A 127,229-nucleotide genomic window follows, 5' to 3' on the forward strand; every position below is an offset into this window, starting at 1 on the left:
GTTCCACTATGTTAGGCTTAGTCATAGTCTTAAATTGATCATTTTAGCACTAAATCTGAAGTTGGGGATGGAAGCGTTGAAGTTTGGTCTGTTTTTTTTAATCTTCCTCCATGTTTCCATCAACTCTGACCGACTTCTCTTATCCCGCTGAGGATAATCATTACCGCAGCATGATATTGCCATCAACATGTGCGGATGATTTGCAGTGTTGATTTTATGTCACACACGGCATTTTGCTTGTAGCTCAAAAATGTCCTTTTTGGTCTAATCTTCTTCCTCAGGTTTTGCTGGGATTGCTTTCTTCTGGGTAACTTCCAATGTAGGTCAGGCTACAGCCGACCAGAAGAAATTGGTTTTGATTGAGGAGAAATACATTAACCATATAGATGTAAATGGCACCATGCTGGATGTTTAATGGAAATCTTAAAACTGATTCTTTTTGGCTGCGTTAAGAAAAGGTTGCGTTAAAAGAAAAGCTCGCCAGCTGTTGAGTGCGGCGACAGCAATGAATCATCATGTGGACTTGTGTAAGAGGCAGTAATAGTAATGTTTGGCCAGGGCAAGGGAGGAGTTCGTTTAAACACTACTGAGTTGTGGAAATAGACACAACACTGTCTGTGAAAAGGCGACCCTGAAAAACGACTTGTTTTCTGCCGCAAGCTCTAGAAAATCTCAAAGGAATTATCTCAGTGCGCCTATCCGTACACAAACATGACCATAAACAGGAGTTTTTAACCAAACCTTTGGATGCTGCTGTTTAGTTTAAAAATGTACTAAAAAAGGACTATTTCAATTTAGCTGATAACCCTGTAGAGCCTTTACAGTTTTTACATGTACCCACATGTTTTGTGTTATAATTTGTAATTCATTACTCATTTGGATTAAAGTATTTGAGGACTTGTGGGACTAGTTCAGCAATAAAATCATTGGAAAACCCGATTACCTTTGTCCTTGCTTGAAATAAAAAAAAATCTAATTTATTAGATTTTTAAATATGCCTATTGCAGCTCAGTGTGAACTAAAGACATTCTAAAGGAACAAGTTGCAGATAGAGTCAAAACTCCAATGAAGCGTTCATTGGAGAATCCAAGGACACACACACACACACACACACACACACACACACACAGAAATAAGCAACAACCACTGTACTAGATTCCAAGTGTATTGAAAATATTGTGAATTTTATTTCAGAATAGGAAACAGTTGACATCTTGACAAACTGAAAAAACATTTTTCAATCCCTCCCGTAGTTACGAAAACACAAATTTTGGGGCTCTGGACAGCCGAGTTAAACTGTGTGACATTCATCATGACAACATGGTGTCTCCTCTCTTTCTTTCCTTCCACCAGGACCCTTAGTTTGCGAGTTAGATCTCACAAACGAACATTTGCACCAGTTTTGTCCGGCACACAAACAAACAAAAAAACCAAAAAAAACAACCTTCATCCTCCAATTGTCAAAACGACTAAAAATAACAATGTCTTCCCTTGTGTTACAGCCTGTAAGCAACTTTTATTTCTTTTTTTGGTATTTGAACCTTTGAGTCTGAACTGCTGGAATGTGAAGAAATGGATACATGTTGTAAGGCATTAGGAGGCACAGTCCCTTGAAAAGTAATAATACGGCAAGAACGTCTTCCCAGTTTGTTACGTCAAAACCACAAACTTTAAGGGATAACATTTTTCTTTTTCTTTAAAAAGCAGCATATAATTGTCAAGTTAAAGGAAAATTGAACTGAAAAGCACGGTGTGCATTTGTGACTGTGCCCATGACTCTAGTGGAGCTGCGGAAAGCCACGCAGATCTGGCTTCTATGGAAGAGTGGCCAGAAGTAAAAATAAGTACATAAAACATCCCGTTTAAAGTTGGCCTTGATGTGTGTGGCAGGAAATCAAGACACCCTGAACCCACCGGTCCGGTGGTGGAGGCAGCATCATGCTCTCTGCAGCTCAATACAGGGCATTCCCGGAAGAAAGCCTACGTTTGGCGGCAAAAGACTTGAGATTTGGGCACAGATCTGCCTTTTTAATGCAACTAATCTGAACATACAATGGAGGGGTTTAGATCAAGTCACGCATTCGGATGGCTAAGTCAAAGTGCGGCCCTCTATCTGACTTATGCCTGAGCTGTTTTCCAAAGAACGGCAAAAATGAACGTGTATAGAAGTTTCAAGCTGGTAGAGAAACACGCGACGTCTGTATCGTTTTTACTTTACAACTGTGCACAGCTTTGTGCTTTGTTAATCCCGATATCCCAATAAAAACGAATTCCAGTGTGTGGCTGTAACGTAACAAAACGTGAAGAGCGTGGATACTTTTGCAAGGTACTGTATTCTGACTGTTGGCGCAAGAGATAGCCAGGTGCTGCAGTTTGATATAATTCGGATAAAACGTAAAAGACTCTCCGCCTGATCGAGAAATGCAAAAACCACCGAGCTAGAATATTCGAAGTCAAAAAAAAAAGGGGGGAGACAAAAAAAAATACCATAATGCATAAATAATAAAAGCATTCCACAGACTATAATCGCAGATAAACACCTACAATTTGAAAATGACGGCCCCTGTTGTCAGGCCCCGTCGCCATGACGATACCACAGCGACGAATGAAAACGCAGTTCTGCCACGACAGCCACTGACACATCACCTCACCACAACACCTACTACAGCTTATCGCCATGCAAAAAAAAAAAAAAGGGGGGAGGGGGTGGCATGTTTTTGTTTTGCTATAACCAGAACCTGTCCCGCGACTGGCTGCCGCGCCGGCCAATGAGAGCTCAGCCTTCAGAACCATGTGACACCGGAAAGAAACAACGATAAATTCGACCGTGGCAACGGCTGAACGGAACACCTTTGGCAAGATTTTACAAAACGGAAATGTTGCCGTCAGAACAGAAAGCCTTTTGAGCTTTTTTTTTTTTTCCCCCCCGGTAAATGGGGGGGGGGCTAATTACAGCAAATCACAATATTTTCCCCCCAAGTGCTTGCAGTTTTGCTTTGGTTTTGTTTCTCTGCACAAGGCAACTGTAATACACTTAGCCGCGCGACTCGGTTTTCAAATTTTCAATAAAGCCAACAAGTATCAAGTAACAAATTATTATATTTTTTTAATCTTAAAAGGTCATTAAGTTAATCTTTATAACAGAATTAATAATAAAAAAAAAAAAACTATACACTCCAATAAAGTCAAGTTTCCAATCAGCATTGAAATAATGTTAAGGTAATACATCAACATGACCGGCTACACGGCTCACTGCTCATGAAGACTGCACGACGGCGATGAATGGTCGACTTTTAAAACTCAACAACTAATAAGCTGAAATAAGCTTTAAGCATTGGGTCTGAATCTACGTTAAAAACCTCAAATTGTAAAGCGTGTTTCTTTTATCTTGAACAATCTGTATGGCTACAGCTACAAAAAAAAAAAAAACCCACAAAGAACAAGCAAACTGTGGTAAAAGGCCCTCGTGACGCTGACGTTTAACCTCAGAGGATGAGCAAATAAGCAGCTGTAGAGAACTGTTAGTCATCATCTCTTGATCTGGAAATGTCTTTTGTGTGTTTTCTTCATTTTTTTTTTATATTTTTTTTTTTAGCCACTGCGGTGGCTTCCGTCTCCGGTGCGCTGTATCCGGGACAGGACGACCTCGCGGGACACCCTCTTGCGGTCCTTGGCCAGGCCCAGGAAGCACATGAGGTCGATGAAGCAGGTGGTGAGGTTCAGCTTGCAGCCGTACTCGCTGGTGGCGTAGTCGTAGGGGAACGTGTGGTGGTAGTTGTGATAGCCCTCACCTGGATGGGTCAGAGATACAGAAAGCTGCGTTTTGGTTTGGATTCTAAAACAAGGGTTTCAAAGGAGGAATTCTATGATTTGTACTCAAACCTTTCCATCTGAATTACATCTTTTTGCGCTTAAAACAAGCTACAAAGTGGTTTCAGGGCATCATGCAAAACAAAATGGGTTTCTTTTTTGACAGTTTAATGCGGAAGGTTTTTATCTAAGCATCTTTCTGCTTCCCTCACTCCCGCTCCTCCACGCTGCTCCCGTCCCGTCTGATTACTCCGCCTCATCTTCCTCTTCATCTTCACTTACCTTGATCCGGCGCATTAACCCCGCCCAACCTGCTGCGTTTTCCGCCGCGTTCGATGAACCCCCCACCCAGGAAGTCCAAACTGGAAACCACGTCGTTTTTTTTTTTTTTTTTTTTGACCTCCTCGCGCTCGACGTACATTACAACGGCGGGGGGGTGGGGTGGTAAACCACATGGCTGCCTCCGATTTTTTTTTTTTTTTCCGCTTTGCAACAACAACTGGAGTCATGTGTATGCACGCCTATGTGAGGATAGTGGGTGGACAGTGTAGAAAGGTTAATTAAATTTGATTTTGAACATTTAAGGAGACAGAGAAACAAAATTTCATGGATTTAAAAAAAAGGAGCAATGAGCAGATGCACATTCGCAAACAGACACCTGCACGCTTCTGATCTTGCAGAAAAACAAAAACCTTTTTGTTATTCACGTCTGTGTGCCAGACCTCTGCCGTGCTACAGCCACAAACTTCAAGTTGTTTTTTTGGGGGATTTTGCAAAAGTGGAAGGAAAGTAATCCAATGCAAAATGTATTTTACACAGAAATAACCTAAAAAGTGTGGAGTCCATTTGTATTTCTGTCCTCTGAGTCTTTGCAGAAACTCATTTTGCTGCAATTACAGCGGCAAGATCTCTACCAGCTTCAGTCGATCGAGCTGCTTCCTCTAAGGCAGACGTCTGCAACCTTTATAACCCAAGGAGCATTTGTGCTTAGTCCAGCTAAATAAAACTTCCTTTTGAAAAAGATCACTTCCAATTTTTTTGACAAATTTCTACTATAGCAAAATCTCGCTATTTGTTAGGTTTTTAAATGAATAAAAACACGAAACCTTAGCAAAAAAGAAGATGGATACATTTTCTTCTATGGGATGTTGATATTTGTGAAAAATGATGTTAAAAAAGGACATAGTTGCCAACTTCATAACAAGAAAAATAGATCCTAAAATATTATTGGTACATTAGTGTCATTCTCTTATTATTGTAATCTGCTGGTATATCTGTATTTAAAACAGTTTGTTTATTTTCATTTTTAGCTGAAGTTAAAAGCAGCTATTGTAGAGGATCCAAAGAGCCACAGGTTGCAGACCCCTGCTCTAGGGGATTCATCTGGATCTGTTGTAGGGTTGGAAATTAACCGGCAGGATCTGTTGACCAGCTGCAAGTGTCTGTTTGCAAGTTGCAAGAACATATTAACTTACACTGCACTAACTCTTAAGGTAACTGTGCACTTAGATAATTTGTTCCAACAATATATTTGTGCACAACTTATTTACAATCATAAGTCACGCTAAATAGCAGCGAGTATAAATTAATGCATCTTTGGGTATTTCTATTCCACCCAAAAATGTATGTTCAATAACTCTTATCTGCCGTTGAAGTAAACTCAAACAGGACTTAAATAATCCCTGATTTGGTCTATTAGTGGCTGTTTATGTTCTGCATAGATCAAAATCAAAGGAAGCGTTTTTGAGTGTCTTTCCATACCTATGGCGCTGAAAGTGACGAATCTGTTCTCCCTGGGGTTGATGTTCTGGTCGTAGGGCCTGTTTCCCCACATGTGCGCGGCGCTGTTGACCAGCCAGGTGGCGTTCAGCACCAAGGTGTACCTCAGCAGGGACGGCACGAAGTACGCCACCCACAGGGACTCGCCCCAGAAGTACCAAGGCACGAACATCGGGACAAAGAAGCACATGAGCAGCACGGAGAGCTTGTAGTGCCTGTTGAATAGACAGAGAGAACGCGGAAAAGAGCAGATTAAGAAACACAATCAGATTATTTTACCTACAGAGCTTGAAGTTCATCTGCAGACCTGAATGTCTAGAAGTTCTACTGAAATATATATATTCTTTTAAAGAAATTTACACCAAGTCTTAGCTTTACCCTCTAGTGCCAAGAAAAATTACTCATAATCCTTAATTTTCTGCATTTCATCACATTACCACAACAAAAGTCATTGCATTTAATGAGATTTCATGTGAAACACTATCAGAGTGGAAAGAAAAAGATTTTCAAATAACAATCTGAAAACAAGGAATCTATTTGCATTCATTCCTTTTTCTCCGGTACCCAAAATTATAATCTAGAGACACACGGGTTTCAGACGCTATCATAGTAATCTGATTGGTAAACTGAGTTAATTTGTGTCTATTTTTGTCAGAATTAGTACAATTGTTCCATAAATGCCCCAGTGGTTTATAGAAGGCTATACGAAGTTTTTCAAATGTGGGGGACACAGCAGACATGTGGAAGGGTTAGGGTCCTCTGGTCAGATTGGGCCAAAATGGAAGCGCCAAGCATAGAAATGTGGAAATGCTCTTTAATTTCTATTTTTAGGTTAAAGTACAAAGAAAGAAACTCTGAAAAGAAGTAAAGCAGGATTATAGACTCTTTTCCTTATTCATACAAAATTAATTCTTATAAAAAATAACTAGCTTTTTCATTACCTTTTTAACACCACTAATGTGTATGTCATTCCGAACCTGCTGCATGACCTGAAAACTGATAATCACGTGAACTCTCGCTGCCATCTGACTGACCGTGAGCTACATATACTCTGGGAGGCTGAATATAAATCATTCCTCTCGGTAAATCCACACTGGGATATTTGCACAAAAGGCCAAAAAAAAAAGCAAAACCAAAGGGCCCAACCAGCTGTGGGTGACCCAGGCCGCCCCCTCTTCAGGGAATTTGTTAAGCTCCCCTCTGGGGGGCGATATGGAGCAGCAAGAGCAGCTATGAACATTTAGAAGAAGTCTTTCACACCGAACACAATAATGTTCCTCAACTGTTAATCATTATTCAGACTTAGGCTGTGCCCGTTGTTTTTCAGTTTTTATGCTTTGTCTCATTCATTGTGCAAGTTTTGTATGCTTTTAAACCACCATGTGAAGCCAAGGGCAGATTTCCACATATGTGGACAAGATTAATATCACCATTAATAATTTTGGGCAAAGTTGTGTTGACCTATAACATAAAATCCCAATAAAATGCATTAAGTTTTGAAGTTGTGCTGTGACAAAATGTGAAAAACTTTAAGGAGCATGACTGCTTTTTGTTGCGCTCACACATGACCTCTTACTTTAAAGGGAACATATTGTACACAATCCACCCTTTTAGCACTTAAATGTATTTTTGTGTGTACTTTGAGTCTCTAGGAGTGCAGAAAAGTTGAATTTAGTCCATCCAGGTGCTTGCAGATATATTGATATTCTATTTGGGTCATATTTTTCAATCCCTTCAGTTTTCTCTGTTCTTTGTTACGTTTTTTTTTTAACAATTATGTCACCATATATTGCTAAACGAGGTCATGGAGTTCCGACTAACTAATATCGCAAATCTGTCATTTTTATTTCTCCCTGCAATTTTGTAGTCACAGCTGAAGGATGCCGTAGCTACAGCTAGATAAGTGAAAATTTTCGGTTCATTACACTGTCTCCCAGAAGACTACAAAAATGGCCGAACGGGGTGGAGTGGAACGCTCTGCGACTTGGAGGGGGGGCGGGGTGTGAAGTGCCTCATTTGCATTTAAAGAGACAGCGCCAAAACGAGATGCTCAGAGACATCTCAGAACAGGGGGTTAAAGAGGGCCTGTGGAGCTAAATTAACGAGAAATTCAGACAAAGCACTGCAGTCCCACTTTATATAGACCACGACTAAATGATTTAAATGTGAAAAGGAGAGCATTGCAGAGCATGATATGTCCCCTTTAACGCGCAACACTAACAGGATGACATTTGCATGTTTGGGGAAGTGTAAAAAACAATGCCACTTGCCTCCTCTGAAACATTACAACTTTGTCGGCGAGCAGGTCGCTGAGCTCCAGCTTGCGCCCCTTCTCGATGACGTCGGGATGTTTGCGCACTAGCAGCCAGCCGATGTGAGAGAAGAAGAAGCCCCTGACGGCGTTGTGGGGGTCTGCGTCTGTCTCGGAGTATTTGTGGTGAACCCTGTGGTCTCGAGCCCATTCAAAGATATCATTCTAGGGTTTTCAGTTGAGACGGTGTAACAGATGTTTGTTACCTTTCTGATAATAGACACAATGAGTTACTTTCTATGTTGTTGGTTTTTTTTTTTTTACACATACCTGAAAGGCCATGGAATTGCAAACAGCGAGAAAGATCCTCAGAGGTAATGAAGCCTTGTAGGTCCTGTGGCTCCACAGACGATGAGCTCCCGCAGTGATTCCTAAAGCACTTAGCACAAAGCAGACTAAGGCTGCGGAGAGACAGAAAAGCAACAAACAGCGATAAAAGGTTAGCATCAAATCTAACAGTCTTGTTTTGTGTTTATTAAGGCGAAGCTTGACAACGGAGCATCTCCAGGCTTATCATAGCCTGACAATGAGGAGAAGCTAAACAGATGATAAAATATAGGTGGCGTAGATTCTTTCCTTTCACATAGCCTTGAGTTTTCAGCTGTGCACGAGAAAAACAAGACTAGCTGGGGACAGAATCCTGGATAACGGTTTTCAATGAATTACCAGAATGTCCTTTTTTCATTGTGGGAGGATTATACAATAAACATTTTTGATCATTTTTTTTTAAAGCAATAAGCTTGAATTACTGTAGACTTTTTCTAATCTACACAGATCTTAAGTTATCAGGCTCCTCTGCTGTGGAACCAAGTCCCAGTTTTAGTCCATGAGGCAGACACCCGTCTTTTTTTTTTTTTAAGAAAAGGCTTAAATCTTTCCTTTTCTTAAAGAATAGGCTCAAATCTTTCCTTTTTAACAAACCTTATAGTTAGAGTGGCTTTGATTATCCTGAGCTATCTTCTGCCATTACCTTGTCTAACAAAGAAAGTATCCCTGGATCAATGTGTGCTTCTGTCTTCTTTTCAGAATCAGACAGAATCAGACATACTTTAATAATCCCAGAGGGAAATTACTTAAATCACCACTGTTTGTGTCTCTGCCCTGTCTTCTCTAACTCCCAGTCAGTCGAAGCAGATGACCGTTGACACTGAGCCTGGTTCTGCTGGAGGTTTTCCTCTCCACTGTCGCTTCATGCATGCTCAGTATGAGGGATTGCTGCAAAGCCATCAACAATGCAGACGACTGTCCACTGTGGCTCTACGCTCTTTCAGGAGGAGTGAATGCTGCTTGACAAGAATTGATTTAATCTGCTGGGTTTCCTAAAATAGGAAACTTTTTAACCAATCTGGATGATTTGATTGAATTTCACTTTGTAAAGTACCTTGAGAAGACATGTTGTCAAATGGCGCTATATAAATAAAACTGAATTGAATTAATTAATAGTGTTAAATGACATATATACACTAAAATATATACATACAAAGTGTAACTCACCCCGAAAGCTACTGTTTTTGCAGATAAACTGTGTAAACTGGGCCTAAGGGTGCTACTCTAATGTTACTGTGTAATGTTTTTACATTTTCATGTGAACTTCGTTTAGTTTTGCAATATTTGTCTTAAAACCATCTTACTGTTGCCCTCTTAGGGTTGAACATTGCTGTTGCAGTCGAATTTTCCTATTGGTTCAAATGGCACATGCTTTTGTCATCATAGCCCTGCTTTCAGGTATGAAAGCGTTACTGTCCAGTTGGAAACCCTGCTTATGTCCGAGTTTCAGGCGTCGAGTTGACGTGAAAACATTTTGAAGTATTTCCCAGTCGTCTTTACTCGCTGCACGTTGTGCAATACGTCCCTCTCAGCGTGAGGCTACCACCACCGTGCCTTACAGCTGACAGTGTCCTTAAATTAGCCTCATCTTGATCCTTCCAAACATTTTTAATTTATGTTAAACTGATCCAAACCGTCACTTACGATGAGCTGGGAAGCCCAGGTTGTGTCAGGTAGGCACATGCTCAAAGTTAAAATGAGAGCCTGGTGAGGGAGAGGCAGAGAAAAACTAGTTTGAAAATAAATTAAATTGGTGTCAAAGCCAAACACGACCGCTGCAGGGTTTGAGTTTTTTGGATTTAAACCAAGTGACGCAACCCGCTTAATTTGTCTGAGCTGTTATCATATGCCATTATCATATTTGTTGAAAAAGGTCTCCAAATGACAATAACATGATTTATCTCTATAAGTTTTCGAAAAAAATTACCGTCCAGCAAAATTTGTTATCGTGACAGGCCTATGGTTGGAACAAGCCAGTCACAAACCAAAAGATGCTGTCAGAACGCCAGTAAAGACAGGTGACTATGAATTTGTACCGAATGGCTGCCCACCAAGAAACCCGAAGCTAAAATACTGACACCTTCAAGCTCCTCTAAAACTTACAGTTACCCAAATGTGTCAATTATTCGAAATCGGCTAGATAGCTGAAACTGGGTTAATCCAAAACATGCGTCGAAACCGGCTTTTGGACTAGATAAAACAGGGTAGCAATAAGCTTTCTGGAACCGTCTCACCCTCAGGCTAAACAGGATTCATGGACTTATCAGAGCCGGATCTCTGGCAGAAACAAATCAAATGAAACAAAAAGTATTGTTGGTAGGAAGCGTGGTCATTGGTCACACATCAGTGGGGGAAAATCATTGATATTGTCGGTTACGTAATCACTCAATCCCCCTAAAAGAATAAACCAAATGCATAAAAGCCCAGAATTAATGTGACTTGCAGACACTGTATTATAGTAGTTCAGGAGCACTCCATTTAAATCAATGAAATGCATTAGATTTCTATTGTTTGCTTGTGACACAGAAAGTGACATAAGCTTGTGACTGAACACACGCCATCATTACCGATAAGAAATGGGAAAGATAACAGCTATATGAATAAATTGCTCAGTATTATGCACGTTTTCCAGCTCCGCAGGCTTTACTGGTGTTGCTTTGATCATGTTCCTCGATTAAAGATCTAAAATTAGGAATCTAGTGGTGTTAAAGAGTATTTATCTACCTTCCTTATATTTGTGCATCTCTGCTATAAAATGCATGTTGCAAACTAAAAAAATGCAGTGATGAGATCCATACAGTGCCTTGAAAAAGTATTCACAACCCAGGCACTGTTCCACATTTTATGTTATAAAATCATAGACCAACAGAAAGTAGCAAATAATGTGACATAATAAAAAATAAAAAAAACTACTAAAAATGCTTGCAAAAGAAATCTGAAAAGTCTGCCGTCCATTTGTTTTCAGTGACTCTACAACTGCTATGGGGCTTCAAAGGGTGACATAACAACCCCACTGCATTGTGGGATACCTGGGCATCGGGAAACAAGCTTCTGTTTGCTTACACCGCCTTCCTCCACAAAGCTGTTTTTATTTTCTGTTCTTTTTATATTAAAAAGTAAAAAAAAAAAAAACATGGTGCTAACGTGCCGTTTCATTAACTGTCACAGGAGCTCGGATCTCTGAGCTAACAAAGAGAAGCTAAATGGACTCTGGCTAGCAGCCGTGAGACGATCAAACCTCACTGAACGCCATATCTCAACACGTACGTTTACGTATTTTCACACTGGTAAGTGTGATTTAAAGCTCGCTGCGCTGTTTATACGGCGCTTTTAGCAGGCTGCTAGCACTAGCCTAGCCAGCTGAGGGTAGCAAACAAATTAAAAGTAAAGGAGACCCATTGTGAAGACTCCCTGATTCATAAATATATTAACCGATAACCCCCAAAATATTGAGGGGTTATGACGAGTTTTCTCTTTAAGAAGAAAAATTCAGAGGTCCTGACCCACCCAAAGTACTTTTGAGCCCTTAAAGATGTAACATTTCTAAATTATTCGCTGGTGTGCTGAAAGTTGTCAAAGTTGCGCTGAAATTAGACCGTTACGATGAGCGTTACGGTGAGTACGAAATTAATGTTTGAGAACAACTGAGAAAAGTCGGTAAAGCTCTAGAACATGAATCCCCGCTGTTGTGAAGCTCCTGAACAAAATCGGCTAACGCTAGCTGTTATTAGCTTGACAAATAGCTGGAAAATGGCGATCGCATCCCACAATGCATTACACAATCATGCGTACCCATAGAAAAGTTTGTCTGTTCTTTGCATAATAGCTTAGATTCATTCAGATTGGATGGAGAGCATTTTTGAACATTAGTTTTCAAGTCATGTCTTAGATTCTGAAATAGATTAAGGTCTGGACTTTGACTAGGCCCATTCCCGCACATGAATATACTTTGATGTAAACTACGCTATAGTAGTGTTGGCTTCATATTCAATGGTGGCAGTCCTGCTTAGAGATTAATCTCAACCACGGTCTTAAGTTTTGTGCAGTTTCTAAGGTTTGTGGGTTTTGTCCATACATGCACGCCACACTTTTCAGATTTCTACATGTGAAAAAAGAAAAAAAAGATCAAAAGGCATTTATCTTTTCCCTTCAACTTCACAATTTTGCTCTACTTTGTGTTGATCTATCATAAAACACAACCAAGGTCGTGGCTCAGGGGAAAGCACAGCAACAGCAAGAGGTGGAAATGTGAAGATTCCTGAAGCGCTGCCAGAACAGCTGATCAGAAGAGCTCAAATAAAATCAAATCTTTGCAGACATGCTCCAACATGTCGCGTTTCTACCCCGGTTTCTCTGCTTTGACTTTCTACTTACACCAGAGCAAGGTAGGGACGGATGCTGCAGGGACCAAGGACAAGCCGTAAAATGCTCCAAAATGCAACAGACTCATCAGGACGACATTTCTCCAGACCATGACCCTAGGAGGTTTCGGGCCCTCTTTCTCCTTGTAACTGTTATCAAACGCATCTTCCACGGCTGCCTCTCTGCAAACGTCCCCGTTGATCGACGTGTGCTGCTGCGACTGCTGCTTCTCAAACGTCATGCTGGCTTCGGCTGTGTGATGCTCTAAAAGGAAAAACAGACAAGAAAAATAAGAAAAAAAAAGGCAACCCAGGATGCTTAAAGAACGTCGCACACAGCGAAAAATACGGACTATTTTTTTTTAAGCTAACGTGACTGGCACGTTGCTAGTTGGCGCTGGTGAGGAAACGAGTGGTCATGTAACGAAGATGCTGGCAAAATAACAGCGTTGCGTAACAATGACTTAATGGAACAAAAAACAAAAAAATTAATAACATAACACACAACTCACCAACGAAAAGACGGTGTGACGTATAATTCTGGTGCTAGGAGTGCAGTCCGAGCCGGTGTCTGACCTAAAATTACAGTAACCCAGAAAGAGAGCGCAGTAGTCAGCGTTGCGGCGAACATCAATGGGAGACTCAGCCTCCGACGTTCCTGGCCAATCACAGCTCGGATGCCGCCTCGCAGTTGATTCTGATTGGCTGCCTCTTTATCTGCTGTTCACCTTTTATTCATTCGATGACCAGCCAGATGTATACTAACCTACCACCGTAGAGAGCAGCTGCGGGGGTGCCTTTCCGCTCCTGTCTAGACTGGTATTGAATTAAAGCACTCTCATATTTCCACTCCACTCGGATTATGAAATGGGTCGCGCCTACTTTACGTTCTGGTTTTAATTAAAACATGCATTTTCGTTTCTACAACTATTTTTTTTAATAACACATTTTACAATAAATATCTTTGTAATTGCAACTTATGGGATGCTTTGACTTTTAACAAGCGTTTTAAGATCGTACTTTTTTTTTTTTTTTTTTTTTTTTTTTTTTTAATATCGCGGGACCCAAAATGGAAACGGATGCGTCGACTCGAGTTTCCTGTTCGAGATGGTTCTCTGCCGTTTGCGCTTCTACACTGCGTTTTACGGCCATGTTTTAACTGCGTGGCGCATTAAAATAAAGTACTACACGAAATGATTTATATCCAAATAATCAAAAAGAAAGAATCGTTGTTTTTGTTCCTAAATCAAAAATTTTAAAAAGACGATAAATGTTGAGAATTGTTATTGTATTTGCTTGTTACTACAGGGCTATTTAGACCTACTAGCAAAACCCTTTGCTGCAGTAACAGCTGTAAGTGTTTCATTGTAACTCAATTAAATGTTATTTTATTTACATAGCGCCATTTTACAACACGTGTCATCTCAAAGGCACGTTTCAAAGTTAATTCAATCAAATCCTACAGACAGATTGGTCAAAAAGTTCCCTACTTGAGGAAGCCCAGCAGATTGCATTGAGTCGTTGACTTCCAGCATGCCCTCCTCCTGAAAGAGCGTAGAGCCACGTTGGACAGTTGTCTGCATTGTCGATGGCTTTGCAGCAATCTCACATACCAAGCATGCACGTAGCAACAGTGAAGAGAAAAACTCCTCTTTAAAAGGAAGAAACCTCCAGCAGAACCAGACTCAGTGTGAATATCCATCTGCCGTGATCGACTGGGGGTTAAAGAAGACAGAGAAGAGACACAAAAGAGCACAGAAGCACATATTGAATCCCTTCTATGTTATATATGGTAATGGCAGATGATCTGCCCCTCTGAATGATGTCACAGCTAATAGAACGCCAGACCAGGTGTGCCGAAGAGAAAGGAGACAGAGAGAACATAAAGTTAGAAGTTGAAATAACAAATAGCAATGCAAATTGGAGAACAATAGGAGAATTTAGTAAAGTTAGAAAAATAGATCTTGATGTCCTCCAGAAGCCTAAGCCTATAGCAGCATAATGACAGAGATAGCACAGGATAACCTAAGCCACTATAACTTTAAGCTTTGTCAAAAAGGAAAGATTTAAGCCTATTCTTAAAAGTAGACAGGGTGTCTGCCTCACGGACTAAACTGGGAGTCAGTTCCACAGGAGATGAGCCTAATAACTAAAAGATCTGCCTCCCATTCTACTTTTAGCGACCTTAGAAACCACCAGTAGACCTGCAGTCTGAGAGCGAAGTGCTCTGTTAGGAACATAGGGAGCAATCTGATTTCTGATGTATCATGGAGTTTGATTACTAAGGGCTTTATACGTGAGAAGGATCATTTTAAATTCTATTCCTTTCTCCCAATGAAGGAAAGCTAAAATAGGAGAAATATGATCTCTTTTTTTAAATTTCCATCAGACTCTTGGGTCGTGTATGTCTCTTATTTGGACATAGGCCTACATATTTATTTCCCATTCTTTTTAAAATAGCTCAACTCACTCATATTGGACTAAGAGACTCTGTGATCAGAGGTGTAATATAGTTTAATCGCATAATGTCCACTGAAATTCCTGTTTCAATGTGATGAAATAAATTATGTCTGATCTCACCGTTAATTAATGCAAGTTTGGCATTTTTATGATATTTATGTACACTATTTATGTACACTATTAAACTGTGTGGTTTAGAGTTTTACAATGCATTTTATATGATGTTCCAAAAACAGTGATAAATAAAGTAATATTTCTGTCTTTAAAATATACTGCCACAAGAATACTGAGAAATACTCTTCAACATCTAATTTAATGTATTGGGATGTAATGCTGGAGTAAAAAAAGATAAATGTATTAAACTGAAAATATTTTGACATAATAAATTAGACATGCAATCAGACTAAACCACACCATAACCATTAAGAGACGTCAGTAATTCAATCAAATGTTATTTATATATCGGCAATCAGACTGCATTAGGTCTGATATTTCAGAACAAAAATTGATGCACAATTTTCTTCCACTTTTTTCTTCCACTGAACTTTACATAAAATATATTTAGATGCAACACTCTGTAAAAAGTTTTTTTTTTTTGTAATTACCTTTATTGGACTATGGTTGCTAAACTAAGGTTATGTCTTGAAACCCTTAGACCTACCATCCTTGTGGAGACTGTCAGTTATATTGTCTGCTACAAAACGGTATTCTTCATTACCAAACTATTTCTGTATTTATCATCCTTTTTTGTGTTTTATGCAATACTGTAATTTTCCGAGAGATTGAATGTGTGGTTTTCATTTGGTGTAAGCCAAACTAATAGAAATACGCTATGGAAATGCATCACTCTGTAATTCATCTTTAAAATATATTATTTTAACCTTTTAAATCCAATGATTTGAATAAATGAACTGTTGTATGATCTGCTGTACAATATCAAATAAGTATTTTTAAAGAAGTTAAACAAAGGTTACTTTTCACTTGGTTATACTTGGTAATATAACTTAATTTGTACTTAAATAAAAATGCATAAAAAGCATAAAAATTACTGTTAGGCTATATGTCCGTTAGTATTCTGTGAAAAATGTATGATGTATCAGTTAATTAAATAAGTGTCTTGTATTGACATTTGATCATAAAACAGGTATACCTATATAATTCTAGGTGCATTTGAGTGCAGATGTTCTAATGTACGCATTGTTCTTGAATGCATCACGTGGTCGTTATTATTATGAAATGGCCGTAAACCACCGTGTAGTAGCGCAGCGCAGCGAGAGTGAAACTTGACTCTCAAACACAGGGGGGGTCAGCACAGTTTTGTGTTTCATCCCGACTGACCTACATTTGGAAAGTTGGCGATTTGTCGCCATCTAGGGGAGATGTGAAGTGTCGCACTCAGGATGCCACCATAATCATTTTTAAACAAACAGGACCAGCCTGGACCATCGGCTGTACACATTCACTGCTATGTCAAAAAAAGCAAATATCACCATAATTCAATGGCATCATTCTGTTGGCTGTGAACGCGTAGATTAGTCAGTGAGTGGGTGTATTTATAGCCGCCGCCGCTGCCGTCGTTTCTGCAATGGAAGTAAACAGGGACGAGGCGGAGCGCTGCATTGACATTGCAGCCGCAGCTTTTAGGAGTCGCCAGCCGGACAAGGCGTTGAGGTTTTTGGAGAAAGCGCAGAGACTCTTCCCGACAGAGAAGGCTCAAGGTAAGCGAGAGCTGCTGCAATGATTGTGTGGAGATGAGCACCCGGTAGCTGCAGCATCATCATCACCTGCAGCATCACTCCCATCCCAGAGGAGCTCCGCATACAGCAGCGCACAGCCGGGGCCTTCAATAGCATCCCTAGCTGACTCATCTACCGTGAAACTGTCATGTTAAACTTGATAATGTGCAACGGTGATGCTTCTTTTTGTTCGTTTTAGATGGGCCAGTAATTAGCCACGGAAAGATACAACTAGAAAGTTGGTCAGCTACAGGGCAGGGGAAAGATGTGGATTTCCAGCATCCTGAACAGCTTCCTTTCACTCTGTTAGGCACAGATAGAAAGAAAGAGTCTCCACGTTTTGTCACGTCTCAACCAGAAGCTTCTTCTTTTTTTTAAAAGGTGATAATGTGATCAACCAACACGAAGAAGTACAAAGTGACAATGTGTAAGGAGAGTTAACACGATTCACATAAAAATCTTCTCTTGTTATCTTGTTATATGTGTTTGTATTCTATAGGCACGGCTTCCATCATACATATATTTGTGCTTGTAAAGCAGATGTTGTAACCCTAATTAAAACCCGGTTACTGGCGAACAGATTCCAGTTGTGCGTAATAAGCGGGTGTTACGATTTAATTTCAGTGCCAATGCAGTACCACTGGAGGAGATGGAGCAATCAGGATGACTATTAGTATAGCACACCTCACACATCTGGTCTTTATAAGGGAAATAAAGTGATCGTTGAATGAAACCAGGTAGAAGTCCAGTTTTGATCCAAATAGGGGACACAGAAAACATCTGGAAGAGCGTGTCGTGGTCAGATGAATGCAAAATGTAACTCTGTGGCCCATGTGCTGTGGGGATTCTTTACTTTGGCAGGGACAAGGAAGCTGGTCAAAGTCGATGGTGCCTAAAAAGAAGGCCATGATCAGGCATCTGTGTGCATGTTTTTAATAAAAAATACCGTGTGATAAAAATTCAATGGTTGGCTTAGAAGGTGAGAGCTGCACGCTGTGGGAGAGGCTGATTGGTTGCAGGGAAGCAGGAAGTGGAGCCTCTGGGTCAGAACTCAGACCTGCCTTCATAGATATGAAACGCTACTTTATTTCTGCCTCGGGTTAATCTTGATCCCAGCTGGTCCGTCCGTCCTGTCCTTCGGATAAATGTTGACGTCAACAACTTTATCGTACGAGGCTCAGAACTTGGTTCCAGCGAACACCTATCAGTTAAGGTCACATTAAACCAGCAATCGTCCAGCTGCAAGTCACAACACCCGTCTTTCCTCTACAACACAATTTTTTTCCCCCACCTCAGCAATGGGAAGGGACGGGTGGAGTTAAGTACAGGGTATTGCTTGGGAGAAAGAACAAAAAAAAACTGTTAGAGGCGTCAAAAGACTCAAAACTAGGGCGAAGGTTCGCCTTCCAGCAGGACAACAACCTGAAACGTACAACCAGAACTAGAGTGGGTTGATTTTGGTCAAAATGTGTTCATGTGTTTAAGTGACTTGGTGAAAGACTAGGTTTAAATCTAACTGAGAATCCTGCGGCAAAAAAAAAGAATACGCCAAAATGTGAGCGTCCAGAAATCTGGTGTAGACAGCAAAAAAAAAAAAAAAAAGAAGAAGAAGAAGAAGAAAAGCTGATTAAAAGTTCAGACTCAGGAAGTCTGAATGCAAACAGACACATTTTCGGGTTTTATTTGTGACATTTACCCGCTACTGTGCGTCTTGCACATGAAATCCCATTAAAATGCATCGAGGTTTTGTGGTTGTAGTGTGAAACGAAATGTCAAAAGACTATGAATATGTTTGCAAGACGCTGCGTTTTTTTTTTTACCCACAGTGCTGGAGCAAATGTACAAACCAATCAGGCGCCGGAAGAGGGAAGAGCATTGAGCATTAAAAATAAATTTTCATGACCCTGTTCTCAAGGAGTAGGACAGAAAAGTTGCTTCCTGTTGGCACATTATTGAACAGAGACTGCTGAAAATACAGGTTCAGGTTTATTAAACCAGTTTAAATTGATCTCATTAAGATTTTGTGTAGAACTAAATATATGCACTGCAAAAACAGACCTAAAAATAAGTAAAATGTTCTTAAAATTAGTGTTTTTGACCTAGATTTGAGTAGTTAAATAAGATGATCTGCCAATGGAATGAGTATTTTGACCCCTAAAATAAGATAATTAGACATCTTGCACTTGAAGTAAGATGATGGAGATGAGTTGTTCCTATTTTAAGTGCAAAAATCTCATTCCATTGGCAGATCATCTTATTTACCTGTTAAAATCAAGGAGAGATACACTCATTTTAAGAAAATATTACTTGTTTTTAGTTCTGTTTTTGCAGTGGGGAATACTTGAAGGAAAACAAATGCAAATGATCTTCTGAATTATATTTTGTTTCTATTTAAAAAACATTTTTTGAAACTAGTTGGTTTAGATAAAGCTTCCAGACAATCTTGTCTTGTATTTACCTCACAGAGGAAGTTTTCATTCTGATCCACATTTGTTTTGTCTTTTTATAAAATGTCACAGCTAGGGTTAACTCGAGCTACATTAATTAAATGTAAAGCCAAATATAATCTGTCATTTAAATGCGTCTAAGACACCATTTGTCCCTGTGTGATTGTCAGCACTGCTGGACCTGATAGCGAAGAATGGCTTCACTCCCAGACCGGCGGGCCACGCGGACTTCAACGACGTTTCAGGGCCTCGACAGCGACAGACCCCCAGCGACGACACCAAACCGGAAGAAAAGCCTCCGGACACCTCGAAATCTTACACGACCGAGCAGCTAGAGGCCGTGAGGAGGTACCGAATAGGTCTTGCACTGCAAAAATGGAACTAAAAATAAGTAATATTTTCTTAAAATGAGTGTATCTGTCCTTGATGTGAGCAGGTAAATAAGATAATCTGCCAATGGAATAAGACTTTTGCACTTAAAATAGGAACAACTCATCTCTATCATCTTATTTCAAGTGCAGGATGTCTAATTATCTTATTTTAGGGGTCAAAATACTCATTCCATTGGCAGATCATCTTATTTACCTGCTCAAATCAAGGACCAAAACACTCATTTTAAGAACATTTTACTTATTTTTAGATCCGTTTTTTGCAGTGTGTTGACATTGTTGCGTCTATTTTTTTTTTTTAATTCTGACCGTCACATTCTCGATTACGCTTCCTATACACACAGAGTGAAACAATGCAAAGACTTCTATGAAATCCTCGGGGTCCAGAAAGAGTTCTCCGAGGACGAGCTCAAGAGATCTTACAGGAAACTGGCGCTGAAGTTCCATCCTGACAAGAATCACGCTCCGGGCGCGACGGAGGCGTTTAAAGGTGACTTGATCAGAACAGTTGCACTTCAGACACACTCCGACCGAACTTGCAGAAGGGTGATAATTATTCCTTTCTAACAGCTATCGGGAATGCATACGCTGTTCTGAGTAATGCAAACAAAAGGAGACAGTATGACCAGTGGGGGGAAGAGGGGAGGCATCCGTCAGGCAGCAGCCCCGATACTGGAAACTTTGAGCCAGATATCTCGCCTGAAGACCTCTTCAACATGTTCTTCGGGGGAGGATATCCATCAAGTGAGTGTCACTGCTCTGTGCTCGAACAGCCATCTTCTTTTGATGACGCGTCTGTAAGTTGCTAAGCCATAATTTATTATTCTAGGTAACGCTCATGTATACACTAATGGGCGGGTGCGTAACCAGAGGCGGGAGAGAAGAGAGCGACCAAGAGATGTAAGTTTAACTCCCTAGTTTTTAAATTTGCTTTGTTTTGTGCTCTTCAATTATGTTCTTTTTATTTAAAAAAAGCATTATTCTTATTCTTTTTCTTGTCAATATTTTTATTCTTATTCATTTATTCTTTGCAATGGTTTTTGTTTCTATCTTTATATGGATTTCTGTATTCATGTATCTACTGTTTATTATAATTGCTGTAAAGCATTACAACAGCTTAAAAAACAGAAATGACTGATAAAGTGGTATAATGAATGTATAATAATATACTTATTGGTTAATTTTCTTCTCCTATGGTGTGTGTGTGTGTGTGTGTGTGTGTGTGTGTTTTTTTACTATGACAACTTTCCTTTTATTTATGTATTACAGTATATGTTTTATCTGCTTAATTATTTGTTTAATTACGTGTCTTCCTCAAATTAGTAGCAAGTAGCTATGTGTAATCATTTTATATATACATATTTTGAATATTTAATTTCATTAGTTATTATTCAGCTCATTTAGTTTGTTTGCTTTTTATTATGAAACGTTGTCCAATGCCAGAACGGGATTGCTAATGTTACCTGTTGGCATGTCCTGGATACCAAGTGATACAGTCAGTCGATAGTCAGACGTGTCTTTGCTGTGTTATGTGCATTTTTATTTTATTTTAGATTTTCATTTATTTATTTGGTTCTGAGCAGGTCTCCTAAGTGTAAATGTGGCACAAAGATTAGGCTACACAGCAGCTGCCGGACAGATAATGTAATGCAGCATAATCGCCAGCAGGGGGAGACATTTAGCCGCTCGCCATTTTCCAAAGGGAGAGAAAACGCTTCCTCCCTAATGAGATGTTCTTTTTCTGTGTCGCAGGGAGGCCTGGCTGTCTTCGTGCAGGTCATGCCCATCCTCATCCTGGTGATTGTGTCAGCTCTCAGTCAGATAATGGTCAACAGCCCCTCCTACAGTCTCAGCTTCAGGCCGTGAGTTTGACCCCCTGTACTAAGATAGTGCTCAAGAGGAGCGTTAAAGAACACAGGACACAACAGATGCTCTGCCTAACTAAATAAAGAGAACTTCAGACAGAGATTATCATCACATTCAGTAAAAAAGTAAAAGAAAAAGAACAGACCGACACGGCTCAATTCAAAAGGCAAGAAACTCTTGAACTTTTTCACAGTTTCTTACATTACAACCACAAAGTTCAATGAGCTCTAATGTAATTCAATATTACAAAACAACACAAATTAGAGAATACTTCAGACCTGTTCACTCCAAAGCCCCTAATTATAACCAAGTGTCACCAACTGCCTTCAGAGGTCACCTAATTAGTACATAGAGTTTCGCCCTTGTGTGTCATTTAAGTGTGAATGCAGTCGTTCAGCGGAGATCTCAGAGCAAGGCAAAGAGGGCGTTTGTCAGAAAGGCAGAGAAGAGGCCCCTGGTAGCTGTTGAGGAGCTGCAGAAATTCACGGCTCAGAATCTGTTGCCAGGAAAATTACTTGTCATGCGCTTTACAAATCTGGCCTTTTCTGTGAAAAGAAGTAGAAAGCCATAATACATCTTAGCCGTTTTGTGGACTCAGCAAAACCGAGCTTTTTGTACTACATGCAAAATGCTGTGCATGTGTGGTGAAAAACAAATGCTGCACATCAATGTGAACACACCCTGCACGCTGACACGCTGTGTTGGGTGCGTCCATGCTGCAGGGACGTTAGTCCTAAGCAAAGACCAGGCAGCTGGTCAGAGGTGATGGAAGATGGATGGGGTTAAATACAGAACAATTCTGGAGAGAGAGTATGGAGGAATTTATCAGTATGGTACTGAAGAGAACTGCCTGATCTTTTACTATTGCCAAGATTGTATTAATAACTGAAAACACCGTCCAAAGAATGATTAGTTCTGGAATTTTTTTCTGAATCACAACAGAGGTAAAGTAAGGCCAAAGGAACTACTCTTGGCTCCTACTCCTACTTCTAAAAACTGTTTGAAGCTGGAAAAGATTTGGGACCAGGGAAGACTTTTGCACTCCAGTAGGACAACGACGCTAAACATAAACCCAGAGCCACAACAGAATGGTTTTAGATCAAAACGTTTTCATGCGTATGGAATGGCCCAGTCAAAGTTCAGACTTAAATACGATTGAAAATCTGTTGCAGGAATTAAAAATGTAATTTTTTATTTTGTGAACAATCTTAAAAGCCGTGCATCCTTTCCAGTCCGACACATAATTGTGCACTAATTAACACATTCAATAGATGCATAGAAATTTCTGGTTTAAATGTGATTAAATGTGGAAAAAGTTCAAGTGGGGATGAATACCATTACAATGTACGGTAGTTAAGTCATGAATGTAATCACAGACCGACAGTATTTAGCTGACGTTCACAAACATGTAGTATGTGTAAGCTATAAATACCAGAAACAGAGAACTTTTAAAAAAAAATTGTTTCACGCAAACACCTGTCTTTGCTATCTGAAACCTCTCTGAAATGAGCTGAGCGTACTCCGTGGGTCCTTCCTACGTACCCGCTGTCACATGATGCGTCTGTCACACACGCTGTCCTCCCCAGGTCAGCGGGCTACACGCAGAAGAGGCTGACCGAGAAGCTGAAGGTGCCATATTACGTGGGGGAGCAGTTCTTCAAAGAGTTCACCGGCGCCAACCTGAAAAACCTGGAGCGCAGCGTGGAGGACGACTACATTTCAAACCTGCGCAACAACTGCTGGAAAGAGAAACAGCAAAGTAGGGCTTTCTCATTGCATCGGGCCAGGCTGAATCTTTTGCAACACTTTACGGGTTTTTTTTGCAGCCCACCGCCCAGCCAGCCCCCCCCCCTCGTATGTCTCACGTGATTTGTTTGTGTGGTCTTTTGCAGAGGAAGGAATGCTCTACCGAGCTCGCTATTTTGGAGACAGCGAGCTGTACCAGAGAGCGCAGAGGGCTCGGACTCCAAGCTGCGCCAAGCTCTCGGAGATCACGGCCTCCTCCCATTAAAACACTAACAGCGTCGCATTAGTTCTCCAGGATAGCTTTAGTTCTAATTCTCTTTCCTCTCGTTGCCTTCAGGTTTCTAGAATCATCCCAAAAAAAAAACACGACTAACAGGCTGTAAATACGTAAGCTTCATCCTTCAAGGCCTTACATAGCTAAAGACACACAGGTAAAACGCTCTACACCCTCGTTTCTATGGAGATCAAGTTTGGGAGATTAACATAGAATCGTTCATAAATGTATATCGCCGTGAAATATATATATATAAAAAATAAGCCATTCATCACATCTTGACAAGCGATCAAGATGTCGATTCGACGGAGGCCACGAAGAGGACGGAGATCGCTTGACTTCTGCACGAACGAGAGCCCGGTGTCAGACCAGAGGAAAGTTGAGTTATAAATAGAAATGCGGATGTCACTTACGAAGCAGTTTGATGTTGAATGCTTCCTCCTTATTTTCATGCAGCCAGAGGGGAGGGCTGTCTCCGCTGACTCTAAAATGCACATTCTAACTATGCAGGAATACTGGCGTACCCTCTGATTAATATGTGCACTAACTGTTTGGGCTCAGATCAAACGCGCCTTTTTGTTCGAGCGTACGCGACAGGCACGAGTTTAGGAGACAGACCTGTCGCCTTTTTGTCATTTGATCAAACGAAGGGCAGCCAAATGGTTTTACCTCACTTCACTTTAGATGCAGTGCCTTGCAAAAGGATTCACATCCCTTAAGTTTCAAGTCTTTTGCAGCCTCTCACATGACCGTCCCTGCCTTTAGCTCCACCCAGCCTCCCGTTAGCTTTGAGCAGCTTCCTTATCTCTGGTGATAGGGAGCTAGACCAGTGATGGCTTGCAGCAATGTTGGGAAGAGATTTGGCATTGTAAAATCAAACCTTGAAGAAATGAAACATTGAGAAATCACCTGCAACGGCATCGAAAAAGAGACTTGGCATTGAAAAATTAGACACTGAAAAGGCAAACATTGAAAATTCAAACATTTAAAAATCAAACACTGATAAGTCAATCCTTGTTAGAAAGTCAAAACTTATGACGATATTCTCACTTTATGCTGCAGCTTCTTTTCAATGAGAGATGTTCTCTTTGTCACTACCATAGACATTATAGTATATACAGTATGTCTGTGGTCGCTACAAGCTGGCACTGTTTTGCCGTCGGGGGCAGAACTAAATTCAAGGACCCTTCGCAGGCCTTCCGATTTTCCAGTACTCTTCATCATCTACCTGAAGTGAAATTATGGAAAGCTCCGGTCAAGTGCCGCTGCTCGACCACAAGAAAGGGTCCGCCCCCGCAAAACATCGCTGCAAGCTGTCGCCGGTTTCGCTCCGTACAGTGAAGAAAAACAACCCCACATCACGAAGCCACGGCCATCTTTTACGTCAGTTTTGGTCTCCTCTAACCAGAGGATGTTCTTCCTCATGTTTGCGGTGTCCCCTGAATGGCCTGTGGCATACTGCTAACCAGACTTGTAATGGCTTTCTTTCCCCGATGGCTTTCATTTAACTTGATTACATTTAGGGGTGTCAGAGTAAAGGGGACTAAATACTAAAACCATGCCACCCTTTTCAGACTTTATTTGCTAAAAAAGGTTCTCTCTTTGCTGAAGAAAAGCATATCCATGGCACAGTGTGGCCACTGCTTAGTATTTCCCCCCCCCTCCCCCCCACCCCAAGACACGCACAGCATCCAATATAAAAGTTCAGTTTTGATCTCTGACAGGAGCACCTTCTTCCAGCTCCTAAGTTATGAGTCAATGGGTAGAGCCGTAGATCTCTGCAGCTCCTCCAGAGTTACCCTGGCCGTTTAGGTGGACGGCAATGTATTTTACCTGTTAGCTGATTTCAGAAGGCTTGCACCGGATTTTATATAGGGGTATCAGAGGAAAAGGGGACTGAGTAAAATTGCACCCGACACTTTTTCACTAAAAAAAATGGTTGAAAGCCCTGTATTCCCATTTCCAAGTCACAATATCACATAAAATGTTGGTATATCACATAAAATCTCAATAAAATACACACATTGTGGCTGCAAAGTGACAACGTGCGAGAAAGTTCAAGGGGTGTGAATACTTTTGAAAGAAACTGTACCGAAAGGATGGAAAGTCACCCAGCTGGGTGTAGTGTTGTTGTTGTTTTTTTGCAGTGTACAGTCTCTGAAACCTCTCATATTCTGTTTAGAATATGATATATATTCTTTGTATTTTATTCATGGCATACATAATCAGACTAAGAGAAAATTGAAACGCCTGCTCACTTTTTTCTTTTTTTTTGCCCGTTTCTCATTTCTACCCTGAGATTAAAATAAAAAAATAAAATAAAGATTGATGCCTGGACGTGTTGAATGTGACTCATTCCTGCAGCCGGAAACAAGCACGGAGGCGAAAAGAGCGAGAGAGAGAGAGAGAGAGAGACAGAAAAAAAAAAACTAAACAAAAAACAAACAATAGCTCAGTCAGCACAGTCAGCACAAACTGTGCCGAGCGGCTGACTAAGCCTGGGAAACTGGGTGCATGGCAGCGCGCACGTTCACACTTTTGAGAGTGAGACGTGCGGCCTGTCTTGAGCAGCAGTGAATGCAGCGTCACAACCTTTTCTCTATAAATAAGTTCGGCTGTTTCAGGCAGATGTTGCAACTTTACTCTCTGTCATATGTTTTTCCCCCTCCCCTTAGTCATGGATATGTCTTGTTTCAACATCGGGTTTTGCTCAAACCTGCGTCAGCTGGTTTGAGCTGTTAAATATGTGCGTAAAACATAAAAGAAGAATCTGATCCCTTGACCTAAAAGCTTCTTTAAAAACCAGTTGATGGTGGCTCTACTATTGTGGCTCGGTTTAACGCTACTTGGTACCTCCATCCAGAGTTTTTACAGAGTTTTTCTGAGACATCAAAAATGAGAAAGCCTTATTTTTTTATTCTAAGTGGGGTCACCTGCTCGAAGAAGATAGTACTTGTTATCCTTTTGGTTGCATGAACTCAACAACAATATACAGGTGCGCCTGAATAAATGTTAATATCACCCAAAATTGTATTTATTTAAGTATTTCTGTACGAAACGTAAAAGGTTTTGATTCTGAGTAATGCAAACATTTTCGGAAGGCTGTAGGCCTGGATTTAACAAGAATCATGAATCATGAAATTTCATTTCTCAGAAAACTTCATGATTAAATAAGACCAATAAATCAAAGGCTAATTCATTAAGAAATGTTATGATCTACATAATTACGGCGAGGAATGCTGGTTGTCCGGCAGACGGTCACTGACAATCTCCACGAGGAGGGTAAGCCAGAAAAGGCCATTGCTGAAAAGTGCGGGCTGCTCGCAGAGTACTGCCTCATTTCAGCGTGTTTTGGAAAGTTGAGAAGAAGGAAAACCTGTGGCAGAAAGAGGTGCAAAAGCAACAGTGAAAGCGCAGCCTTGAGAGGCCATTTAAGAGTTTGGGGCAGATGCACAATCCCCCACACTGCAGCCAGAGTCTGTGTTTCACGAGCAAGCAATTATAGACGCATTAACATTGCAACACAGCAAGCACAGCAAACGGAAACCATGAGTAAAAGGTTTCCAACATGAAATAATCAAAAATGATCAAGAAAACTAACAAGATGTTCACAGGGGAGCAGGAAGGAGCATCGGCTGATCCAGTCCTAAAGAGAAAAAAAGGGGCTGGACTGCTGCCCAGAGAGGTCCAAAGTCCTCTTTTTCAGATAATAAAATACATTTTGCATTTCATTTAGAAAGAGGACGAGCGACGAGGCACAGAATCCATGTTGCTTGTGTTCCAGGTCCAGTGGGACGTTTTCCCAGTCAGAGATAATTTGGGAAAACGTGTCTTCTATCGGTGTTGGTCCAGTGTGTTTTATCAAGTCCAAAGTCAGACCACCCATCCGACGTGATGTAGAGCATGCTACCACTGTGCTTGATTGGTCAGCAAACGGACCCGACCTAAATCCCTACAATCTTTGTTTATATGGAATGAGAGAAAACAAGCCCAGCAATGCAGGCAAGCTGGAGGCAGCTACCTGGGCTTCACCACATGACCTCACCTCCATGCAACGCCACATCACTGCAATATTTGTGCAAAAGCGAAGTATTGAGTTGAAATAACTACTCAATGCATGGACATACTTAAGTAGGTCAACATGACGGTATTAAAACCCCTCTTTATTGGTCTGATGTAATATAACATTTTCTATGCAACTGGACTTAGGCTTTCACGCCATAATCATCTAAACTAATAGAAACAGAACTGAAATATATCACTCTTTGTTATGAAGCTATATCAAATTTGTTTTACTTTTTTTTTTTTTATAGTTAAATCAAATTTTTGAGGTTTTAATTTAGGACGATGGAACTTGTGAACATCTATAAAACCTTCTGGACCCAAATTGAGGCCTACCACAATCGGCATGTCATGTCGTATGTTTTTACTCTGAGGTTAGATTCCCACCTTGTTGTATTAACGGTCCCCAGCGAAGTGCAGTGGTTCACTTCATGAAGAAACGATGCAGCTTCAACAGGTTTGTGCTGAGAATATATTTAATTAGATTATCCCTTTTACTGCATAACACTACAGCTGCAAAGCCATAGATTGTACTCTGAGGATAATTAAGCATTTATTACTCAAGTCTGGTGATGAATTGGAAACTTGCTGCAATCTTCATTAAGGTGGATTTAGAAAGAAGTTTATATATATATATGATCAGACACTGAACACTTAAAATCTCCAAATGCAAGTTTGCTTCAAAAATGTATATTTTTTATGCAGGCCATAATCTAAAAATGCAGTATTAGACCTCAGTAGACTTATTATTTTAGACAAAGTGTAGTCAGAATGTGTCATTTTACTCCCCGTTTTCATAGTTCGCCAAAGTCTTGCTCTTAAATGATCCACACATACTGAAGAGACATGTTTCAAAATGAGACAGAAAGGACTGTTATTTAAAAAAACGATTTATTTGTGATCATGAAAGTACAAAAAACAGTGCAAAGTTGTGAGAATCCGAATATCAAATAAAGTTGAAAGCATGGATGTCCAAACATTTAAATAAAAAGAACTGAATGGAGGTCCAAAACCTTAGCCATAGCTTGCAAATGTACAAGCAGCGGTTGGCTTTAACTCTGGAAGTGCCAAAGATACCCAACATAATGGTCTCAAGTTCTATTCATGGATATGTTTATGTAGAAAAATAAAACAAATAATAAAAAAAAAAGAAATCTGCACAGATTTAAATAAAACACAGCTAGCTGCCTTGACAAAGTTTCAACAGAAACTAAGGTTCACACTTTAATACTTGCAAAATGCCCGTTTAACCAAAACGATGCACAATGGTTTAGGCTAAGAGTCGAATGCTCTAGGTACCAGAAACTTCAGCTCCTTTACAGTCGGAACAAAAGGCTACACTGGAACAAAGTCCATCCTTATACTTCAAAAAGGCATCCCAAATTTGAAATTCTAAGGCCCTTCCGTGAGTTTTTACTGTCAACTCGAGACGTTCAACATTCCTCGATGAGCAGCCCTTCAGAGGAGTACAGTTTCTTCTTGATCACGCGGAACCCAGTGCTAAGTTTTAGTGCTTGTCTAGGAGCTGGAGTGGAAGGAGACTTGGAGCTGAAGAGTCCTTGGATCTTTGGCCACAGGCCGCCCGACTCTAGCCTCAGCACCAGAGTGAGCTGAAAGGTGGGGACGAGGTAGGGGTCCACGGATAGCTGTCCTATGCTCTCGCAGGCGGCCCCTTGCTCCACGCAGAGGTCGATGAGGGCCCCTCTCAAACCGCAGGGCTCGCTAGCCGCCAGGTGGAGGAGCTCCTGTCCGATGTGCTCCAGGAGTTTCTCTGGAATGAGCAGCTTGGTGCATCTCAAGGCGCAGTCCGAGTCCTTGGCCTCCCGTAGGCTCCGCGCAATAATGTCCACGACTTCTTTCAGGATGGCCTCCTCCATCGGGTCGAAGAACAGGTCATCGTTGGAGGGACACAGATCAGTGGAGACATCGGATCCTGCGGAGGAGAAGCAGAGTGTTAGCACTTCCAGCCTTCATAACGCAAACAGGAATACAGCAGATTTGCAATGGATTTTTTTTAAAAAGAAGCTCACCTGAGTCTGAAAGGTCACTCCTGCTGCCATTGTTGGACCTGGGTTCAATGCTGCTGTCGCTGGTGCTGAAATCGGCCAGCCTTTGGACCAGTTTGCCCCAGGACAGCCTTCTGGGACTGCTGTCCACCGGGGACGGAGGTATACTGCCAGCCTCTATGGGTGCAAAGACTTCTGGCATGTTTGTCCTCTTTTGTGCTCAACAGATGCGTCTCAGATTTCAGCTGTTTTTTTTTTTTATATAAAGGAGAAACAAAGGAAACAATTGAACATCAAACCTTCTGCAGCACTTAAAAAAATGAAACAAAAGCATACGACAGCTAGAATATATGCACTATTAATAAAAGTACAGAAATGCAGACGTTTGCAGCAAATCCGTTCTAGCAATAGCAGCGGCCAAGCAAACCGAATTAGCTTTAATTCTGACAAAACCTACGAATATTAATGTCATACTTACAGTTTTAACATAGACAAAGCCGTCAAAGTCCGCAGTTGCTGTTTAAAGTGGGTATATGGAGAGTTATTGTCTGGAAACTTCCACTGTCTGCTCCTCCTTCCTGTTCTATCAACAGCTGCCGAGCTCCGCAGTCTGTTTCCCCCCCGCAACAATGCTTATATATGCGCTGCGCGAGGCCACGCCCAGTGTTCCCTAGCCAGCCAATCAAAAAGAGGGGCACGGCATGTGAGCAGTAGCTTGCCTGGTAACATGCCAGCAGAGAAGACAAACAGGAGGAGGAGGAGGGAGGAGGGATGGGGGCTTCAACCCCACTGTAGTGGAAATGTACAGAGACTTGTCTGGGCTTGCAAGCCTCATATAGCGGTTCTTTTGTCTAGCATCCTCAACAGCCATCCATATGTTTGTTTTTCTGTTTTTTTTTTTTTTTTTTTTTTTTTTTTTGCCTTTGTTGGTGCATTGGCAGCCATAAAAGCAGAGCATAAAGTCCATGCAGACCTGGCTATGGCTGGTTCAGGATTGCAGTGTACAGTACATTACGTCACCTGTTTTTCTCTCAAGCATTACATCAGAATTGTTTAGCGGGCCTCGCATAGGCGCAAACGCGCAGCATAATAAAAAAAAAAACGAACATAAAAGGAAAGCAACGTATTCATTCTCAAAGGAAAACTACATAAAAAAAAAAAAAGCTAACAAATTACTCAGAAAGATCTGGAACAGAGACAAATGGCAGCTTTAAAATTACAATTTCACACAAAAACAATCCAACCTAACCCGACATGAAACGTAATAATCTTTCTTTCTTACATCATGCATTAACCGTAAACCACCTGCGTGCTATCTGACCTATTCGGCTCAGAAAAAACCTTTTAGATCATGTCTGACAACAGGAAATAAAAGCAGCATTGATATGCTGGTGGCCAGCCTATGAGTTTGCTCCACAAGTGCATCAACCATTTATCGAGGTGGTGAACCAATCCTGATAAACATCTAAAGCAAACCTCAGGTGCCTTAGTTAAAGTCGGTGTTCATCAACTCAACAACTTAAAGTCACAGTGTTGGATCCGGTGCAGACAATGCCTGGTGTAAAAGTGACAAAGCATTTCAGGAAAAAGGCCAAGACACAAACGTGGTGGTAGTAGTGCAACTGTCTGGGGCTGCTTTGTTGCTTCAGACGCTGGACAGCTTGCCATATGGAGACTGGAGGATTCATTTTTACCAGAAAGTACCATGGGAGAAAGTCAGACATCAGTCTGTAGCCTTAAGCTCGTGCACACTTGGGTTATAAGCCAAAGCACACCAAAGTCCTCCTCTAAATGAATCATACAAAAAGACCAACAAAATAAATGCTTAGTCAACTTCTCCGTCCAAAAACGTCTTTTGGGTAAGGATCGTAATCTTTGAACAAGGCTGCGAGTTGCAAGATGCAAACCCCGTACAAGTTTATGAGAAGGAGAGGAAGACCTCTGTAAAAAATAAATAAGACCAGAGTAGATTTGACAGATTTTTTTCCCCCATGATTCCCCTGAGGAGTGGAAGAGCAGGTAAGACGGTCTTGCGCACGCGCAGTTATTCAAAAAGGGACGTGGGGGAAACTTCCAGAAAAAAAATGCTTAGGCAAAGCGGACGTACGTCAGCAGTTGTCATGACAAGTGTTGTCCGAATAGTGCAGTCAGTAAGGAAGGAGGAAAGAAAAGGGGCCTGTATGCTTCCTATAAATAGCTCTGTTAGTATAGGAACCCTGCAATGTCCTTTACCAGTGGGTAGGGAGCTATAAGGAATCCCACAATCCTTTGCAGGACATGACGTATAAGCATAGCCCACCTCACGGAAATTAACAAAACTGTCAGGAGAGAGTGCGCACTTAGTAGTTCATTTTCAGAAGGCTGTAGGCCTGGATTTAACTAGAATCATCCATGTGTGTTTCTGACTCGTAATAACATTTTGAGTTAAACGCTGCACGAAATTGGCAGAGTCCAAATCTCCTTTCTTCCCCACGATAGAGTTCTTACTGTTGACCCCATGACAGTCTAAGAAACACGAGATAGGAGCTATAATTAGGCGTAAATGGATGTCGTATACGCCATGTCACGCAAAGGATTGTGGGATTCCTTATAGCTCATTGTGAGGTTCCTATGCTAAAGAAGCTATAAGACGAAGCATACAGGCGCCTTTTCCTACCTCCTTCCTTTCTGACGGTACTATTCGGACAGCCTTTATTATGGCGACTGCTGATGTTTTCCGCTTTGGCTAAAGAGTCCTTGCCCAAAAGACGTATTTGGATGGAGCCCACCACACGAAAATTAACGACAATGGCTGGAGAGTAGAAAGTGGGCATTTGTAAGTAGTGCCATTCACTCTTTCAATTATTACATGACTTGTTGGTGATCCATGTCGATAACAGGCCTTTGACCATTTCCGCCTTTGTTGTACACATCTATGATGTTTATTTATATATATATATATATATATATATATATATATATATATATATATATATATATATATATATATATATATATATAGTTCCTACTGTTGACTCCACGAAAGATCAAAGAATAGGAGCTAGGGGCTAGACGTTTTTGGATGCAGCCAACGTCTGGACGTGGATTTGATGGAGAAGCCGTGATATGATCTTAAACAAGTCATAAACTCCAAATGTATGAATGACCAATTTTTTAAATAAAACAATTCTGCAAAGAAGAAAGGGCCAAAAAAAACCTACAAAGCAAGGTAGAAGACTTACTGCCAGTTTTAACAACAACTCAATGGCAATTATTGTTACTACGGGTGGCACAACCACTTATTAGGTTTGTGGGGTAATTTCTTTTTCACATAGAGCCCGGTTATTTTATTTCAATTGCAATCTCAATCTCGTAAGCTGTATGCAACGAAATTTCAATAATGTTTAAGTCTAAGTTGGTTTGGATAGTTTTCCCCCCTCAATACGGGACCTAATACTTTGGAAAATGCATTTTACTCAACTAAGCATTCATTTTAAATGTTGTTTGAAGGTCTTAAACATGTAGGTGTGACAAAAGAAGCAAAAACAGAACAAATCAGGTGGGGTGGGGGGTGGGAGGGTGCAACAACCATGACACTGTAGGATTAGATCATGAAGGGCTGAAATGCAGAGAAATAGATATAAGTGTCCTTAAATAGATTCAAGCAACACAGAATGAGAAGTAGGGTCTATAAAGAGGGTGTTCAGCCTTGGTGCAAAAAAAAATAAAAAAATAAGATTGCAAGTGTCACTCGTGGGTCAACACACTGTACATAACAGTACCGCTAGATCATAGAGTTCTGGATGACAGCCAGATTCATGCTATGCTGTTCCACGTGCGTAGGCGTGGAATAGTGTGTACTTTTCAAAGGAGGAACCGAAAGACATGTGTGAGCGCAGGCACACTGTGTTCTAAAGGATGTTTAGAATAAGGAGAATAAAAACCACAAATCTAGAACAAACAGGTACAAATTTCCACAAATAAAGATTGTGAACTACATGAAGAGGACTAAGAAAACAAAAACTCTACGAGCAACAACTGGGGAAGCGTTCTGAATGAAGCTCCTTGTAGATGAAACCTAACAACCAGCTGGAGGTGTGTCCTGTGCTGGCCAGGGCCGGGCCAGAGAACAGTACGTTCTGTGCATACCCCGGCCTTCATTTGGATGAAAACAACCGTTCAGGGCGCAGGGCATCTGATCTGCGTGCCTCGCTCGCTGTAAACACAGAACGAGAGCCGTACAAAAAACAACTGCGTGCTGGCGTACGTCAAACTTTGGCTCAGGACGAGAGGCAGGAAGTCGTGGAGGGATCAAGCTACCAGATCAGGAGAAGGAGAACATAAACAGCGTGACGAGGAAGATTAGGAACAAACAACACAACAGGCAGAACATTAAGCATCTCAAGATTCAGCTTTATTAGCCTAAATGATATGAAACTTCTAATAGTACGAATATTACTGTTGCAAATCAAGTAGTTATAAGACTTGAGCTGACAGGGATTTTAGTTCAGCTGATACATATCATTGCAAAAACAAACTCAAAAAGGGTAAAAAATAATAATAATTAAACAAAAACATCTTATGTCCAAAATGTGAAAATAACTTTTAGTTTTATGTTACAGTGTTAACCCTCACAGAAATGTTTTCTTCTATCTTCTATGAGATAGAAGAAAACATTTCTCTTCGTCTTCATTCTTTGTTCTTCCTCCAAAAAAGGCATGTGGATGTCTTTATTCAGGACGGCGTGAATCCCAGCAGCTGCTCTATGGGTTTGTAGCGCCACTCGTCTGCTTCTAGCTCCTCCACGAGGCTCGCCAGCTTCTCCATTCGGGAGGCTTGTTGATCTGAAACGACCAGCGGGTTTTGCTTTATCGCCGTGTCAATATTTACCGCAGGAATCAATAAGGAACTCACACATGAGGGTGTCTCGCTAAAGAATTCATACGGTTACTTTTTCACATTTGTGTTACATTCCTGACGACAAGCATCGATCTTGTCCATCAGGATTTTAGGACTGAGAACAAGACAAAGCGGTCCGCAGTTGTGACGTGGAAGGGAAACAAAACTTAGTTTAAAAAAAAAATTTGAAATAGAAAATCTGAAAAGTTCCACACACTTTAATGAGATACCCCTCGTTAAATTAAAGCTATAGTTGGTAATCCTGTTCAGAAACAACTTTTGTTACACTGGGTAAAATCGTCCTTCCATCCTAAAAGTAGTCAATAAATTTCTAAATGTATTTAGAAAAAGGATATTAAAAATTTTTGATCTCTGTGGGAGCTGCAGGCCTGTAAGAACTCTGACCAATCACTGCTCTTCGCACCAAAGGGCAGGGATTGGTCAGAGTTTTGTTCCAGCTCTCACTCTCCTCTGGTTCTTCAGGTTGCAGGGCTATCGCCTTATCTATTGGTTGTCCCACATGCCAATCAGTCTGACTCAATCATGTAACGACAGTATATGTGATCGTTCCTTGTTAGTGTCCGCTGGCTGGCTGCACATGTGCACTTCTCGTCTTTATGCATCCAGTTAGCTTAGCGGTTAGCTTCGGTGTTAGCCGGGGGTTCCACTGAACGTGGAAGGGTCGCGCCTTCGCTGCTGGTCGCTGCAACTCCAGCCAGTCAAAGCGGTTTCAACCACGGCGCATTTTTTAAGCGACCGGCGCTCGCCGCTTCTCTAAAAATATGCGGCTGTTCTATTTTTGCCGCGCCGACTCCACGTCAATCTGGATCAGAGCGGATCGTTCAGGCAGGAAGTCAGTTGATGAGAAGCAAAGTGGATCCGGTGTAGGTACCAGATTGACTCGGGCTGCCAGATTGACTCGGGTCCTGCGTCTTCTGATGACGTCACTATACATTGTTGGTTTAACGTTTGCTCAATTGCGCAAAATATTGTAATTGGTCTGGACAACTTACTAAAGTAATTATAGCGGGGTGTAGGTTTTATTCGAGAGCGGGATTGCGGCTTGTAAACGGACAATTTTACGAAGAAAATCGCCATGGTCCCTGCGCCTCCCGATGACGTCACCAGATTCTCCGTGGGCCTTGCGCCTCCCGATGACGTCACCTTATGGCAACACCACTCAAACAAACTACATAGAGCCCGCGGTCTGCATGTGTAACGAATCAATTTTATTAAGTTAATTTAGCGGTTTCTTTTTTCTCAAAAGCTTGAACAAATATTCAAGCCATTTTACAAATAAATAAAAAAAACAACAAATATTTGACAATTGGCTCAATGTTTGGAAGAATATTGTTAACAAAAATGGAAGGGCTAGCCAGACTAATTTATCCAGCATATATCTTAAATGTACCAAATACCACAATAAAAAAATAATCAAATTCATCACAATTTCATCTGGAATAATAAAAAAAAACATGTGATCAGAAAGAACAACATCAGTAAAAAAAGGAGGAATGAACGTTATTGATTTTACAGTGATGAATGCCGTGATAAAATTAAATTTGGCTGCTGACTTTTATTAAAAATGAAATGAGTTTATGGTTTAGTTTCCCTTCACAACTTAAAAAAAAATTGGAGGAATTAAATTTCTCTAAGGTTGTAACTCCTTTGATCCTGCAAAATTACTGATTAAATTGTCAGACTACCACACAAGTATTCCAAAATGATGTTAAAAGTTTTCATGCCTCGACTAATTTACAGGAAAATAACCGTAAATTAACAAAATAAAATTTATTTGTAACAAATGGAGACCGCGGGCGCATAATCTAGTTTGTTTGAGTTGAGTTGCCATATGTAGACGTCATCGGGTAGCACCCGAGCCAATCTGGCAGCCCGAGTCAATCTGGTACCTACACCGGTCGAGTTTACAACTAAAAGACTACACGTGCAGAATTTAGATCGCATTTTACCGTGAAACATCAATATGCACCAATCCACCAGCGGATCTCATTAGATACTTTGATTCCATGGATGATGATTTTTATTTTATTTAAAGCCTTACAAGTACACTACTATCGCGCTCTGAATCAATCCTGGTGGAAAGGGTGCGAGGCATTGTAGCTACGCTGCTCTCATCGTAAACTTTGAACACAGCTGAGAGTCGCAAGAAGCATACCTCGTACAAGTTTATGAGAAGAAGAGGAAGGCCTAAGTGGAAGGAAATAAGACCAGAGTGGATTTGGGAGATTTTTTTTTTCATGCAACCTACCTGAGGAGTGGAAGAGAAGGTAAGACGGTCTTGCGCATGCGCAGTTATTCAAAAAGGGACTTGAGGAAACTTCCGGAAAATTTGCCGACTTTACTTTTAAAGCGCAACTTTCAAAAAAGTCACCTAATTAGTACGATCTGGCCCTTATTGGAAGAGTGGCCAGAAAAAAAGTATTGTTGAAACACAGACACAAGAGGTCAGGGCCATCAGCCATGCAGGATAAACAGAAAACCAGGGGAAAACATTGCTTGGCTCACTTTAGACCCAAATTATGATTTCTAACCTACAAACTAAACACTACATGTGCAGAAAAACAACAAGAACACCAGAGACCGGTGAAACTTTAGGGAGACGTTTCTTCAGTGTGGGCAGCGAAGCTGGAGATTATGGGCTAGAACGGCCCAGTCAAATAAACTTGAGGATCTGTGTTAAGACTTGAAAACTGATCCCTACAGATACTTTCTACTCAGACTAACTGTTAAGACTTCCTGTGAAAAGAAAGGAGAACATTTCCTTCTCTGAACGCGCAAAGCTGGTAGACACGCAGCAAAAGAAGTGCAGCTGTCATTTTTAGCAAAAAGATTTAAAAAGTACGAAGCATTCGTTGGCTGAATGCAGATGCACGGCACATATTTAAATAAACAAATCAAAACTTATGCACGCTACGCCGAGAGAAACGGAAAGACAGATGCTTGTGGTTTTAACATTTGAGAACGTGTTAAAGTTCAAGTGGGTATGAACACCACGAGCAAGTCTCCGACTTACCTTGCTTAACCTGCTTTAAAGTGGAGGCAACTTGGTAGCTGAACACAGACTCGCATAAAAATCGGTCAGAGCCGTCTGAAAAGAGAAAAAGCACAAAAAAAAAAAAAAAAGGTGCAACATTATCAAAATGAACATCAACTCAGACCTTATTTTATTTGTGAACGTCGTTGCAGATATGGCCCGAGCTGAAAAGACGTGTTGAATTTACAACCTGTTGGAGGACCAGCTTCAACATCAACCCAGAGCGTCATCTTTAGACAGATTGCTTTTCTTAATGATGGCCTCATTCAGACATATTTCTCAAATGCCCAGCTCCTAAGTCTGACATGCTCACAGTTAAGTAAGGACGTTTAATAGAAGCAGGATATGGGCATCTACACGTCAAAACTGGAGTAACTGCATTAAGTCCAAACTATATATATGTATACAAAGAGCCGTGCATTGAGAAATAAAACACTTTACACAACAAATACAATTTGTTGCAGCTTTGCTCCTTCGCAAGATACAAGAGCAACCTTCTGTATTTTATGCCAAATGACCCACACCTATTTTGGTTTATTCCTTAATGAAGTATTTACTGGCTTAAAGTCGGATTAGAATGACTGCAAGATTTTTTTTTTTTAGATTTATTGAACTTTTTGGCAAATTTTGTTTTCATTAAAAGACACTAATTATGAACTGAATTTTAGACCTGCAAACATAAACTGCAGCAAGGATACCAGTTAACTACGTGTTTTATTCTGGGTTATTTTGTCCCGTTTTGTTTGTTTGTCTCCTTTTCAAATTCACCACAAATTCTTTATGAATGAGAATCAAAGCTGCACGCAGGTCAGTTCGGTATTTGCACTCTTTAGTTCACTATCAGAAAATGCAAAGCAGTCCCCGCATGTTGTCTTTATCTTTAGGGTCGTATACGTTTTCCGCATCAATGCTGCCTTCTCTAAAGTGTGAATAACCTTTCCCATGGATGCTAATATAATTATAAAAACACAGAGGGTCTTGCTTTTGGCCTTGTTTCTGCTGACAGGATGGTCCTTTTGGTATTTTGTAGAACATACGGTGTCCATTCCTTCCACAGAATGTCCGTAACTTCGATCTGACACAGAGACGCCTCCATTCTGACAATCATATCATTTATAGGTGCTCTTGCAGCATTGTCCTCTATTTAGCTGAATTCATCTATCCATCACCTGTTACCAGCTTCCATCTCCATGCTGCAGAAAAGCAACCTCACAGCATGATGCCGCCAGTACCACGTTTCAGCTTAGGCATAACACACTCAGGGCGATGTGCATCAATAGTCCCTTTGCCGCACATGTGTTTGCATGTGGACCAGAAAAGTTTAAGTTGATCTCATTTGATGAGAGCACCTTCTTCCACATGCTACAGCAGGACGTACGCTCAGATTTGTGCAACTAACAGTTGTTTTGTCAGCCGATTGTCCCACTTGTGGATCTTTGCAGCTCTTCCAGAGTTACTATCGGTCTCCTGGCTGTCTCTCAGATTATTGTTCCCATTGTCCAGTTTGTCAGATTTTTGTTCACAGCCACGTCGAGGTAGATTTGCAGCTGCAGTCCACCTCTCCAGATGTTAAGAATTTGCCGTGATAATGCCGTTTGTTGACTAATTTTCATTAACGAACCTCTAACAGAAAAAAAATATTATTTATATTTCATTAAACATAACCAGACCGTATTTACTAACTGGGCGACCTTTGAACGGAATTGGTTTGCAAGTCCTTTTTATTTAGGAATATGAGTAAAAAAAAGGGGGTGAATACAAAACCCACATTTCTCAGTTTACATGCAAAAAAAAAAAAGAAAACAGAGAATAAATCCCCATATCATGTTCCTTCTCCTCTCAACTATGCACTACTGTGTTGAAATATCACTCAAAATTCAGATTATATACACAGATGTTTGTGGTTTTGACAGAATGTGGGAAACTTGTCAGATTAATGGACAGCTAATTAAGTATAGCATAGGTTTCTATTGCTCTTCACACACCAAAGACAAGTGCTTATGTACATCTCTCCTCCATCCTCATGTCACCAGACTGCTAAAAGCCTACCTTCCATCATTTCTCCTGCGCCTTTAGGATACGTGAAGAGAACTTTCCTGGGGGGGATGAGCTCTGAAGCGCTGAACCCAGAGCCTGTGACCGAGCTGCCGCTTACGCCTCCCGCCGAGGAGGATGATGAAGACGCAGCCATTTGCCTCCCGGGAAACTACCAAAACACACACACACACATACAACGTTACGTTATTTGCAACGGTTAGTTGTAAAGTATAAGCAGAACATTAAGGAATCGGTCGTTTTTAAGCTAAAAACGGGCCTCGTCGCCACAACCGTTAAGGCAGAAAATGCAACCGGATGGTAGCAAAGCTTTGTCCAGCTACCAGAAGAGCCAGCTTTAGCACTGGTGTAGATAAACATTAGTATTTCTACACAATACAGGATAGCCAGCTTATTTTCTAAATACGGTAAAAAAAAATCTACCGTAGATTCCCAGGTGGTTCGGCTTTGATCCTACGTAGTTTACTCTGGTGTTTGTTGTTTAGCCGGCGTCAGTAATTTACGACAAAACGACAGTGGCACTTTTTTTTTTTAAGATATCAGAACAATCCGGATGTTTCGTCTCTGTGGCGTTCCATCTTACTCGCTCCGTTCATATGTTATGTAGATCTGCTCAGACGTTACCGTAAATCAGCCAAAAGTGACGTAACGCTATTGACGTTAACCAGCTAGCATACGCGAATAGACTGCTAGCTGGACACATTTCAAGCAAATCTTTGCATATTTTTCAGTTGATGTCTGTCTCTTCATGTTGATAATTTAGCAGAGTTTCAAATTTAGTGTTTGTAAGCTAACAATGGATGTCCTACGTCCACCGCTTATCAACATAAACGGCAGGATATATCGAAGGAACATAGTCAAAGAAGAACATTATGAAGAAGAAGATTTCTCGTACGTGGGACCATCTGGTAAATAAACTTTAAACACTTTTCTCCGCAACACTGTCTTGCATAAATATTCACACCCCTTGATTTTTTTTCCTTCACATTTTGTCACGTTTCATCCACAAACGTAAGTGTATTTTGTTGGGACTTTATGTGATAGAACACCAAAACACAGTAGAGCCTAATTATGAGATGGAAGAAGATGGATGAAACTTTTTGTTGTTGTTGGAAATCAAAATGTGAAAAGTGGGATGTGCAAAACCCAGGCGAGAGAAAGTGTGCACAAGGCAACTGTTGTTATGCATTCCAAAGGAAAAAAAAATTATAAAATGTGTTTTATGGAATAGGAGCAAAGAAATCCACAGGAAGCCTGGACCAAAGTTTGTCACAAGACACACTAGAACCCAGGAGAAATGCATTTTCCCTGAGTCCAGAAGCGTATATATATGTGGATTAATGGTTCTGATCAAACCATAATGTGTCTTAGAACGGTCCAGTCAAAGTCCAAACCTCATTCCAGTTGAGAATCTTTAGCTGGGCTTGGAAAATTGGTGTTCACAGGTTCTCCCTCATCACACATGGCTAATTTTGAGCTATTGTGCAAAGAAGAATGGCAAATATTTCATACCCTACTCATACAATTCTAAATACTCTGCAGCTGTAATATATTTTTTTTAAGTATTAACTGAAATGAAAATGCATGGCCCATTTGTATTATTTTGTACACTGTGTGCGTTTGTTTTTTGTTCACAACAGATTTATACATGAAAATTGAATTAAATACATTGAAGAGAGTGATTTGTTTATGTGGAAAATGTGAAAAGGTTTTAAGTGTATGAACTTTTATTCAAGGGACTGCAAATTACTACTGTTGATGGTGTGTTTTTACTAACAAATTCACTGTTTGTATGATTAAAGAGGGTGAAGATGTGGCAGAGGGGGAAACCTGTGATGGCCACTTCATTGAACAGACAGATAAGGGATACCGCTGTGCCGTTGATGTCCCAAGTGTCCTTTACAAGTAAGTCGTGAGCAAAATGCTTACGAGTTTTTTTTTTTTAGGGAGTGTACCGTGTGTCTGCGTGAACATGCTTTTATTTTGTTACTGTACAGATATATCATTGGGAAAAAAGGAGAAACCCGTAGACGTCTGGAGTTTGACACCAAAACCACTATCAGCATCCCGAAACCAGGAATTGAAGGACAAATCGGTGAGGGTGAACATCAAATCTTGTTGTTCTAAAACTGCTTTGTTGGCTAAATGTGTCCTTTTTTCCCCCCTTGTGTTTCTCTTGCTTTTTAGTTATCACAGGTTCCCAAAAGGCTGCGGTTTCTTCTGCAGTCACTCGAGTGGAGGTGCTTGTGGAGAGTTTCCGAAAGAAACAGCCTTTCACTCACTTCCTGTCTTTCCCTTTGAACGACGCCAAAGTTCAAGAGGGATTCCAGAAATTTAAAGATGAGGTGTTACGACAGTGTTCACAGGTGCTCCAGACAAATCCAAACAAGATGAGGTCCAGCTGAAGCAGTTGGACATTATTCCGTCGTGTGATGAGGAATAAATCATGTGACGCCTTCTTTCCAGGATCATGGAGTGTCGGAAAGCATATTTCAAAACCCCGCGAAGCTTCATTTGACTATTGGCACCCTGGCTTTGTTAAACGACGCAGAAGTGAGAAAAGCATGTGAACACCTTCAAGAATGCCAAACTTTCATCAGGTAGGGGTGTAATAAGTACATTAATAAAAATATGATCAGTTTAGAAACAAAAATTCCTAAAACGCTGAAATTGTTCTTTTAAAAGATTGATCTAAATTTTTACCCCTTGTTTTAAGCCCACGAAGAACTGGAAAAAATGTGTCTTCGTATCGGTCATAGTGTGTGCAATGACGCTATTACTTATTTGTGCTGAAGGAATTTGCTTTTGCAAAAACACTAACCAACAGGCATTGGCTTGTATGAGATAATCGTGGTATGAAAATCTTAATGTAAAAGCAAGTTTTTAACATGATCCAGTTGCTCTTGTTGCAGTCAGAAAAGCCAAGGTACTGATTATTACAGCCATAATTAGCTGTAACATTCATTTCTTGTTTAGATTTTTGATAAATGGACTTAAGAAAAAAAATTAGTAGGAACACCCTTGACATTTAGGAGTGGTTCATTTTTTTAATTATTTATTTATATATATATATATATATATATATATATATATATATATATATATATATATATATATATATATATATATATATATATATATATATATATATATATATATATATAAATTTTTTTTTTTTTTTTTTTTTTGCACAGAATAATCCTTTTTTGCAGTTCTGCTTATAAAATAATACCAGTATAACAAGCTGGTATTAGCTGGTTAATTAGTTGGGCTGTCTTCTCCAGTTGCCTGCTTAAAAAGAAAGGCCTCTGGGAGTTTCTCAGCTTTAAAACTGGGTTGGCTTGATAAGGCTGATTCTGAGTCTCCATGCCGTGACCTATGTGTTTTTTTTTGCAGCCAGAATTATTTTCCAACACTGAAATTTGTCTTTCTTGTAAGCAAGAGAGAAAACTGTAGCGGTTGTTCTTTAGCCAACCGACTGGGAGTGTGAAGGCTATACCACAAAAGCACAAATTCAGGTCACTATGACACTTTGGCGTCTGATTAAAAGGCCCCAAACAGGAATGATTTGAAAGAGAATTTTAGCTATTTTTAAAACTAACTTTTAAAAACATCTTTACATGATGTTACCGGTGGCTGCTCTGTGCCTGGTTGCCCCACAGTAACCCTCTTTATTTTTTCTCATCACACCAGGGACATCACTGAAGGAAAGCCTCTGCCCTTGGAGGTGACGGGTATAGAGTACATGAACGACGACCCCGCCATGGTGGACGTCTTGTACGCCAAAGTCAACGTTAAAGATGGATCTGACAGGTTAGTGTTTAAAAGAAATGCATGTGTAACATGTTTTCAGTGCGCCTCAGCCTGTGCTTTAAAGTTTTCCTTCTGTACCGTAGGTTGCAGATGATTGCGGACCGGCTGGTGGAGCACTTCGTCTCCGTGGGGCTGATGGTCAGGGAGTGGGACAGAGTGAAGCTGCATGGCACCGTCATGAACACGCTGTTCAGAAAGGACACTACAGGTTAATATCATGACTACACTCTTAGTCACACACTGCTCTCCATGGAACAGTTACACACTGCAAGAACAAAACTAAAATTAAGTAAGATTTTCTTGAAATGAGTGCATCTGTCCTTGATCTGAGCAGGAAAATAAGATTATCTGCCAATGGGATGAGTATTTTGACCCCTAAAAAAAGATAACTAGATCTTCTGCCCTCTAAATAAGATGATGGAGATGAGTTGTACCCATCATAAAAAGCATCTTATTTACCTGCTCAAATCAAGGACAAATACAGTCATATCAAGAAAATTTGACTTATTTTTAGTTTTGTTTCTGCAGTGCAGAACGTCTTACTTTGTGTTTGAGGAGGCATCAGAGTCACTGAACAGCCACTATGACTGCTTCTCTAATATTGGGTTTCTTTTGCCACCAAAAGCACTCTGATCAGATCAGATCCCATCTGATTGCAGTCTGGGGAGTTTGGAGATTTTTATATAAATCCGTTTCTAACTTCTCTCGTCCGCTACAATTGTACCTCACAGTTTGTAAGTAAAGTTTATCCGTATCCTGGATACGTCTGTAGCTCTTTAAAGCACTGATTTCAGCCACAGTCCACACCCTGTGAATACTCCTTAAACTCCTAAATGGGCTTTACTTCATAGTCTTCTCAGGTATCCCTTTTGCCTTTGCACCTTTTGGTACACACATTTACCTTCCTCTCACTTTTTCATTAATATTCTTGGATACAGCGCTCGGAACAACCAGCTTCTTCAGCAAGTCGTCCCCGGGATAATATTGGTCATAACATGACCGTTAGATACCATTTCTGTATTAAGTATCCCCGTTCTATTAGTTTTATCCATCCATCCATCCATCCATCTATCCATTTTCTAACACACTTATCCCCAATGGGGTCGTGAGGGGTGCTGGTGCCTATCTCTATTAGTTTTATGTCATATTCAAATTTTCTAAGAAACTTAATTTTGGGGTTTTTTATCAGCTAAAGGCCATAATAATCAACATATCGCTGTCTTTTAATGAATCTATAAATGAGCTTAACTTTTTATACTGAAGCAGTTTTTAAAATGTATTCCAATTTGTTCCGATGCCCCTTGCCTCTGTTACATGCTTCTTAACTTGATGTGAATCTTAAAGCAATAAAGACATGGGATTCTGGGGTTGCTCAAGAGTAACTTTAGAGATTATTATTTTTTTTTTATCATTAATGTGGCTCCACACTTTATAAAAAGCAGTGTTGTGTTATGAGGCGGTGTCCTCAGGAAGTGCAAGATCACATTTTCTCCACTTGATAACCGCTCTGCCTTGGCTAGATTAAATCTGTCATGAAGAGAGCAGTATCTTTCCAATGAGCTCAGAGTAGATATAAAGCGGTATTTTCTGTTCCGTCCGTGAACCGCGGCTATATTTTGCATGACCACCTCACAGGCTGAAAGTCATTTTGATATTCTCTATTTTGTCTGTTAGTTTCAGGGATATACTGTAGCCAAAGGAAACGGAGAGAGCATTAATGGAAAAGTGACCAAAAACGGTTGATCGTCAGCGATCCACAAAACATTTGTGACGCATCTTTTGTCGCCAGGGTTAGCCGTTTGTCCCGGGAACACGCTCCTCCAATGTTCCCTTATTATCCGCCGGCTCAGATGGGAACTGGAGTGACCGCCAAGCCGAGCCTCAAAACAATTAGTGCAGCTAAATTGCCCGGAGAGGAATCGGGGAGGTGCTGCTCTGTCTGGCCTCCGAGCTGCGTACGTGCGCGGAGCAGCGGGCGGCTTTCCAAGTCCGCTCTCAATGCCTTCATTCATTTTGCTCGTGGAGCCGGTCCAGAGGCGGGTTCTCACATCTGCACCGGCCTGACCAACAACACCACCGCACAAGCGAAGCGGTCCACCGCCGCTAATCTCGTTTACGACCACACCGTACAGTCCTCAGTGTTTGTTGACCTCCTCGCTCCTTATTTCGCAATATCATTTCACAAACGAAGTTACCTTGACATTCACCGGGGCGCTGGGCGAAGGAAAGCTGGAGCTGCCAGTAAACATGTTTATTGCTTCTCTGAGATAACGCATCTCAGTGTTTTTTTTCCTTTTATTGTTCTGTTTGTCTGTGGTGTTTTTCCAGTTGAAGACGCGGGTGGAGCAGGAAGACCAACCCCAAGTGAAAGAGAGGCTTTTGATGCCAGAAACATATTAAAGGTTAGAGGGATTAGTCTCGTATTACACCCAGATTCATGCTCGGTGGTCATCTGCCGTCACCAGACATCACCCACAATGATCTTTAACATGTTTTTGCTGTAAAATCAGCTTCTCATACATTTATACCAAGCTATATGGCTGTTTTGAGTTATTTATTTCCACGTATAAATGCACAAGGGAGATGCAGATACTGTATTTCTGCATCTGTAGATGTGTTATACTGTAATGCATTTAGATATATATAAAAAAATAGGAATTGGATTTTCAGCAGTGGTTGACATTTCCTCCAGTCCCATGAGGGCTAGATAATTAACAGCTCTTTAAAACCTGATCTTGTTCTTTTGGCGCAGCAGCTCGCCGCTCTGTCTCACCTCTATCAAGGGTTTCAAAATGTTCTTTGACTGGAGACACCGAGCGAAATAATACGCCCAGATTAGTGGCTGTGTGAAACGAGCGCAGCCGTTTGATCACTTTAAAGGTCACGTCGTTCCGTGTCGTTGTGCCCACACTCTTCCTACCAGCACATTCTAATGTTGGTGATTAGTTCCTCCTTTGTGCTTTAAGTGAACTTTACAGAACCTTGGAAACAACCCATATTTAATAAAAAATATATATTTTTTAGCTTTAAAACGTTAAATTTTAATGTATGTTTCATGGGGATTTCATGTAATAAACTAAATCCGGGCATACGCTGTATGATATTTTCAGTCGTCGTACTCGGATACAGCTCAGACTGTACGACTAAACCGCTGGGTTTAAAAGTTCCCAGCTCACCATATCTGTTCTTACACTGTACGGCCCGACGCTGTGATGCGATCCGACTGCTCACACTGCACGTCCAAAAGCCAGCAGAACGTATTCCTGTGTATTGGAACAGAAGCGTACTCGTGTAATCGTGACATCACCACACGCGCAGCTCGTCTGGACCTCCTGTTATTAGTAGTCTTTAGATAATGCTAAATTATTACTTAGATTGATCATAAAATGATATAATTGTATGAAAAATGTATTCATTGTTGAATATGAGAGGTAATATTTTGTGTTAAATTATAATTTAAGTTCTTTAGCCTTTTTTTTAACATACAAAACTATTTATACTCTACACCAGGGGTGTCAAACTCATTTTGGTTGAGGGGCCGCATACAGCTTAATCTGATCTCAAGAGGGCCACACGAGTAAACTCATTGCAAGATTAAATAGAACTAATAAATGTGGACTTGTTATTGATTTTTATATTAAGTTAATTTCACTTTTACACAATATATTATGAATAACCTCAGTGTTTTTAAGAAAAGTATGTGCAATTTCAACAATACTTTTACTCAGTTAAACATTTACTTGTGCATTATGCATAAGAACCGATCACAGTGATTATACAATGTTGAAAAACATTTATTCACATTTTTTGGAACTTAAAAACACTGTCCTGCATGACAAAATACATCAAACAGATAAAAATTAAGAAATGATTTGAATTTTTCCACACCTGAAGCTTAATCTGCTAATTAAAACACAGCGCCCCTCGTGGACAATATAGGAACTGCATATTTTCAATTAAATGAAGTACATGTTTTTTTCAATAATTGTTTTATCATTCTCTTCCTTTTATCTTGTCCACTTGTGAAAGTCAAATCTGATGAGCTCTTTGTGGCATCTTATTGCCACATTGCCGGACAGGACACTGGAAAAAAAATAAAAAAAAAAAATTTTTTTTTTTTTTATAATGATAATGCATTTAGCCACAGGGCCGGACTAAATTGTTCGGCGGGCCGGATCCGGCCCGCGGGCCGTATGTTTGACACCGCTGCTCTACACCATATTTTATTGAAAACATTTCTAAAAAAACAATTTTTAATATGATGACGTGTCACGAGAATGCCTAAGTACGCATATTGAGTAACAGCTCATGTGTCTCCACTCCTATCTTCTCGTCTGAGAAGAAGAAGAATTCCCCTATTTGCACATGCACAGTACGACAGGTTGGGGGAAATCGGCTCGTAGATCCGCTTCAACAGCAGGATGTGCTCACGATCACCTCACGAGGGCCGATTCAACGTCAAACATGTTTGATTTTCATCCGACCGTCCGATTCCTAATCAGGAGTTGGTCATTAAAGGCTGATCGCCCCTCGTTATCTCCTGTATATTACACGATGCACGATGAAGCTGATGGTCGGCCCGATCCAAAAATTGCTCGCACGACTAAAGAATCGGCCCGAAAAAGGGCAAAAAAATCATACAGTGCATGCCCAGCTTAATACAGTGTGGTGCAAAATTATCAAGTGGAAGGAATATAATGATGGTTTTCAAAAGTGTTTACAATTAAAAAAAGAGAAGTGTGTTTTTTGCAAAAGTATTCAGCACTCACTTTTACATCAGTACTCCTGAATAAAATCCAGTCCAAAGTGTTTTTTTTTCTGAGAACATAAATAAACTAACAGCATGGTGAAGACCAAGGAACACAGCAGATAAGGTCAGAGAGAAAGTTGTGGAGAGATTTAAAGCAGGATTAGGTCATAAAACAATAACCCTAGCTGTGATCGCCTAACGCCGCCCTGATCTACAACATGGAAAAAGTATGGCTGGCACAACCGAAAAAACCTACCAAGACAAAGGCCGTCCCCCAAGACTGACACGCATCGGAAAGGAAAGCATCCATTCTGTTAGTGAAAGCTTTTCAATTTAGCCGTTTCCTTCCACTTCCTGGTTTTAAGCTAATTTTTGTTAGTTTATCATGCCAAATCCAACTAAATACATAACTGGGAGCCGTAATGTGAAAGAGTTTAAAGATGGACGGAACAGTTTCAGTTTGGCTGATTTCTAAATATGTGTGTTGTTCAATAATAATGTTTTAAGTCTGAAAGCCTAACTTCTTTGTTTTGTTTTTCTTTCAGAAATTTGGTAGTTATAGTTTCGGGGAGTTTGAGCTGAGCGGTGTCCAGCTGTCACAGAGGTACTCAACAGACTGTAGCGGATACTACTCGTCTGCCGGGAGCATCAGCTTCTCGTGACCTTCGCCCCATCCGAGCATCATATTCTGAGGTGGGTCAGGTAGAAAAAACGCAGTTCCCCGCTCCGTCCTCTAGGTGGCAGCATATATTTGCTTTTATTGAACGTAGCTTCTCAGGCTCAAAACGTCAAAAACATCAAATATAAAATATTGCGTTTTTGATCTACAAGGGACTCAGAGGAAAACAATATGTACCTCTGCTGTGGCCATCAATATTTTTTGTCATGGTCTTTTATTTTTTTATTTTTGCAGGATCAGGGCTTGTTGTGGACTGTAAAAAGGATTTATATCCTGAACGGGCCCCATACCTGTTAGGGTTATTTTCTTTGCTGTTTTGCAGCGTGTCAAATGCGAAGTAACTAAACGGATAACGTCAAACGTCTTGCAAATACCGAAGGCGCCCCGTCCGAAAAACGGCGCGGAGAAAAAGAAAGCATCTTGTGTCGGAGAACAAAGCTGTTTTTAGCGGCTCAAACAGTCTGCCTCGGTGTCATCCTCACACCAGTGAACGTCAAAGCCCTGTGTAACACGCTTCCTTTCACCTTCGCCGAATGTGTTAATGCATCACAGACATGATTTATTCCGCTAAGCAGTCTGTCTTTTTTTTTTTTTTTATACCCCCATCTTTCTTTTTGAGAGCCCTTCCCACACAAACTGCTGCAACTTTGCTCCCACTGCCGTCTGCCGCATGTGTCATTGCATGCAGACGTCAGACAAAGAGCAGAGCTACTTCTTCATGTCCCCCCCCCCACCCACTTTCTTTCCCCTCAGCTGGTGGTTCTCTCTGTTTAGCATGCAGGGGTGTGACGGCCAAGAGTCAAATACTTACACCAGGAAAGTCTGAGTGCCCTCTTTGTTCACGACACCATCCTATCCTGCCCGTTTTAGCAGTGGTTTCGATTACTTTATTTTTGCACCTCTTCTGTCCACAGTCACTGAAATTGTGTCTCTTCAAAATGGCTGGGCTGCCAAGCTTTTCCGTCTTGTGGCATTGTCTTGGAATAGATCCCATTCATTCAGCCGAACAAAGACGCCTAATTATGCACACTCCCGACAGGATGCTTGTTTCTGGTTCAAGAGCGCACATCTAGTGTAGCACCACTTCCAGGTAACACATGTATAGTTTTTTTTTTTTTTTTTTCGCCGCCCCACTTAAGGCTGAGTAAACAGAGCTCAGGAGCACACAAAGGGAAAAGGGGAGAGGCACATCATTTGCAATTAAATTGAATCTTTAAGGGTTGTGTACTCTAGTCTCTTTCGACAGGGACATGATAGAAGATGAGTTCCACAGATATCTGCACCAAAGACTTATTAGGGGTAATCTTAAGCTTGAGAAAAGGTGCGGCGTGTTGTTAATTTAACAAAAATATGTATGTTCTGAATTTTTGTTTATTTAAATCACCATTAAAGCACATTGCTCATCCATTGCTGCACACTGACGGACAGCTGGCTGAAAGAAAGCCTGTACGTTTTTTTTCCCTCAATTACAAGACAGACTAATCTGGTTGCTTGAAAAGATTTTCAGTGACGTGAAGCAGAAGAGAAAAATGAGTCTGGCGACAAGCAGCAGCCTACTGTACGCTCCAGCCGAGCAGGTAGCCCAATTGATTATCAAGCTATTATAAGCTTGGTTACTCTACAAAGAGTGAAACAACAAAAAGGGGTATTATTATGCACAGTCAGAATTTAAAAACAAATGCAAAATTTAGTGTTTTCTTTCCCAATGCTATAGATAATTTAACTGTAATACTCCTTTTGCTGTTGCTAGCAATAGTAGCAGTTTTTTTTTTAATATTTTGTTGTTACCATGAAATTGTGGTGTTTCACTAAATATTAATTCATCCTAAGAATTCTAAAGCTTTATTTTGTGAAGCAAAAACGTCCGAGTTTTAGATTACCCCTTTTCTAACTTTCTGTAGCAGCTAGGAGAGATCACATGAGCTGGTACATAAACAGGAAGCACTTTAATAAAGCTACTGTTAGCGTCGCCTATATTACACTTTTTATTTTTGAAATTTTCAGGATATTTAGTTTGCAATATAATGTGATTGAGGTAGTTCTGACTAGCTGTTTTGCTTGCATCCTCATTTATGACAATACAATATAGGGCTGGGCAATATGGACCAAAAATAGTATCTCCATATTGTTTGGCTGAATACCGATTTACAATATTTATCTCTGTTTTTCTTTTTATTAAGTAATTATAAAAAGGCATCTCTGAATCAAAGCTTTATCCCAAATGTCCCAGGCACAATTTTTAACAAATAGCTATAGATAAATTTGAGAAACAGCTAAAAAATAACCTGCTAAAATACATAAAAATATAAAAACTTTAAACTGTAACGCAACTTAGACCATCTTAATATAAACAATATAGTCTCATCTTATACCTCTTTTTAAAAAATCCTGACAATTTTGAAGTAGCAATATCAAATCCGTGCCATAATACAAAATATTTTCTTGTTTTTATTTGTTAAGCACACATTTTCTGTTTGTAATAATACCCACTGGGCACACGCAACTGTACAATATTTTCAACATAGAAATTCATTTTTAAACGGCTATGACTAAATTAAAGTACATTTTAAGAAAGTGAGCAATAAAGTGAAGGACGTGTTAAAATGGACTCCGTTTTTTAATTATTTAATTACCAAAATTAATTTCCTTAGCATCTTTAGGTGCATTTTGTCTCATCTGTGTATAATTTAAGGGGTGATTACCAAAGGTTGTGTATCATCCAAATAATTGTTTTGTACATAAATTAGGCGCGTTTTACGTCATGGCCAGGATTGTTGTTGAAAAATGCTAATGCACTTTCTTGTAAACCACACGTAGGCACTCAGACATCATGAGCACCTCTGCATAGTATGCGATTGTTCCTTTATTTGTCACTAATCCAGATGGTTGTGGCAAGAATGTTACAGTGCAGTATGTTCAAGCCTCATGTCTCATCTATTACAGTAGACGCCAGCGATGACAACACACGCCCTGCTGTTTCTGGAAAGCTCTGACTCAAGAGTCTGTAACCATTTCTGAAAGCTTCTCAGGTCTTTATGCATTCAGCACACTGATCTGATAACTTGTCATATATCAAATATTTAAGACTTTGGTGGGATTTCTGTCACAACATGAACAATTAGCATCACTCCATCTGTGAGTTTTCGTAATGTTTTGTTGCGTATGTGAATATGGTGAAATGACTAAATCTTGTCCTCAACATCTGTGTGGTTGGGATTGCTTGTGCACCAGCCACGTTGCGTAGTTTCTGCGTCGGACACCACGTCTCACCCTAATTAGCCAGTTTGGTTCTTTCTGCAGTGTGAAGCCCCAATAAAACTGTTAAAATCCGAAGGCACGCTTGGACGGCTTTCAAAAAGCCGTATAAATTAAAGCGCTGTGTACTCTGCTTGTTCCTTTTGATCTGCAACCTCTTTCATGAAGTTCTAATGAGGCAGAAGATGTATGTTTTAATAAAATATTAGTTTGTATAGGAATATGCGCAAAAGCTACTTTCGTGTTATGCAAAAACTTTTAATGCACCGTGAATTGTTCCAGGTTTTGTCACCAGACAACATTAAACGTCAATGCATTTCATTCGAGTTTTATTCAAAAGACCAAAATAAATTTGAATATAATTGTGACGTGGAAGAAAACAATATCTGGTTTTATATCAAAACATTATAAGCAGTTGATATCGTACCTGTAGTTGCTCAATCTCTTGTTGGCTTCATTTAGTATTAATCCAGATTAATTAGGTGGTACTAGATAGCAGGGTCAACACCAAGGTGGTACCATAAACTATCTTATTTTAAAAAGCTGATGATTAAAAAAAAGTAAACCAATGTAACAATCAGTTAAATAGAATTTACTTAAAGCAAATACGTTTTAATTTTAATATTAACTGCACTTTTAATATCAGTTACTTTGATAGGAAAGACATTGTTCTGTTTTCAGTACATGTTTCACATGGGAAGATTATTGGTCGCACACCGCCTCCTGCTTCTATTTCCTGTGTAAGCATTCGTCAGCTTCTGTCTAAACAAAATACACTGACGCATTAATGTATAAAAAAGCCAAAGAGACACATATTGCTCTATACAGCTTACAAGGTGGGTGTGGCCGAAACGTGCCTGTTTGCATCAACCCAGCCAAAGTTATAGAAATCTAAAATTGTTCAGGAACCAACTGTATTCAAATAGGTTATCATTCAAAGTAGGGCAGTACGAAAAAAAATCAAAATGACAATTTATTTCAACCATAAATGCAATTTAATTTTGACTTTTCTCTGCACTAACCACAAGCAATTAACTATTTATTAATCAGAATATTATTATCCAAGAGAATTGAGTTGGACATCGATCCTTGTTGAACATAAAGTGCAACCAAGAAACAAGTCTATTGAAGAGTTTGACTGGTACTTAATGCTATGGTGAGATTCCTGAAAGTTTCTGGTTAAACTCTAAAGCTAATAATAAAATTACATTATCTCACTTTTGCAACCCTCTTCCCTCCCATGTGGAAGGCAAACCTGCTTTAAACATATTACCGGCACCTAAAGGACACGTCTTATCCATTCATTGTTACATGGTCAAAAATTGCAGACTTCTGCAATTTGGAAATTGCATTTTTTAAAGTTGCGATTATATTGCAAATGTGATTATTTGTGCAGCCCTAATTCAGAGTACTGAATTTCATTCAGGCCTCCTGCTGTTGTCCGCATCAGTTTTATGCTCCAGTCATGTTTATTGTAAATTACGGTGCAGAGAGTTTATAAATGTGCACTTCACAATAAAAGAGTTTACAAAGACGCAGAGAGGAAGCTTGTTTCTGCCATAATTAGTTACATCTGGATTATTTTTCACGTTTAGAAATGTTCCCAACCCTGAAGAAATCTGATCTCAAGCCAGTCGTGGCAGATGGCTGCTCACACTGAGCCTGGTTCTGGTTCTGCTGGAACGTGTCTTTCTGCTGAAGCGGAGTTTTCCTCTCCACTGTCGCTACGCATGCTCAACATGAGGGATTGCTGCAAAGTCAACGACACAATGAAACTGTCCACTGTTGCTGCACGTTCATCCAGACTCGATGCAATCTGCTGCACTGCAAAAAGGGAACTAAAAGTAAGTAAAATTTTCTTGAAATCAGTGTATTCTTCCTTGATTTGAGCAGCTAAATAAGACTATTTGCCAATGGAATGAGTATTCTTACCCCTAAAATAAGGTTATTAGCTATTCTGCACTTTAAATAAGGTGGTGGAGATGAATTGTTATTATTTTAAGTGCAAAAATCTTATTCCATTGGCAAATAGTCTTATTTAGCTGCTCAAATCAAGGAAAAATACTCTAATTTCAAGAAAAGTTTACTTATTTTTAGTTCCCTTTTTGCAGTGTGGGTTTCCTGAGATGGAAAACATTTGGACCAATCTGTCTGGATGATTTGAATGATTTTGTAAAGTGCCTAGAGATCACGTGTTGTTTGAACTGGTACTAAATAATGAAACTAAATACAAGCTAATTATTTTGGATCAGTTTAGGCTCAGCATGCAGACAATGCAAATGATGATGTGATGTTAACTCTTACTAAAAGCCAAACATTTTTAAGTATTTGTTTTACTTATTAAATGTTAAATAATTAGTTTAAAGAGCCGTTAAACACCTGGAATCGGTCACTATATTTTGCTAGAAGTAATATATGTGGTGGTGATGCAGAGAATGATCGATTCATAAATCCTGCTGGGAGAGTTCTACAACAGGAAAGCTATAAAAACACTTGAGCGCAGGAGTTACAGCCCTGTTGCAGGAAAAGATCCATGAGGATCATGGTTTTTATCTTTCAGTTGTATTTTCTTTTTACTCTCTCTGGCAACATGTTTCAATAGTGTCCTCAGCTCTGGAGTTCACCATCAAACAGAAACGCTGCTCCAGCAGGTATTCCCACAAGATCGGCAGGTGTGCTTTCACTCGCACAAGTAAAGCGCTAAACTCCCATCACAGGAAGGAGAAGCGATGTTAATCTGAAACACTGTTGAATGTTTCTGATGTCTTTGCATGAGGTCGGTGATTAAGCTCAGGCCTGAGCACGGTTGTGTTTTCTTTTTATTCGCGGCGTAAAAAAAACGCCGTGGATTTGCCTCAAATATTGCAAAGAGCGTTTCCCAGAGGTGACGACGTTTAGCGGTTCAAGTGTTTTTGTGAGCTTCTGTTTACTCTGTGTGTTTAATTAGAGAAGCTGCTTCCCTTTCTCCCACATCTGCTGCCGGTAGCCGCCTGCAGTGCGAAAAGCAGCCCCTTCAGTGCTCAACCAACGGTGGCAAACTGCTGCCACACTGCACCCAACTAACTTCGCAGTCTTAATAGCTGTGTGACCCACTTTGAGTCGCATTGAATCGAATCCGTGTGCATTTCTAGCCGCTTCATTTACAGTTCTAAGTCACTTGAGATTACTTATTAAACGCCTCCAGTTGCGGTTTAATCTCTCTCCTACTGTCGGAACAACCTCTGATGGGATTTTGGATCGAGGAACTTCGTCTCGGGCTAAACTGACTTTTCTCCTTCAAGCAGACTTTTTTTTTTAGTGTTTGGCCGCCTCCGACGGGATGTAACGTCCTGATAAACGCAGAGAGAAACGTGATCTTGGTCTTAGTACGTCATCGCTGCAGGTTCAAATTCATCCTGCAGTTCACAGAAGTCTTCACACCCTTGGAACTCTTAAAAGTTTTAACACGTTATAAAACCAAAACGAATGAATTTTATTTGGTTGACCAAAATGTTTTGTTGTTGATCAAGTTGGATAAAAAAAAAAGGTCAAATGTTCCCTGATTTTGTTTGGCAGGTCTTTTTTTGGACGCGGCTGGACAGAAAGCGATGCCGTCAGAAGAAGAAAGGCTTGAAGGACCAACGCCCAACAGATCCGAGCAACGGACAGGAACATGAACTCTAAATTGTTTGTTTTCCTGAATTACGTCCCCACTCCCCCAACACCCCCCCCCCCCCCCCCCCCCGCCCCCCTCCACCACAGCTTTCTGTAATCATCTGCTGTTTACCAGGAATTCTTGAAGAAATCCTCAGAGCCCCTTCATCCTGTGACAATATGAGCGGCGGCGATAAGCTTCATAGCTCATCAGGACTCTTTTGAGCTTCTTGTAAAGAGACGAAGGCAATGTTGTTTACATTTGTAATGAAAGAAAAAATTTCCAGATAAGAAAGCTTTCAAATTGTGCTGCATAACGCCTTGTCTGATGTTAATAAGGGGGAGAAAAAACAAACAAAAAAACAGCTTCTGCAATAAAAACATGTTTAGTGGAGGATAGATTGGATTCATTTATTGTGCATGTGAAGGGGGGGAGGGGGGGGGGGACGAAATGGCATCAAGTCGGTCTCTACTTAAAAACTCATTCTACAAACATGGTTCCTATCTGGATGTAAAGCATGCACAGCTGCTTTCATGCCTGAAATAAAAGTAATCCCACTTCCTGTTTTGATGGATGCCGGCAAGTCTTTGCCAAAACGATCACAAACCTGTCCGAGTCTAACATGGCATTTAGTCGTGTGTGTACATGAAAAACCGGTGAAAATACAGACTATTAATAAGTCATGCATGCATATTTTTGCAAACTTACGGCTCACTTTAATTATTTAAATTATTTAAAATTCAATTATTCGATCATTTTGACTTGCATGAAAGTTATGGAATACGATTTAATCTATTTCCAATATAAAACTGCGAGAATGTAAGAAAAAACTAAGGAAAACAAGTGGATTTCCATAGTTTTGTCCAAAATAATTGTTCTTTGTGTTTCCATGTCCACCTCGGAGAGAAACAGCTAAACATATCAGTACCGAGTTAGCGCTGCATTCTATAGGATGAAAGCAGAGCACTTATAATACTGGTGGTGGGTTTTGTTCTTTCAATACTGACTGACAAATCCTGTTTTTCCTCGTAATTCTGAAGATTTTATGAAAAATTGGCCAATTTGTTGAAATATTCTAGACAGCCTAACACACAAAGTCAAATTATACTTTATGGATCATTGTCATGTTTCCCATTAATTTCCAATCTTTCCAAGTGTATAGAATGTATTTAACATCAGGTGATTTATTTCAATAAAGTGCTTTTAAAGGCTGAAAACTCACATTTAATAACCATGCAAAACTGGCTGTTCTTAAAGTATCAGCATCAAGGTTTAGATTCGGATGCCTCTGAAATAATGTAATAGCTATAATCAGTGTTACAAACCACTCAAAGTTGTCAAATTATGGCAACTGATTACACTACAACTGATTTTAAGAGTACATTTAAATAAAATGAAAGAAAAATAGATAATTTCCAAAATCTTAGTGTGAAATCTTTCTGCTTTTTCTGCTGCACTCAACTGATTTAAAACTTGCTAGTTAAAAATACTGCAGGCACCACTGATTTATTGAATAATGCAGTGAAATGCTGGCTCTTGCTGCCTTTTAGGGCCCCTGCGAAAGCATTTCCAGCAATATTTGCAAACTAAGCAATTACCAGTGAAAATAAAGCTCTTTGTGGTTGGATAAAAAAACCACCTAAGAAGTGCTGCAGTATTCTTCTTTAAAACAAATTGAACTTATTTAAATTGCAGTACCTGGTAAATTATAATCAAACCACTTTTGAACTTTTTCCCCCGCATATTTTGTGACATTGCAACTACAAACAACATATTTCTAAAGACATACTGCATCCAGACTACAGCTGAAACCATGAGTCTGAGTAAAACATTTATTACAAATGCTTTACAAATACAAGGAATGTAAAAACATTCAACCTTACTCTCTTCCCACCTTAGACGCTGATCAGGCAAAACAGTTAAACCCGTCAGAGTCTTTGGCAATTTTTGTGCCTTTCTCAATCCTACAAAGATGCTTTCTAAAGGGATTTAACAGCTCAGAGTTTCAAGGAAACACGTTATCTCTGTGGGTCTTGCTCTTTAGGGATTCCCTCTGGGAATATTTATTGCTAAGGTCAAAAGCAAAGGTTTCTCTGTAACATTTAAATTCACAAAGCGTTGAAAAAAAAAAAAAAACATGAAAAAATTACCCAATTCAGCCGCGCCATCATTAATCATCAACGTTTAGCATCACACTTTGGTTAATGCACCCTTTTAACTTGTCACCGCCTGCAGTTTATATTTTTTATGTCCGTGCTGCTTTCCTCTTAAGAGATATTTCTCCGCTTGTCCTTGCTTCCCTGTTCTGCAGCTCTGCAGGCTCATATAAAAAAGAAGCCACTGCCATGTCGACAACTTTCACGCAAGTGTCAAGAGTTGGTTCTGCCAGCCAAGCAGCACGACAGAAATGCGACCCTGGCCCGGCTGCTCAACCTTGGCCAATACGGGGTAACCTTAAACTGAAATGAATCCGGACAGGGAGGGCGCTGGATTCGTTTCAGCGTCACTGGGGAGGAAGAGGAGAGAGGAGGAGAGAGGGCACGCAGAGTTTAGGGAAGCAGCAGGAATGACGTGGGAAGACTCAGAATGATGTGCAGGTACAATAAATCTCTGTGGGTCATAAATTCTGGATAAAAAAAAAAAAAGAGTCAGAATGTTATCCATCTTTTATTCGCTCAGCTCCATACTCTAAATCCCAACACCATTTGGGATGCTGCAGTGAAATCCTAATCAAAGACTGCTGTCAGAATGGATATGCCATGAACTTTCACCCCCCCCCCCCTCCAAAAACAAAGTACTTTCAGGACCCTTAAAGGCATATTTCAGCTCATCTTGTGCCCCAAGAACCACAGCAGGTAAGAGTTAAATCAGACCCAATAATTTAAGTACTCAAACTATATTACTGCCATTACATCCAGTCTGAAAACTGTTGGCGTAGAAAGACTAAGACTGGGTGCTTTTTCTTGCCCAGTCATGCCACTGCAAAAACTGATCTAAAAATAAGTAAAATGTTCTTAAAGTTAGTGTATTTGTCCTTGATTTGAGCAGGTAAATAAGATTATGTGCCAATGAAATGAGTAGTTTAACCCCTAAAATAAGATAATTAGACATCCTGCACTTGAAATAAGATGGAGATGACTTGTTCCTATTTTAAGTGCAAAAATCTTATTCCATTGGCAAATCATCTTATTTACCTGCTCAAATCAAGGACAAATACACCCATTTTAAGAACATTTTACTTATTTTTAGTTCCGTTTTTACAGTGTGGGTCAAATCATGACGGATCCAGACCTAAGTTGATTTAAAACACCAAGCATGGGTTCTAGGTTTGACTCAACACACTGGGTTAGGTTGTCAACCCAAAAATAGATTAAAGTGAGAGTAACATTAAAGCTAATCTCTTGTTCTAAGCATGCCAGCCAGAACTAAAAACCCATAAATGGCACTAAAATATGAGTTACGTATGGGTTAACTCAATAACTTAGTTTTAGTTTAATTCAGTATTAACATTCATAGATCTTTTTTTTTTTTTAAAATAAAAGCAACCTTGTATCTTATAAGCCTTTTATTGATGAATAATGTGAATAGCAAAATTCATACTCCATATATAATAGTGTATTACATTAAGCAAACAAATAATATTAATAAGTGTTGGAAGACAATTGCAATAAAACTTAAAATAAGAATAACTATAGCTATTTAGTTTGTAAATGCTGTTTTTAACAACCGGATCTTGGGTCAAAGTAGGAAAGATGAATGTAGCTACAACGTTCATAGTCACATCACTGATTAGAACTGGTCTAAAAAGCATCTTATTGAAAAACGATTCGAATTTAGAAAACTAAATTTGCGCTTAACACATGAACATTGCCTGTCTATGTTGATTACTTGACCAATTTTATGGTCAAAGTGTGTACACTGCAAAAAGGGAACTAAAAATAAGTAAAATTTTCTAGAAATGTGTCTATTTTTCATTGATTTGAGCAGGTAAATTAGACTATTTGCCAGTGGGATTAGTAGTTCTACCCCTAAAATAAGATAATTAGATATTCTACATTTGGAAAATGATGATGAAGATGTATTGTTCTTACTTTAAGGGCAAACATCTTATTCCATTGGCAAATAATCTTATTTACCTTCTCAAATCAAGAAAAAATGCACTTATTTCAAGAAAAATTTACTTAATTTTAGTTCCCTTTTTGCAGTGTATGTTGAACATGATTAGCCAGCTATGAGCACAGCTATGAGCACAACCCAGGCCAGGCAAATAGATCATTAGTAGGAAGGAGCGGCAGAGATTCACAGCTCAAACAGATTAATGGTGGACTCCTCCAATCTTGCCATTGTGGAAGAGTGTCAAGACGTCCTATTTTCAGTTTTCCCAAAGCCACGTAGAAGACCAAATAAATGCATTGAAAAAGCTACTCATGGCAGATAAGACAAAAAATGTATTTGATTTGTGTGACAGAAACCCAACACTTTGCCAGGAATACAGCAAACAGGAAGGTGGCAGCATCATGCTGTCGGAAAGCTTTTCTTCTATATACTGGCAGGCTTAGAACCAGAGCTGCAACTGAACGCTTTACGTTCCCAATAAAATACGTGGAGGTTTGTGGCTTTAAAAGGATAAAACGTGAAAACGTTCAAGGGGGTATGGATATTCTTGCATGGCATTGTGTTGTGTATAGGAATTCGATTTCTGCCACAAAGCAAGGTTTCATGCTGTATACTAGGCTACTCTGTATGACCTAGAAACATCCCTGCGGTCAAGCATAAAGACGGAAAACAACTTGTTTTAGGGCTGCAAGTAGTCTTAGGACGCATCTTGAGTCGCTTTTTTTCCCTTCAAAGGTCAGAATGAACCACGGATAAAACCTTTTATCGCAAAACTGAGTGTTTGACAAATTTATTAATCTTCACTAGGCAGTGACTTAATGTTAGTGTCCATTCTGAAACAGCCATACCACAACCACCCACCCCCCCCCCCCCCGCCCCCTGCTGTGCATGTTAAAGACCTCCTTGTCAGTATAGTTAGCACAAAAATAATGATAAGGATTACTTTGAAACCTCTGAAGAGAAGCTCTTACATTTTCTCCCTCTGCTGCTAATGAACACAATTAGGAATGAAACCGAGCTCATTTGAAGCTAAATTGAACCTCATTTGCCTCTTGGCCTCATGGGAGTCTCACCCCTCAGCAGTGTGGGAAGACAAGTTTGGCCATCACTTCCTCATTTTCCTCAAATTTTCTTTGCTCTTTGGTTGAGCTGTAGAAATCAATTCAACTTGTCTGGCGCGAAGGCTTTTACAGTATCCTGAAATATTTTAAATCAACGGGTCTCTGTTCCGCATTTATGATTATTTTGGAAATAAAACAGGGTTGTGACACAAACAGTGACATATTTCAAGCGTTTAATTTTTGGTTAATTCTGGTCATCATAGGTTGCAGGAAGACCATAGCGGAAATGCATTTAAAGACAAAGATGTCATTGCTAAAGAAGGCAGGTGTTCATAGGGATATCCTTTTATTGAAACACATCTAATGGGAAGTTGAGTGGAAATAAAATGGTGTGTTAAAAATGTTGCACCGGCAACACATCCCCCCTAAAGCCTTGAGTGGACATTTAAGAGTTTAGGAGTTTAAGAGGATCACATCAGAAGGACGGGTCTTAAGAGTCAGGAGTCCTAACCGTAACAACTGACCGAAATAAACACCCAAAATATTTACTGCACTGCAAAAAGGGAACTAAAAGTACGGAAATATTTCTTAATATGAGTGTATTAGTCTTTGATTTGAGCAGGTAAATAACATTATCTGCCAATGGAAAAGCCATTTCAACCCTAAAATAAAATAATTAGATATACTGCAGTGGGAATAAGATGATAGAGATGAGGTGTTGCTATTTTAAGTGCAAAAATCTTATTCCATTGGTAGATAATTTCAACTCGCTGCTCAAACCAAGGACCAATTCACTCATTTCAAGAAAATTTTACTTATTTTATTTACCTTTTTGCAGTGTGTGCGCAACGACGGTATTGCAAAAAAAAAAAAGTATTTGATCATTCAAAGATTTCTTCCGCTTTTGTCATATGTACAGAGCTGTATGCAGGTCGTGTGTGTGTGTATTTGCACCTTACATCCTTTAATAACAGGGTGAGTCTGACAGGTGACGACTCACAGCTGGAGCTCATCATGGGAGGAGCCTAAAGAGGAGTAGATCCCTTTTAGGTATATGCCAGGTTGTTCCAGTTCATTGTCTGCTGGGCTTACGCTTCCTTGCTTACCTCTCATCCTTCTTCCAAGAAAGCAGAATCCAGTCCATGCTCTGTTCCACGGGAGAACTCACCTCAGGATCCCTTCTGGTAATCTCCTCATCGCTCCTCGGGTCACTGCATTAGGCCGGCTGTCTGGACTCACCTTCACTCCAATACCACCACCCACTTGGCTGTCCGCCCTACCAACGTCCGCTGTCATCTCCATCTTCCCCTCAAAACATGATCTCAGCCTTTGTGGATGAACTCACCTCCTCCCTGGAACCTTCATCATCCCCCACAACAGTAAGGCTCCTACGTCACCAGCACCATCGCCATAAACTGTCTGTCATCTTTTTCCTCAATAGGTACTTACTTCTACTCCTCAGTGCCACTCTGAACCTGAGAGAAAGATCCATTATTTTACTGGTGTCAATAAATCATTTAAATGTTTCTCTGTTGTCCATAGTGGTCGGCTGCTCAAAGGTCTCCAATGATCAGGACAGTTTTGTTCTGTTACACTAAGATCTTTTACACTGTCAAACTAACATTAATATCAGGCAAAGATAACCTGAGTGTATATATATATATATATATATATATATATATATATATATATATATATATATATATATATATATATATATATATATATATATATATATATATATGTGTGTGTGTGTGTGTATATGTTACCATATGTAAATTCAAGAGGAGCAATTGCTGCAAAGTGATTGACTCCAGGCAGTTGTCTGGGTCTACCGGTGGACACAACAAAACCCTTGCTTCTTTTCTGGCTGAAAACCCTCAAGGAGAACATCTGGCCGAAAGTTTTCCTCCATGGCGATGTTGGTAATGGGATTGTAAACTCTTGGTGGTAGCTGCTGCCTAAGGTGGGACCAACCAGGAATTAGGGAGGTGTTTTTCCATTAATTAATGCAACCATCATCTGAAAACTGTTATTTGTATTAGCTAAAAAAATGAAAGCATTCAAATAAATAAATAAATAATTAAATCTGACGGGGGGCAAAAGAGTTTCACTTTCTGTATTGAATATCTGAAATAAAGCTGTAGACAGGTTCAACGTTTTGAGATGCATCTGTCTTTCATTTGCAGTTGAACGCTCCGCTTATAAATAAACCTTTGAAACAAGCAAAAACCAGAAATATAGAATCAGTCCTGGATCTGTAATTTACTCTCCCCTCCCTCCCTGCATCTCCTCCTCCTCCTCCTCCTCCTCCTCTCTCTCCTCTCCATCCAGCGTGCGTTGAGGCAGCAGCGGGAGTCTTGCGTGCGGCTCAGAGGCTGGAGGACAGCAGCAGCAGCAGCATCAGCAGCATCAGCAGCCGGATACACCCCACACCGAGCTGACCCGAGCAACACGATGGAGGCTGTGAGAGCCGCGGCTTGCCTCTGCCTGCTGGTGGGCGTCTCGCTCCAGGTGGACGCCAAAAGTGGGAAGGAGGCAGCGAGAGTCGGGAATTTCATGCACGATGAGCAATGGCTGTCAACCATCTCCCAGTACAGCCGTAAGACCAAGCACTGGAATCGCTTCAGAGATGTGAGTGCCGTCTTTTCCTCCTGCGCTTTTCATACCGCTGGCGCTTTGGATGCTCCTGGCCGGGGAGGAAACGTGGCTTAATGTTGATCGGTTTTTGCGCAAAGTTAACTCTCACCCCCCCCCCCCCCCCCCCCCCCACACACACACACACACACACACAAGCGCGCGCGTGGTTTTAGCCGTATTAGTTTGTGGGAATGGTTTTTGGAGAGGTCCGAAGAAGTGCGCGCTCTTTGCGTCATCGCCCGCAAACTAATTAATGAGATGATTGGTTCTTCACGTTTTCACCTCTTTAATTAATTAATTAATTAGAACTGTGTTGGATTATTTTCCATTGCGCATATATATATATATATATATATATATATATATATATATATATATATATATATATATATATATATATATATATATATATATATATATGTATATGTATATATATATGTATATGTATATATATGTATATGTATATATGTATGTATATATATATGTATATATATATATATGTATGCATTTGTGTGTGTGTGTGTGTGTGTGTATTATATGAAATATACCCCCCCCCCCCCCCCCTCCCATTGTCCACCGCCTTCAGGAATTGCCTTTAGCAGTATGGACAGCTGCAAGTATTTTAGGGTATGTCTTTTTCAGTCCATTCTTTGCAAAACAGAAGCTGAATCAGACTGAAAGGAGAGTGTCTGTAAAAAAAAGCAGCTTTCAAGGCATGCCTTGGATTCCCAGAGGGATTCAGGTCCGGGCTTTGACTGGGCCGTTCCAACACTGTCGTGTTTTGGTGTTGATGATGAGGACCTGAAAGCAAACAAGACAGGAGCAGAAGTATGATGGAGGGAGGACTTTATGAACAACATCAACAAACACTAGAAATGGGAGGCAGGACTATAACATCCTGGTGCGGGGTTTGGGGGGAGAGGGGGAAATATGTAAATAAAGGATCAGATTACCCAAAAGCAAAGAAGTAATACAAATATAAAGTCTAAACCAAAATGCGCTGAAATCAGAACATAACAACGAGCTGGGAAAGTCAAATGAAAGAAATTAAATAATATGGTAATACCTTAACGACAGTAATCAACAACCCAAAATGCACACAAGTGGGAACCAAAAAACACAACACCCAGGGATCATGACTTAAAAACATGAATATCCATTGTTTAAGGCTGCTCTCCTGCTGGAAGGTGAACCTCCTTCCCATTCGTAAGTGCTTTGCAGCTACTAACAGGTTCACTTCCCCTTCCCTGTGTTTAGCTCCATACATCTTTTCATCAACTCTGAACAGCCTCCCTGCTAGAGAATCCCAACTACATGATTCTGCCACCAACATGTTTCAGAAAAAAACGTATTTGTCAGATCAAAAGTATCTTTTGAAAATAACAACCTTTAAGCAGGTTTTAAACATGCTGTTCATCAAGCCCACATTTCAAGCAATGAAAACATCAGCATTGATGCAAAACTATGGTTCTTAATTCCGGTCCTTAAGGTCCAGTGTCCTGCAGCTTTTAGATGTGTCCCTGATGAAACATGCCTGAATCAAATAATCAGCTCATTGGCAGGAGGAGGGAGAAACTGACTGTATAATGAGGAAGTAATTCAGCCATTTGATTCAGGTGTTGGACCAGCGAGAGTGGACAGCTAAAAGTTCCAGGACACCGGACCCCCGAGGACCAGAACTGAAGACCCCTGATGTAAATTAATCTACATGACTTAGTGACTTGAGTTGCTGAAAGAAATTAACTTTCCAATGCTATTCTTATTTGTTGAATATATTTTGACAGTAAATTAAACAAACAATATCCAAAGATAGAAACAATTATTTTAAATGTTGAAAAGTGTACTTCTGCCGCGTTTTAAGTTGTGCTGCCGCTTATTTATGCCTGAAGTTAACGGAAGGAATTGACTTGGGCATTATTCTGAGTATGTTTTCCTCTTAGGAATCACGTATTAGAAACTCGTCTCAAAGTATTTCCTAGGGTATATTCTCATGGAGAGTGACCTTAGTTTATAAACTGCATGTTTGACGTCTCTTTGGAGGAAATGGTAAGCAGGTCTCAGATCCACGCGAGCTCCCACCTTAACATCCAGCCGCTGTTTGATTTCACTGCTGGGAAATATCAGCTCAGACAGGTAGCCTTATCGGTGTCAGCCAGAGAAAGATTTCAGCGGCTTTTACCATCTTTGGTGCAACAGGAGGGTGCCTGCGATGTCCGTACACCTGGGTCTCAAGAGAATTTGTAATTGAATGGAAAATCTGAGCCACCATGCAAATTTACATATCATCCCTGTGAGGTGTTTGGAGCGGCGTGCCTCACCTGTCGGTTTGGATGAGTGTTTTTGGCGAGCAGAAGGATTTCACAGATTTGGGATGACACCTCATGGTGGGGGCTTCTGGCCGTATGCCCACCAACAAAGTCCTGAGTGGATTTGTTCTTGGCTACAAAATTCAGCTCCAGTCCAGCTGAATGTGGTCAAGAAAAACAGGATCTTTGGACCATTCTGACAGAGGCTCACTTGGTCAGACCATTTATGGTCCTTTTAGTAAATATTGTGAGTTTAAGTATAATTTAAAATGTATTAGTAATTTAGCTCAGAAAGTGAAACCCATCTATTATACACATCCATTACACATAGGGTCATATATTTCAAGTGTTTCATGTTATGTATTCATTTTCTGATGAATTCGATTTTAAGTTTTTCTTATATAATCACTGAAGATCTGGAAATTCAGCCACAACACAGGAAGTAAGCATTAAAAAAAATAGATATACTGAACGTTAAAGCTGTGTAAAGAGCTTTAATGTTCTGGATATGGATCCGTACCTGTAGCTCTGCAGGCATAAAGAATAGGTTGAATTGAACACTATAGGGCAAGGGTGAACAAACATTTTGCCTCTGGGCTCACATTACGTTTTATTTGACAGATGGACCAGGCCAGCATCAGATGAATGGAAAGTGTTTTGTCTACGCAAAATCTGTGAAATATATATTGGTTTACACCCAAGATATTCCTTTATTAGTCCACACAATAGGGAAATTACATGCTTTTTTTACATGTAAAAAGGATTAAAATGTCACTTATATTCCCTTTTAGCGGGAACAGTGTTGTTCATGTTGTTTCAGCATGCCAAGTGTGTGGAAATGAAAGATTTATGTGACATTTGTCCTGAAAACACAGTCAACTTGGCTTTGAAGTATGTCGTGTTTGTGCTCATTTAATGTGCAGATTGATCTTTCCCTTGTAGCTCCACGTTCAGTTCATTCATGTGTGCAAGTAAGTCCAGAGCAAAAGCTAAATCACACGGCCAATCTATGTCACTCAGTTTAGGAAAATCGTCAGGTTTCTCATGGAGTTCCAAAAATGGGATAATCTCCTGTTTAAGATCCCAAACTTGTTAAGATACTTTCCCCAAACCAGTGGACACGACAGTGGTAAAGCAAGTCCTGGTGGTCTGCATCAGTTTCTTCAAGAAATGTAATAACATGATGACGCTGAAGACCCCCCGCTCTTAAGTTTACAAGTTTAACAACTCATTTCACTACATGGTCCAGCTGCAAAACACATTAACATGGCGCTTCCTTTTGAATTATGCAGTTTAAGAAAATTACCGTCTTCTCTGGATTCTCCTCTTTCACCATGACATGGATTCTTTTCAGCTTCCCAATGTTTTTCTTTTTTTTCGTCAAGTTTGGCAATCCATCTGTGGAGATATCAGCAAGTGTACTCCAAGGTAGCTTGTGCCTTTCTATATATGATGTAAATTAGTGGTCCTCAACCACCAGGCTGTGAACTGGTACTGGTCCTTGGGTCAATTGGCACTGGGCTGCACAGAAAGAATAAATAACCAATATTATCTTAGTCCGAACAATTTTATTTCAAAAACATTTTTCATTTAGAAAAACGGCTGGATTCTGTTCGTTAAAGCTGTCTATTGCTACGTACGTTCACACTCGAGGGGAATGTGACCCAAATCTGATCTTTCTGCCCATATGTGACCCATATCTGTATTTTTCATGGCAGACTTAATATTGTTGGCTCCCATTGCTCAACGGCATTTTAATAATAACAAGGAGAAATTCCAGCCAGTATCCGCATTTCTTTAACCCGTTTTTTAATGAAACTTTAGTAAATACTTCTAGAGACAATTACATTCACCATTACTTCTGTAAACAGCGAGCTGCTGTGTGACGCCTTTTTTCACAGCTCCAGTTGCTTTTAGCGTAGACATAGCGCCAATTTGAACGCTAATCACTGGAACTGCGTTAAAATATGTAAATCATCAGTAACTCATATCAAAACAGAGAATAATCCTTCTAAAATGTTTGCATAGCACTTTAACAAACTGCTTAGCATAAAATTTTTGTTAGCAGGAGCAAGACTTGTGATCATTAAAGACTTTATCTTTGTGTGTCAATTCAGACATAACTTTGGAAATTTCTAATTTATAACTTTGGACTGTGTTGCAGCCCTTTTTGAGAGTGTCTGTTGCTGTCACGACAACCGCAAACTCTTTAAAGGAGCAATAAGTGACATTCACCAGTAGGTGGTGCTTGAGCACTGTCTGTAGACCAATACAAGATGAATGACAAGCCACGCCCTCTTTACCTCCACTCCAGCTGCAACTCAGCCCTTCATTTCCCCTCCCCTTCTCACCCGTCGCCTCATATGCGCATATTTGTAAGGATAAAAACACAGCAAAACATTTAGGAGGAACAAGTGTGGTTAAGAAGTACGTAACTCATAACTTTATAATGCTGTTAGCAAGAGAACATTTTGATGCAATGGGGGGGGGGGGTGTGGGGGGTGCTCTCTGCCATGTTGCTCCAACGCTGCGCTGCTCTGACTGGCATTTTAGGACAGCGAGGGGCTAAGTCCTCAGTGGCAGCTGTTCACATGCACGTACATGCACGCGTGGCCGGCCCGGCTTTGTAAACAACAGACTGGAGAACAACACAGAGAGATGGTGTGTGACGTCATACCATAGTCCATCTCGTCCCTTACTATTTTTTAGTTTTTTCCATCTAAAATAATGAAAGTTTGCTTATTGCGCCTTTAACTATGTCAAAATATTAAAGTACACCATGAAGACATGTAGGGTGTTGTTCAACTTCATTTTAAAGATATGGACTTTTCAATAAAACATATGGCATTTATGTTAAAGACTGATTGGACTGGGACTTAGTATCAGGAAATGGCTATTCCCTGGGATTCAGATATCCTGGTCACTTTATTCCTAATGCACGGTCTCTGGTAGGACTGGTAGGAATATCATTTACTTTCTCAGATGACTTTTTCAAACATGTGCAGACTTTTAAACAGGTGTAAAAATCCACTTCCATAACACCTAAAAGCTTTTAAAAAGCTGTTATAACCTCATAGTTTTGACTTACCTTGCAGGGCAAGATTAAGCAATGTATGGCAAATACAGAAATTCCTAAAGCATTCTTGTTCAGCGGCCATCTGAGTTATGGATTAAATAGACTGCAGTGCATCTGAAATCCGACACTCTCTCCTAAATGTCAAATGCAAAAAAAAAAGAAGAAAAAAACCCACCTGTTAATTAATGTCAATAAAATTTAATTAATCTACAGCTAACTTAATTTGAAAAGTCACAGTTGTGATAGGTTTTTGAATGTCAACGTGTTTGGTAAAATGCTGGACTGCAGCGCCATGAGCTCTTCTTTAGTAAATGGTGGCATTTCAGTGATGAAAAGTTATTTATATATATATATATATATATATATATATATATATATATATATATATATATATATTAAGCGGGTCAGAAAATGGATGTATATATATATATATATATATAGTTATTAGACAAAAAGCAAAGAAAGACAAGGGTCGAACCGCAGCATATGTGGAGATGTGATGCTGCAAACAGATGGGTCTGCTAGCTTGTCCTCAGACATGACTGCAATCTGCTGCTTGGGGCATTGAAATACACCATCTGAAATGTGAAGGTTGCATTTGTTTGCTGTCTTTGCAAACACAAAGTGTGAAATGACAGATGGATTCATGTTGTACCTAAATGAAATAGAGACAGGAATGAAAAAAGAAAAAAAAAATCCCTATGGACTTTATAAACACAACGCTGTCCGTCCATCTGTCAATTCGTATCTTTTCATTTTTTTTGGTTAAACAGTTGGCTAGAAAGGTTGGGGCACCTGGAATTTTATATAAAAATGTGTAGACACCCCGCATCTGACCGGGAAAGGAACAGTGCTGTCAGGGTGTTCTCTTGCAGGTTAAGAGGGGCCATATGACAGAGATCATAGACGCAGTGAGGCTTCTGTGATTTTCAGATGTGTTCAGCACCACTGTTCATTTCCATTAGTCTGCTGGCAAAATGGTCTTGTTTTGATCCTTGCTGAGCGATGACATTGCCTTCCTTTCCCGGCGCATGAGGTTAGCAGGATGAGGTGGTTCGACACTGGAGAGAGAGAGAGGTTCTGTAAGGCACATCTTAAGTTACTCTGCCTCTGCAATGTCATCGTTTCTAATAGCTGATTTATGTGGCAGTCATAATGTCCAAACCTGAGAGGGTATTTCTGATGGAGAGAGGGCAAATTTAAGTGTCTCAGCTTGCACAAAGTAAGCCTGAATGTAATCCTAGTCATTTTTAAACGTACATCTGACTAATTGACATTTAATGGTATATTTCGGGTGAATCTGTTTAAAAGCTTATGCAACTGCTCACATAAATTACTGTGTACTTTTTTTTTTTTTTTTACTCTTCTCCCATTTCTCTGAGCATTGCAGATAGGGACCTCATTAGGAAGCACTGCAGCCTCTCTGCTACTATAGAGCACTGTTTAAGGTTTGCACCTGCGAGTGCTCGGTCCTGCTCAGTGCCAACCATGGTTTTACTGAGGGAAATGTACATTTTTGTTTCGGGTGGTTCTTCTGCTCTTTTAGATATGACTAATAATGTCTGTTTCTTTTTAACTATTATTGGTGCGTGGAAATAGCTTCATTTTGGAATTTATACCCTGTTGGGGGTTTCTACCCCAATAGTTCAGATGCTAGTCGAGGGCTGATGATTGAGGAAATTCTTGTGTGGACCTGTACAAAATAATTTAATAAAAAATAAAACACTTAATTTGTTTTTGAACCTGTGTCCAGCCCCTGATTAGACTGACCAGATCAGAAAAACAAATCCGTTTTGCTGTAGTAAACGCCGTCTTAGCCTGAGCAGAGATTTAGCTTTAGCATTAGCAGCTGAGATAACAGAGACACAGGCTCCATCCGAATACCCTTAATAGTAGCTCCTAGATCCTGCTTCTAGCTCCTGTTCTGTAACCTTTGAACAGTAAGAACTCTATCGTGGGGAGGAAAGGAGCTTCGGACTGCTGTGTCGGTTTCGGACAGCCTTTAACTCCGACGTCATTTTGTGACAGAAACGCACACAGATGATGGAAGGCAAAGCCGGGCATACAGCCTTCCGAAAATAAACTAAAATAAATAATCTTCTTTCTGGACATTTTCACTGATTTCCGTGAGGGCACTCTGCTTATACCTCATGTCATGCAAAGGATTGTGGGATACCTTAAGACGTCGCATGGTTCCTTGACAAAACTAGCCACGAGAGGAAGCTTACAAGCTTGTGAGAAAGGGGTCATGTTCTTAGGTGGTTTAGTGAAAGGAAGTAAAGGGAAAATAGATCAGATGGAACAAGCTTACGTTGCAGGAATAAGTGACTCTTTACCAGTCATCAACTTTACAAAACAAAGTCGAACTTTAGGCTGAGTGGCGTTAGCACTCAAGCAGTTAATCGCAACTTAAAACAAAGCAAAGCACAATGCAATAAACAATTAGTTTGATCCTAGACCAATTTTCTCTGCCCATACACAACCTCTTATGTGAACCGTTCTGATGAACATTAGAACGTTTGATACGGCCTGTGAGTTACATGGCAGTCGCTCTCTGTGTTGTGGCTGTGGTTGGAAAATATTCACATTGGTGCACGTGGCAGGTGTGCCGCACTTCAATTTTAAATGGCAGTGGAAAAATCCCTGTTTTAGGGCGGCTACTTATTTTGTGTCCAACGTTTCTTTGGAGATGCAGTCTTTCAGTCGGTCAATGAAACCGAGACGTTTACGCTTCTATAATTCAGGGAGCTGTCATAAAAATTGTTTAATACTGTACGTTCTGCGATTCGGAGGTTTCTTTTTTAATCAGTCTCTTTCGTTCTTTGTGTTTAGTTCTGTCCTTTTTGTTCCTTCCACGGCTGGACCCAACAATTGTTTTTAATTAAAAAAAATGCTCTCTTTGTTTGATATTTAAGCTTCTTAGGAGACAGAAATTCCTCTTTAGTATGTTAATTAATGCATACCAATGATAAGTTGCATCAGAGCTAAAGGGATGTTGCCTAACATTATTGCCCTGAATTTTCTCATGTCCTGTAAAAATCCCTAATTAGCTCTCAATTAGGCTCTCATAAGCAACCTGCTTCATACACATTATTCATGGTGTGCTCTTTTAAATGAGACAACATCGGTGCCTTGTTCCCTGACCCTACAACAGGTCGCCGCTGATTGAAGTCTTGATAAATGGAGGACCAGAGGCAGCTCTATTTTTCAGCAAATAAGACACTGCTGCATCTTGACAGTAAGCTCTTTCAGCCTAAAGAGCCACTGTCAGTTGTGGGTTTTCAGCTCCTATAATCACCCTCCGCCATTTATTAGCTTCCCGGAGGATTTATGCTTGAGCGCTAACAGCCACTGTAATTACGGATATGAAAAGTTAGAGCACGAAGGATGTATGCGATTATAGGAAAATTATCGGGCCTGTTTCCAGTTTTGATAGAGCGCTGGCTCGCCTGTTGAAAATTATGCCGGGAAAAGCCATGACACTTAAAATGAGCGAATAGTTATCTGAAGATCAACCTGTCAAATCAATTATTCGCGAGATTTCACTCTTCGCGACCAAAAAGAGAGAGAAAGCGAAAAGGAGATGCTGTTTTCTTTCCAACACAAGTGTGGGTGGCTCTTAATTGAGGGTAAAAGGTGATCAGTGTTGCTCTTAGAGAACTTCTCACATACAACAGCAATTTATGTCTCAAAGAAAGAACTGAGAACAAAAGAAGAGGAAAAAGTTGGGCTATGCAAAAGTATTCATACTTCTTGAACTTCTCCATGTTAACAAACTTCGATTTATGTATTTTTGGAAAATTATGAGAATTTTTATTTTTTTTTTTTTTTTTTGTGAGAGGGCAACATTTGTAGATTAATACATTTCGTAATAGAGCCCAGCGTCAAAGCACACAAATCAGCCGTCAGATTATCAGCCGCAGCAGCAGCAGCAGTGTCGGCCTGAGTTCCATCTTTTTCAGCCGTTAACTTCGATGTGAGTTTCTGAAAATGTCGAGCTGAATAATTAGCTGTTCCAAGGCTCTTCTTCTGGCTCCATTGTTCATGCATTATTTATGGTGGCATCTGCCTGAGTTGTCTCTGTACTCGCGAAGCTCCCCTCTATGCCTTGCTGCAAGCAGAGTGATGAATACTGCCTCTCTGTGAATCTGTCTTCGCTTATAGCTGGCACGACGGCGCACCCAAGATTCAGTGGATGATCCAGAATTTTGACACGCAAACAAACCGAACTTTATTATTGCTTTTTAATGAGCCTATGATGAAACAATGGATTTTTATGCAGCCTTTTTCAAGAACTTTGCAGGGCTTTCTCAGTTAAATGTATAGCAATGGAAAGCACAGGATGGAGCTGAAAGTATAATAAATCAAATCGATGACTTTTACTCTTTCCATGTTTTATTCTTCTATTTGTGTGTATTTTAATAAAACAAGAACAAATACTAGAGGTATTAGATGTAATGAGAAAAAATATAATAATACCAAAATTTCTCAAATTAAAATGTAGAAGCTAGGAATAAAAAATACAGATTAAGCATTGTGCCGAATTGTACTTGGCTAATGGGTATGGTGCGCATTCTTTGCCTCCAAGCACACCCAACTCCATGCATCAACTCCATCAGAGGGGCATGTGGCTTCTGCTCCCTAAAGATGTCTAATATTTTCCATATGTTATTAAACATTATCTATTATCTCCATCAAGACCCCCAAAAGTACCCTCTTCCGTTGCGCATTGAGCCAAAAAAAAAAAAAAAAGATAATTTGCTCAGTAATATTCTTTAACACGATGCTGCCTATGATACACAATTTTAGAGCCTTTAATATGACCCAAATACCTTCTCATCTCAGAATGAGGAAAATATTACATAATTGTACAAAACGCCTCCCAGTTTATCCCCATGGATACTGTCATGGATGGATGATTGTTATTAAAGGTCAGTGCAGTCTTCAGGTACGCCACTGTTTCATGCATTTGAGATGTTTTAATAGGAGCTTTCCAGTTTGAAGGTGTCCTGCAGATATCTGTGTTCTGATGAATTCCTCCTGGGTAAATATAAATTAGGGCAGCAATGTTGTATCTCTCTGCTACAAAGGAGCTTTGTGGGAATCTTGGTCAGTTTAAATGTTTCGTCTGGGTGCAGTCCACATAGATAAGACTTTAATAAAATGACACAGAAACCCATCTGCCCATATTTGGCTCAATAAACTTAAAAAAAACAAAACAATTATATTTTGTGCCAACATTCATATTGCATTCAGATGTGGTGCAAAAGCTGCATTTCAGATTTTCTACAGTAACACACATCTTTTCTTCCAGAATAAAGGACTATTTGAAATCGTTTAAGTAATTTGTATTAATTACAGCCACTGAAAAATGCAGAATGCTCATTAAAGATTATTTGCTGAAAGCTTTAACAAAATATTGAAGATATGCCCATTTTTGTGACAAATACTCTGTTTTAAGTCACAATGTTTTACGTGTTTTTTTTTAATGTAAGTTAAAGGACACAGATCCAAAAGTCTCTGGCACATTATCCAAGGTGCATGGTAAGGGGAATGATCTGTGTAGGTGGAGACTGCAGCACCACTTGAAATACTGAGGAAATAACTTTATTGGCAGACCAAGTTGTTTCAGCTTGTGGCCTTCATCAGACTCCAGATTAAAGGACACAAATTACCACTGAATTTTAGATTCAAAATGTGACTTTCTTTTTTTTATTCACATAGTGGCTCATTGTACTTCTTTAAAAGGTCTTTTAATTTCCTTTCAAATGCCGAAGAATTCCTCCTGGGAAAATGTTTTGACAAACAGCTCTTGAACATGTTAGTAAAACATTTAGTAACTATGTAATTTAAGGAGCCTTTCTTTCATGTTTTCTCATTAATTTTTCATGCACACAGGCAATGTTACACTGTGTGTGTGTATGTGAGAGATCGAGAGAAGTAACAATAAACACCTCCATTAAATAAGAGTTGACTATTTTAGTGAAATAAAGGCAAGAAAGTGTGACAGAGAATAAAAAAAACATGCTTTAACAGCTTTTTTGTAGCAATTAGCACATTTGCTCTGCTAAGTTGAACAGCATTTTCTCTGTGTTAACATCAATTTTCTAAGTACCTATTATTAGACTCATCCAATTGGCTCTTAGCATTCCCAAATCCTACATATTAAATGTCAGATAGAGATGAACAGCCCACGGAATAAAGTAGTTACTACAAACGTTCTTGTTGCTCCCCTGAAGCACAGAGAGTTGCTGTACAAGTTATTAATACTTTCATAGTCTGAAATTAACCCCCAGTGCTCTAAATATTTTTTACACAACATGCACAACAATTATGGTGCTCTGAAGAAAAAAAAAAAACATTTGACCGCTTATGGATTTCTACTGTTTTTGCTTTTTGTCACAAATGAATGTTTGCGGTCAAATCCAGACCGACCCTGCCCTATGTGAAAATACCAATATCTCCCTTGTTGAATTATGACTCAGCTCTGATTAGCCACATTTCGTTACCCCAGCTTTACCGGTTACACCCAGGCCTGATTACCACCTGGCCTGTAGAATAAAAAAAAAAACTCCCAAACAGAACCAGTGTGACAGCATGAAGTAGGCAAACTCTAACCCTGATACCAAAATGCAACACGTCATGCCTTTATCTAAAGGAATTCCAGAACAGATGAGAAACAAAGTCATTGACAGATTACAAAGCGATTTCTAAGGCTCTTAGACTCCAATGGACTAAAATAAGAGTTTTTATCCTCTGAAAACATGTTACAAAGGTGAACCTTTCCAGTGGTGGCTCGCTTACCAAAATCAATACAAGAGAGAATCAGTGACCCATTCAGGAGGTCAAAAACAAGCCGGAACGACATCTAAAGTACTCCAGCCTCAGTTAAGGTCAGTATTCATGATTAAAGAATTAAAAAGGGACTGAGCAAAAACTACATCCAAGGGAAAATACGAACACCAGAACCACTGCTGACCAAAAACAGCATAAAAGCAAATCCTACAACTGCCGAGAAATACTTTAATGATCACCAAAACTTCTGGGGATTTGTTCTGTGTACTAACAAAACATGAGTGGATCTTTTTGGAAGGCGTGCGTGCCGTTAACATCTGGCATAAAACTAACATAGCATACAGCAGGACAATCTCAAAAAGAAAAACAACATGAAGGTTTTAGGGGTGGCCTAGTCAAAGTCCAAACTTAAATCCAACTGAGGTTCTGGGTGGCGACCTCAAACAGGACTCCTATGTGGCTGATTTCAAGCAGAAAAGCGTGGGACATAATTCACCCACAGCAATGTAAGACCAGTTATTGCTAATGCTTGATAGAAGTGGTTACTACCAAGGGTGGTACTACTAGTTCTTAGCTTTAGGGGGAAATTACTTTTTCACATATAGAGAGATCGATATTAATATCTTTTGATAAATGAAATCAACATTTGAAACAGTTTTTAATTAGATTAGTTCAATCAGAATTATCTGCGATCTGATAAATGTAGGTTATATAGTGCAAAAACAGGAGAAGTCTATAATATAGCTGGCTATATACGGTTCATGACACTAATATGGATATTTTGTTATCTAAATACAAATATTTTGGCTTTTAGCTTAATTCTTCAAAGCAAAATCAGCCAAAATATGATCTTCGGCGGCACAGTACCAGAGTCTGAATTAATGGATCCATTTGGTGGCGTCAGTCTGATATGTGATCCAAGAATAAGATTAGTATCATGGCCATTACCCATATTAGCTGGAAGAGGTCCCACCTCTACTTAAAACACATGGCTGGTGGGTTATTTCTAACAGCGGGGGCATTACCCAGCACAGACTAGACAACCTATCCAGGAAGCCAGACAGGGGAACACTAATAACTTTGTAAATCTCTTAGTCATATAATTACATCTCTGCAGCAACAGAAATTTAGTGTCAAAATATGTTTTTTTATCATTTATAAAAGACTATAATATATCTAAAGCAATATTGTTATAATTCCAGAGAGTAATACTTGTAGCAAAAATATATGGTCTGGTGAATCAGGTCAAGATGTGCAGCTCTGGAAAGGCTCTTGTAATGAAATGAAGATGTCAAAAAAAAAAATTGAGATGGCAAAAAGCTGTGTCACAGTTGTACCCTGGCACAATCATTAACCGCAGAAGTGAGCCATAATAATCGGCCGCTGAATCAAGCCATTAATGCAGACTAGGGGCAACACACAACAAAATGCAATTAACTGTTGACCGTTCCAAGATGCCGATTCCTGGATAACATGACAACTCTGTCGAAGTGATGTGAAATCCAACTACAAAACCTTTAGCTTTGCTTTTTAGGTTGTTTATCAGGGAAATGTAATTGCCTCAGCAGTACTGTGGAAAAATGCCAAATCCACTAGATGAGAATTATCTTGAATACATGCCTTTCCAAAACTTGACAGGAATCCACCAAAGATAACTGACACAAGACCTGAGGGATGCCTCGTCCTTCGGTTAGTCATATTCTGCACTGCATGCCAAGTTTTAAGCTAACAACCATTTAGGAATCAGCTTGTTGGTGCTGAATACAATTTTCTGTCAGATTGTGTTATCTTTAGTGTTTTTAATAGATTGGAAACTGGAAATTGGAACAAAACGGGTGTTTATGACAAGCTGCATGTAACAAATTTTCTTAAATTAGTTTTACTGTTCTGTTGCAGATATAGCTACTCAGCCAAGATATAGTATAATTAAAAAAGACCTTCAGGAACAGAGCCAAGAATCAGCGACAAAGCAGTTAAAATCTAGATCAAAAATTAGACCAAAAAATGGACTAAATAAATAATTAGCCTTTGGACAATATATATCCAATATTCTGTTGGATGTATGCTCCTCTGATGAGGTGACATGTTTGCAAAGGTTTTCACACTCCAATTTAGTCACCGGAAAGTTCAATTTGATTTTTTTCGTGATTTTATGTGATAGACAAACACCGAGTAATGCAAAGTTGTAAAAGTGAATGGAAATGAATGATGATGTATACTTTTAAACAAAGCCTCCCCGAGCCACTACTTTAGATCCAAGCTGCTTCCGGTCTTCTCGGGTACGTCCCCGCCAGCTTTGGACATTTATAGACTGAAATAGTTTTGTTTGAAAACAGCTGAGCTCAATCATATTTTATAAAGAGCATTTGAAGAAGGCATTCCCACAGCACAATGCTGCCACCACCTTTATTTATTTATATATTGCAAATTTAACCAGGTTTTATTCCAAGATTACTGTGTACTTAGCTCCACCCATCAACCCTGACCAGCTTCCCTATACCTGCTCACACTGCAAAAACTGAACTAAAAATAAGCAAGATTTTCTTAAAATCAATGTGTTTTTTCCTTGATTTGAGCAGGTAACAAATAACATTATCTGCCAATGGAATAAGATTTTTGCACCTAAAATAGGAACAACTCATCTCCGTCATCTTATTTCAAGTGTGATTTATCTAATTATCTTATTTTAGGGGTCGAAATACTCATTCCATTGGCAGACGATCTTATTTACCTGCTCAAATCAAGGACAAATACATACATTTCAAGAAAATTTCACTTATTTTTAGTTCTCTTTTTGTAGTGCAGGAGCTTTCTCACTACGTGATTCTACCACTCTCCTACTTCTCAGTGAGTATGGTGAGTTTAGACCGATGTGCATTGCTACTTGAACCATTCATTCAGATGGACAGCCATGTCTTTATAGGCTTGCTGTCATCTCATATTATTTCCTTTGATGATGGGTTGAATAATGCTCCATGATATGTCCAAAGCTAACAGCTGTATTTATACTAAAGTTACATTACTCAGAGGAAGGCTCTATTTACAAGTTTTTATTTAGGGGTTTCAAGATACAGGGGGTGGAAGACAAATTACACTTTCAAATCTATTTTCTTTTCCATTTAACACTGTCTCATCCACAAATTAGCATAAAGCTGTTTAAGTAAACACATTCACAAGGTGTGCTCCTACAGCAATAGGTTTGTTGAGCTAGTTAAAATAAAATATAGCACAGGCCTGTTTAGACAGAAGGAACATAAAGATAGGACGCCGTAAATGTGTTGCCGTGGAGATTTATGTGCCTCTGAAGTACAATGAGATGTTATGATCTGATGACCTGTTTTGTCATCATTCACAAATGGAAAGCGTAGATGCAGTTTACACTTCAGTGGGCAAACACTACAGCGGCAGCTTTGCATGCTACGGATGCTCTGCAGGGAGGGGGGGGGGGTTCAGTCAATGGGAGCGATTGTCTCGGTGGAGATTATTAAACCTGGAAAACAGCCCGCAAACATAGCTGTGTATACATTAGCCAGGTGGATTTGTATCGAGCCCCGCAGAGCAAGGTTTCCCTAAATGCAATCGGGTTAGTCTTGGGCGGGGTTGTAGTTTTGATATATGTTTTCCTGCTGCCACCGTTATTGCCCTGAACTGTCAGGGGCGGAGCTGCACTAAGTGCACAGCTAACCTAAGTGGTGCAGCTTCACGGTTTTCTTCCGGATAAAAATAGATATAATAATGCAAGGTGCTTAGGTTCAACCTGGCATTGATGCATTCTTTGCTCTGGGCCACAAATCACTCACTGTTGAAACAGGATGACAGGTACCTTACAATTAGGCCAGGCGGCCACAAAAGCCGAGGACATGCTCTTGCCTGGGGAGAAACAGGTTCTCTTACCACCTTCTGTGTGTGCGCGCACACATGGGCTTGTCTGTTGAGCCTCATCTTTGTATGAACCGTGCAATGCGAATAGGAGGTGTCAAGGACAAGCGTAGAAAGGACTTTGATCCTGTCAGTGTGAAAGTATATATTTGGTGTTTGGAGGATTTTTTTTTACCCTCTTTTTCCGTCAAAGACACTTGTAATTTGTTGAGATAGCAGGGTAATGGGTACAGACTTATAAAGGGATATTGGAACGACCTTAACCGCACAAATCTTATAGTGGGGACATGGAGCAGAGCTAAAGAACGAACCCAGGAGAATTTAATTTCTGCATGATGGAGCCCTTCCTGGAGTCATAATGTGGCATCTCTTTGTGCATCCCTGTTTCACTGTAATTTCCCCCTGCCGCCGTGGGAGATTAGCATTATCAGCAGCCACAACAACCCAATTTGTCCTCATTGCCGGGGCAGGCGGGCAGAAATAAATGTAATCAGCCAGCTAGCATATTTAACTTAGATGGCCCTGAGAGGGCCCTTATTCAGATCCCTGCACCAATTCAGATGGTATACTTATCGCCGAAATGTTCTCGTAACTGAGCCGCCAGTTTCTAAACTTCTGCCTGACAGTTTGAAAGGGGCTTCAATGCGCCCGTCATTGGACCCTACTTTGTTTAAACAGCTTGCCCATTTATTCAGATATGCACGCTAACAACTGAAATTATGATTACAGAGATTGATAAATGGTTGCAGCGTTTTATAGCGCGCATGTTGACAGTACTAATGATTGCAATAATAATGATTGCACAGCTGCTGTGTAGACAGTCTCCACACAGTTTTTATGACAAAACCCCGAATGTTTCAAGGCACAGATTTCCAGGATTATCACCCTGTTTCAGCCCAGTTTTAAAGTTAAATAGAAAGGTTCACTATAACTTTAAAGGGGACATATAATGCTGTTATTCAGTTGCCGTCTGTAGTTCCTGAATTCCTGGTAATTAGCCATGTTTCCATCAAATTGTCATACAGATTTTGAGCAAACTTTTAAAATATCAAAAAAAGGAAAATGTGAATTAGGCATGTTTCCATCTACTGGTTTGGAGCAAATTAACCGCGCTACGTAAAGCATAATTTCTCCGGAAGTTTACGTTATGTATGGCTGAAATAAACAGGAAGTAGAGGTTGCAAGCTAGCATGGACCACACGTCAAAAAAAAAAGAAAATAGAAAATAAAAGGCAGAGAGGTTTTCAGGAATGTGTTGCTTTTGGGGAAATCGTAACTGATCTGTCATGTCAACTAATATTGCCGTTGTTACATGCTGTACAGACATGTAGAGAAAGAAATGCAATTGTATGCGTGTTATGGGCGAAAGCCAAAACAGCTGATCAGTCATGCGGTGTAAATGTTGGCTACGTCGGAACTTTTTCGGTAAACGTGTTTGCATCTTTCGTTTCGCGCATTAACTCTTTTCCGCAAAAGCCAAAAACCACCTCAAGTGTGCGGAACACGTAATAGATTGAAGTTATTATGAATTTTTCCATTTCCGTCAACATTTTCTAATGCACTACTTCAAATATGCATAAAAAAAGGTATAAACACGACTATTGTTGCCCCACATCTCCTCTTGTGTCCCTCCACTGGGTTGCACCTAAGACGGACTTGTGTTGTTGTCGTCTGTTTGAATACAAATGAGGTACTTCACACCCCGCCTATTCCAGGTTGCAGAGCAGTCTACTCCACCCCTTTCGGCCATTTTGTGGTAAAGCGGGAGGCGATGTAATGAACTGTGTGGGTTATTAGTGCGCCCAACAGCCGAACATTTTCACTTATCCACTTGTAGCTTCGTCATCCTTCAATTTTGATTACAAAAATTTTAATGGCGGATTTGCATTTGAAGTCCAAGATTATTTTTAGCAACTCCACAGCAAATACTGTGACGTAATTGCTCAAAAAAACACAATAGAGAACAAAGAAAACTGAATGTCTGGAAAAATCTGACCCAAATAAAGATATCTATGCAGCCCTGGCACAGACTAAATTCAAATCTCCCAAAGAATCCAATCCAATTTCACAGCAAAATGTATTTAAGGGCTAAAAAAAATCTGCAAACCATAAGTATAAGTATGGAACCTGCAAACAACCGAATGGATGGTTGCATGCATGGATAAATGGATCATTTGGGAAATATGGGCATATTTCCATATAAACAATCAATAGCTTTAACAGGAAAATCTCTAATAGTAAAGTTGGATAATTAAACAAGTCCAGAGTACTAATAAAGTAAAAAGTTACACACAAAATAAAGAGATATATTGAAATTAATCACATCATACAGCAGCTTCCCTGAGTATATGCACTCATAGTTTGAATTCTGCTCATAGTATTTATTAAAGTCACTTTCAATAAAACTGCACAGGAAGCTGCCATGGCTTTCAAACGATTCCCTGACAAGTTTATGAATACAATGTTCATTTTAAAATGTAAAACCCGTGTGTTCGTTTCCTCCTTTAGGCAAAAAGGTCTGTTTGTTCAAATTTATTGGAGTGGATTTTATTTTCCCAGCCTCTGGTCAGCACATTCAATATTGATTGAAATTCTCTCAGAGTGAGGTCAGTGTGCCAAGAACAAACATGATTTAAGTCCATTCATCTGTTTGTGTATGCTGAGAACTTTTTTTTTTTTTTTTTTTTTTTTTTTTTGCACTTGCAGATCAATACTGATGAGTCGAGTTTCTACAAAGTGAAAACAGCACATAGGACCAGATTCCTCTGCCCGTCTCATTGCAGGCTTTTCTACTCGTGTTGCATGCACAGGCAGCGTGGCTCGGCACGTTAAAGACAGTCCAGGATAAGCTCAAGGTCCCCGGGGCATCTGTGAGCAGCTCAACCTGAAGTCTCCACTCTCATTTTTCTGCCTCTTTGTTTGCAAACGAATTGGGGGGGAGGAGGAAAGCGATAAGATGCTGCAGAGACTCTGTTGTTCCAGGGTTCTGCTTTGCTCAGCAGTGTGATCCGACTGAATCCAATTTTCTCTGCGCCGCTTGGTATTCTCCAATTACCGCTTCTCGCCGAGCATCCAGCGCCGCGATTGGGCCGTGAAGTCGGCAACAGCAAAGTGAACTTGGCCGCCGTTTGATGTGTCACTTCATCTGTGATTTGAGACGGAAGCTGGAGGACTCCTGAGAAGAGCACCTTTTTGTGTGTGTGTGTGTGATGCAACTTCTTGAAATCAGCTGTTATTATCCAGTGGAATCGCCTTTTATGAGCAAAGCATTATTGTTTCCAGCCTTCTTTTTTTTTATGTTGCCTTCGTGCTTTCACCGCAATTTAGTTTACCTCTCTTCGTTTGGTTGCAGGAGCTCAGCCAGCCTCCGTGTTCCTGCGTCTCAGCAGTGTGTAAATGTTTGGATTCACGCACGCTTTGCAGCTGGCCCCCTATACCGCGCGACAGAAGAGACATGCCCTTCACTGTGCAGATATGGCTGCTGATTGTGCTTGCACTGTACTGCATTGCAGGCAGGCGTCTTACCTTGTGAAACAACATGCGTCCTTTGCCTGCAAGCCCCCAAGCAGTCCAGTGCAGATGATCAATTTTATCCGGCTCTGCGTTGCTCAGCAGCAACTTAATCCCATAATACTCGGGTATTTGTTGCAACTGAGACCACGCCATTTTTCTCTGTGGGTTCCTGCCGTTGTCTTTGAAATGTGATGGGAGAAGCTTACTTTTTTTTTTTTTTTTGCAAGAGTGGCTTGCAGTTATCTTCAGAAAAAAAAAAAATGCGGTGCAACCACAGATCCCAGTCTGTCTTTGTAGAGGCAGAAATATTAAATCTGCCACACAATATGTTCTGCAAAAAAACCACATCATGTGCAAACGCATGTGTCTTCAGGTTATGCGTGTGGCTTCTGTTTCTTTTTAAAGGGAAAACACAAAGTTTTCTTACGCTACAGCATGTTGGAGAACTATTATAACCATTGCAACCACAAACTTCCATATATTTCATTGGGACTTAATGTGATAGTCAAATACAAAGTAGTACATATTTGCAAAGTGGACGGAGAATACAGTAATAGATGGTTTTCTGTTGTTTTACACATGAAAATCTGAAATGTATGCATTTGTTTTCATCCCCTATAACGCTCCTTAAGAAAATCTAGTACGACAAACCTCCTTCAGCGGTTGCCTCAGTATGAATAGAGATTTTTTTTGTGAAGGTCTTGGGAGTTTGTTAGAGAAGAGCAGTGAGTGGACAGCATCACAAAGCCCGAGAAGCACAGCAGAAAGATCAAGGATAAAACTGTGGAGCGGTTTAAAGCAGGACGGTGTTTAAAATAATACATCACAAGCTTTGAACTTCTCACTGAGGACTGCTTCTTACATAATCTGAACATAGAAAGCGTACTGCATGATTACAAGCCTACCAAAACACGGCCATCCACCTAAACTGACAGGCTTTAATCAGACAAGCAGGAAACAGGCCAGTGCTAGCTCTGGAGGAGCTGCAGAAATCAACAGCTCGGTTGGGACAGCTGTTGACAGGATAACCATTAGCTGCACACTCCACAAACCTGGCCTGTGTGAAAGAGTGGTAGGAAGAAAGCAGTTGTAGAAAGAAACTTATTAAAAAATCCTGCTTGCAACATGAACTTGTAGGAAACTTATAGGACATGCAACCCTGACCAAACCATTGCCATAGTGAAACATGGTGGTGGCAGCATCATGCTCTGGGATGCTTGTTGTCTGCAGGGACCAGGAGGCTGGCCGGAGTAAATGGGAAAATGACTCGACAAGATGAGCAGTCTGACTGAGTTTGACCCATATCCCAAAGAAAAGAGCTAAAGATTTAATCTCGAGGTCTGTAAAATGAATAGAGAGCTTCACAGAGATCACAACCTTCTAAATAAGCTGGCTTTGGTTTAATTGGTTCGCTGCAGAGTCCATGTTTGAGCATTATTTGGAAAAAATGCAAATGTTTGTGTTGCAACAAAAAGTATTTATAATTTCTTTAATGTGTATGATATTCCTGTGTTAATAGGGCCCCTATTGGAAATGGGGATGAATTTATTTTTTTTGTCTTTAAACTGAGAAACTTGAGTTGAGTGATTTATATGCATAAATATTAAAGATCGAAAATCTTTGCAATTAAAGTAGTAGTCTTAATTTAAAAAAAAAAGAAAAAAAAAAAAGAATAGAGGCCTAACCCCGAAGGATTTGCAGGTGTAAATTGTAGTGGAAGGTGATTCTACAAAACAAGAACTCCCCTTTAAAATTTGTGTCTCTAAAAACATTTGAAAACCACATATGTTTTCCCCACCTCACAGTTTTGTACTACTTTCTGTCGGTCTGTATCATAAAGCCCCCCCTAAACCACATTGAAACTTTTTTGGTTGCAATGTGACAAAAATGTGAAAAAGTAAACGCTTGAGATTAAAACGGCGAGCGGCATCATTTTCAAACTCATGCAATGCATTTCCGATTGTTTGAATCCGTGGTGGGCCTGTGCTTTCCTTTGTTTGCCAAGTCCTTTGCCATTTCCAGAGTCAGCGGGCCACAAACAGAACCAGACATTACCCCCCCACCGCTCAGGCCCCAGCATGCTGAATCACAGGGACATAATGACGTGGCGAAGGCAAGATGCACTCCCGCTGCTCCACGGTAACTGCAGAAAGGATGGATTTAAGACAGCCTCCGAACCGTGTGCCCTTTGCGGCAATTCAAAGTACGGAGCGGAGACGCAGCTAATTCGCCCGCATTAATCGGGCAAAGCACATTACTGTGCAAATCACGGCCGAGGGAAATGATTTGCTGACATTGCTCTGCCACTCAAACAGCCAGATGCACATCAGCGATCCAATCGTACGACACAACCTGAGCACAGAGTGGAGCAATCAGCAGAGAGAAAGCCTCTCCCGGTTCTTTTCTTTCATTACAGACATGACCCAGAACACCGGTCCATCCATCAGCCGGTGTTTATCCAGTCACCGGCAGACTAAACGACTTCATGAGGCCGGATAAATGACAGCTGGTTGGGGGATGCAAAAATGTCCGGATCATCATTTAACCCCCAACTCATATCCTGCAGCTTAAGAGGTGTTCTCACTGCAAATATTGGCCTCGGAAAATCAATAAGGAATATTGCAGCGTACGAGGCAGGCCGATATTGCACAGAGAGTGGGGGATTTCTTCTGAGAAGTTTCTATACCTCTGTATAACCGAACGGGTTCATTCAAAGATGCAGGACACTTGGCAGAAACGTGCCAGGTAATCAGCATTAGAATTCAGACAGTTGCCGCTTACACTCCTGTCCAGAGTCACATTTGTTAAAGACATCCATTTATAACCAGGGCCGGACCTGGATATTTTGGGGCCCTAAACGGAATATGCCACTTTGCCATACGTAGAAAGTTAAAGATGCTCAAAACCAAATGCTGTATGGAGTTATATACATTATGCGTAACATTTGACTTCTATGACCATGGTGTATCATAGCCAACTGCTAGCTCAGCACACTCAATAAAAATGCTGTATTAATGCATGTGTGGACGGGTGCAGATTGTGTTGTAAAGTGCTTCGAGTAGTCTCGCTGGGTAGGAAAGAGCTATATAAGTACACTCTATTTACTATTTATTGGTCTAAAATGTGCTTTTTATTGAAACTTGTTAAATGTATTATTTCTTTCTTATTACTTGTTAAATGTTTGACCACTAGGGGGCTCTAAACCTAACATTTAAATAAAATAATATATAGTGGCCACCTCAGAACAAAATGGTATGCAATAAAAGATTATGATATGTTTTCTAAAACAAGTCGCAAGCCATGTAAGGCAAAGATACTTAAATGCTAAAAAGAATCCTTAAAAACAAAACTTTAAACTATTCTGGCCAGTAACAACGTAACATTCAAATTTTAACTAGACGAACGACATAAAAACTGCACAGGTACATTTTTCTGAACGGATAAAAACAAATACAGTTAGAAAATAAATAAACATAAAATCTTTGTTCAAGTCGTAGACTAATTTAACAAGCAATTGTAAAACCCTTCAGAGAATGACTATATACTGTATGTATATGGCACCTATATATATATATATATATATATATATATATATATATATATATATATATATATATATATATATTGTGACAAATCCTCCTCAAAATGGTAGTTATAAAATGTTGTGAAAAATACTTACAATTAGGTTCGCAAGGCAGAAAACCAAAAAGCCAGTTTTATGGGAACCAGTAGAAAAAAAAAATGTAATATGAGCCGTTTATAACTTATGTTCTTATGTAACTATTCATTTAATTACTTAGTGCAAAAAAACTCCCAGTGATCCACATCTGCATCTGATTTCATAATAAGAAACATGTTTTTCTATTGAAAAAAACATAAAGAAATGCATTTGGTACTGGTCCTCTAGTCCCCTTTGTGAAAGTGTAATTTATTACACTATTTCTCTTTATCTCAGATTTTTACAATAAGTGTAATTCAAAAAAGCACCCAGTGGGATAAAATGTGATGCTCATTAGTTCCAAGTGTCACTAGTTATGTTAGAGCAAGAGTATCAACACAAAAAAATGGACAAATGCTTCAGCCACATGAAATTCTGGATCTTCTCAAAACAGATTTTTTTTTTAATCCTTCAAAGTGTCTTGCTGTTTTCAGTAAATCTGGCGCTATGTTTATTTATTTATGTTTAATACTGATTGAACTTTTTCACATTATGCCTCATTATAGCCACATACTTCAATGGATTTTATTCTGACTTTATGTTATAAACCAACTTAAAGTAGCACATGATTGTGGTGGGAATAGAAAAGGATACATCATTTTTTAAATTCATATACATCCAGCCCTATTTTTAGCCTGATACCCCTAAATTAAATCCAGCGCAATCCCTTGCTTTCGAAAGCCACCACATTTGAAGCGAAGCCATGACTGAAAGGAAAGTTTGTTTTCCTTTAACAAGTGTGAAACTTTGGGGTCATACTTGTCAACATATGAAAAAAGTTTAAGACGTCTGAAGGCTTTTGGAGGGCTTTATATCAAAATACTCATTGAAATAAAATATGTCAGGTGTTTTAAAAGAAACAAATGTCTTTCTTAGCCATTTAGCCTTGATTTCTTTGCATTTTGGTGAATTCTGGCAAAGCTCTGTCCTGCTAAAACATAGTCATTTCTGTATTGTACAGAGTGTTGTCGTTTTTTATTTTGAGTTTTGAAGTTTAAGTGTTGCAACCTTTTTATTATAGTTTTTTATTCTATAACTTAGTTATATTTTCATGGATTATTTTGTCTCGGTTCATTTTAGTTCTTGACCTGGTAACCAATGTGACTTTGTTGTATTGTTGGATTCTTATCTTATATTTGCCAGTGTTGGCGCCTATAACGTGATACTATTTCTGCTGTACCTTTGGCAGTTTATGACAAATTCTCTTTGTTAAGTGGTTTATTTTACTGTCAAATGGTCCAGAGCAAATCGGGGGGGGAGGGGGGGGGGGGTTTGCAGAAATGTTCTGTCAGCTCAAAAGAACTCGTAAAATAGATGTCATTATTTTAGACATTATTATATGGCACCAAATCCAGTGTCACGCCGAGTAACTGGAGCATCGCGAGTCAAATCCCATTACAAACGGCGTTGAACTTCATATCTTTCAATGAGACAGACATGCAGTTAAATGGTTTAGGAGCAACCCTGCTGCAATCATGCTGTGCGGGAATCCAATGTGCATAAACAATTTTTTTGCTGTCATTGCTCGTGATTAGAATGTTTTCCCCGTGCCGGGGAACTGGCTGAGGTTTGCGGCTGGCGGCGGGTTGAGGAGCTTTTTAGTGGTATTTACGTCTCCGGCAGACAAGGCCCTGGCAAGGTGAGCTAGACGTTAACTCGGAGGAGCGCAGCCAGGCTTGCGGCCAAACGTTGTCAGCCTAATGCCGGCGAGCAGTCCAGGAGGAGCAGCCGCAGCATCTGGATAGTCAAGCTCCATTAGGCTCCTGGCTCTGTTTTACACCGGCTTGCATTACAGCCTTGTTGACAAATGGCAGAAGAGGTGGTGTGTGATATGAATCAGCTCAGGGGACCTCCAGCATGAATATCATTCCCCCGCCGTTGCTCCCTGATCCTTTCGCTCCCTCGTTTGCCGTTGTCGAGGAATTCTAGAAGCTGCCTGCCTGGGATTCAGAGGGACGACTCTCAACCTCGGTGAAGGACTAAACGCAGAACCTTGCTGCCACACTGCTGCTGGCAAAAAAAAGAAAAAAGGAATCTCTGCAGGTAGAACCTTTGTTGGACTCATATCAGTCCGGGCGACTTCCTACAAATAATTAGCTGCAGTCCATACGTCTGACGCAAGACATGAGTTGAACATCTTTGATGACAGGCCCAGTGCAGGCAGCCTTACGGATTCATCGCCTGATTACCCAGATATTTCATTATTGCTTGTTATTAATAATGGCACGTCAACATGACATTTCAGTGCTTGAGCTTCAATTGTCAAGGTGCAAATCTGGTAATTAAAAGTGGTTTTCTATGATATTGTAGATGCCACTGTGACAGGAGGTTTACTGCAAGATATTTTGACTCTGGCATTTTTCTATATCAAAAATGTTCTCTCTTGCAACATTTTCTTAATTGTTTAATTGAGGTTTCACTCGTTTTCTGCACACAATAACCCTGCTAAGGGTTCTGGGGGGCGCTTTGGAGAATAGGAGAGAGGTTCAGCCCGGACAAGGCACCAAAGCAACACATAGACAGACAGCCATGCATGCATCAGACACCAATTGTTTAGCTTAGTTTGGTTTGCTGAAGAGGTTGAACATCAATATGGATTTTAAAAATAATATTCCAAACTCTGCTTCATTTGGTTGATAAAATTTGTTTAGCAATATGTAACAGTGAATTAGGTTATTTTCCTTCACATTTTCAAAGATACATCCTATATAATACTTTTTTTTTTATTTTTTTTATTTTCCTTAAGACATTTTTGCACCATGGCTTGGCCAAACACAAATACAAATTAGTGTATATATATATATATATATATATATATATATATATATATATATATATATATATATATATATATATATATATATATATATTGCCTAAGTATTCAAATAAATCAATGCTTGTGTGGTTATGTCTTTATAGGATGTGGGGTCCTGCAGGGATTTGTATTAGGACCCATTTTATAAGCAGAAATTATTTTTAGTTTTAATGTTATGTTTAAATGTACATCTAAATTAGTTACATTTACATAAAATATTTTCATTTTTCTATCTACTTTGGAAAGATTTCAATTATGCAAGTCTCTTCTACACATTTCATGGGTGTTTTCAGTAATATTTATTCTGTTTCAGGTAAACTATCTAAATCTCGTCAAGTCTTTTCTTTTATTTGCACCTTGTACGTTAAAATGTCACACGAGTAGCTACCGATCCTTCTTTCATTCGCACGGATTTGGTTTGGCAAAAGTTCTGTAGAACTGTGAAATTTAGTTCGTCTGGTCGCATTTTTCCAGTCAATGTAAGATATTTACAATATGCAATATAGATAAAAGTTTAACTGTCATGATCCTCAGGTGTTTGGGTTTGAGCTTCCTTTTGTGATGTTTTTGGTCATTTCCTTGTCTATTTATGTTCCAATATTCATTTAATTTCCCTGTACTCATTATTGCTTGTAAGGTGTTTCCGTATTAGTTCCTCTGTTTTTAGTTTCTTAGTTTGTTGTGCTCTGTTTTTGTGCATTTCTATTTATTTCTCTTTGATCTCTGTTAGTCTTTTTCCATTGGTTTAGTAGTTTAATTGTGTGTGAGTATGTTCTGGTCCATTCATGTTAATTAGTCTCCCACTGTCAGTCTCCCTGCTTTCTCTCTGCCTCAGCTGCTCCATATAATCCCCTGATTAATTTATCTGCATTGAGTGTGATTCTCACCTCTTTTCTCAGTATTTAAGCTCACTGGTTGCCGTTATACTTTGTTGGATCCTCCAGTACACTGCCTGATGTTCTGGTGTGCTGAATGTCCTGTTCTCCTTGTGCCACTCCCAATATTTTTCAATTTTTACAAGGCTTTTAGCAATTATTACCTGGGGTGGCCCTTTTAAGCGGGCAGTATTTCAAACTCAACAGAGAAAGTAAATAGGATAAAGCCACTCATTCTTTAAAACATGACAAATGAATTTAAGAGCGATCCAATGCATGACTAAAGAAAATTCAAATTAAAGTAAAAAATAACTATCTACAATTGGTAGAAATGTGGAACAATCTCTCTGGTTCTCTGCCTGAGCAAACAAGTGCACATTCCTTTTTCATTAGAATATATTTTAAAGTTAATGCAATATATTTAAATGGACTACAAATAATATCTTATAATCTATATTTTATTAATGCATTTTTAACTTCAACCACCCCTATTTAGCACCAATCAATACACTGTCTTTTACAGTCTGCATCATCACTTATCGATTTAGAAAAGCCCTCCTGACATGATTCCTTCTCTCAGAGGTTTTTGACATTATATTGATTCCCTTCTCGGGTCAGGAACTGTAGGTCTCTGTTGATCGAACTAATAGTAAAGAAGTTCAAATAATTTTTACTACCTTTCCGGTCACTTCACTGCAACTGCTGTATTTCTGATTGAAGAACTGTAACCTGATGCGAAAACAGAATAAATTGCTTCCATCTGCTTGACTTGATGGATGTGTGTGCATTCGTTTTGTTCATTTTTTGTAATCCCTCCACAACGTTTTTTGCCAAATACAGCAACATTAGGAACATCTTGTGATAACAAGTATTCATCAAAAAATGTTTGACTTAGAATTAGAAATACTTTTTTATAGATTGTCGTATAGGTTTGGTCTCTAGGAGATGGGGTTTAAAACTATACCTTTTGTACATTCAGAATCAATGACATACCCAAACTTTATATTTTAGAACAGGGTTGAGACAGGTTGCATTTAATTTCCACTTATATCGATACTGTTTAAAGACTCAGAAATAACAAGAATGGGACATAGAAATTAATTAAGTAAAACATGAAAGTATGCCATATGTAGACGATGTTGTCCTTTATTTGAATAATCCAGAGTTAGCGCTTTTGACGTGATTTGTTTCTTTAAAAACAACATTGTTAGAATACAAGTTAATTATTAAAAACCCAAAAAACCCTTACATATTATCCAGATTAGTCAGAGACTGCAAAACACTGACTGCAACGGGAAAGGAATCGATTATAAAGCATGTATTTGCTGATACATGTACAAGACTTAGCTGTTTTTAAAGAGAAGTTTGGTGAAATAAACCATACAATGCTGTGTTTCTCTTGGAAAACACTGGGGTTCTGGAGGATAAAACACACAGGGAGGGGCTGAGGTGGGTATTGATGTGTAATGCCCTTGGACTGAAGCCAGGGAGGTGAAATGGGATAAAAGGGAAACAGTCACTGATATGTTGACTCAAGGTTATCCTTTAAAGAAGCTATATATTTCCGTGTTGTCAATGCTTTGCTTAGTTTATTCTTGTCGCAACGATAGAACCCCCCCATCTCATTCACATCTGCCTGTCAGTATTTAAAAATTCTCACCAATTCATCCCTGTGTTCTCACCAAGCTGAATGCAATGTGTTACAGCTGAACCACAACTAGCGAGCTGTAATGGAGCCTGTTGTCTTTGGGGATGTAAACACAGACAGCGAACAGAGCCCATCCTAGTGATCAGGACCCCTGCCAGCAAGCAGAAGTGGCAGCTGATCATATTCCGTTAATAGGTTCTCATAATCCTCTGTGAATGTCTTGTGCGATCCCTCGGGAGGAGCCAAACAGCTATGTGTATTTGCAATCAGTGTGCATTACGGTCTGACAGTTTAACTCCTGCCACGGCCCACTGGCTTTCTATATGCTAAACACTAGCAGCAATAAATCTGTTTGTAAGTTTTAACATGAGATTTTTTTTTTTTTCTTTCTCCCTTCCCTCCACGCTGCTGGTCTCTGCCACAGGAAGTTGAGGTTAGTGTCTCCTTGTCCTTTATTTTATAATGTGATGTGTGCCTCGCAAGAGTATTAGTGCCGCTTGAATCTTTTCAACCACAAATCTCAATGTATTTTGTCCGCAATTTTAAGTGACAGATTAGCACCAAGGGTAGAACGGAGAAGTGGAGAAAAATATTTTTACTCGGTTTTCACTTTTATTTTTTGCATATGAAAAATGTAAAAAGTGTGGTGCAAAAATGTATTTAAGATAAGACGTTATTCATCCTCCAAGGGGGAAATTGAATTGTCACAGCAGCAAGATAGGGCAAGAAAGTGCACATTGGGGAAGAGGATTTAAATCAAAACATTAAAAGCACTATATAACAACTAAAGCAGATATACAAATTAGGATGAAACATATCTGTATTGGTAGCATTGAATATTTACAGGTTTTTATTATACTGTCTTTTTGCTGATTGGAGGAAGGACCTTCTAAAGTGTTCCTTCCTGCATTCGGGCAGCTGCAGCCTGCTAGTGAAGGAGCTGCCCAGAGCCACTACATAAAATGTCCATGGTAACTTTGTGGAAGTTACATGAATGAGGCCAAACACATGACAGGCTGGACGAAATCCTGCTGGAGGCTGCAAAAGACTAAGGCTGGGCCGGAGGTTCACCTTCTTAGGCGGCCAAAACGACAATGAAATCGTTTAAAAGATCAAAGATATTCATGTTTTAGAGTGGTTTTGGCAAAGTCCAGCACTATACTTAATTTGAGTATCTGGGACTATCCTTAAAGACTGATGTCCACTGGTGCTATCCATCCAGCCCGACTGATGTCGAGGTCTTTTGCAAAGAAGAATGAACAAAAAAAAATCAATCTCTAGATGTGCTAGTCTTGCAGAAACACACCCCAAATGACCAGCTGCTGGAATTGCAACAAAAAAAAGAGGTTGTATAAAGTATTGACTTGGCAGGACTGAATTCAAGGAAAGATTTTCCAGATTTTTGGCCAATTTAAAAAAAACAACAACATATATTACTTTTCTTGTACTCCATAATTATGCATCGCTTTGTGTCCAATAAAATCCACTGAAGTCACAAACTTCAGTGGATTTAAAGGTCGTAAATACTTTTTGCAGGGCACGGTGTGTGTTTGTTCAGTGACCTCTTACAGGCCACATGATGGCTGACAGATAATTCTTTTTTGAAGCTCTAACAAAGCCAAATCAATATCATACAGCGTAGATTACTGCCGCATTGGACTGCAGCCTTTGACTCCGACTCAGCTGCAGCACGATTACAGTCGGAGTTAGGCGCATTAACATGCAAAACACAAAAAGCTAAAAGAAAAACAAAACCTACAGCCAAAGTCAAATTCACAGATGCTTCACTAATGATGAAATAATACGAAACACAACTCATGAATAAGAATGTATTCTTCCTGAGCTGAAAACGGTAATATCAGCGATGGGGGGGGGGGGGGAAGGTAAAAACTCAAGGCGTATTCCTCTTATCTCTCACTCTGTGCACAGTTTTTTGGAGCTGCCTTTTGGGTGTTCTTGTTCAGCTCGACTTGAGAGCTCAGCCGGCGTATCCTCTCACCAGAATAAGCCTGAGCTAAAATGATCAGACCTGATCCTCGGGGTCCTCGCTGGGACTTGTGCCAAGCAGTTGATCCCCGCTGCCCTGACAGAACGGGCCAGAGTGGATGCTGAAAAAATGTGGGAAACAGAAATGATCGTTCCGGCACAGCGCCTTCAGGGGCAACTTTAAAAAAAAAAAAAAATTGTTAGTTTGCAAATATTTCCTCTGCAAATATTTCCGCTTCACAAGGCATGACTGGGGACGGGTTTAAAGTTCAGAGCACTCCTTTGTCAAGATCACTTTATGTTAGAAACTATTCCCGCAGCATTGAAAATGAGTTCAGCGGGTCATTCTTAACCATGAGATAAACAGCCTTCTTGTCGAAGAACTTCAAGATCTCTCATGTTTTCTCACTTTTCACAGAAGTGAAGAGGTGTAAATAATTTTTGTTAAATCTAAACTATCTCTCAGTGTGTTGCCAAGTGAACAAATCAATGAGGGAATTTCTCCAAAACAGTCAACAAAATACATAAACATTGACATGCAAAGATATGCATAAACCTTGAACCTGTCCACATTTTGTAAAGTTACAGCCTGGCCCTTTAATTTGATTTATTTGGATTTTCTTTTTGTGATAACAATAATTGTCTATGCATGTGCAAGTTAAATCTATAAAGGATGGCATTTGTTTCCCTGAGTAAGGAGATTGTAAAAAGACTTTCCTTCCTATTGAAGTCCAAAACAGATATTGACAACGGGATGCGGTTCGGTAGACGTTATTCTCTTTTATGTTTTTTGACATTGCTCTTACCGATCTCGAAAGGGAATCCTTTGTCTGTAAATATTTTAATTGATGGATGATTCAGTGTTCTGTGTGTAATGATGTTACTTGTTTTTTTTTCTTTTATTCTATGTTTTATGTTTACACCCATTATTACATTTTAAGTTTGTAAAAAATTGAAGATCAGACCTTTTTTAGCATACACATATGGTTCAATAAGTTACAAATCTGGACTACATCATCCATTAATAGATCACCCATAACAATTTGGTGGTTGGGGTTATGATTAATTGGATTAGCAAATAAGAAATGCATGGCCCAATTTACTTACTCCACTGCATGCTGGGACATAATTGGTTGTAGCTCTATATCAAATTTTTCTTCCTCCTTACTAGAGCTTCATGAGGGAATTTTGCTTAGAAATATTACTTATGGTTTATGCGCCAGTGCTTCTTTTGCTTTTTGTTTTTTATCACTATGAATAATAACAAGCTAGATTTTGTTAGCCTTGTTGCATCCGTCCATCATCCATGGATCCTTTCAAGACAATATACAGTTTTAAATAGGTTTTCATATAGAAATATCAAAAGCACGATGTCCATCTGTCCCACCAAGTCATTACTTTGTAGAACCAAAATAGATTAAATCATTCAGATTAGATGGTGAGTCTCTAAACATCAATTTCCAAATGGACTTTGGTCTGGACTATGAATGGGTCTTTCTAAGACATAAATATGCTTTGATCTAAAATGTTCCTTTGTACCTCTGGCTGCATCATTTAGGACCACTGAACTGCTGGAATGTGAATATTTGAAGTAGTCTTAAGTTATTTTGCTGTCTAAAGAGAAGGATTCCCACAATATGCCGCTGCCATGTTTCGTTGAGGGGACGGTGTTTTTAGGGTGTGTATATGTCATTTACAAAAGCATATGAATCTCAGAGGGAAAAGATATAAAGCTATTTATAAACTCAAATTGTCTCAGATTATTGAAAACTAGAGATCGGTTGCTGAAAAAGTTTCACAAATCAAAACTATCTATAGACAGATTAAATTCCACTTCAATGAGGAATAGGGTAATATTAGAACTTTGAAGAGCTAAAACAATTTTTTTTATTTTGGTTATGTAAAATGCTAATGGAAACTCACTACAAATCTGGCAGAACATTAATAAACTTCTGGTAAGACAAAAAAAAAAAAAAACAAGGAAAGACAGCGATTTAGAATTGAACATTGACAAGTTTGTTGAAGACCCTGCTGTATTAGCAGAAGGCCTTAAATGTATTCTTCTTAGGTTCAGTACAAGAAATAGCTGCAGGCTGTACTGCATCTGAGGAATTCCATGATCCAACAACAAATAATGAAAGTTGTGTTCTAAAAATCATAGATGCAATAAAAAAAAATCCAAAGCAAAGGACTAATCTGACTTTGATGCAGGGCTTCTTAAATTTCACAAAATGTTAGTAAAACCAATTACTCATTTAATCAATCTGTCTATGAAACACTCCATTGTGCCACAGACTTGGAAGATGGCCACTGTGACTCTAATTTTTAAGTGTGCTTATAAAAGTAATATGATTCATTATAGACCAATTAGTATATTACCAACCCCGCCTCTTGCCCAGTGAATGCTGGAGAATGGCAACCCCTGCGACCCCATGAAGGATTAAGCGGGTCAGAAAATGGATGGATGGATGTTATATTACCAGTGTTTACAAAGGTGCTTGGAAAATTGGTTGCAAAACAGTTAATTATACATCTTGAAAGTGGCCTGACTCTGTGCAATTTGGTTTTCGTGCCCACCATGCTACAGAAACTGCAATAACACTATTTATAGAGAAAGTAAAATGGATGGACTCAAACTTGTCTAACCGAAAACAAGCTACTGTGGTGAATGGAGCGACATCATCCCTTGCAAACCACTAGGGGTGCCCCAAGGATCAGTCCTGGGACCCATTTTGTTTTCTTTATTTATTAATAATCTTCCAGAGGTTTGTAGGGGTGTGGACGTACAGTTGTATGCTGACGATGCTGTGATCTATACAAGTGCAAAATCATCTGATGAAGCACAACAGCACTGACTCATATTTAGATGTGGCTCACCAGGTCCTGTCTCCTCCTGAACACACAGAAAACAGTCTGTATGATGCTTTCTAAAAGAGCCACAGATACCAGGCGCTCCTATGTGTTTTTTTGGATATGATGACTTACAACTAGTATCAGAATTTGAATATGTGGATGTGCTGTTAGACACTAAACTCTCCCTTAAAAATTATATAAAATGACAACACAGAGAATTAAGTACAACATTTCTAATTTTAATAATCTTGCACTTTAGGGTATGTGCAGTATATTTGTACTTTAGGGTATGTGCAATACATCTTGCACTGTAGGGCTAGTGCAAAGTTCAAGAAAATGTCACAACTACTCTTTTGAGTATGTTAATATGTAATAGCTGCCGTCTGTCTTCAACCTGAGTGTATTTTGTGTGTAGTTTGTTGTTGTGAGTGACGCTAATGTACTATTTCTGTCTGGTCTGTTTGTAATGTATGTGTTTTATGTTTCTTTTATTTTAAATTTAATGTTAACATCAACCTATCCAGGGACTACAGATGGAAATTACCCAATGGCTACAATCTGGCATATTTACATATGATATTTATGTTCATTAATATATACTGCGTTTGACACACCCATCCATATATTCACAGCATAAAATGTAGAAAAACATCCATGCACAGACACCTAACGGCAGTAATCGCCAATGAACCCTGAGAAAACCAACACATTCGGTGGGAGAACATGCAAACTCCCTCTTGTATAATGACCGAATTTACTCTGTATGAATGTTATTTATAGCATATGACTCCCTTCTCATATATTCTTGAATTATGTATGCTTATCTGGATTTCCATTAATGCAAGAGCAAGCTTTGCCTGTTGTATTTTCCCCTTGGAATAAATAATTAAATTGCATAATGCAAATATATTTGTTTTACAGGATGACTACATCAGGAATGCCGAGGAGACTGCTGGCTCTGATGAAAGTAAGTCAGAAGAAATTAAAGTTCTTTTTTTCCCCCCTGAAATAACAAATTGATCTAAGCTTTCATTTGAAGTGCCCTTTTATGCTGAATGTAAAGAACATTTTGCGACACTATACACTGATGCTCACCATTACCAAGACAATCACATTATATAAAGAAAAAATGAAAAGGAAAATGCCGTTTGCCATTATGCATAATTTGTAGGCAATAAAGTGGCATGGCACATATTATGAAAAGCACCGACTTCTTTTAGTAGTTGTTGAGGTCAGCCAGCTGGTGGGGAGTACTCTCAGCTATAGCGTCTGAGCTTTGTTGAGGGTGAGAACACAGCTGTGATTCAGAAAGGTAGAGGTTGTGCCTTCAGTAGGATCCATTAGTTTGAAAAAAGCCAGCTATAATTGCTTTTGTTGCTGTGGGCTCAAGTCAGAACTCCCACCAAGCTTTATTTTCATCTGCAGGGGTCGGTTCCTTGGGAGAAAAAGAAAATCTCACCTTTTGAAAATCAGCTGCGGAGGAGGAACGGAGAACATGTGAATTTGAAGTTTAGTTACCAGAAAAATATTGTTTACTTAGGAATTTTAGAGAATACACAGCGAATGTACTTTTATTGATTTCCCACTTTCACCAACTCCTTTTGAAAAGCAATGTTTTTAAGACATTTAAGGACCTAAATGTGCAAAACAATTGTGCTTCAGGTTAATGACCTTTCACTGCTTCAGACACATTCTGATCCACGAGTACAGCTCCGAAAATTAGAATATCATGAAAAAGTTTGATATTTTTTTCACTCATTTCAGAAAGTGAAACTCCTAAATTATATAGATTCATCACACATCAAGTGAAAAACGTCAAGCCTTTATTGCCTATAACTTTGATTGAAGCGCTCAGATAATGAGATCCCAACATTCAGTATCAGAAAATTTGCATATCACATAACATTAAAGATTATATTTTAAATAGAAATGTCAGGCTTCTAAAAAGTAATACTTTGTGGGGCCTCCTTTTTTCATGAACCACAATATAAATACATGGAGGCATGGAGGTGCTCAGCCTGTGATTGTTTTCATAATCTCCCGTCAGGGAAGGTAGACAATCTTTCATTCATTAGTTTCACTGAAGATTTTAATGCGTTCTGTCTCAGAAATACAGGAAGAAGTGACGTTTCCTACTTACATTATCAAGTTGCTCTGAGATTCTGGTCCACAGCAAACAAATTTTAAGAAAAGCATCTGCAGTTAGGTGCATTTTGATGACATCTATAGCGAAACATATGCATGATATATTTACAATCTTCTTTCAGGGATGGGGAGACAACCTTTCCTTTATTAGTTTTGCCAATGATTGTCAAATAACGTGACCATGCACCTTTAAGTCAACACTGAAAATCCACCTGTTTAGAGTTGCTTTTGACCCATAATAATAGGAACACTCTCCATCAACAGTGTATTAGTCACGTGTTTCTCCTTTCAAACCGCGAAGGTCCGACCAGTAAGGCAAAAGGACAAAGGCATATATAAAAAAGTATTTTCTATTTATTTTTCCAAAAATTGTTCACAGAAGATTTCTAACATCAAATCTCAAGAAAAAACTGACCTACCACAATGAACACACAGGGGAATTTATACACAAAGGCTAGCCTACACAAATGAGGAGGGGTGAGAGACAAAGACAACAATACATCAACCTAAATAACTAATTCAAACCAACATATCTTGACTACAACACAACTATCAAAACACGACAACCTAACACCACAGAGGTTTTAGCAGTTATGTTGTTAGTAGAGAGAGAGAGGTAGATTCTTTAACATCAAGTCCCCTGCTTCCAGCAGCCTGATGGTTTGTTCCATTTCCTGGTTTGCCTTTCAACCAGTCCTCTCCCCCAGCCAGTCCTTCAAACTCAGCAAACCAGAAATTAATGATTGCAATAAACAAAAAGGTGTTTACTAAATGTGTGCACCCATAATAGTAAACAACCTAATGCAAAAACAATTATATTGTGTGAAGACATTTAAATAAATACTAACACTGAGAAAAAGATGGAGGAACCTCCACGCAAACCTAGAGGTATGGTCCGGACCTTCGGTGCAGTGTGTAGCCCATGTTTACTTCCTCGTTCCTGAGCCAATCAGATGAGAGTTCTCAGGGTTTCCAAAACAGCATTTGGTATTTTATCTTGGCAAAAGAGCAGCAGCCTGCTAACATGGAAGCAAGTCAGAGAAGTGGACCAGAAATAGAATAGAATACAAAATCATACACCTATCCCGTGGAAGTAAAAATTCAGTGGGGTTTCACAGCAGCAACAGACCGATGCGGAACTGGGGTCCGTTCTTCGTACGTCGCTAACTCAGTTAGCTGGATTTGATTGTTGACGATTTGGCATGATCTTGGATCGTTTGGTTCTTCGAAAGACATCCTGCACTTGTTGCCATAGCAACATGTGCGCCAGCTTAAGCCTGCTCCAGAGCAGGCTTATTTCATGTAAACAAGATTAGATCACGGCTGTATAAGCGGAGGAGATGGGGAAGTCTGCCGTAGCCATGTCAATTTTTACGAATGCAACCTGTTGCGGAAGGTGCAAGAATAATTTGCAGAGTTTTTCGAATTAATCGCGTATTGCGCAATAGACAGGATCCTTTAGCGCAGCGCGACAGTGTAATTGTAGAGAGATTTTTCTTGGTGGCTGTTATAAACAGACAAGCACATCATCTAACAGTGGCTTTTAAAGAGGAATAAGTGGTGTTGGAGCCATAAATCTAAAATATTTAAGTTATTTGTATGATAGTTTGCTTTTTATTTTTATCATATTCAGTAAGAAGATTTGTTCGGGCCATTTTATTGTGAAGTTTAGTTTTACTTTGAAAGGCTTGCTTCCTGTCGAGCCGTATATTGTATTAGAAAAAACTATGGATGGATTATCTAGACACGGAGCAATACAGTTTTACTGTGTAAACTGTGGATGACTTGGAAAAGGAAGATTTTCATTTTTTATGGATAAAGATTTTTTTTGTTAAAATTCCCAGTTTGCATGTGTCCTTTACTTCCCGTGTCTAAGAAATGACACTGAAATTTGGATCTCTTGACATAAAAAGTGCCTTTTTAAAATAAAGTGTAATAATTAAAGGCTACCATTTTGTAGAATAATCTTGTATTTCACTTTTACTTGTCCCCATGTTCTAGTGGGTCCCGTGGAGGCTCTGATTTAAAAGAACAAATAATATCAAATTATTAAAATGCAAAAATTCATATTGTAGAAAGTGATAGAAACATTTACCATGGACAGTATTGCATTAATTTGTCTGCTGCTTTTTTGCCGGCCCTCTCTCCTGGCTTTAACAGATTTTGAGGTGTTTTAATTAATGACTCAAATTCGGCATAACCTTCCATTAAAAGCTCGTGTTCTGCTTGAGAGAAAAACTGTGGGCGTTCTTTGCTGAACAGTCAATAGCAGCGCTGCTGATCAATGTTTCTACTATCGATACATTTCCCCTTTTAAACAAACGCATGAACGCGCAGTTGTCTCAGATAACTCAATCCAGCCATACTAATCATAAACAACAGGTGTGTTCAAAGAACCCAATTAGCTGGATCATGATTAGCCGGATGAAATCATCTTGGATGTGTCATTTGATCTCGGATGTTTTAAGCAACGTACGAAGAACGGACCCCTGGATGTTCTCTGTGGCAGTTGTTGGGTATCTGTTATTGTTATGTTTGCAACACTAGGTGTCTTTATTGCTTGTTGCTCCTTTAACTATAATGTTTCCAGTTTAGCTTCAGTTAAGATTATGGTGGTTGCTGTGCTTATTTCCACTGGCCCATTTCACTCTAGATCCAGCTTAAAGCTAATTCTTTGAAAGGTCAGAATAATAAACTGTGTCATCAATCATTTCAAACACTCACCTTTAGGAGTGCTGCTCACATATATTGCAGCTAATTTGCGGACCCTTTTCAGCAAGACCCTACTGCAGCGGGAGCGTTTGGGGTCGGACTTCACACTTTCACCGTGCTGACTTGAATTGCGGAGAATGAGCTCAAGACTTTTTCCCACTCATCTGCATACACGGCAGGAGGAATAACTTGTGTAATCTGGAGAAAAAAGGCCTCGCTTGCCGGAGTGTGGGTGGCTTTCATTTGAATGCGATTGATTTCATCCCCCATCACAGCTCCCTCTGGGACTAATTCTGCAGATCTAATTGATCAAAAGACATCTTCTTTGCAAATTTACCAAGACAGGAAAGGCTCCTGGAGGGTATAGTAGCAGACCTGCAACAGAAGATCCAACAGGAAACTTCAGACTCTGACAGGAGCCTTTGAAGTGAGCTGATTGAGACATCAGCGAGACCCTACAGGTTGGGAGTGTTCTTAGCAGTGCCCGATCTGATCCTTTGACTTAACAGAGGAGCTGCCATACTTGACCCTGACATCTTTTGTATGAAACAATTAGGCTTTCTTTCGCTTTTTGAATATTTTCATTAAAATTTAAAATTTTCTGCAGCTTCCCCAAATCCAAGAATATAAAAGAGTCATATGAGCTGACACTCTAATGAACTTGTCACCCTTATGCTTTAATATTTTTCAGACATAATGGGGTGACCAACCATCTTTAGGTTTCATTTTAACCCAGAGCCACCGCTGTGCCTTATTAAATGAAAAAAAAAAAAAAAGGTTCTTGAATGTTTCACTGATGGTCAAATCCAAATCCTAGGCACCATGTTTTCTTGAGGATTCTGATGTGAAAGCATCCCAATCATATGAAATGAAAGCAGATGGATTTGTTTGCCAACATGAGAGAAAATCAAGGCAATTAAAAAGCATTTCCACCCATATACACCACAAAGGTTTGGACTCACCTTTGTCATTCAATGTCTTTTCTTATATTTATCACTTTCTACATTGCAGATAGATTGTGAATACAAAAAAGCTATGACTCAAAAGTATATAGAATCGTGTACCAGACACATAATTGTGAAATAAATCAAAACACATACGTATGCGTATGCTGATTTGTCAGTCGTGGCCTTCGCTCAATGAGCTTCATGGGGTTAGACACCTGAAATGGTTTCCCAGCTGTTTTGAAGGAGTTTCCAGAGGCAGTAATAAAATTAAAGACAAACCATGGAATGAAAAGGCGAGCCCAAACTTTTGACTGGTAGTGTAGATTACATAATGTTTTGCTTTTTTGACCCACTTAAAATTTTCTGATCATTATGCATTTTAAATTCAGACTGTTGTCAGGCTTGTCTTGGTTCTAGAGGTCTTGGAGTAATCAGGCCTGAGTGTGACTAATAAAAGTAAATTCAGCTTCTACAAAAATATGGTCAGGCAAAGGTGTTCTCATAGGTTAGGTTTGGATATTTATTCACATAACGAAGCTGTCTAACTCGAACACATCTTTTCAGCTCTACTCACAAATTATATTGAAATAGGGTTAAATTCCTGGCTTGACAACTTGACAATAATAATAATAATAATAATAATAATAATAATAATAATAATAATAATTATTATTATTATTATTATTATTATTATTATTATTATTATTATTATTATTATTATTATTATGTTGTTGACCTAAACCCACTTTTAAACCTAATTAGGGTCAGAGTTAAGTTGTTCGTGCCCAAGCTTTAACTTGTCAACAGGCCGATTTTACATGCAATGAAATCTGTTTATTGTTTCTCTGCTCTGTCAAATCATAGCTGAGCAGAGATGAATAAAACTGTTGCGGTCACAAAATCTTTTAGATTATTTTTATTCTCATTATTTTCAAATTTTATGAGCTACGTACAAACACAGCATAACACTCGTTATTTTGACTCTGAACCTTATGGCAAAGACTTCACGTTGAAATTTCTCTTTGGGGGTTAATAAAGTTGTTCTGAAATGGCTTTTTTACCTCAGTGGGAAGTAGAGCTCATATAAATGGTTTTGCAAGACTCTAATAAGGTAAGGTACGTTTATTTCTATAGCACTTTTCAGTAACAAGACGATTCAAAGTGCTGTACATGAACAGAAAACATTAGACATAGAAAATACAAAGGAATAAGCAAAATAAACCCTTGACTAGACTTATTTCATACATTAACAAACATACAGAAAGACTTAATTGTTTCTGTTAATAATAAGAAATAAGCTAAGTATAATATTGGGGATTTCTGATGATAAAGTAAATATGTCCAACCTTTCCAAAGCTACAAATAGAATAACTTCTTTTGTTTCATTGTTTCACTGGAACAGGTTTCCATCCATCCATCCATCCATACATCCATTTTCTAACACATCTATCCCTTGTGGGGTTGCGAGGGGTGCTGGTGCCTATCTCCAGCTGCCAATGGGCGGGAGGCGGGGTACACCCTGGACAGGTCGCCAAGTTTCATCACTAAAAGTTTAAAGCTTAATTTTTTTCTATTCATGCATTTCTTAACACTACAACTTAAGGTCTCTGATCTAACCTTTCTAAACCACAGCTAAAATGGGAAAATTGTTTCTATTCAGGATAAAGTTTCACTTGAACGAGCTTTATCACACAAAATTCTAAGAAAGCTACAGCTTAAGGTCTCTGATTTGACTTTTCTGACTCTACAGCTAAAACAGAAAGCAGCATAGTAAGGGAAGAAAGCACAGTAGAGGCGGTGTGTGTGTGTGCAAGCAAAAGAGCGAGACTAAAAAAAAATTTCTAATCTAATCTCACTCATAATCATTTTCTGTCTAGGTCTTTTCTGGTGTTTTAATAGCAACTGAAACTGAAACTGAAGAAAAACTACAACAGATCACAATAAAAAATAAAATGTTCAAAAGGTAGATCAGCACCGTATCACTAGGCCCATTCCAAAATAAAAAAGCTTGGTCCAACGTAATGTTAAAGATGTATGTCAATCTATAATGGAACTTTATCACACTTTTCTGTTATTGATCACTAATTATTTTCATTAGGACCAGACCCAGTGTCAGATGGTGCGCTGGATGGATGGCTAGCTGGATAGATAGATAGATAGATAGATAGATAGATAGATAAAACCTCAGCTTTGATGCATGTAGCTTCCTGTTTTCTGCTTAAAGTCCCACCAGCTGTTTAAAAGTTGCAGACGGAAAGAACAGTTGATATGCTTTGGTTCTTCCCTCAGTGACAACTTCCGCACAGAAAAGCATTGCCATCAACACAACCTCTTAGGCTTTAGGGATGCTGCTAATCAGAGCCAGTCAACTGAAAACTTGCCTGATTCCAGGCACCTTGATACATCTTTACCGTTTTTACGACTCCAACTTTACACCTATTTGTAAACTTCTCGGATGTGTAATTTTATGTTCAGTTCAACCCCCACACCCACCCTCCATGATGCCTCAATTTAGATATACTGCAAATAAATATGCTCCATGTTTTACTCTCTCGCCACATACAGATTTAATGTTAGAAGAACTCAGCAACTGTACGTTTTTAGAAGCTCAGTTTGAGAGGAGACCTAATTTCTCCATATGTTACACCAGGATTTCATCAGCCACCCCCCTCCCCAAAGCCTTAAAATTATTATTTTAACTCTACTTGAAGTTTGACTCTGAGTTGAATCTTGCATTATTAACAGAAAATTATTTAATGAAGGCTTATAGTGACCCACATTGAGTTTTAATACATATAGGAAAGGTGTTCGTAAAGTAACATTGAAAATGCAGCTTTGAGGACAATATTCTATGCAGACTTTTTAACAAAAGCCCAAAGTTCCTAAGTAAGCTGAATGTTTGTTTGTTGTTGTTGTTTTTTTGCATATTTGTGTAAAAAAAGATGAATCAAAAGCATTATCATCGATTGCTTCCTAATAATTTGTTAGTCTTGAAATTTGCACAGACCTTGTTGTTAAAATGCATGTTATTGATTCGTATTCTTGTCATTATTATGATTATTATTATAATAACAAGAATAAAAACTACCATTGTTAAAGAATGCACTATAAAAGGTAAAATACCTTGATCAATTTATGTTTTCTCTTGATGTCACAGTATCAGCCATGGGTTCTTTATAAAGTTTTCAGTTCCATCCTACCTGGCTCCTTAAAGCATCACCTAATCACCAGAGCTGCAGAAATCTGGCTTTCTGCCACTTTGTCTGATGACCAAGTTGACTGAAGCAGCTGCTTGGAGCTGACTCAGGATTTCGCAGCTTAAATTTCTCTCAGCGACTGCCTTCTGCCACTCACTTTCAATTTTATCTAGAGCCTCTAAGCTTTCTGAAGCGACAAATGGACTGCGAAGGTGCGACATCCACTTTCCAGTGGCATTGACCGTTGGCTGAGGCAGGTGGAAGATGCTGTGCTATTTCCGTCTCGGTCTATCAGTGGATAAAGAGGCTGGCATTGAACCGTTTGGCTCTCTGAAGAGATGGGGAAAGAAAGATGCAGAGAGAGAAGGGAAAGGGGGGAAGGGTGTGGACTCTTAAGGAGGGAAAAAAAGGGAATGCATGAGACGTAGATGGGAGTGTTTGTTTCTGCGTGAGCGAGAGGAGGTAAGATGGGGAGAGACAGTGACGAGCTGACACGAGAGAAGTGAGATGTGGCAAGCCGAGAGGAGAAGATGCTCAATCAGTGCTGTCAGGTTTTCTTGCAGTCAGAGACAACTGGCTGAGACTACAGGCGTCGCTACAGATGATGTGCCGCCTCACTAATGACAACCGGGCGTCAGTGTTTTTGGCAGTGCAGACAATTGGCTCATTTGTGAACACTGCTGGAATTATTTTTCACTGCGCACTTCCTGATTTTTATTGCACTTGCTTGTATAAAAGATAGTTTTCGTGGGAAGGAAAAGATCGTTTCAGCCGGCGTATGGAATGAACAGAAATTCATAATGCTGCACACACAAAAAAACACGACGGCGCTCTTGTTTTGCACGTTGCACTCAATCAATCTCCTGAACACACGCTCCTTGTCGAAAGGAACTAAAAAAAAAACAACCACACGTCTCTCTTTTCTCTGTGATAAAAATAGAGATTTTAAGCTTTAAACTTTTTAAGTGTGACTGACGGCTCTGAACTTCCAATGTTGATTTTTGTTTTGTGCTCACAGCTGTCGACACCACTAAGGACCCCTGCCAGAATGTGAAGTGCAGTCGGCATAAGGTGTGCGTTGCCGAAGGCTACCAGAGGGCCACATGCATCAATCGCAAGAAACTGGAGCAGAGGTAGGAAAGGTCTCAGTCCTTGAATAAAGATGGGTCTCTGTTTGTGTTTAACAAAAGAGTCAACAGTTTTAAAGCTTTCTGAGTGGACAAGCAGGGCCTTAACAAAGTATTTATACCCCTTAGAACATTCTCCATGTTCTGTCGTGTAACAACTACAAACTTCAATGTGTTTGCCTGGAATGTTATATGACAGACCGCTACAACAGAAAGCATAATGCAGAGGTATAAAATGTGTGGTTTTCAAAATGTTTTACAATTAAAAAGAATTGGAAAGGTGTGGTGAGCATTTCTATTCAGCTCCTCTGAGTCGATGGAACCATCTTTCCCTGCAATTAAATCGGTAAGTCTTCTTGGGGTATCTCTCTAACAACGTTGTACAGAGATTAACGTTTTGAGTTTAAGCTCAGTCAGACAGATTTCTAGTCTTGACAAACATTCTCAGTTAGAGTTCGGTCTGGACTTTGACTAGGCCATTCTAACAAATTAATATGTTTTTATCTAAACCAGTGGCGTCAAACTTTTTGTCACGTGGGTCAAAATTGTCACGTCCAAAGTACTAAAGAGCCAAAAAAAAAGAAAAATACAACAAAAAAAACAACTAAAACTACCAAAAAATGATATATATTGTAGTTCTTAAACCTGCTCCACAAAATGTGAACATGTAATATTTTGATTAATCAAATTAGTTAGTTTTTTGTAGGAAAGGGATGTATCAATCATTGTAGATGCAAAAGCTTCAAAAAGGTTTTGCACATTAGCCACATTAAAATACAAAAAAAGGATAAAACTGTTGTCTGTTCTCACCAATAAGAAAAGGTTTTGGTTCTGTTCTGATTTGATTTGATTGAATTTGATTTTGTAACGTGCCTTGACATGACGTGTTGAGATTTGACGCTATATAAATAAATTTGAATTGAATCGAAAAAGCAGATGTTTTGATGTCCCAAAGTCTGCATTTGAGCAAAGGTAATTGGACAGATGTGGTCCCGTTTACTAGGAAAATAAACAGAAAGTAAAAAGTGTGTTTATTAAAAGACGAATACTTTGTGTTGTTCCAAACGTTTTCAAATTGGAAGAAGATTTTAACTTGTATGTAATAAATTAGCCCTAATAAAAAGTAAAAAGTCTCCATCTGCATCAACCATGTGTGTTGAGGGGCCAAATCATTATTGAATTGCAGTTGGTGGGGGCCGCACAAAATCAGTCAAGGGGCCGCATATGGCCCCCGGGCCACACTTTGGACACCACTAAACATTTCTGTTGCACAAAGTATGCATACTGTTGTCGTCATGGTGGACAGTTTGTTCAGGATTATATGCAGTGTTGCTTTTCTTCCACACATTTGCGGTGTCCCCTGCATGGCTTGTGGCAAACTACCCAAAAGAGTTTCTTTTAACATTACTTTCTTCTTGCAACTCTTCTAGAAACCCAGATTTGTGGCAATACCTTCATAGCTTGTTGGCCATCTTATAAAGAGTGATGTTTGTGCTTGGTATCCAAGTCTTGGCTGAACGAATTTATCACAGCAGGATTTTTTTTAAAAGCTTTTCTGCTTTGTTTTTTTTTATATGTCGAGGAAAGGTTCCAATAATATCACTTAAACCATCATACACAGCTGACAGACGGTGTGGAGAACTGGAAGGGAGCGAGCCGCTACCACGCAACCTTTTAAAAAAACAGCTGGAGAAAACTGCATAATGTCCTTGGCATCTGTTTAAACGGAGATTAAACTGCATAAGCACTGTGATGGAAAAGCATATAGGTTTTAAAACCGCGGAAACAAAGAGATGGAAGAACTTAAATGCTTTGTAACTGTGTCGTTTCAAAAGCATGGTGAGCCAACTCTACATCAAATTATTTATGTTTAAAACTCCTGCCAAAATCGACAGGTACAGAGCTGGAAAGAACAACGAAGCTGTGATTTTTGATTTGGTACCTCTATTTTTGTGGCTCTATCTTAAAATAGATTTGTGTCAGTAGATTCGAAGATGGCAGCTATACTGGCGTTACGCGAGAAGATGTAGCCGCTGCTTACCCTGTTAACTCCAGGGCACACTTTAACGTGTTTTAACAGGACAATGATCCCAAAGTCACATTAAAATAGGTTTGAATTGATATGCAGGATATTAAGTTGCTGAAATGGTAGTACCGACCTCGATCCTATTAAGAATTCATGAACTTGGTTTAAAAGCAGACTTGTGCCAGGAAATCAACTAATCTACACGAGCCCTGCAAGAACGGTGGTCAGATTTTCAGTGAGAATCGTTACAGAAGAGACTGATCGTTTTTTCGAACAAGCATTTGGGTTCTTTCAGCTTGAAAAGTTTGGTGCAAAGCGATCTACAATAGGTTCCAACTTGTACAGCCTGTTCTTATTTATGAAAATCAGTGAGTCCACCTTGAGAAAAATAAATAAATCAAAAAACGTTATGCAGAAGCCCACAACGAATGACCTTAAAATTGACAATAGATTGCTTACCCCATGGATTAGTGGTATGTAAACTTTTGCACATCACTGCAGCAGCTAGAAGTATGCGTCTCTCCTCAGAAAGAATCTTCCCTTTTCAGTTGTGTACATCTTTTTAATTCCCCTACCCTCCCCTTGTTCATTTGTTCCTCTTTGATTGAAAAGCAAATGAGCAGTGTTGCAGCCTGAGACGAATTAATGGAGTGAATTATTACTACCTGAGAAGACTATCTGCAGCAACAGGCGTTTATCTTTTTCAATAAAGTGCATCATGTACAGACCCGCTGCTGAGCTGAGGTTTGGGGTATGGGGGTGGGGGGGCTGCGTGTCGAACGGTGGGTAATGAGCGAGAACGCGGCCGCACCAGATCTTCCCAGCACAAATAGATAGCAGCAGCGGCAGGAACAGTCGAACCTGATGCTGTTACTTGCTAAACCTGAAAAAAGCGTGCTTTAACGTTTTCTACTTTATTGAGTGTTATAAAAACAAGGAAAGGGACAAGCTGGTGAATATTGGATTCACCAGCTTGAATCCAATAGGGGGGGGGGGGGGTCAATCACTAAAATATTTACCCGCTTGTAACTAATTTGATGTCACACTCCTAAAAAACATATCTGCTTTGGATATTTGTGAGCTGAAATTGAATCTCACTGAGAAGAATAGTTGAGCTACAGGGCAAACACAGAAAGACTGGTTGAACCGATAATTGCTATGAAATGTTTTACTTTAAAGGGAGATGACTCCTCTACAGCGGCTTTATGGCACGGCGTCTTGACTGAAGCACTACTGTGTAATCAGGCGGTTTCCAGATCATCCGACAGCCAGGCAAAGCAATGATTGGCGGTTTCGCAGATGCGTTGGGAAACATTACAAGCAGATGATAAAGCTTAATTAGGGTCGCATTTGGGTTTCGTATGAGGCTGGTTGGTCATATGCAACCACTGGGTGCAAGAAAGCCCTCACACTTGTCATCCCACCACAAGTCGCAAAGAATAGCCCCATACAATCACGTTTGATTTGTTTTTTTTGTTTTTTTTACCTCTGAGATATAAAAAGAGATGCAAAAAGTCTACAAAACCATACTAACATTACATTTTTTTTGTGACGTAAAAAAAAGGAGACAGTTACAGCTGTATCGTTTAGCTAAATCTATAATTTAAAGGCTTTAGATTTCTTGTGGATATTCAGGCTCAAACATATACATACAGTCTTCACTGCAAAAATAGACCTAAAAATAAGATTTTTTTCCTTGATTTGAGCAGATAAATAGGACTATTTGCCAATGGAATAAGATTTCTGCACTTAAAATAGGAACAATTCATCTCCATCATCTTATTTCAAGTGCAGTATATTCAATTATCTTATTTTAGGGGTAAAAATACTCATTCCGTTGGCAAATAATCTTATTTACCTGCTCAAATCAAGGGCAAATACATTAATTTCAAGAAAATTTTACTTATTTTTAGTTCTCTTTTTGCAGTAACTTAACCATGCATCCCCAGTATTTGGTTGGCTTCTTACCAAGTTGCATAGAAGCCTTAACATTGTTTTGCAGCTACCGATGCGTTAATGGCTAGACATTTGACCACTGTTCTTGGCAGAGCCACTGTTCTTGGCAGAGCCCCCCCCCCCCCAAAAAAAAAAAAAAAACACTAGGCCCCCAGGCTTATTATAAACTGGAACATTATTGAACAACCGGGTTTGGCGTCCACAGGGAAGTGAGTTCAAGATCAGCGTAGTCTGAGCGAGTGTAAAGCAAGAAAGTAGGCCTACTCTGAAATAGGCTTCCTCAAGCTCGCCTGAAATGCGCCACAGAACACACCGTCGAGCCGAACGCCTCCCGGAAAACAGTTTCATAAGACAAATCATACAAAGACTGACCTACTTAGCCACAATCCTGACAAGAATTCTCAGGAGATTCAAAGTGAGCCTTTCAAAGCTAAGAACACCTGTCACGCAAGGCGGTGGAGGCGTCATGCTGGGGGTTTGTTTAGCTGACAGTGGTAATGGTGCACGGTACAAAAATGGGTGGCACAGCGAGGGACAGAAAACAGCTGATTTGTATGAGCGTTCCGATTCCTGATAAGAAGAGTGCTTCAATGTGTATTAAGAATGCTGCCCAACACATAAGATATTTTTCCTCTGTAACTACATTTAGGACATTTGGCCAAATATTCGTAGGGGTGTATGTATCTGTTTGTGCCTAATTTACTGCCTAATTTTGACACTGTGTCAATTCGAGAAAATTCACGACAAATATACATTTTTGAAACAGTTCTTAGTTTTTAAAAGTCCCCCGCTGGAAGAAAAAAGGCCCATATTAGTCATTAAAAGTCCAAACATTGGTTTGTCATGTCAACTACAACCACTCTGATGTCAACTTGAAGTGCATGTAACCTTCTGGCTGGGATTGTATATGCAAACGGGCATAATATATGCATGTGAAATTCCCTTTTATCGTTATTTTTTTTTCTCAGAGTTAAACAGGCGGGACAGCCGGAGCTCCATGAAAGCAGCTGCAAGCCTTGCCCTGTTGCTGCATCCTCCCCTGTATGTGGCTCCGACGGACACAACTACGCTTCAGAGGTAACACAGCACACACACGCCGATATATATATATATATATATATATATATATATATATATATATATATATATATATATATATATATATATATATATATATAAGGGAAAGCGGCCGTGTCATCTCTTTAAATAACGAGATGAGGAATAGTCAAGTACAGTTTCCTGCTGCACTGACACACACGTGGGTGCAACAAGGCCACAGTCCATCACTGCTCTCAGCAGGACAAGTGAAACGGGCGTTATGATTAATGGCATCCGTGTTTTACTTTTTCTTTTGAGCAACGTCACCATGGGCTGTCCGCCGCCAGGACGCTATTGATTTACCGTGCACTTTTTTAATTTTGACCTTGCATGAGGAAGACAGCAGAAAACGACAGCTTATTCTCGCTGCCTTTCCTCTTAAGTGCAGTGTCTCGTCTGAACGAGCAATCTCTCTTTCCTGCGGACAGCCTCATAAATATTTTATCTGCATTCGTGCCTTTCTCGCCCTCTCTCATGCAGTGTAAGTTGGAGCAGCAGGCTTGCCTCACCGGCAAAGACCTGAGGATCATGTGTTCCGGATTTTGCCCCTGCGCCACCGCTCCTGCTGCAAACGCTGACATAAAACGTGGCAAGTACCTTTTCTTTACCTGCCGCTTCTGTCAGGCACCTCAGTCAGGGGACTCTTTTTACCCTAAAGCCACGCATGCAGAAATGTTACACTCTCACCCAGAGTTTTGCAGCAAACACCCCAGTCATGGCATTAGATTGAACTCTAATTATCTCGCTGAAGATCTTCCCTAAGGCCTTCAAACCATGCAATATTTACCAGTTTATTTAGATGTATATCAGTAAATGTCAAAGCTTTTTGCTGACGTGAAACGATCTTACTGCATTGGTTGAGCACTCGGTGAGCTTTTGCATTGAACGACAACTCAGAATAGATAATTAGGACTTTGAATAGGGGTTTATTGTTGGACTCTGAATGCAGATGGTTTCCTCTTAAATGTCCTATTTTCATCTGAATTGGTAGGACGTCTAACCCAGGACAACTGCGTTGAAGGGACTGCAGCCACTGGATGTGGTGCGCTGCTGTAAGTTAGCCAGTGCACACAGTTTGTGTAACAGTGCAAATCCTCTAAATAGCTCAACACACAGCCATTAATGTCTAAATCGCTGGCAATGAAAAAATGAATTGTCTGCTTCGGCGTGTTGCGGTCCGTGCTTCCCTCAATGAGCTCTAGCTCCCCACAGCAGCCCCTGGAGACAAGGCACCCTTGTCTTTGTACTCCTCACCTGGTTGCTGACACACACCCTTGACACCATCCGAACCATAAAAGTGTATCTCAGTCTCAGCAGACCACAGGACCTTCAGTAATCCATGTCCTCCGTCTGATTGTCTACAACAAACTGTTTGGGGGCTTCCTGGTGCATCCCTAAAAGAAGAAGCTTCCTTTAGGGATGACCAGTTTGATGCAGTGTGCGCCATATGGTCTGAGCGCTGACAAGATCTTCCGATCTTCAGAGAGTTTCTTGCCATGAGGTGCCACGTTCACCTTCCAGTGACCAGTGTGAGAGCGATAAGACCAAATTTACCACACCTGCCGCCCCATTCACACCTGAGACCTTGTAACCCTAATGACTCCAGGTAGGCCAAATGGCTAATTAGACACAATTAGGACATTTTCAATTAAGGGTGTACTCACTTTTTTGCCAGCAGTTTAGAGATTAAAGGCCGCGTGTCGAGTTATTTCGAGAGGACAGCAAATTTACACTGTTATACAAGTTGTACACTGGCTACTTTACGTTTTATCTAAGTGTAATATCTTCAGTGTTTATCAAATTATATAATTTTTAAGCAGTTCAGTGTTCAGAAGAGAGAATCTGTCTCGTTTTCACAGCTAACAAATCCACCCAACTCTTGTTCCCAAAGTGGGATCAATACTCACCAATACTCAGGGATTATCGTTGGCCAAAGGTTCCCCTTGTGGCTTCCTGCTCTTTCAATCGGGTAGTAATTAATTATTTAGAGCGTAAACAATCTATCAACCGAGCCAAGCAGCATTGATTGGATAGGCTCAGGGGCATGTAAAAATGCCAATTGGCCAAACATGTGAAATGTTACTACAGCTGCAGCCTGGAATACGTGTATCTTGAAAGTAAAAGTGGATTTCCATTGGATAAAATTGAGTTACTGTATCAGAGTTTGATGTAATAAAAATGATTTGATTGACAGACCAGTGGTTTGAATCAATCTAAGCATGAAAGTACAACAGTACGGACTGAAGGCTTTTCTGTGAAGTACACTGGTGCAATTGTTGGAGAACAGAGTGCCTGTCCGTCTTTGAGTTAAAAGTAATTTTGCTGAAGAGAATCTGCCCGACTCTTGAATGTTGGGATGTCCGTTCTCCCAGAGAGCTGCACCGGCCAGGACCTGGCCGATTTGGGCGACCGCCTCAGAGACTGGTTCCAGCTCCTTCATGGAAACGCGAAGCAGAACAACTCTGCCAAGCCGGGTGCCGGCACAGCCTCAGGTTAGAAACTCAGTTGCGCACGCTTACGAACATGCGACTCGATTAAATTGGGCCGTGAAAACAGAGAGAAATGTCAGCGCTGTGCGCTTTGCTTCCGACAGTGCTGGAAAAAAGCCTGGTAGCCAGCTGCAAGGACTCCATCGGCTGGATGTTCTCTAAGCTGGACACCAACAGCGACCTGTATCTGGACCAGGCTGAGCTGGCTGCCATCAACTTGGACAAGTACGAAGTCTGCATCCGGCCCTTCTTCAACTCCTGCGACAGCTACAAAGATGGGAAGGTCTCCACAGCGGAGTGGTGCCTCTGCTTCTGGAGAGAAAGTGAGTGAAAGTAAAGAGGGTGAGCTGAGAGCAAATGTATTCTACGTTTTTACTCTCAGCGGCAGATGGAAAAGGTTGGAATGGCCGCAAAGTGGTTTAAAACAAATGAGGAAAAAAATGATTTCTTAAAGAAATTAATTGTACACATAAAAACATGATCATAAAGATGCATTAAAAGACGTTTGAGATGCAGAGGCTTGTAAAAAATATTACTATCCTTTGATTCTTTTCATTTTATTATGACCACAAAACGTATTTTACCTAAACTTGGAACATTCTAAGGGGTATGAATACTGTAGTAATGTTTCATTGTGTGTGTGTGGGTTAAACAAATTAATACCGCTGTTTAATCAGCCTAACATACAGCCGTTCTAAGAATTCGGCAATTTGTCGTCGCAGCTCGATTAATTCATTCTCATATTCAGCTTTGACAAACGAACCCAGCGTGATTAGAGGTGGAAATCCAGGCAGCACCTCATCTGATTGATTGTCTCCACTAACAAACTTCCCAAGGGCTTTTTCTTCATCCTCCTTTCAACTTTTACTCGCAACAGAACTGTGCGCTGAACAAATCAATCCGTTTTGATTGGAATGTATCAGAGGTTTGCAACTTCAATGCCTTGCTTTTTAGAAAAAAGAAGTCATTGAATTATACGTGCTGCTGACACTTTTTCCCGGATGTTTTTTTTTTTTTTTTTTTATAACTTCACTTAAAAGCTACTACTTCTCAAAAAGTATGTTTTGATTATCTGATTTCGGAGCATTATCTGCGCCACGGTATAATGTTGCACCATGTTCTTGAAATTCAGTTTGAAGTCATCAAAATGGGGCATATCGGCACTGTTTGACCTTTGATTTAACAGGTGACCCCATTGGTCTCCATTGATCAGGTATTTAATGATAATGCAATAGATTCAGCTGGCTACCAAATCAATTCCCAGACAAAGAACGTTTTAACACTTTTAACAAGCTCTGTTTAGCAGTGAACCAAGAAATAAATTTTTGTCCGATGTCCTATCACCGATTATTTGTAAAACTTTCATCTTCAGCTTCCTTTTTTTTGTTATTGATTTGGATAGATCTTTAAAAACAACAAAGATCATCAAAAATGTTTTTACTTCCTGGATAAATTGATTATGTACCTGTTTTTAAAAATATAACAATTATTATTTTTAGAAACGAAAATCATTTCTTGAAAATTTAGTAAAATCTTTCATGCAATGGGACAGAGGGTAAGACCCAACCTAAGAAAAGTACAACATAACTTATTTATTTCTTTACAAAACAGATTATGCCACTATTATTTGCACACCTTAAAATGCTGAAGTGCCCTTTATCACAACACATTTCAATCTTTCCTGCTGGGTCATTTTCAAAACGAACAACTGCTGTGTGCAACTTACCGTTTGAAAGGCAAAAACTCTGCTTTACCATTCTGTCTTAGATTGTTAAACCGCTGATGGACTTAAGAAGCCTTTCTGTGATGGATTAGTAATTATTCATATCAGGAGCGAAGGCGACGGCACTCCGTGCACGTGAAAGAGACCTTTCAGCTTTACACAGCTATGCAGTTAAGACGGATTAAACGTTTGTTCTGTGTTACCTTAATAAGCAAACGATCTATAAACAAAAACCTGTATTTTGCCACTGAGTCCGGGATCTGCTGCTGCTCTGAGCTGAACAATCCTAACGGCCTCACGCTCGACATAGCCTTTCAAGATTATTTTTTAAAAACACACAAAAAGGATTAGAGTTGACATTTCAAACTGTCTTTAGCCTCTTATATTAGTGTTTGCATGTTTAGATTTACTAACGGCATTCCCTGTGGAGTAAGCAGACCCCTACTTTGACTGAGACATTGCTTAAACACTGCCAACATTCCTTTGCAGATAGGGTTTGACTCATCAAAAGGATAAAACAGAGCACCCTGAATGAAAAAGGCTGTAAACTTCAACCAATGCTTGCAATTGGATCTGACGCCCTGGTGGTTTTGACCCAAAGTGTTTTCTACGTCTCTACTTTCATCTGTTCTAGAAGCGCGGCTCGTTCCCTCACCTCGCCTCTTTAGCCGCGTCCATGCGTTCTTTCATCTAAACCCTTCTCGATCAATCGCGCTCCGGGATTTGAAATACAACGCGTCTTAAGCAAATCGATCCGGGGGCCAAAACGTGTAATTATGAAGAGCATTGATTGAGATGAAGTTTGAGGAGAGCACTTTCGGGTTTGTTGTCTGTCATCACTTTTTGTTTGATTCTCGCAGAGCCGCCGTGCCTCGCCGAGCTGGAGAGGATCCAAGTGCAGCAGGCTGCCAAGAAGAAACCTGGTAAGTGCTTTTTTATTTTTTTATTTTTTTTGCATGACGCTGTGAAGTTTCAGATTTGCATTAAGTCCTAAGCTTACACTTTGGACATAAGCTCTCTGGGTAGTCGTCTGAAATCCTCTCCAGGACATGCTGCACTGTCCAAATATGCAGAAGTCACAGCATTCAGCTTATGTTTGCCCTTTACGCTCTCTACAGATTTCCAGGTGCATTTATGGAACAAAGAGGCTGAGGATGCAAACAAGACTCTGTAGGGGGCTAATTAAAGCGATCACAGGCACACAGCACGGATCAGGCCCTAATCAGGCTGGAGGGGATTAGGGGGCAGTGCCGGCTTTGGGAAAGACCAAGGTTAATGTAGACACTTGACTCCAGAAGAAGCTCCACACTGCAGCATCTGCAGCAAATAAACCCACCCGGAGCTTTTTGTTTTCAACTCCAAACTCAGGCAACTTACCCCACTTCTTGTGTTTCCTCTTGTTTTCTCTGCTGTGGGTCAGGGAGGATCTTGGCTGTTAGAAAACTTTGTTCTGAGTTTGACAAGATTGTCCCGAGGGGAGCCGAAGCAGCGGCGCTCTGTCACAGAGGCTGTCACTACGTTTTAACATGCCACTCTGGCGGCATAAGGAAACCGTACAGACAAGCTGTGCGAGATGACATCCAACAGCACATCCGTACGCGTGTAAAATAAACCGAAACACTTTCAGAGTCTCTGTGGTATTTTATGTAACAAAAATAAAACCGATGTGATATTTTTTTTTAGCCTGGATCACTACTGGACCTTTATTCATCAGTGTGAGGCAGCTACAGTGGAGGTCAGCAGTATGAGACCTTTTTTATTAGGCTCTTTTAATTTTGTTTATTAAACATTATAATATTAAATAGAGGTTCAAATAACAAAAAAATAAGATTTTGCACGGGTCAATCTAGTTTGTTCTATAACAGGGGTCTGCTACCTTTACAATCCAAAGAGCCATTTCGCCCTTAAACCAGCAGAAAAGAAACAATTTAGAGCCACATAACCATTTGAAAAAAGACAACTTATATTTTTGAATAAGAATCTACTAGAGGAATTGTGTTGTTATTTTTAATGAATCACAATTTAATTTTCATTTTTAAGGTTTTAAATTAAGAAAAACGTAATGCTTTTGCAAAAACAGAAGGGATCGTTCTGCTATGGGGTGTCAATATTTGTGTAATCTGATGTGAAAAAGTGCTTCCGATTTAATGACAAGACAAAAAAAATTATTAGTTCTTTTAGTGTTATTCAGTACAATTAGAACAAAAAAAACAGAGAAAATGTTGAAAACTATATATATATATATATATATATATATATATATATATATATATATATATATATATATATATATATATATATATATATATATATATGTGTGTGTGTATATATAAACTTTAATTTGCTCTTTATCATTTAAATGAGGATGGCCCAAAGAGCCACTTGCGGCTTCGGAGCCCCTGGTTGTAGCCTTTGTCTATCTTATACTTATACACTCTCGCTAATATTTGAATAAATGTCCCTTTATGAAGCAGCAGAGAAATCACATACCTTTTGTGTAGCCATCAAGAAGCTGCAGGATCTGTATATCTGGCCATTCTTCTTATCAGAAATGCATTTATTAATTTATTTTGTATATATCTTGGTTTAATAGCACAGACGTGCCTTACAAGCATGCACGTCCGTAAATGTTTATAAAGGTTTAGGTCGAAGGCATTTCAGAAACATAATGACACTCCGCTTTAACCTACGTTTCATTCCAAAACCTGTTTGTGATCATTTAGAACGCCCTACTGAGTCAAACTCTCTGACACATAATGTCACCCTCAGGTGAAAGTAAATTGGCTGGGCAATTATAAAACGATCAAGGAACCATCAAGACTCAAGATGATCATAAACTATCTCTGTCCAGAGTGAAGGCAGTTTAACATCAACATACGCAGAGGGTACCAGCCAAGAAAGAAGCCCTGCTCCGAAATTAACAGCTAGATTTTTTTTTATTTTTTTTTTTTGCACAGTTGGGTGATCCAAACGGGACAATTGTCTCACAAAACCTGTATCTCGTCAGTCCATCCTCTAAATGAATGAATCAAATAAGTGATCAGATCTTGATTAATTACATTCTTGCTGATGATGAGTGTATATGAATTTATTATCGCCACTGTATGTGTGACTACAGAGAGGAGCCTGTACATATGCTGTATGTTTGTGTGTTTTTAGGCGCCTATATTCCCAGCTGTGATGAGGACGGCTACTACAGGAAAGTGCAGTGTGATCTGAGCCGAGGGGAATGCTGGTGCGTCGACCTGCACGGAGAGATGATCGGCTCCAGAATCCATGGAAGCCCAGACTGTGGTAAACGGTTTAATGAGCTCCTCCCCTTTTCCTAACATTATCTCCACTTTGTTTCAGCTGAATCCCCCCTCCCCCCCCTCAAAAAAAAAGTTGCTCTTATTTGCATTTTTTCCTGCTTTATTGATAAGAAAAGTCAACCATTTTGATTGCCTTTAAATCCCTACGAGGTTGAGTTTCCACTTTGAGAAAATCAGGATTCTGTTTAAACCGGTCAGCTCACAAAATTGCCACTCCCGTAATCTAAAGACAACATCTTTGTGTTCTTTTCGGCCACACTAACTCAGATAAAAGGTGGAAGTGGTAAAATCTTTTACAGATTCATTATATTATGGCAATTCACTTCACACTGGGCTTTACAAAAAAACAAAAAAAAAACCCGACTATATCTGCTCCAAAATGCTGTGGACCAGCACCCACCGTCTCCTGCTTTAGCAGCAGTTCACTGGCTCCCAGTTTGTTTTTGGGTTGATTTTTAAAATCCTTTTATTTGCTTTAAAATGTCTTCATGGTCCCCGGTGGACTTGATCGTTCCCTAACTATCTCTGACTACGCTGCTAGGAGCAACGTTGGATATGCACTGCAAAAATGGATCTAAAAATAAGTAAAATGTTCTTAAAGTTGGTGTATTTGTCCTTGATTTGAGCAGGTAAATAAGATTATCTGCCAATGGAATGAGTATTTTAACCCCTAAAATAAGATAATTAGACATTCTGTACTTGAAATAAGATGATGGAGATGAGTTGTTCCTATTTTAAGTGCAAAAATCTTATTCCATTAGCAAATCATCTTATTTACCTGCTCAAATCAAGGACAAATACACTCATTATAAGAACATTTTACTTATTTTTTGTTCAGTTTCTGCCATGAAAGACTTGCATTTAGAAAATCTAACCCAAATGTATATTCATCCTCTTCCAGATGAAGCAGCTGGATACTCTGGAGACTTTGGTAGTGGAGTCGGATGGGAAGACGAGGAGGAGAAGGAGGCCGAGGAAAACGGGGAGGAAGCCGAGGAGGAGGAAGAGGAGGAGGAGGAGGGCGAGGCGGACGACGGAGGATACATCTGGTAGAACTGTCTGACCCTGAAGAGCGAGCGCAGCAGCGGGCCTATGAACCAACAGGCATGGCCGTCACCTTTAAGGGGTGAATCTGGAATAGAACTGGAGAGGGATGCAGTTGTTGTAATTGATGTTAAGGTGCCAGACAGGTTCGGTAACGAGACGACGAGCAGTTGTTTTTCTTTCTTAGATACGTGTAATTGCTTCAACCTTTTCTCTGCTTGTGAGCGGCAGAGCTTTGTGTTTTCCTGTCCTGAAAAATGGGGTAGCCACTGACTCTCGCGCCATCGGTGAGTAGTGTCCGTAAAACTTTGTATCTTGTACTTTCACCATCTATGCATAGAGAGATTACAAGTGATTTTTGTATCGTGTGAACAGTTGGTTCAGTGTTACAGTTGCCGTGCCACCCTAAACGGAGCAGAGACTGGGCACGAGACAAACAGTTTGACACTTTGGCAGATAAGCTTATTTGTTTCACTCAAAACGCCGAGACGAGACGATCAATAGCACTCTCGGGTAAATAAGAGGCGAGATAGCTGAGGCCCGAGCAGCCTCAGCTTTGTGGGAAGACCTACGGAGTGAAACGGCGTTCCCGGATTCCTTCCTGAAAAGGGTAGAAATAGGATGTTTGAGGCTTTAGTGGAAAATCCCATATTAGAGTGTTAGGCACCAGACTTTGAAGAGAGTAGCAACACCAGAGGTGAAAATGTTCTAGCATAAATAACTTCTAAGAATTGGATTTTATTTTATTTTTTACACTTTAATGCCTTGAACAAGAACAATATGATGCGGTATTCACTGGCCGTTTTAAAGGACGGAAGGTAAGTGAAATTCATTTTCCTTAAATTATACACTGCAAAAACAGAACTAAAAATAAGTAAAATTTTCTTTAAATGAGTGTATTTGTCCTTGATTTGAGCAGGTAAATAAGATGATTTGCCAATAGAAAAAGATTTTTCCATTAAAAATTGGAACAATTCATCTCCATCATCTTATTTCAAGTGCAGGATGTCTAATTATCTTATTTTAGGGGCAAAGATACTCATTCCATTGGCAGATAATCTTATTTACTGTCTCAAATGAAGGACGAATAGACTAATTTTTAGAACATTTTACTTGTTTTTAGATCCGTTTTTGCAGTGTAGACCAAGCCAATTCAGCACAACTGAAGCACTGATCGATGAAGTGAATAACATTGATTACCCTGCGATAATGTAATGTTCTAGCCAGACATTAACATAAATGCTGCTTTGACACCTACTATCCTCTCAAACACAGACACAGTCCAATTAAAACGCCCCCATCCTGCTCTGCGTCCTTCGTCATGGCCAAGTCTTCTTGCTTAAGCTATAATCCCAAGAGGGTCAGCTGTCAATGTTTGGGTGCTACGTTAGCGCAAGAAACTCAAGAGGTCATTCATTGAGGCTCGCAGAAGTATTCCAACCCTCAGAACCTTCACACCTTTGGCCATGTTGCAAGCAAAAATGTCAGTGTGGTTTGTTGGGATTTAATGATATGGACCAACACAAAGTAGTAGATAACTGTGAAGTGGAATAAAGAGGATGTATTTTTTAACCTTGTTTAATTTTATAAATGTAAATCATAAAGGTGTGGCATGCAAAATTCCCAACTGGATTTAGGTCTGCACTTGGACTGAGCCATGCTAACACATATTAGCTGTGATCTAAAGCATCCTGTTGTAGACCCGGCTGCACTTTCAGCGTCACTGTCCTGCTGGAAGTTGAATTTCTGTTCCAGTCTCGAGTGATTTGTAGCCTCCAACATGTTTTCTTCCAGGATTGTCTTATATTTAGCGCCTCTTTTCTTCCTAACAACTCTGACCAGAACCCCTGTTCCTGCTAAAGAAAAGTACTTTGATGGGCTATTAGGGTTGTGTGCTGAATTAGGTTTCCTCCAAATTAAGCTTTGTTTTTTCATGTGAGCCAAGAAGTTTATTTTGTGTGCTTTAGAGTTCTCCACAACTTTATTCCCGTCCTTTCTGGTGTGATCTTTTGTCTTCCTACTGCTATTTGTTCACAACTGGTGGCACGGGATGTTATTAAAGGGTACCAGAGTAAAGGGGGCTGAAGACAAATTCACGCCTCAGTTTTCAGGTTTTTGATTGAGAACAGTTTTGGAAAACTTCATCATTTTCCTTCTGCTTCACAGTTATGCACTACTTTGTGTTGGTCTGTCACATTAAGTCCCCATTAATACACTGCAACATCAGAAACTGATGAGGCACCTAATTTTGCAAGGTGAGGTTTATCCCCGTGGAGCAGAGCTGCAGCATGATCCGAAGGTTGCTTTATTTTTTACGCTAGACCAGATTATTCCTATTTGTTTCATTCTTGAAATAGAAAAAAAAAAAAAAGAGTTAGAGACAGTTAGATTGATAAATATGTATGTAAATGTAGCATCTTACCTTATGGTTTTAAGGCTGATTTGTAGCAAAATATATATATATATATATATATATATATATACTGGTCAAAAAAATAAAGGGAACACTCTGTGTTACATTTTGATTTTGAAGTGTTCCATTTATTTTTTGACCGCTATATATATATATCTATATATATATATAGATATATATATATACATATATGAATGTGTGTGTGTGTATATATATACACACACACACACATTCAGCGGAATGTAGAAACATAAACCCAGAAAAATTGGGACACTTGAAACATTAGTCATGTTAACCCTTCAGCTGCCCCCCATGCTTCAGACATATTAGCTTGATGTCAACTTTATGATGCCACTAGCGGATAACGTTTGGTATTTTTTTATAAGCGTGTTTGCTAACTAAAATCTCGCGAGCTTCAGCACTGTTTTAGCAATGCGGCACAGCAACGCTGCAACCGGAAGTCAGAAAAGCAGCATTTTAAAACTCTTATTTATTTAATTGATTTTTACCATGCAACCAGCTTTGAAGATAACATAATAGGCCATTCAAGATTAGTGATCATACAGACGCTTCTGGCAGTGCCTGGGATCCCATCAGAGTTTGAGAAGGCAGAGAGAAGCTACGGACGTGGCGCTGCTGAAGTATGGGGTGCTACAAAGTTGTTCCCCCTCTGGAAAATTGTCCTCTCTTGTGCGGGACTTAAAAACACGTGGAACTTTGCAAAAACAGTCTGGACCTGATAATACTTCAACCAACAAAGGTACACTCTTAGACGCTAGCTGTCAAAAGAAAGTCCAAAATATTGCATTTTATTTTTGAAAAAAATAAGAAATGTGCCAAATAAAAATTGTTCCCTCTCATGAGAAGATAAAAAGAAGCAACTTGACAACAGCACAACGGCTGTTAATGTTGCTCGTGAGCCTTGTTTTCTCCACTTTATTTCTGAGGAGCCAACAAATAGGTGTATAAAGGAAGTTATAAATGGTTTTGGTCACTGAGCAAATAATCTTATTTACTAAATTGTCAAACTGTTCCTTAAAAGCTGTTCCGTGGTGGAGTACTGTAAAATTCAATATGTATATACGTCCAGTGGGCAAGTTTAGAGGAGTTCAGGTTGCTGTGGTTTTTAAGCTACCTTCAACGACTGAGATTGCACCATGACACAAAGCAGTTAAGTGTACATGTTTTCTGAACTAAATGGACACGCACAGCTTTAAACGCCCTACTGTACATTTGTAGTTTCAAGGATCCAACAGCAACCACAACAGAAGCTGCTGTTCTCCGCTAACTCTGAAATCATGTCAAACAATGTGCCCCAGCTGTTATTTTTCTGAGTTTGCAACTTGAAATACTGGATTTTGTGTTTGGAAAAAAGACAAAAAAAAAAAAAAAAACATGCATTACTTGAAGTTATTTGTGTATACTTGAATTCACACTGTAGTTTTTTTTCCCCCCCTATGCGAGTAATGTTGCCATGTCTTTCTTCATGCTATCAACAGAGCAGATGTTTGTTTTTAGTATTGCATGTTAGTAAGAATGTACTATGCTGAGCACTTTACAAATAAAGGCACTGAGGCCAAGCTGTGTGGAGACATCAGTTTTTTTTTTCTGACTGTCCTGAAGAGTGAAACAGATGCTTTAGACAGAATTTAGGCACCGGGTGGTTATTGCACTTTTTTTCTTTCATGTTACAACCAGACATTTATGAGGTTTTCAGTACCGGCAATGTTTGTGGAATAACAACAAATAAATAAGAAACAAGATGAATATGTAAATAGGAACATTTCTGTTCACAGAAAACACAGAAAGCACCATTAGTAATGATGAATTTATCACTATTCAAGTTATAAACATCGCAGCTGTGCACTGTGAGCAGATCCAATGTGGGGCGTGATACCGTACTTAACGGCAAAGCACGAGTTGACTTTTCACACTGCAGTTTAGGCTTTGGTTTGTTTTTTTCTAATAATATTTACCTAATCTTTTAATATAACCCCAAACCCATTTGTCTCCCCTCTAAATATTCTCTCAGTTTGCCACATTGTCTCATATATACTGGATTAGCGCCACTGTGTTGTCTATTGCTTGTAGTCACTTGTAGCAGCTACATTCGGTCTTCCTCGTGATAGTTTTAATCATTTCCGGTGAAAACTGCAAATCAAAGTGATTTTGTTCTTTCTCTAATTTTTCCAACTGAACAAACCTCAACATGTATGTGAACTAACTTCTTCACTGTCCTTTTCCACATCCACACACAACAGTACCCACTTCTCAGTGCTGCGCTAATAGTAGATAGACTAACACATAACCGTAAAGCGGAAAGACTTCATGATGATGTCAGAATTTTTTGAAAATTAAAAATCTAAAAAGTTTGGCATGTGTTGTGTTTAGTCCCCTTTATGATGATAGCCCTAAATAAAATCCAGCGCAACTAATTCAAAAGCCACCTGATTAGTAAATAGGGTCCACTTGCGAGCGATTAATTCTCCATATTAGTACAGTGAGCTCACTGTGACACAACAACCCTAAAAATATTCCCAGCATGAATACTTTTGCGAGGTGTTGCATAGAAACATTCAGAACATATTCAGTCTGTATGATGAAAACAAAAAATGCATTGTAATCTGACCAAAGGAGGGACAACATAGTCACATAAGACAGTCAATGGCTAAGGGGGGAGAAAGTACGGAAACACCAAAATGACAAAAATAAAAACAAGAAACTGAAATGTTGGGTACAAAATCTGATTTTATTATATTTCAATCACTCACATGCACGAGACTCCTCTGTTATCTTGCTGGCTGCCATTTGTTTAAACTCATTTAACATATACTTTACGAAAATATGCATTATAATACTAGAGAGACAGAAACAACTTCCATCCATGTGCCAACTCAAAGGTGGCTACTGTACAAGAATTTACAGCTGTATTATACACAATTTACAGAAGTTTAGCAAAAGGTAAAGTAAACTTTCCAAAGAAAAAAAAAAAGTCAATTTTAATGCTCGTACCCTGTATAAAATATTTATATATGCCTAAATTCTTATTTGCATCATTATTGCACCGAATAGTCTAAAGGTTATCTTGTTAATAAAAGATCCAGAAAACAGATTCAAATGTCACATATTCCTCCATAAAGATAGAAACAGAAACAGGTTTCTTACCCATGGAAACTTAGAACCTAACCACAACAGTAATTCTTATTAATTTTCTAAAGTGCACTCTCATATCTTTTCAGATAATCAAAAAGTACATTAGACGCACTTAAGACTAAATGCTAATTAGACATCAAATTATTACTAGCCATTCATTTTCTGCTCTTATTTAAATGTTTGCCACTTCAAATTGGACTTAAATCAAAGCTTAATTACAGAAAGACCATAGCTGACAGGATACGGCAGAATGGCAAGCTGCGTTTAATGCTGCACTTACTACTAACAAATCGAAAAGACGAAGAGACGGAGAACTAATTATAGTCTTTGACTTTCACATTTAGAGTAAGGTCATCTCTGCTACAATGCTGCTGGCTGTTCTACTTTATTGCGTTCTTACATTTTCAGGGGAAGCTATTATTACTGCAATTCTTCATTCATTCTCAGTTAAATAAATAAATAAATTAATTAATTAATTCTTCAAAAATGTTGATACAGAGCCAGACAGTAATGATGCTGTGCTTATTACCAGTGATTCTAATGCAGGTTTGAGTGACGGGGATTAGAGGTTACTTGTCGGGTAGAACAGATGAATGTATAATCCAGCTTACTACAAATTTCAAAAGGGGTCCCCTAAGGCTCAATGTCAGGCCCTCGCTGTTTCATTTTCTGTATTTATTATCATTAAACAGTTTAATCTACTCTGAGGCAAGCAAATGACAAGCTTCAAACTGTGTTCCAGCTGCTTCAGGTTTCAGTGTTTGGCTTCATGTTGGTTCTTAATAAAAATCAATGTTTTTCCAAAACCACTACCAAATATAAGATGATGCTGGTACTTCTACCCTATTGGGAGACCTTACCAGAAGATTATAATCTTACAAAAATCTATTGGGATGATAGCCTGTCTTTAAGGG

At 39.5% G+C, this 127,229-nt stretch overlaps 6 protein-coding genes across 7 annotated transcripts; 3 read left to right on the top strand and 3 right to left on the bottom strand.

Moving 5' to 3' along the window:
• Positions 1-1,156: 1,156 nt before the first annotated feature.
• scd (stearoyl-CoA desaturase (delta-9-desaturase)) lies at positions 1,157-13,229 on the bottom strand. Its single transcript, XM_012853992.3, has 6 exons — positions 13,101-13,229; positions 12,602-12,853; positions 8,171-8,301; positions 7,860-8,065; positions 5,572-5,804; positions 1,157-3,791 (listed from the first exon to the last, which is right to left on the bottom strand). Exons 2-6 carry the CDS (start codon positions 12,828-12,830, stop codon positions 3,592-3,594), a joined length of 999 nt encoding a protein of 332 aa, XP_012709446.2. The 5' UTR covers positions 12,831-12,853; positions 13,101-13,229; the 3' UTR covers positions 1,157-3,591.
• A 3,185-nt stretch (positions 13,230-16,414) lies between these two features.
• Positions 16,415-25,170, top strand: dnajb12b (DnaJ heat shock protein family (Hsp40) member B12b). The gene is made up of 8 exons (XM_012853982.3): positions 16,415-16,766; positions 19,402-19,579; positions 19,965-20,110; positions 20,191-20,364; positions 20,450-20,520; positions 21,373-21,482; positions 23,073-23,245; positions 23,379-25,170. The coding sequence occupies exons 1-8, from the start codon at positions 16,634-16,636 to the stop codon at positions 23,495-23,497; spliced, it is 1,104 nt and encodes a 367-aa protein (XP_012709436.2). The 5' UTR covers positions 16,415-16,633; the 3' UTR covers positions 23,498-25,170.
• Positions 25,171-28,437: 3,267 nt separating this feature from the next.
• Positions 28,438-30,224, bottom strand: ddit4 (DNA-damage-inducible transcript 4). Its single transcript, XM_012853971.3, has 3 exons — positions 30,053-30,224; positions 29,599-29,819; positions 28,438-29,501 (listed from the first exon to the last, which is right to left on the bottom strand). The coding sequence occupies exons 2-3, from the start codon at positions 29,774-29,776 to the stop codon at positions 29,002-29,004; spliced, it is 678 nt and encodes a 225-aa protein (XP_012709425.1). The 5' UTR covers positions 29,777-29,819; positions 30,053-30,224; the 3' UTR covers positions 28,438-29,001.
• Positions 30,225-33,945: 3,721 nt separating this feature from the next.
• anapc16 (anaphase promoting complex subunit 16) lies at positions 33,946-40,129 on the bottom strand. Its single transcript, XM_012853950.3, has 4 exons — positions 39,986-40,129; positions 39,557-39,713; positions 37,487-37,561; positions 33,946-34,397 (listed from the first exon to the last, which is right to left on the bottom strand). Exons 2-4 carry the CDS (start codon positions 39,696-39,698, stop codon positions 34,288-34,290), a joined length of 327 nt encoding a protein of 108 aa, XP_012709404.1. The 5' UTR covers positions 39,699-39,713; positions 39,986-40,129; the 3' UTR covers positions 33,946-34,287.
• Positions 40,130-40,187: 58 nt separating this feature from the next.
• Positions 40,188-56,091, top strand: ascc1 (activating signal cointegrator 1 complex subunit 1). The gene is made up of 10 exons (XM_012853942.3): positions 40,188-40,470; positions 41,365-41,467; positions 41,560-41,657; positions 41,750-41,928; positions 42,029-42,162; positions 43,256-43,375; positions 43,459-43,583; positions 45,704-45,777; positions 48,671-48,818; positions 55,615-56,091. The coding sequence occupies exons 1-9, from the start codon at positions 40,359-40,361 to the stop codon at positions 48,785-48,787; spliced, it is 1,062 nt and encodes a 353-aa protein (XP_012709396.2). The 5' UTR covers positions 40,188-40,358; the 3' UTR covers positions 48,788-48,818; positions 55,615-56,091.
• A 6,051-nt stretch (positions 56,092-62,142) lies between these two features.
• Positions 62,143-120,913, top strand: LOC105918765 (testican-2). 2 transcript variants are annotated; one of them, XM_012853924.3, is made up of 12 exons: positions 62,145-62,249; positions 63,205-63,504; positions 92,560-92,568; positions 97,896-97,941; positions 106,994-107,108; positions 112,053-112,161; positions 112,663-112,771; positions 114,555-114,674; positions 114,776-114,994; positions 117,255-117,317; positions 119,554-119,688; positions 120,607-120,913. In XM_012853924.3, exons 1-12 carry the CDS (start codon positions 62,187-62,189, stop codon positions 120,756-120,758), a joined length of 1,440 nt encoding a protein of 479 aa, XP_012709378.3. In that variant the 5' UTR covers positions 62,145-62,186; the 3' UTR covers positions 120,759-120,913. The 2 variants fall into 2 exon arrangements, with proteins under 2 accessions (XP_012709385.3, XP_012709378.3); XM_012853931.3 differs by lacking the exon at positions 92,560-92,568 and having other exon boundaries at positions 62,143-62,249.
• The last annotated feature ends 6,316 nt before the right edge of the window (positions 120,914-127,229 follow it).

Source organism: Fundulus heteroclitus, chromosome 10 (assembly GCF_011125445.2).
Source record: "Fundulus heteroclitus isolate FHET01 chromosome 10, MU-UCD_Fhet_4.1, whole genome shotgun sequence".
NCBI lineage: Eukaryota > Metazoa > Chordata > Actinopteri > Cyprinodontiformes > Fundulidae > Fundulus > Fundulus heteroclitus.

What these genes read in the sequence shown, in the direction of transcription:
- dnajb12b (XM_012853982.3), top strand. Translation starts at nt 16,634, where the DNA reads ATGGAAGTAAACAGGGACGAGGCGGAGCGCTGCATTGACATTGCAGCC. An exon ending in CGGGGGAGGATATCCATCAA is followed by an intron (nt 20,365 to 20,449) that starts GTGAGTGTCACT and finishes TTATTATTCTAG; the next exon opens with GTAACGCTCATGTATACACT. An exon ending in TACAGTCTCAGCTTCAGGCC is followed by an intron (nt 21,483 to 23,072) that starts GTGAGTTTGACC and finishes TGTCCTCCCCAG; the next exon opens with GTCAGCGGGCTACACGCAGA.
- LOC105918765 (XM_012853924.3), top strand. Translation starts at nt 62,187, where the DNA reads ATGATCTCAGCCTTTGTGGATGAACTCACCTCCTCCCTGGAACCTTCA. An exon ending in GGGTGCCGGCACAGCCTCAG is followed by an intron (nt 114,675 to 114,775) that starts GTTAGAAACTCA and finishes TGCTTCCGACAG; the next exon opens with TGCTGGAAAAAAGCCTGGTA. An exon ending in CCATGGAAGCCCAGACTGTG is followed by an intron (nt 119,689 to 120,606) that starts GTAAACGGTTTA and finishes ATCCTCTTCCAG; the next exon opens with ATGAAGCAGCTGGATACTCT.
- ddit4 (XM_012853971.3), bottom strand. Translation starts at nt 29,776, where the DNA reads ATGCCAGAAGTCTTTGCACCCATAGAGGCTGGCAGTATACCTCCGTCC. An exon ending in GAGTGACCTTTCAGACTCAG is followed by an intron (nt 29,502 to 29,598) that starts GTGAGCTTCTTT and finishes TCTCCTCCGCAG; the next exon opens with GATCCGATGTCTCCACTGAT.
- ascc1 (XM_012853942.3), top strand. Translation starts at nt 40,359, where the DNA reads ATGGATGTCCTACGTCCACCGCTTATCAACATAAACGGCAGGATATAT. An exon ending in CTCGTACGTGGGACCATCTG is followed by an intron (nt 40,471 to 41,364) that starts GTAAATAAACTT and finishes GTATGATTAAAG; the next exon opens with AGGGTGAAGATGTGGCAGAG. An exon ending in ATGCCAGAAACATATTAAAG is followed by an intron (nt 45,778 to 48,670) that starts GTTAGAGGGATT and finishes TTTTTCTTTCAG; the next exon opens with AAATTTGGTAGTTATAGTTT.
- scd (XM_012853992.3), bottom strand. Translation starts at nt 12,830, where the DNA reads ATGACGTTTGAGAAGCAGCAGTCGCAGCAGCACACGTCGATCAACGGG. An exon ending in CGTCCCTACCTTGCTCTGGT is followed by an intron (nt 8,302 to 12,601) that starts GTAAGTAGAAAG and finishes GTCTCTCCGCAG; the next exon opens with CCTTAGTCTGCTTTGTGCTA. An exon ending in CGTCACTTTCAGCGCCATAG is followed by an intron (nt 3,792 to 5,571) that starts GTATGGAAAGAC and finishes TGACCCATCCAG; the next exon opens with GTGAGGGCTATCACAACTAC.
- anapc16 (XM_012853950.3), bottom strand. Translation starts at nt 39,698, where the DNA reads ATGGCTGCGTCTTCATCATCCTCCTCGGCGGGAGGCGTAAGCGGCAGC. An exon ending in CGCAGGAGAAATGATGGAAG is followed by an intron (nt 37,562 to 39,556) that starts GTAGGCTTTTAG and finishes TTCTCTTTTCAG; the next exon opens with ACGGCTCTGACCGATTTTTA. An exon ending in TTTAAAGCAGGTTAAGCAAG is followed by an intron (nt 34,398 to 37,486) that starts GTAAGTCGGAGA and finishes TGGTCGTTTCAG; the next exon opens with ATCAACAAGCCTCCCGAATG.